Genomic DNA, 144,179 nt, shown 5'->3' on the forward strand with positions numbered 1-144,179 from the left:
TAAATGATCTTTACCTGGACTGAAGCACAAGCTGTGTGAATAAGCAAGTGACTTAACCCCTCTACAACCTGGCCTTCTCATCTGTTACGTGAAGATGATAAAAACACCCTCAGAATGCCCAAGTGACGATCAAATTTGAGAATCCCTTAGCCAATGCTTTAGCACATTGTAAACGCTCAATTAAATGCTGGAGAGTGATACCAGTAATTATTTTATACTCATAAATGTAGCTGGATGCTTGAATTAGATGCTGAACAGTACATTCCATTTTATAACTATTTAAAGTGAGTTACTTATGCAAACCAGCCATCATTAGTGCAAAATACTTTTAAAAAATACGGTTGCTAGTCTTGAGGGAAAAAAACGGAGCTGGAGGAATCAGACTCCCTGACTTCAGACTATACTACAAAGCTACAGTAATCAAGACAATATGGTACTGGCACAAAAACAGAAGCATAGATCGATGGAACAAGATAGAAAGCCCAGAGATAAACCCACGCACCTATGGTCGATTAATCTATGACAAAGGAGGCAAAGATATACAGTGGAGAAAAGACAGTCTCTTCAATAAGTGGTGCTGGGAAAACTGGACAGCTACATGTAAAAGAATGAAATTAGAATACTCCCTAAAATCATACACAAAAATAAACTCAAAATGGATTCGAGACCTAAATGTAAGACCGGACATTATAAAACTCTTAGAGGAAAACATAGGAAGAACACTCTTTGACATAAATCACAGCAAGATCTTTTTTGATCCACCTCCTAGAGTAAAGGCAATAAAAACAAAAATAAACAAATGGGACCTAATGAAACTTCAAAGCTTTTGCACAGCAAAGGAAACCATAAACAAGACGAAAAGACAACCCTCAGAATGGGAGAAAATATTTGCAAACGAATCAACGGACAAAGAATTAATCTCCAAAATATATAAACAGCTCATTCAGCTCAATATTAAAGAAACAAACAACCCAATCCAAAAGTGGGCAGAAGACCTAAATAGACATTTCTCCAAAGAAGACATACAGATGGCCAAGAAGCACATGTAAAACTGCTCAACATCACTAATTATTAGAGAAATGCAAATCAAAACCACAATGAGGTATCACCTCACACCAGTTAGAATGGTTATCATCAGAAAATCTACAAACAACAAATGCTGGAGAGGGTGTGGAGAAAAGGGAACCCTCTTGCACTGTTGGTGGGAATGTAAATTGATACAGCCACTATGGAGAACAATATGGAGGTTCCTTAAAAAACTAAAAATAGAATTACCATATGATCCAGCAATCCCACTACTGGGCATATACCCAGAGAAAACTGTAATTCAAAAAGACACATGCACCCCAATGTTCATTGCAGCACTATTTACAATAGCCAGGTCATGGAAGCAACCTAAATGCCCATCGACAGACGAATGGATAAAGAAGCTGTGGTACATATATACAATGGAATATTACTCAGCCATAAAAAGGAACGAAATGGAGTCATTTGTTGAGATGTGGATGGATCTAGAGACTGTCATACAGAGTGAAGTAAGTCAGAAAGAGAAAAACAAATATCGTATATTAACGCATGTATGTGGAACCTAGAAAAATTGGTACAGATGAGCCAGCTTGCAGGGCAGAAGTTGAGACACAGATGTAGAGAACAAAGGTATGGATACCAAGGGGGGAAAACCGCGGTGGGGTGGGGATGGTGGTGTGAATTGGGCGATTGGGATTGACATGTGTACACTGATGTGCATAAAATTGATGACTGATTAAAAAAAAAAAAAAAATACGGTTGCTAGTCCAGATGCGTACTGTGGCATAAAACCGGGAGAAAGCAGGAAGCAGAAATAACGAGTGCGTGTAGATGCTTAGATTCTACGTGAATCAAGATGGGTGGGAAAGAGGAGACCAGACCGGCCAAGGCTCCCTGGGGGCCTGCGGAGCGCAGGGATCCCGCCCGAGGGGCGCCCGCGGCAGGGGAGGCTCCGGGACAGGTACCGCCGAGGACGCGCGCCGAGCCACGCCGGCTGCTGTCCTCGCCGCCCGCTCCATTGGCCAGCCCCGCCCCCGACCGGGCCCGCTCCGCCCAGCCGGGCCGCAGCTTCCTTCCCGGCTTCCCCGGCGGCGGCGCCATTACCTCACTTCCTGTCGCCGGGTGCACGTGGGAGGAAGTGCCTGTGCCCGCGGCCCGCTGCTGCCTGTCTCTCTGGTTACGTCCGTTCGCGGGCCGGGCAGCCGCCTACAGCTGCGCCGCCGCTATGGGAGTCCCGGCTTTCTTTCGCTGGCTCAGCCGCAAGTACCCGTCCATCGTTGTCAACTGCGTGGAAGAGAAGGTGAGGAGGCGCCCGGAGGCCGCCACGCCAGCGCCTGGAGCCCCGGCGCGTCCAGGCCGCGGTCCTTGGGGCCCGCCGCCCGCCCGGGGGGCGCCGTGCGGGGGCCCGCGCTGCGTTCGCCCCGGCAGCCGCGGCCCGCCGGGCGCGGGCGCGGGCGCGGGCATTGGCGTTCGGACTCCGGCTCCTGGGGGTGGCTTAGGCGGGGCGAGGGCCGAGCGGCGGAGCTCGCGGAGGGATGCTCCTCCCCGGCCCGCAGATTCCCCGGCGGAAGGCCCCGCCCACGGCTTTGTTTCTTCCCTGCTCGCACGGTTTGGGTTTCGGAAGCGGCTCCCCGGCCGTCGGGCAGCGCGCGGCTGGCCAGCTGAGTTAGCTGGTTAGGGATGCGCGGGTGCCCCTGCCAGCCTCTAACCACTTTGTGAAGTAATGCTGGGGCGGGGGGGCGGGGAGGCAGCTTTTTGTCGTTTCCTGTCCCAGCCTGAAAGGTTTTCTGCTAGGGGAGAGGCCATTTGTTGCTGTTGTCAGGTCCTACGGAGAGAGCAGCACCTCGGAAACGTCTAGGACAGGACAGACGTCCCTTAAGTGCCCCCTTGTCTAGGTGCCCGACTGCTGGGCAGCATGCCTTTGACATTTTCAGAATTCTTGAATGCACTTGGACAATACACTTTTTGCTGTTGGTTTGTTAGTCTTACGTAGACTGTTGGCCGTTCTTGAGTTTTGTATTTGCCGTTTCCTTGTTTCCGTCCCAGTTCGATTTTGTACTCTTAATGAGAATTTCCGGATTGGGAAGTTCAGGGGCACATTATGCTCTCCACCCCTTCGTTTTTGAAGGAAGTGCCCAGTCGACACTGGGAACTTTTTGCTTAGGCTAATGAGATTTGTTTGTTCGTTTGTTTGTTTTTTGGACAGGTAGATGGATCTCCAGGCTTTATTCGATGTGAGATCTTGATTTTGCTTAGTTTCTATCCTAGGAGGAACCGAAACCCTTGTTCTGATGAATTTCCAATACTCCCTGTGCTTTTCTCAAAGAGAAGCTGTTAAACTGAATGCTCATGTCCTTTGCTTTTGAAACTTTTATCAAACTTTATTGAGTTTACTTACATCTTATCCCATTTCTACTCTCCAGTGATAACTGCTTTAAACTATTTTTGGTTCTATCTCTAAATGTCCTGTTCACGTCTGATTTATTGATTTTGGGTGTATCTGTTGAATTCTAGCTATGATAGAAGAGGATGTAGTCACTTATACAGCGCCCTTCCCCACACGCCCCCATCCTCCTAATCATTATTTTTATTTCTTCTATTGGTAAACTTGATAAATTTAAGTAATATTCCTTTATTGTTTTATTCCATCTCCTCTACAAAGTATCCCATGATTCTTCACATTCTGAGGTTAGGTACTAGCTTTTCTACTGCTGTTTCCTTACTCTTCATCCCAAGCTTCTCAGCTGTGCTCTTGCTTCGTTGGCATCCAGAATTAAATTGTCAGGGCTTTGGCTATACAGGTTTGTTTCAAAAGATGAAAAATCAAATAGTATTGGTGATTATTGTCACTGTGTAGATTCAGGTTATGTACTGTGACTCTGTTTTTTCTCTTGTGCTACTTTTGTCTTTTTCTATGTGTTGCTTGTTTTCCATTATACATGGTTCCCCATCTAGACTCTCCTTCATCAGTTATTCTGTCGAGTTCTCTTTCTAGGTGGAGACTGCTTGAAGTCTTTATTTCTGTTGCTGTCACACCTGGTTATTTAGACTTGCTGGAAAGCTGCTTCCTGAGATTTTTAAAAATTTCTTCAGTTGGAGGCACTGTTTTCTAATCATTATGTCTCTTGGCTTAAACCCTTCCTTGGTTTTTGTTCTTACTTGAGTTATTTATTTATTTATTTATTTATTTATTTATTTATTTATTTATGGCTGTGTTGGATCTTCGTCTCCGTGCAAGGGCTTTCTCCAGTTGTGGCAAGCGGGGGCCACTCTTCATCGCGGTGTGCAGGCTTCTCACTATCGCGGCCTCTCTTGTTGTGGAGCACAGGCTCCAGACGTGCAGGCTCAGTAATTGTGGCTCACGGGCCCAGTTGCTCCGCGGCATGTGGGATCTTCCCAGACCAGGGCTCGAACCTGTGCCCCCTGCATTGGCAGGCAGACTCTCAACCACTGCGCCACCAGGGAAGCCCTTGAGTTCTTACGAAGTGGTGTGTGGTATGTGAGTTTTCTAAGTCCATTCTACCCTTGTATACGTGGATAATCATTAGCTAGGCAGAGTTTGAAAATTACTTTCCCTCAAAACTTTGAAGGCATTGTTCTTTTGACTTCTGTCATCCAGAATTGTTGATGAGAAGTTGAATGTTAATGTGATTTATTTATTTAGCTAATACTTATGTAGTGTTTAACATGTACTAGGTACTTCACAGATTAATTTATTAAATCCTCATAACAACCACATAACTATTTCTCTTTCTCCCTCCCCCTTCTCCTTCTTCTTATTATTACAGATGAGAAAAGTGAAGCACACAGGGGTTAAGTAAGGTACTCAAGGTCTTGTAGCTAATAGATGTCAGAGCCAGTGTCAAAACCAGGAAGCCCATGCTCTTGGTTTCTGTGTTCTTTTGCTTTCATTCTTTTGTAGTTGATCTGTTTTTCTTTCTGAATTTTTAAAAGACCTTTATCCTTGGTGGTATTAGCTTTTGTAATTATGTACTTAGGTACAGATTTTTTTTAAAAAATTTCAATTCATTTTGATCAGTGCTTGGCTGACTCTGAGTCTGGAGGCTTGTGTTCTTTAGTTCTAGGGAATGCTCTTTGATTTTTTTCTTGTTTTCCTTTTACTCTGCCTTCTCTGAACTCTGAATACTGGTCCTCCTAGATTGATTTATTTTTCTTTTCTCTGTTCTCTCCTCCCTCCTCCATCGAGGTATAATGGACCTAGAACAAACTGCGCATATTTAAAGTGTACAGTTTAATACATTTTGACATATGTGTATGTTCATGAACCCATCACCACAATCAAGATAATGAACATCATCTCTGAAACATTCCTTCTGCCCCTTTGTTGTTCCTCCCCATAACCCCTCCACACTGCCCATCTTTAGTCAACCACTGATTTATTTCTGACTCCACTGATTTGTTTCTGACTCTATAGATAAGTTTTCATTTCCTGCAATTTTAAATAAATGGAATTATACAATATGTACTCTTTTTTTTTTTTAACCTGACTTGGTTACTTTCATTCAGAATAATTATTTTGAAAGTCATCCATGTTGGTACTTGTATCAGTAGTTTATTTCTTATTATTTTTGAATAGTATTCAGTGTTGTGCATATATCACGTTTATTCATTCACCTGATTGGTGAACGTTTGGATTGTTTCCAGTATTCGGCTATTTAAAAAAGTCTATGAACATTGGTATACAAATCTTTGTGTGAATGTATGCTTTCATTTCTTTAGAGAAAATACCTAGGAGTGAATTGATTGCATTGTATGGTAGGTGTTTGATTATTTAAAAAGAAAAACTTGCCAGACTGTTTTCCAAAGAGGTTGTACCGTTTCATTGCCACCAGCGGTGTATGAGAGGTCTGGTTGTTCCACTTCCTTGTTCAACACTTAGTATGGTTAGTTTTTCTAGTTTTAGCCATTCTAGTGTAGTGTTATCTCAGTGTGGTTTTAATTTGCATTTCCCTAATGAGAAATGATGTTAAGCATCTCTTTGGGTGCTTATTTGCTTTCTATATGTCTTCTTGAGTGAGGTGTCTATTCATATCTTTTGCCCATTTTTTTTTTTTTTTTTTTTTTTATTTATGGCTGTGTTGGGTCTTCGTTTCTGTGCGAGGGCTTTCTCTAGTTGAGGCAAGTGGGGGCCACTCTTCATCGCGGTGCGCGGGCCTCTCATCATCGTGGCCTCTCTTGTTGCAGAGCACAGGCTCCAGACGCGCAGGCTCAGTAGCTGTGGCTCACGGGCCCAGTTGCTCCACGGCATGTGGGATCTTCCCAGACCAGGGCCCGAACCCAGGTCCCCTGCATTGGTAGGCAGATTCTCAACCACTGCGCCACCAGGGAAGCCCGCCCATTTTTAAGTTAGGTTGTTTGTCTTACTGAATTGTAGAGTTTCTTACATATTGATTTTTTTTTTTTTTGCAAATATTTTCCCTTAATCTGTGGCTTGTCTTTTTACTTAGCAGTGCAAAGAAGAGCAAAAGTTTTTAATTTTAGTAGTCTGCTTTCTTTCTTTTTCCTCAGTATTCCTGCTTTTTGTGTTATATTTAAGAAATATTTGCCAAGGTCACCAAGATTTTTTCTTGTGTTTTCTTAGAGATGTCTTATTACGCTTTTAGTTCATACTATGCTTTCTGTTTTTTAGGGGTTTTTTTCATGGTGAATTACATTGATTTTAAAATGTTAAACACACCTTGCATTTCAGGTGGATAAATCCCACTTGGTCATGGTGTATTATTTTTATATATTGTTGGAGTCAGTCTGCTAACATTTTCTTGAGAATTTTTACATTTATGTTCAAAAAGGATGTTTGTCTATAGTGTTCTTATAATGTTTTTGTCCAGTTTTGGTATGAGTAATCTCGGCCTCATATTGAGTTGCGAGGTACATACCCTCTTTAGTTTTCTGGAAGCGTCTGTGTAGAATTGGTATTATTTCTTCCTTCAGTATTTGGTAGAATTCATCAGTGAAGCCATCTGGACCTGAAGTTTTTTTGGGAAGGTTTAAGCTAAAAATATAATTTTTTTAGTAGACATAGAGGTATTCAGATTATCTATTTTTTTTAATGAGCTTTTGTATCTTACACAGATTTTGTTCATCTATGTTGTCCAATTTGTTGCTATAAGGTTGTTCATAGTATTCCTTATTATCTTTTTAATATCAATAGAAAATGTAGTGATGTCACTTCTCTCATTCCTGATACTAATTTTGTCCTTTCTCTTTTGTTCCATTATCAGTCTGGCTAGACTCATCTCAGAGAACTAGCTTTTGGTTTCATTGATTTTTCTATATTGTTTTTTCTGTTGTCTACTTCATCAGTTTCTGTTCTTATTTTTATTGTTTATTTCTTACGCTCATTTTGAGTTTAGCTTGTGTTTCTTGTCCTTTTAAGGTAGAAGCTGAGGTCATTGTATTGATGCTGCTTCTCTGAGTTGCTTCTGTTGAGTGCCGTAAGCTGCTTGCTAGGTGCTGTTCCAGTGGCACACCACAAGCATTGACGTGTTGTCTTTCCATTTTCATTCAGTAAAAAATACCTTCTCATATCCCCTTGACTTCTTTGGCCCATTGGTTATTCAGAAGAGTGTTCCTTAATTTTCAAATATTTGGGGGATTTTCCAGGCATTCTTTTTCTGTTATTGATTTCTAATTTAGTTCCCTTGTCAGAGAACATAACTTTCTATAATTTGAATTACATATTTTAAAGCTTAACTGATTTGTTTTATGACCCAGAATATGGTTTTGGTAAATGTTTCATTTTGACTTGAAAAAGACACAAGTTCTGCTGTTGTTGGGTAGAGTGTTCTATAAATGTTATCATGCTGGTTGATAGGATATGGAAGACTTGAACAGCCCATTGATTTTTCTGTCTCCTGTTCTATCAATACTTAATAGGGGTATGGAAATCTTCTATAATTTTTTTGGATTTGTCTGTTTCTTCTTTCAGTTCTGTTGGTTTTTGCTCCTTGCATTTTAAAACTCTTTTATTAGTGCATAAATGCTTAAGATTGTTAGGTCGTCTTGATAAATGTGTTTCTATTTTTTTTTTTGAAGATTTGATACTTTTATGTTTTTTTAAATTTATTTATTTTTGGCTGCATTGGGTCTTTGTTGCTGCGCGCGGGCTTTCTTCAGTTGCGGTGAGCGGGGGCTACTCTTCATTGCGGTGTGCAGGCTTCTCATCGTGGTGGCTTCTCTTGTTGTGGAGCACGGGCTCTAGGCACGTGGGCTTCAGTAGTTGTGACATGCGGGCTGAATAGCTGTGACATGCAGGCTCAGTAGTTGTGGCTTGTGGGCCCTAGAGAGCAGGCTCAGTAGTTGTGGCTCGTGGTCTTAGTTGCTCTGCAGCATGTGGGATCCTCCCCGACAAGGGGTCGAACCCGTGTCCCCTGCATTGGCAGGCGGATTCCTAACCATTGTGCCACCAGGGAAGTACCTGAATGTGCTCCTTTATCATTATAAAATGCTTTTTATCCTTGGTAATATTCTTTGCTCTGAAATCCCTTTTGTCCAATATTAATGTAACCAGATCTTTTGAGTAGTGTTAACATGGTCTATTCCCCCCCTACTTTCTATCTTATGAATTTGCCTATTCTAGGAGCTAATATAAGTGGAATTATATAATATTTGTCATTTTGTGTCTGGTTTATTTCACTTTTTCATTTTGCGTAGTGTTTTCAAGATTCATCCGTGTTTAGCATGTATCAATTTCTTTCTCTTTTTTTTCAGATTTTGGAAACCTTTTAATTGAAGTATATATACACAAATACATATATGCATGTATAGTCACTTAAATGTTTAAACTCTTCATATATTGAAGTTATATAACTATGTGTATAGCTTGTTAATTTTCACAAAATAAAAATGTATGACTTACATCTAGATTATGAAACAGAATATTATTGTAGTATTAGTACCCCAGAAGTTACCCTTTGCTCCCTTCTAGACAGTGGCCACCCCACAATCCTGTCTTCTAATAGCAAAGAGTAGTTTTGGTAATGCTTATATTGTTAAAAATGGTACTGTAACCTCTACTTTCTCTTGTATCTGTGTTTATGAGATTTCATGTTTCTTTGATTTATCTATATTTGTTTCATTACTATGTAGTATTTCACTGTGGAACCCATTGTATGAAAATGCAATGAATTTTATTGGAAAACAGTTTGGGAGCATCTGTAAAACCTGAAGATACATATATTCTATAACTGTTAATTTTTAAGTTTGTATAATGATATCCCAACACAAGTTATTTTTACCTTTTGACTATTGTGAGTAATGCTGCTGTGAGCATTGGTGCACAGGTATTTGTACAATAGATCAATACTTCGGGTATATACCTATGAGTGGTCCCTGCTTTTGATTCTTTTGGGTATATATACCTATGAGTGGAATTGCTGGGTCATATGGTAATTCCATGTTTACCTTTTTGAGGAATTGCCAAACTGTTTTCCCAATCTCTGCCTTGTAAATCGGGCATTTAGAACACTTACATTTAATGTGATTATTGATATGGTTAGATTTAAATTTGTAATCTTACTATCTGTTTGCTGTCTGTCTCATCTGTGCTTTGTTTCCATTTTACAATTGTTCTGCTTTTTTATGATTCCATTTTATTTCTTTTTGGCTTTTTAACTATTCTTAATTCATTCAACCATCAGTTTCTTTACTTTGTGTCCTTGGCTTATACAGTCCTCCACTCATTAGCTTTCTGGTCTTGGGAAAATGACTTCAACTCTCCTAAATGGTGAAGAACTGGAGTTTCTTGCATTTCACCACCCTGTTCCTACAGTCTCTGTGCTCTGGTCATCTCTGTATGAGAGCTGAAATAGGGCAGAATGTTGCCTTGTTTAACATTAGTTGGGAATGTGTGTGTCAGTGGACTCAAATTTTTCACCCTTCTGCTTGTGTCTGTGAATGACCTTGAGAGTGCAAAAATACTGATTTGGGGGGGGTTACAAAAAATTTTAGTGAGCAGGTGAATTAGCAAATATGGAATTTGTGAATAAAGAAGATCAGCTGTATATGTGCCACATAAGGTGGTTGTGTGGGTTAAGTCAGTTAATCCAAGTTAAGTGCATGAAACAGTGCCTTGCACTGATATTTCAGAATTTTATTTGATAAGTTAATTTTTGGTAGTTTATATGTCCAAGTAAAAGTGGGGATATTTTCCTGTCTAACTCTTGGTAACATTGCGTAGTATAGAATTGTGCTGTTTGCATGTAGTGAAATCTAGGTTTCCCACCTTGCTTTTTTTCTTTCTTGGTCATACTTGCCAGAGGTTTGTCAATTCTGTTGATCTTCTTTGGTTTCATGGATTTTTAAAAATTGTTCTTTTTATTCTCTGTCATTAAATTTTTCTCTAATACTTGTTGTTTTCTTCTTTCTGCTTGCTTTGGGTTTAGTTTGCTCTTCTAGTGTCTTAAAGTGGAAGGTTAGGTTTTTTGTTTGTTTGTTTTTTAAGCTTAAATGATATGTGAAAAGATTTACGTGTATATAGGGCTCTTAATTTCATAAAATAATAATTCAAGTCATATCAATACATGTTAAAAAGAAGCTTCTAATTTTCTAAGTATTTTGATACAAAAAAATTTTAAACAAATATTTTATAGACTTTTTTTTTTTACTTTTTAAAAAATTATTTATTTATTTATTTATGGCTGTGTTGGGTCTTCGTTTCTGTGCGAGGGCTTTCTCTAGTTGCGGCAAGTGGGGGCCACTCTTCATCGCGGTGCGCGGGCCTCTCACTGTCGCGGCCTCTCTTGTTGCAGAGCACAGGCTCCAGACGCGCAGGCTCAGTAATTGTGGCTCACGGGCCTAGTTGCTCCGCGGCATGTGGGATCTTCCCAGACCAGGGCTCGAACCCGTGTCCCCTGCATTGGCAGGCAGATTCTCAACCACTGCGCCACCAGGGAAGCCCTTTATAGACCTTTTGTGAGAAGAATATAAGGATAGTTACAAGAGACATGGTGTTCAAGTGATCTTATGCAGTTCACTTGGCCTTCTTCAAATCAGTTATAATCAACATGATTCCAATAAAGGTTAGGTTGTTGATTTGAGATCTTTCTTATTATAGACATTTACAGCTATAAATTTCCCTTTGAACACTGCTCTTGGGCTCTACACTGTAAGTTTTCATATGTTGTGTCTTCATTTTTATTCCTCTCAAATTATTTTCTGATTCGCTTTTGATATCTTCTTCAATTTATTGGTTATTCATGAGTGTGTTGTTAAATTTCCACATATTTATGAATTTGCCACCTTTTCTCCCATTATTGAGCTCATTACTTTGTTGTGGTTGAAGAACATACTTGGCATCACTTTTATGCTTTTATTGAGGTTTGTTTTATGGCCCAGTGATTGGTCTTTCCCAGAGAATGTTCCGTATGCAGTTGAGAATGTATATTCTGTTGAGTGGAGTGTTCTGTAAAAGTCTGTTAGGTCTGGTTGGTTTATAGTGTTGTTGGCAGTTATCTGTTACCTTGTTGATCTTCTGTCCAATTCTGTCCATTATTGAAAATGGGGTATTGAAGTCTGCAACTATTATTGTTCAATTGTCTGTTTCTTTCATTTTTGTTATTTATTAAAAGTTGCATGTATTTTGATGCTGTTATTAGGTGCATGTGTTTCTAGTTGTTATGTCTTCTTGATGGATTGACCTTTTTATCATTATCAAACATCATTATTTCCAGTAAGTCTTTTTTAAAGTCTAGGTATTTTGTCTGATACTAGTACAGCCACTCCAGTTTTCTTGTGGTTGTTGTTTGAGTCTCTTTCCGCATCCATTTACTTTCACTCTGTATCTTTGAATCTCAAGTGTGTCTCCTGTAGACAGCATATAATTGGATATTTTTTTAAATCCAGTCTGACAACTTTTGTTTTTTGATTGGATTGTTTAATCCAGTCACATTTAATGTTATTGACATCACTGAATTTACATTTGTCCTTTTACTTTGTTTTCTATATGTATCTTTAATGTAGCATTTAGATTTCATTAGTGATCTTTTTAAAAAATATATGTTAAGGGCTTACTATACACATCTTATCAGCTTTAGATTTTTTTTTTTTTGTCTTTTGGCCGCACCACGCTTACAGATCTTAGTTCCCCAACCAGGGATTGAACCCAGGCCCCCAGCAGAGAAAGCCCAGAGTTAGCTTTAGATTTATACTAGCTGAATTCCAGTAATATACAGAACCTTTACTGCTGTATGGCTTGATTACCATTTTCCTTTTTTTTTAATTATATTTTTGGCTGCGTCGGGTCTTTAGTTGCTGCATGCAGGATCTTTTGTTGCGGCGTGCGGGCTTCTCTCTAGTTGTGGCACATGGGCTCTGTAGTTTGCAGCACACGGGGCTCTCTAGTTGAGGCACGAGGGCTCAGTAGTCGTGGCACGCGGGCTTAGTTGCCCCGCAGCATGTGGGATCTTAGGTCCCCAACAGGGTTTGAACCCACGTCCACTGCATTGCAGGATGGATTCTTTACCACTGGACCACCAGGGAAGTCCCCCCATTTTCCTTTTTTATATGGTATTGCCATTATATATATTATATCTATTAATGTTACAAACCCAACAGTGCATTGCTATAATTATTACTTTACCATCTGTGGTTATTTCCATAGCACATTGCTATTTTGCTTCTACCCACCTCTTTTTGGGTTGTTACTAGGAAATATATTACATTTATATTAAAGTGTGTGTTGTAAGCCATAGTATTTTACAAAATATCATTTCATCCCATTGTTTTTTTGCAATAGCGGTTAAGAAAAGAAAGGATTAAAAAATGTATTATTATCTTTAGTGGGGTCACTTAACTTTCAGCCTGAAGAACTTCCTTTAGTATTTCTTGTAAGTCCGGTCAGCTAGCAACAAATGCAATTTTTGTTTATCTGGCAAAGTCTTTATTTCACCTTCAGTTTTGAACAGTGGCCTTCCTGGATATATGATTCTTGGTTAACATTTTTTTTTCTGTTTCGGCACTTTATATATGTTTTCCCACTGCTTTCTGGCCTCCGTTATTTCTGCTAGAAGCCAGCTGTTAAATTTATTGGGGTTCTCGTGTAAGTGACTCGTCATTTTTCCTATTGGTTCTTTGAAGGTTTTCTCCATGTCTTACACCTTCATCATTTTAACTCTGATGTATCTGTCTGTGGGTCTCATTGTGCTTATCTTACTTGGAGTTGTTAGAGCTGCCTGTATGTGTAGGTTATTGTTTTTCAATACATTTGGGAACTTTTTTGTTATTGTTTCCTTGAATATTTTTTCTGCTCCTTGCTCCCGTCTCCTTCCAGTACTCCAGTTGTATGTTCATGTATTTATTTGTGTCTCATATTTCTCTCAGGCTCTGTTCATTTTTCTTCATCCTTTTTTCTCTCTACTCCTCAGCTCGCATAATCTTTATTAATCTATCTAAGTTTAAGAATTCTTTTTTTTTGGCTGCACGCAGGCTTTCTCTATTTGTGGTAAGCGGGGGCTACTCTTCATTCCGGTGCACAGACTTTTCGTTGCGGTGGCTTCTCGTGCTGCGGAGCATGGGTTCTAGGCGCGAGGGCTTCAGTAGTTGCAGCACGCTGGCTCAGTGGTTGTGGCACGTGGGCTTAGTTGCTCCGCAGCATGTGGAATCTTCCCAGACCAGGGATCAAACCCGTGTCCCCTGCATTGGCAGGCGGATTCTTAACCATTCCGCCACCAGGGAAGTCCCAAGAATTCTTTTTCTATTTTTTGGTGTTTTTTTTGGCTGTGTTGAGTCTTTGTTGCTGCACGTGGGCTTTGTCTAGTTGTGGCGAGTGGGGGCTACTCTTCTCTGCTGTGTGCGGGCTTCTCATGGCGGTGGCTTCTCTTGTTGCAGAGCATGGGCTCTAGGCATGTGGGCTTCAGTAGTTGTGGCTTGCAGGCTTCAGTAGTTGTGGCTCGCAGGCTCTAGAGTGCAGGCTCAGTAGTCGTGGCACGTGGGCTCAGTAGTTGTGGCTCACAGGCTCTAGAGCACAGGCTCAGTAGTCGTGGCGCACGGGCTTAGTTGCTCCATGGCATGTGGGATCTTCCCGGACCAGGGATCGAACCCGTGTCCGCTGCATTGGTAGGCGGATTCTTAACCACTGCACCACCAGGGCGGCCCCAAGAATTCTTTTTTTTGCCAGTTCAAATCTATTGTTGAGCCCCTGTAGTGAATTTTTTTTAAATTAATTAATTAATTTTTGGCTGCATTGGGTCTTTGTTGCTGCGTGTGGGCTTTCTCTAGTTGCGGCGAGCAGGGGCTACCCTTCGTTGTGGTGCGCAGTCTTCTCACTGCGGTGGCTTCTTGTGTTGTGGAGCATGGGCTCTAGGTGTGTGGGCTTCAGTAGTTGTGGCACGTGGGCTCAGTAGTTGTGGCTCACAGGCTCTAGAGTGTAGGCTTCAGTAGTTGTGGTGCACGGCCTTAGTTGCTCCACAGCATGTGGGATCTTCTGGGACCAGGGCTCGAACCCGTGTCTCTGGCATTGGCAGGCAGATCTTAAGCACTGTGCCACCTGGGAAGTCCCAATAATTCTTTTTTTTGCCAGTTCAAATCTATTGTTGAGCCCCTGTAGTGAATTTTTGATCTCAGTTATTGTATTTTTCAACTCCAGAGTATCCATTTGTTTGTTTTTTATAATTCTTATTTTTGTTACTGTCTCTATTTGATAAAAGTTGTTATCATACCTTTCTTTAATTCTTTAACCATATGTCTCTTTAATTCTGTGAACATATTTTTAATAGCTGCTTTAAACTCTATTCTGTTAAATCTGACATCTGGACACTATCACAGGTAGTTTCTTTTGCCTGACTTTTTTCCAGGATGTGTGTCATACTTCTCTGTTTTTCTGCATGCCTGGAATTTTTTTTTTTTCCTGCAAACAGGATATTTTAGGTGCTGGTCCCCCCAAGCTGTTCCCAGATATGTTATTTATGTAGCTACTGGCTGGATTATTTTAACGAGGTGAGTTTCTTCCTCAGTGTGTTGTTATGCCTCTGATACTGCTCCTCAGGGAGGTGCAGTTTGGATGTGCCCACAGTCACCCTGCGATGACAGTGGCACACGTAGGGCTGTCTCCTATTCTCACCCACTTAAGTGCTCGGTGTGATCACCCAGCAGTTAAATTCCATGGATTTTTGTCCATTGCGCCATTGTTTTCAACAGCACTCAGGGAATAAATTCCTCTACAGACTAATGCAGTGAAATTGTGGCACCTTCCAAGGATTAGCTTCTGAGATTAATGTTTGGTATCTGTTCTAACCCCAGGAGGGTTCCTCCCAGCTGTCTTATTCCCCAGTTCTCTCCTGCAGACCAGCTGGTCTGTGGTCTAGGCTGTATCTTCATTAGAGTCCTGATTCTCTACTCAGTTCTTTTCACCACACCTTATGCCGTTCTTGAGAATGAATGCCCTTGGGTGTAAACTTCTCCATGCTCTGTTGCAAATGAAGTCATTTCTGAATTTTCAAAGCTTTTCTTGACTAGATTGCTGTTTGCTCCTTGGACTGTTTCCAAAGGCTTTAAATGTTTTGGTTTTTTAAAAGATTTTCTCTAGTTCAGCTGGGGAGCAAGTGGGCAGAAGTCCTCACGCAGTCATGCTGGTAGCCGAGCTCTCCAATATGATCTCTGTCTTGGAGAGTGAAGATCAGATTCACACATTTTGCATATTATGTGTCCCCCATAGTTCTGGGTGTAGTCCTTGACACGCATTATAGGTGTTCAGTAAGTTTATGCTGAATCTAGTGAAATTGCAATTAATCAGTCTGACATACTGCTTAAGATACCAGCTCTGAATTCAGGTGACTGGGTTCAATCCTGGTCTCTGAACTTGGCAGAAGTGTGACTTTGGAAAGCCACTTACCCCTCTAAGCATTTGTGTTCTCATCTGTAAGTGGGATACTCTGTACCTCACAGGGTTGTTGTGAGGAGAGAGGGAAATAATCCATGCGTAAAAGCCCTTAGAACAGTGTCTATCCCATTTTAAGTGTTCCATAAATGTTAGTGATAATTAGTAGTCCTTGTTGACTAACACTGTATAAAAATGGAGAGCTGATATACATGCAACTTGAAAAAACACTGATCGCTAAAAATACTAAGTTTTTTTGTTTGACAACTACATCAAAATTTATGGCCTGAATTTTTAACGCAAATACTGTAATTTATATTTTTCAGTAGCCTTTTGACCCTTTTTCCCCAAAATGTCACCTGTGTTTTGCACTTCTTTTCTGGAGTTCTGAGCTGCTTTAAGGGAAGTCTAAAACCAAGTTCTACAGTATGTTATCTACCGTCCAACAGTGGAAGCTCTCGTTACAGTGGAACCTTAGGCATGAGTCCTGATATTTCTAGTGCTGCTGTTAAATATTGTTCAGACTTACACAAAAATGTATTTAGTTAGGTATTACTGATAGTAGTGGTTTCCGCCTTACATTTGAAGAGCCAGAAAGCCGTATAAGGTTGACTGGAACAGTAGGTTGGTGTGAAGTTCATTCTGTGGGTTTACTTCAAAACCTGTGGAGAGTATTTTTATACAGATTCACTGTTTGTGTATGTGTACCATCTTTACTTCTTCAAATACCTTCTTTATCTTGATTCCTTGGCATATTTGTGCACAACCAGTGTAATTTCTCCACTGTTTGTTCGGGATACATATATCCCTTCCTTTTTCCATGCAGTGGGCTTCCTGCAGGGCAGAACTGCCTTGATGGCCAGCCTTTGGGTGGGTGTGCTCCCTGCCCCTGCGGGGAACTGCTGCTCAGCCAGGGTACTGACTGCCCTTCCTCCGCAAGCACTCGTGTTTTCTGGGAATAACTGTCTGAAGTTGACTGGTCCACATGGGGCCTGAGAGGGCCAGGGGAGAGGAGAGTGCAGGGCTTGACCCGCCGGGCTGTTCCTGCTGTGAGATCATCCAGACGCTGTCCTGTGAGCCCCCTCTGGGCCCAGAGCCCTCTTGTGTTCTCCCATTTCTTCATGTTTGAGGCTGTGTGTTCCATCTGATCAGATCTACTAGTTTTCTACATTTTGGGCATCCCCTGTGATTTATCAGTCACAGATGGATCTCCTTTTGGTTTTTCAGCACAGTTATGCAATTGTGGTTATTTGTTTTTAGTCTTTTTAAAAAAAATTATTTATTTATTTGGTTGCGCTGGGTCTCAGTTGCAGCACGTGGGATCTTCGTTGCCATGTGCGGGATCTTTAGTTGCGGCAAACGGGCTCTTAGTTGCTGGATGCAGTTAGCTCCCTGACCAGGGATCGAACCCAGGCCCCCTGCATTGGGAGCGTGGAGTCTTAATCACTGGACCACCAGGGAAGTCCCTGTTTTTAGTCTTTTATGTGGTCTGGGGATAGAAAGGGAAGGCTGCAATGTGTGTTCAGTTTATCATCTGGAAAACCCGAAAGATAATGAAAAGCTATTTGAAATGAATTGGTTTTAGGGTTCAGAGTAGCTCTCCTTTTAGCTACTCTTTGATTGATTAAGAATCTCTCTTGAACCTAGCAGAAGATAACTGGCATTGTATTTAATGGCAAGGCTCTTGAAGAGTGAGTTCCTTTGTTGAGTATCAGAATTTTCTCTTGAAGAAAGAAACTCTAAATTTATATAATTAATGTGTTGAAGATATCCTCAGAACTCTGGAGAGAAAAATATGTTCCGTTTTCTTATTGGGAATGCCTGGAGCTCTTTTCTCAAAATTAGGACCCACCTATACTTCCTTCCCCAGGCTATACTTTCTAGGTAGTGGAAGTGGAAATTCTCATGCAGCTGCACTCAGCATTCACTGAAGAGCTGCAATATAGTAAACCAGTGGTTTCCTGTTTTTGTAAAGTTTTATTGGAATGCAACCATACTCATTCATGTCCATCTTGTTTAGGGCTGCTTTTACTTTATAAAGGCAGATACGAGTCATTGCAACTGAGATCATTCGGTCAACAAGTCTAAAATACTTACCGTCTGGCTTCTTGGGGAGCACAAAGAAAGTGGGTTTGGATCCTCCTGAGTGTGGTGTCTGCTTGGCTCAGGAGAAAGGAAAATGTGGACTTTGAATGTAGAGGTGAGGTGGAGAGGCACAGAGCCTCCTGCCGTCATAGAGCTTGTTTTTGTTTTGGACTCATCAGATTATCTTCTTTGATAGACCTGCTAAATTGACCTCCTGCTTTCCTTCCCACTTATCCCATTCACTGCTTCTGATCAAGCCCCTCTTTCCTGATTTACAGGGAGTCTGCACAGGTCACTGATAGCTTCCTCCCTGTTTTGATATCCGTTTCTCCCCATTATAAATACGAACTGAAGCCCAGTCTCATTCCTTCCCTCTCTCGAAGATCACCACTTGTCCTGAAATTGGTGTTCATCATTCCCCTGCTCTTTCCTGTGCTTTCACTGCATCTGTATTCATCCCTGAACAATGCCTAATACTGTTTTGTGTATTTTATAACTTCCTGTAAGTGGTATACTATGTTTATTCTTCTTCACCTTGCTTTTTTGGCTTAAGATATTTGTGACCTTCCAGCCCTACTTCTTTGAATCTTAGTTTTGTCTGGCATTCCGGTGTATGGACATACCACAGTTCATCAGTCCTTTCTACAGGCTCTTTTTTTTCCTAGTTAAGTTGACCTTTTGTTTTTCTTTCCTTTTTAAATAGCTTTATTGAGATATAATTTATATACCATAAAATTCACCTGTTAAAACTATACAGTTCAGTGGTTTTTAGTATATATGCAGTGGTACAGCAATCACTGTTATCTAATTTAGAACATTTTTGTCATTCCCCAAAGAAGTGTTGTAACTGTTTTTAGTCACTTCCTATCTCCCTCACCCTTCCCCCAACCGCAGATTGAAGGTAATCTATTTCTGTCTAAAGATTTGTGTGTTCTGGATCTTGTAAATGGGATCTTTTGTGGTCTTTTGTGACTGGCTTTTACTTAGCAGAATGTTTTTGAGGTTCATCCATGACGTAGCATGTACCTGATGGACTTTTAAGTTGTTCACAATTTTTTATTACAAATGATACTTTTTATGTTATTTTTTAAGTGACTTTGCTGTTAGTAAGAGTAAAAACCAGTCTCATTGTTATCATTTACTGAAGCTCTGGCAGAAAAAGAGAAAGATAATGCTTACCACAGAAATACAACTGAGTGCTTCCAGGAGTGAGTATGGCGCGGTCCTTGCCTTTGGAAGAACTCACAGTGTAGCTGGGGGTTAGAATGACAAACTAATTATAAGACCACAAAAGTGCTGCAAGTGAATAAGCAAAATTGGGAGGAAATGCAGGCGGAGCAGTTAACTTCTTGAAGGATGTGTACAAAGTGTTATAAAGTGAGTGGCATTTGATCTGAGTCTAGACCTTGGAAAATTAATAAGGTTTCAGGAAGTGGGTGTTGGTTGGGAGGAAGAAGGAGGAGCAGGGGTGTTGAGAGGTGGAAGGGCGTCTTCCAGGAACTGGGGGGATCTGGCGGCCTGAGCAGTGCTTGGCAGGACAGGGTGGGTAAGGGCTGGGCTCATTGGTCTGCACCTGCTGTGGTATCATTGGAAAAATTAGGGAAGATGAAGACACAGCCACATTTGTATTTAAACTGAGAGCATAGAGGGTGGGCTGGAGACAGGAGAGTCTGGAGGTGGGGCAGCCCATATGAAGGCTGTTCCAATCTTTTGGTGAGAGGTGATGCCTGATGTTGGTAGTGGGAATGAGAGGAGATGGCGTGGAGAGGCATTTTTCAGGTTAAACTGACAGGACTTACTGGTAATGGGCGGTAAGGGAGAGAATTCTAAGATGACTCCCATGGTCTCTGTCTTGGACAACTGAGTGATTTGGGAATTTGGTAACTATCCCCCACGTAGTCAAGAGTAACTTGTTGCGATGGAATCTTTAAGGACTAAAATAGCCTATCTTATAATTTAAAGATTACTAAAAGTATTTTATTTCCAATTCAGAAATGAAGGAGGTTCATACTGAGCCTACGATGTGTCAATTTCAGACTTGAATGGTCAAACTACTATTAATTATCACTTCCTTATAGCCAAAAGAATGCAGTGGTGTAAAGATTCCTGTTGATGCCAGTAAACCTAATCCAAATGATGTGGAGTTTGATAATCTGTATTTGGATATGAATGGAATCATCCATCCCTGTACTCATCCTGAAGACAAGTACGTAACCCATTTTTGTTACTGATGTCACAAATTACAGAGGAGTACTATATGATATTACATTGTTTGCTTGTCATTGTAGACCAGCACCGAAAAACGAGGATGAAATGATGGTTGCAATCTTTGAGTACATTGACAGGCTTTTCAATATTGTGAGACCAAGACGACTTCTCTACATGGCAATAGACGGAGTGGTAAGTGCTGAATGACTTAGAGTCCCCCATTTTTGTTTTTGCTGTGTTCCCAGTGTCTAGAATGAAAGTAAGCTAAATCGTGAAAAATGTTGACTATAGTGAATTTGAGAAAGAAAGCCTCATCTTTCAGTCATTCATTCAGATGTATTTTGTGTACGTGCCTGTTTTGTGCCGCATCCCGTGAGGGGCTGGGGATGTCAGTGACTGCCCTTGCTTTGAAGGGCTCGCCACTCAAGGGACAGAGGCAGAGGTAGACGTGCAAGGTTAGTTACCCAAGGCCTTCCTCAGGCGTTAGACGGCACTTGCGGGGCCCTTGAGGGAGGGGGAGTCAGTGCTACAAGGGAGTGAGGAAATAGAGAGGAGGGGGCTTTTGTCCCATTTTTTGAAGAGTTAAGAATAATTGGAGATTGGTGGGGGCAGGGGCAGAGGAGGGAGGTGGATGTGGCCAGATGTGGGGAAGGAGGACCTTCCAGATGTCTCAAATGTGCCAGGTCACACACTTTCTGTGTCTTGGGCCACACTGACATGCTGGGGCAACTGCAGGTGTTTAGATTGGAAAGAGAAGTAGAGAGAGGGGCTTGAGAAGGCCTTTCCTGTCACACTCAGTTTGGCTTTTATCCTATAGGCAGTGAGTAGTCATCACAATAACTTCGGAGGGGACTACCTTATAATAATACCAAGTGGTTTCAGTTATAAATGACCAGCAAACTGTATATCAGGGTTCAAGGAAAATTAGGGTAAATCATAACCCTAAATTTATTTAGCCATATGCACATTGATTCCCTTTCTTTTGGATTTAATAATTTTGGTGGATAATGAAATAATTTTGAAAATCTGGAAAACTTGGGTCCAAGAAACTTAACTTTTCTGTGAGATACTATTTACTCAAAGAAAAACCTTAGCTACCTGAAAACTTAAGTTGCAGTTAAAGTGTAGTGAGGAATAAAGGGAACAGGAATATGTCCTATTTGGAGCAGATTGCAGTTCACATTAGCTAAGTTTCTTGAAGAAGCTCTTTCACTGTACTCCGTTGTGCGCTTCTGCTGAATCAGGTCTAATTTATGTGCACATTCGTATGTGTATGTACATGCTCTTGTCTATAACTCATGTTTTGTTAAAATATAAATGTAGATCATAGAACCTGAAAGAGTTAGATTAGGTGGTCTCATTTTACAGGAAAGGGAACTGTTTAAAGAGAATATGAAATAACTTATTTCGTGTAGGCAGGATACTTGAGAGTCCCTTCCAGCCCCAAACCCAGTTCAGTAATAGCAAAACCTTGCAGTTCAGTTCACTTCATTCAGGCTTACCCAGTGATTGAAGTTACATTTGGTTCGAGTGATTTAAGAGTACTTTTGATTAAAACCTTGCTCCTTTTCTACCTGCTGTGCCTTATTATTGACACAGAGTGATAATTATGAACCTTATTGTGGGAAATACAAAAAGGCTTTTAAGGTCTTGTGAATCCCATTTGGAGACCATCCTTCCTTTTAGTCGTGGACAAAGGGAAGGTCTTCCTGATCCTGGTTCTGTAGAAACCACTCAACTTGCTGTGTGCTGAGTCTTTGAGTAAAGTGAGCTTTCCATCTGGGGTGCCTAAAAGCGTCGTAACCCAGTGGAACTGGCCTTGGGGCATGGACCCTGCAGTATTAAGTGCTGTGGCCTCATAGGATGTTTGTCCTTGTGACATGTCACTCACTCGCCTAAGTTCAGCGTTCAAGGTTCTTGGTCCAAATTTAAGCTCCCAGGATCTACTGTCTGTCATGAAAGGATTGTTTGGACATATTACTTAACTTTTCCATTTTAGCATACTATTTTTGTAAGACTAACGGATTCAAAATAATGTACAGATTTAGTTACGAACGTTTGGAACAGTATTATGTCACTATGAAATACCTGTTTTCAGGCGCCACGCGCTAAAATGAACCAGCAGCGTTCAAGGAGGTTCCGAGCATCCAAAGAAGGAATGGAAGCAGCAGTAGAGAAGCAGCGAGTCAAGGAAGAAATACTGGCAAAAGGTAAAGAACACGCACCTTGAGGTTGGACTTGTTATCAGATGTATGCAGACGGGGGTAGGGGTGGAGACTTCTCCTTACAAATAGGTACGGTTTTAATTTAATCAGGACCGCAGGATAGCCAAGGGAAGTTTACGTTCACTGTTGAGGAAAAGTAGTTAATAGAATCGTTTATTCCATTTATAAGCTTGTTCATTTCCAAACTCTATAGTAAACAGGAAACTTGGGAATAAAAGGAGGGAATTCTGGTAGGGAGAGCAAATTGTCAACTTCTATCAGGGCGAGTGCAGCCCTTCAGCTCACTTTTATATATCTGTAAACTAGAAACCCATGAAGAATGCTTCTTACTTCCTTTTTCTGTGGAGGCTGTTAGGAAGCTACAGTTCTGTAAGCATTTTCCTCAAGTCAGTCTTGGTGGCATGCTTGCTGCTTCTCCCAAGAATTCAGGTCTGGATGAGGAGGCCTGGGATGATGGGACCATGTTTCCAGGCTTTCCCCGAGTCATGCACACTCTCACTTTGGGTTGAGGCGGCAGGCACCGAGGTAGTGAGGTGCCCAGGGCTCCCTCAGTTCAGGGAGGGGGTTGTGGGGTGGAATGTGGTCATCTTGGCAGTTCCTCAAAGCCCTGATGGGTTCAGAGGTGGGAGTTGGCTGAGTGTCAGAGAGGAGGACGACCAGGGCCCTGATGCCCCGGGACTGCTTCTTCCAAGACGCCTGTGGGTGCGGTGCGGTGCAGGGCGGTGCTGGCAGGGTGGCTTGTTTGGTGTTTTGTTACATGAGGCAAAATGATAGACCAGGAAAGCCACGATTATTGGTTCAGGATGTTGCATTTGGCAAGTGGAAAAAGAGACATAGTGTAGTTGGCTGAGGCTTATAATTACACTGCCTTTAATGTTATTTTAATTTGCTGGAAGTGTGCAAGTATGTGAGTATTTTAGCTGCAGCTTGTAATTAATACTCTTAAACCTGTTTATATTTATAACAGGTTGTCTTTGCTTTTAGAGATGTCTTCTTTCTTTTTTTTTTTTTTTCACACACACACACTGTATTTTATTTTTACAAGAGATAAATAGACTGACACCAAGCATTGTACATGGATGACCACAACAAAAGCAACAATGATTGCAGTTACCAAACATGAAACACACTCATACTATGTCATAATATTGACATTCAGTCCAGTAATCCTCCACTGTAACAGCTCCTTTACTTTGCAGTGAAAATTGATTTGTATATTCTTTGCCTCTGAGTCCTTGTGGGATTTTTTTTTTTTTAATTCAGACAGAAAGTCACAAAAATTATACTCATCCTCATCAGTTCACTCAGTCCCATGTAATTAATTTTTTTTCCATCTTGATCTTTTGTTAGCACTTTTATGAGTTCATCAGTTTTTCAGTAGAGTTCTGAAAATGCTTATTCATTCAGTTCAGCAGTACAGTCAGTTACCAGAAACCTGTACTTGTCAGAGTCTTTTCCATGAATTTCTTGAAGTTGAAACCCTTTTATAGGAACATATTTGCAAAATCATCAGAGTACACCCAGAACTGTCTGTAAATGACAAAAGACTTAAAAATGACCACGGTTAAAGATCAGATGAAAGTTCATAATAATGCAGTTGACAAGAAAATTAGTTATTTCTGAGATATACATTTTAAAGTAATAACTAGGATTATTACTTATAACATTATACCAGAACATATAAGATTTTTAGAAATTTCGTGTAATGTCTGAAACATTTATATTAACATATTTCCATACATATTTCCATACAAATACAAATATAAGATTTTTAGAAATTTCATGTAATGTCTGAAACATTTATATTAACATATTTCCATACAAATACAAATATAAGATTTTTAGAAATTTCATGTAATGTTTGAAACAATTATATTAACATATTTCCATACAAATAACCCAATGAAAGTTTAGTATTAGTTGTTTTGTTTGTTTTTTTATACTGCAGGTTCTTATTAGGCATCAATTTTATACACATCAGTGTATACATGTCAATCCCAATCACCCAATTCAGTACACCACCATCCCCACCTCACCGCAGTTTTCCCCCCTTGGTGTCCATATGTCCATTCTCTACATCTGTGTCTCAACTTCTGCCCTGCAAACTGGCTCATCTGTACCATTTTTCTAGGTTCCACATACATGCATTAATATACTATATTTGTTTTTCTCTTTCTGACTTACTTCACTCTGTATGACAGTCTCTAGATCCATCCACGTCTCAACAAATGACTCAATTTTGTTCCTTTTTATGGCTGAGTAATATTCCATTGTATATACGTACCACAACTTCTTTATCCATTCGTCTGTCGATGGGCATTTAGGTTGCTTCCATGACCTGGCTATTGTAAATAGTGCTGCAATGAACATTCGGGTGCATGTGTCTTTTTGAATTACGGTTTTCTCTGGGTATATGCCCAGTAGTGGGATTGCTGGGTCATATGGTAATTCTATTTTTAGTTTTTTAAGGAACCTCCATATTGTTCTCCATAGTGGCTGTATCAATTTACATTCCCACCAACACTGCAAGAGGTTTCCCTTTTCTCCACATCCTCTCCAGCATTTGTTGTTTGTAGATTTTCTGATGATGCCCATTCTAACAGGAGTGAGGTGATACCTCATTGTAGTTTTGATTTGCATTTCTCTAATAATTAGTGATGTTGAGCATCTTTTCATGTGCTTCGTGGCCGTCTGTATGTCTTCTTTGGAGAAATGTCTATTTAGGTCTTCTGCCCATTTTTGGATTGGGGTGTTTGTTTCTTTGATATTGAGCTGAATGAGCTGTTTATATATTTTGGAGATTAATCCTTTGTCCGTTGATTCATTTGCAAATATTTTCTCCCATTCTGAGGGTTGTCTTTTCGTCTTATTTATGGTTTCCTTTGCTGTGCAAAAGCTTTGAAGTTTCATTAGGTCCCACTTGTTTATTTTTGTTTTTATTTCCATTACTCTAGGAGGTGGATCAAAAAAGATCTTGCTGTGATTTATGTCAAAGAGTGTTCTTCCTATGTTTTCCTCTAAGAGTTTTATAGTGTCCAGTCTTATATTTAGGTCTCTAATCCATTTTGAGTTTATTTTTGTGTATGGTGTTAGGGAGTATTCTAATTTCATTCTTTTACATGTAGCTGTCCAGTTTTCCCAGCACCACTTATTGAAGAGACTGTCTTTTCTCCATTGTATATCTTTGCCTCCTTTGTCATAGATTAGTTGACCATAGGTGCGTGGGTTAATCTCTGGGCTTTCTATCTTGTTCCATTGATCTATGTTTCTGTTTTTGTGCCAGTACCATATTGTCTTGATTACTGTAGCTTTGTAGTATAGTCTGAAGTCAGGGAGTCTGATTCCTCCAGCTCCATTTTTTTGCCTCAAGACTGCTTTGGCTATTCGGGGTCTTTTGTGTCTCCATACAAATTTTAAGATGATTTGTTCTAGCTCCGTAAAAAATGCCATTGGTAATTTGATAGGGATTGCATTGAATCTCTAGGTTGCTTTGGGTAGTATACTTATTTTCACAGTGTTGATTCTTCCAATCCAAGAACATGGTATATCTCTCCATCTGTTGGTATCATCTTTAATTTCTTTCATCAGTGTCTTATAGTTTTCTGCATACAGGTCTTTTGTCTCCCTAGGTAGGTTTATTCCTAGGTATTTTATTCTTTTTGTTGCAATGGTAAATGGGAGTGTTTCCATAATTTCTCTTTCAGATTTTTCATCATTAGTGTATAGGAATGCAAGAGATTTCTGTGCATTAATTTTGTAGCCTGCAACTTTACCATATTCATTAATTAGCTCTAGCAGTTTTCTGGTGGCAGTTTTAGGATTCTCTACGTATAGTATCATGTCATCCGCAAACAGTGACAGTTTTACTTCTTCTTTTCCAATTTGTATTCCTTTTATTTCTTTTTCTTCTCTGATTGCCGTGGCTAGGACTTCCAGAACTATGTTGAATAATAGTGGTGAGAGTGGACATCCTTGTCTCGTTCCTGATCTTAGAGGAAATGCTTTCAGTTTTTCACCATTGAGAATGATGTTTGCTGTGGGTTTGTCATATATGGCCTTTATTATGTTGAGGTAGGTTCCCTCTATGCCCACTTTCTGGAGAGTTTTTATCAGAAATGGGTGTTGAATTTTGTCAAAAGCTTTTTCTGCATCTATTGAGATGATCATATGGTTTTTATTCTTCAATTTGTTAATATGGTGTATCACATTGATTGATTTGCGTATATTGAAGAATCCTTGCATCCCTGGGATAAATCCCACTTGATCGTGGTGTATGATCCTTTTAATGTGTTGTTGGATTCTGTTTGCTAGTATTTTGTTGAGGATTTTTGCATCTATATTCATCAGTGATATTGGTCTGTAATTTTCTTTTTTTGTAGTGTCTTTGTCTGGTTTTGGTGTCAGGGTGATGGTGGCCTCATAGAATGAGTTTGGGAGTGTTCCTTCCTCTGCAATTTTTTGGAAGAGTTTGAGAAGGATGGGTGTTAGCTCTTCTCTAAATGTTTGATAGAATTCACCTGTGAAGCCATCTGGTCCTGGACATTTGTTTGTTGGAAGATTTTTAATCACAGTTTCAATTTCATTACTTGTGATTGGTCTGTTCATATTTTCTGTTTCTTCCTGGTTCAGTCTTGGAAGGTTATACCTTTCTAAGAATTTGTCCATTTCTTCCAGGTTGTCCATTTTATTGGCATAAAGTTGCTTGTAGTAGTCTCTTAGGATGCTTTGTATTTCTGCGGTGTCTGTTGTAACTTCTCCTTTTTCATTTCTGATTTTATTGATTTGAGTCCTCTCCCTCTTTTTCTTGATGAGTCTGGCTAATGGCTTATCAATTTTGTTTATCTTCTCAAAGAACCAACTTTTAGTTTTATTGATCTTTGCTATTGTTTTCTTTGTTTCTATTTCATTTATTTCTGCTCTGATCTTTATGATTTCTTTCCTTCTGCTAACTTTGGGTTTTGTTTGTTCTTCTTTCTCTAGTTTCTTTAGGTGTAAGGTTAGATTGTTTACTTGAGATTTTTCTTGTTTCTTTAGGTAGGCTTGTATAGCTATAAACTTCCCTCTTAGAACCGCTTTTGCTGCATCCCATAGGTTTTGGGTCGTCATGTTTTCATTGTCATTTGTCTCTAGGTATTTTTTGATTTCCTGTTTGATTTCTTCAGTGATCTCTTGGTTATTTAGTAACGTATTGTTTAGCCTCCATGTGTTTGTCTTTTTAATGTTTTTTTCCCTGTAATTCATTTCTAATCTCATAGCGTTGTGGTCAGAAAAGATTCTTGATATGATTTCAATTTTCTTAAATTTACTGAGGCTTGATTTGTGACCCAAGATGTGATCTATCCTAGAGAATGTTCCATGCGCACTTGAGAAGAACGTGTAATCTGCTGTTTTTGGATGGAATGTCCTATATATATCAATTAAATCTATCTGGTCTATTGTGTCATTTAAAGCTTCTGTTTCCTTATTTATTTTCATTTTGGATGATCTGTCCATTGGTGTAAGTGAGGTGTTAAAGTCCCCCACTATTATTGTGTTACTGTCGATTTCCTCTTTCATAGCTGTTAGCAGTTGCCTTATGTATTGAGGTGCTCCTATGTTGGGTGCATATATATTTATAATTGTTATAACTTCTTCTTGGATTGATCCCTGGATCATTATGTAGTGTCCTTCCTTGTCTCTTGTAACATTCTTTATTTTAAAGTCTATTTTATCTGATATGAGTATAGCTACTCCAGCTTTCTTTTGATTTCCATTTGCATGGAATATCTTTTTCCATCCCCTCACTTTCAGTTTGTATGTGTCCCTAGGTCTAAAGTGGGTCTCTTGTAGACAGCATATATATGGGTCTTGTTTTTGTATCCATTCAGCCAGTCTATGTCTTTTGGTTGGGGCATTTAATCCATTCACGTTTAAGGTAATTATCGATATATATGTTCCTATGACCATTTTCTTAATTGTTTTGGGTTTGTTTTTGTAGGTCCTTTTCTTCTCTTGTGTTTCCCACTTAGAGAAGTTCCTTTAGCATTTGTTGTAGAGCTGGTTTGGTGGTGCTGAATTCTCTTAGCTTTTGCTTGTCTGTAAAGCTTTTGATTTCTCCATCAAATCTAAATGAGATCCTTGCCTGGTAGAGTAATCTTGGTTGTAGGTTCTTCCCTTTCATCACTTTAAGTATATCATGCCACTCCCTTCTGGCTTGCAGAGTTTCTGCTGAGAAATCAGCTGTTAACCTTATGGGAGTTCCCTTGTATGTTATTTGTCGTTTTTCCCTTGCTGCTTTCAGTAATTTTTCTTTGTCTTTAATTTTTGCCACTTTGATTACTATGTGTCTCGGCGTGTTTCTCCTTGGGTTTATTCTGTATGGGACTCTCTGCGCTTCCTGGACTTGGGTGGCTATTTCCTTTCCCATGTTAGGGAAGTTTTCGATTATAATCTCTTCAAATATTTTCTCTGGTCCTTTCTCTCTCTCTTCTCCTTCTGGGACCCCTATAATGCGAATGTTGTTGCGTTTAATGTTGTCCCAGAGGTCTCTTAGGCTGTCTTCATTTCTTTTCATTCTTTTTTCTTTAGTCTGTTCCGCAGCAGTGAATTCCACCATTCTGTCTTCCAGGTCACTTATCCGTTCTTCTGCCTCAGTTATTCTGCTATTGATTCCTTCTAGTGTAGTTTTCATTTCAGTTATTGTATTGGTCATCTCTGTTTGTTTGTTCTTTAATTCTTCTAGGTCTTTGTGAATCATTTCTTGCATCTTCTCAATCTTTGCCTCCATTCTTATTCCGAGGTCCTGGATCATCTTCACTATCATTATTCTGTATTCTTTTTCTGGAAGGTTGCCTATCTCCACTTCATTTAGTTGTTTTTCTGGGGTTTTTTCTTGTTCCTTCATCTGGTACATAGCCCTCTGCCTTTTCATCTTCTCTGTCTTTCTGTAACTATGATTTTTGGTCCACAGGCTGCAGGATTGTAGTTTTTCTTGCTTCTGTTGTCTGCCCTCTGGTGGTTGAGGCTATCTAAGAGGCTTGATGGGAGGCTCTGGTGGTGGGTAGAGCTGACTGTTGCTGTGGCGGTCAGAGCTCAGTAAAAACCTTAATCCACTTGACTGTTGATGGGTGGGGCTGGGTTCCCTCCCTGTTGGTTGCTTTGCCTGAGGCAACCCAACACTGGAGCCTACCCTGCTCTTTGGTGGGGTTAATGGCAGACTCTGGGAGGGCTCACGCCAAGGAGAACTTCCCAGAACCTCTGCTGCCAGTGTCCTTATCCCCACGGTGAAACAGAGCCACCACTCGCCTCTGCAGGAGACCCCCCAACACCAGCAGGTAGGTCTGGTTCAGTCTCCCCCAGGGTCACTGCTCCTTCCCCTGGGTCCTGATGCACACATTACTTTGTGTGTGCCCTCCAAGAGTGAGGTCTCTGTTCCCCCCGGTCCTGTCAAAGTCCTGCAATCAATTCCCACTAGGCTTCAAAGTCTGATTCTCTAGGAATTCCTCCTCCCGTTGCCGGACCCCCAGGTTGGGAAGCCTGACGTGGGGCTCAGAACCCTCACTCCAGTGGGTGGACTTCTGTGGTATAAGTGTTTGCCAGTCTGTGAGTCACCCACCCAGCAGTTATGGGATTTGATTTTACTCTGATTGCGCCCCTCCTACCGTCTCACTGTGGCTTCTCCTCTGTCCTTGGACGTGGGGTATCCTCCTTGGTGAAGTCCAGGGTCTTCCTGTCAATGATTGTCCAGCAGCCAGTTGTGATTCTGGTGCTCTCGCAAGAGGGAGTGAGAGCACGTCCTTCTACTCCGCCATCTTGGTTAATCCTCCTCACGTCTGTCTTCTTTCTTGAAGATGTTATAAAATATATTTGTGTCTTGAGAAAAAGCTAATCAGTGACATAGAGGAAAAAACAGGATTTCTAAATCCCTCTAGGTGATATAAAGCTCTGATAAACTCAGCATTTTAACTTTGTTTTTCTAAGGCCCCTTCGTCTTAAGAACTGTTAGTAGGATCAGAGCCCCTAACCTGTGTGTGTGTGTGTGTGTGTGTGTGTGCTTGTGTGTGTGTGTTCTGCTGCCAGGGGCATTAGGAAGAATGTCATAATTTTTATATTTTTATGTAACAATATAGTATCTTTTGTGTACCATGTATTGTTTGACAGTCACGTTAAAGCTTACTTTAAATTTGAGGGGAGGAATCTTATTTTCTTCAGAAAAGGGGATCATTGTTCCTCAGGTGACAACGCTTCTCCTTCTTTTGTATTTCAACTTATTGTTTTTGTTTGTTGAATAGTTACCTCACTGTTTATGGGGAGAACAAAGCATTGCCCCTTTTTCTCTAGGTGGCTTTCTTCCTCCAGAAGAAATAAAGGAAAGATTTGACAGCAACTGCATTACACCAGTAAGTAGTCTCATACTTTGCTAGTTATTGCTAACTCTTAAATGATAGGTTAATTTATTTCCTTCTATCATTTTAGGGAACTGAGTTCATGGACAATCTTGCTAAATGCCTTCGCTATTACATAGCTGATCGTTTAAATAATGACCCAGGGTGGAAAAATTTGACAGTAAGTTTCATATTTTTATACTTCAAAAAGATTAAGGTGACGATTTGAGGCTATCCTTTGATACGACTGATATTATTTGTCCTTTTCCCCCCATAAAATACTGGTTGGCTGTTAGAGGAAAGAGAAGCTTCCAGGGTTATTAGAGATGGGGTGCCTTGCACGGTCCAGTTAGAGACAGCTGATTTTCTCTCAGTGCCAATTTTGTACTCTTATCATCACTGTGAAGCCATAAGATGGGACTCATGATTTAAAATACATATATATGAAAGTCATTTCTGTTATTAGAAATCAAAATACAGCAAGATTAAAGTCATGGGACTGCCTCTAAAGAATGGCTGTGTTCTCCTGAGAATTTAAGCAAAACTTTTATATAATAAAAATTATAATAAGTTTGTTTCCCTATTAATTAGATATGGTACATTAATTTAATGGATATCTCTTACTGATTACTCTCAGGGCTTATATTGTTCGGTGCGGTATACTTGAGTAGCAGTGAGAAGAGTAGAAACTTGTGAACTGCATCTGTTTTTCTAATGGCTAAGTTTGACACAAACATTTCATTTTTTTCTATTCCAAGTAGTAAGTTTACCGATGAAATAATTTCGATGTCTAACACATGCACACCTAATTAAGAAAAATTTCCAATTAGTAACACTATCTTAATAGAATTATCCCAGTTTATTTTAAGACATTCACGTCTGTTGATTTTTGTGCTGGAAAACTGGGCGTGAGCTACAGATGTTAAAAACTGTTTTTTATAGGTTATTTTATCTGATGCTAGTGCTCCTGGTGAAGGGGAACATAAAATCATGGATTACATTAGAAGACAAAGAGGTAAAATTCACTTATAAATATTTGATTATATGTTCCAATTTTAAAAAGACAAGCCATTGTATAGAAAATATTTGGTAAAATGTGATATTCCTATAGTATAAAATGTATTTACTTAAATATAATATATATTTCCCTTCTCTCTAGCCCAGCCTAACCACGACCCAAACACTCATCATTGCTTATGTGGAGCAGATGGTAAGTTTCTTCTTTGGGATCTGAGTCTCTTGGATTAAACCATAGCAAGTCGATGGGTTGGTGTGTAGTAATGGATTATTTGTGGTTGCCTGGAAATTCTAAAATGCCTTGCTTATTTTATGTGTGAGGGGGAACTAGTATAGAGTTGTTGTTCAATCTGTGATTAACATTCACCTATCTTGAATTTTTGTTGTTGTTGTTACATTTTTTCAACTTTTTAATATGGCCACACATATCTTTAAAATGGAATGTTTCCAAGTGTTGACTCCTGAGTGGTAGTTAGATTCTAGGCCCACATTTCTGTAGGAGATCTTGTTGGCCTCTAGGAAGTTTTAGGCTTTTTGGCTTTGCTGCCTCTGTGTGCTCATTTGGGCTTTTCTTTGCGTTGGTGTCTTGTGTTATGATAATGTCTTGCCTTTGGTTATGGGGTAAGGGTCTTCTAGAGCGCTCACTGTTTGCTGTTTTGTTGTTGTTGATTGATAGCTGATCTCATTATGCTCGGCCTTGCTACACATGAGCCCAACTTTACCATTATCAGAGAAGAATTCAAACCAAACAAACCCAAACCCTGTGGTCTTTGTAATCAGCTTGGACATGAGGTCAAAGACTGTGAAGGTTTGCCGAGAGAAAAGAAGGGAAAGGTAAGAACTTCGAGATGGTAGTAGCCTCATTTAAAATTTCTTAATTTTATTTTTTATTGTGATAAAATATTGATATATATCAATACAACAGAAAATACACCTTTTTAACCACGTTTAAATGTACAGTGCGATGGCATTAAGTATATTTAGGTTGCCTCATTTTAAAAATGGATAAAGAGAAGACAGTGGTTGATTAGATTTTTACCTACTTGCTCCGTTACCCCTCATAGAGATGTATCTTTCAAAGCTCTTTAAAGTAAACACAAATTCACAACCACGCATGAACTCATCCTTTATACTCCCCACTTTCCTAACACAGCTTATATCTACATGAGGCTGAGGTCATATAGGTAATAATGCCCATTGCACTTGATTTGTTTGTAGAAGTTATTTGTCTCAAATGGTTATTCTTCTTAAAAGGAACTATAAATCAGGTATGTTAAACTTCTTGGTATTTTTTTTTAACGGCATATGTATTTTATTTTATTTATTTAGTTTTTTAAAAAAATTATTTATTTTATTTATTTATTTTTTGGCTGTGTCGGGTCTTAGTTGTGGCACACGGGATTTTTCTGTTGCGGCGCGGGCTCTTTGTTGCAGCACTTGGGCTTCTCTGTAGTTGTGGCGTGTGGGCTCTGTGGTTTGCAGCATGCAGGCTTTCTAATTGAGGTGCGCGGGCTCAGTTGCCCTGTGGCATGTGGGATCTTAGTTTCCCGCCCAGGGATTGAACCCACGTCCCCTGCATTGGGAGGCAGATTCTTTACCACTGGACCACCAGGGAAGTCCCCTTGGTACTTACTTTTAAGTTACTCCTAGTTTCTACATATTCTGGGTTCCCTTGATTATATCCATTCTCCTTTAAAGGGGTTTCTGTTTTAAGAATATGGTACCTCTTTAAAAGACATGTTGAGTGAAAAAAGCAGGTAAGAAGTATACGTATTCACAGAGAAGGATGAGGCATGTACATTAAAATGTTAATATTGGTTGGGTGGAGGTCAAGGTTTGGCAAACTGCAGCTCTCCAGATTTGATGTATGAGCTAAGAGGGTTTTTTTCGGTTTTTCAAGAGTTGTAAAAACAAAACAAAACATGAAAGAATATGCAACAGAGACCATATACGTCCCGCTCCCCAGGCTAAAATATTTAGTGTCTGGCCCTTCGCAAAAAACGTTGGCCAATCCCTGGTCTAGGTCTGATTGAGGTTATGGGTAATTTTTATTTTTAAAATGGTTTGGTGAGTTCTTTTTTATTTAATACTTGTAATATTAAAGTGGGTCTTGCTTTAGAAAAAGCCGTAATGTTTGTGTGGGTGGAGAAAATTCCAGGGTTCAGAGTAGATGTGTTGAGTCTTCATCCCCTTTCTTGCAGCACGATGAACTGGCAGACAGTCTTCCTTGTGCAGAAGGAGAGTTTATCTTCCTTCGTCTCAGTGTTCTTCGTGAGGTATGTAGCAGTGACCCTTGGCATCGGTCCGCTAAACCAGGGTGCCTTTTCATGGCTTTAATGGCAACGTTCCTTCTTGGTTGCAGTATTTGGAAAGAGAGCTCACCATGGCCAGCCTGCCGTTCACATTTGATGTTGAGAGGAGCATTGATGACTGGGTCTTCATGTGCTTCTTTGTGGGAAATGACTTCCTTCCTCACCTGCCGTCCTTAGAGATTAGGTATGTGTGTTTGTGTCGGTCTTCAAACTGTTGTTTTAGCCTTCTTGCCTTACAGTGCACGCTGGTCCTAATGCATAATGTTTGTTTCCTGGTGGCAGGGAAGGTGCAATTGACCGTTTGGTTAACATATACAAAAATGTGGTACACAAAACTGGGGTAAGTTCACTCTTGAATAATTTCAAAACAGAAGTATTTGCTTTTATAAGAAGATCATTTTACATGTATTTTATCACTTACAGGGTTACCTTACAGAAAGTGGTTATGTCAATCTGCAGAGAGTACAGATGATCATGTTAGCAGTTGGTGAAGTTGAGGATAGCATTTTTAAAAAGAGAAAGGATGATGAGGTAAAGTGTTTCTATTGCAGTAGCTAAATTGCTCCTGTCTCTAATAGGCTGTGATGATCCTGTGATTGTCCTTTTAACCTCTTTGAGTGCGCTGTTAAATCATTGTAGTGTATCAAACACCAATGTAATCACGAGTGGTCAGTGCTTTGATGATTTTATAAAGGCTGTGATGCTTGCTGTGTGGAACTATGTACTGCACCCTGTGTGAGTTGCATTGTAATTTCTTCTCTCTTAATCTTAATTAAGGTATAAATCCAAACACTTGTCAGATCAATAGGACATGAAATGAGGGTTCCAAAGCTAGAAGAATGCTGGAATTGAACTAGTGTGTTTTATAGGCACTATTTATGCTCTGGACCTAAGAACTCTGTACTCTGGTGGCAGAGTATAGGGGGTCTGGGTGGGATTACATCAGTCAAGGCAGGTGGTTGCAGCTCTGTGTAAGAAATGTAGACATAAAAAAAGGAAAAGTCACAAAGCACTCGGGAATTAGTTACCTGTGATAGGGTGAGTGCTTAGGTGAGAAGTCCAGGTTTCTGGCTGGGGTAGTTGGGAGTTCGCTGGTGCCATTCACCAAGGTCGCAAGGCCCAGGGGTAGAGCAGGATGGGGTGGGGTAAGGTAGAAGTGAGTTTCATTTTGGAGGTACTGAGTTTGAGGGGCCACAGGACACCTGAGAGGAGAAAAGTCCATGAACCGATTAGATGGCTATATGTGGTCATAAGTCATAAGTCTTTTGAAAGGAGATTTGAGAACCATTGTCATGTGGGAGATACCTCCCATCAGGAGTGTGAACTTGATGTCCCTGGAAGCTCATATAGAGTGAAAGTGCCTCCATCAGGAACCTTGAGGAGTGTGGACGTTTAAGGAGAAGGCGGGGCCAGGGGAGGAGGTCCCTAGAGAGAGGAGAAGCCGTCGGTGCTGCCTGAGGTGTCAGAGCGGGATGGACAGGCCCCTAGTCTTCAGCCAGGGCTTGAGATGCCCTCGGGAGCTGAGGGCTGGAGGGGCAGCAGCCTGGAGGCCGAGTGGGCTGGAGGATGACGGCGGGGAGTCGCCAGGGAGGCCAGCAGCGGGTGAAATGAGCAGAGAGAACGTGGAGGAAATCCCTTAGAGACTAATTTTCTAAAAGTCATATGGCTCTTGTGAGCAAATAGCAACATAATATCACTGCCTTGCTTCACGATTTCCTAACAGATTAAAACATGTCATTGTCTCTGACAAGATTTTATGTTTTCTTCAATTTTGTGTACTGTAGCTAGTGGCCTCTTCTTTAGAACTTTGGGTACCATTTTGTGTAACAGTGAGTGGACTGTAGGCATTCTTTCAAAGCCTTTGGTATTTGATAATCTTCACATGTCAAATTCAAATAACTATGGGATATCAAATATCTACCAGAACAGCTGTTTTTAACTAAGTCTTCAACAATTACAGTGGCTCCACTTGAACTGCTGCCATTTTGCTTAAGAAATAAACTATATATACTGTGTACTACTTGGTATAAAAATCTCATGTTAGACAAGTCCTTCTATGTGGCTTTAGCAGACTCTGTACTATTAAATATTGATGGTATTTGGCATTAGAATGGGATGTATAGGATTTGATAGATTACAAAGTGCTTCAGATTTAAGTATGTCATGTGGTTTCCAGCTGGCCTGGCAGAGAGGGCATTTTACAGCTTTGGATCTTTTTTGGTGTCCTTGACATCATATGATATCTGTTAGCATGGTTGGGCATTGGGGAAATTAATGAACCCTCGGAAATTCAATGTAAAAGTATATGGCTCACTTGGTGGGGAAGTATCTGGGAAATTCAGTATAAAAGTATCTAGGGAAGTGTGTCCACGGCTTTTGACAGATTTCCAAAGGAATTCATAGCACACAAAAAGATTAAAGGTCAGTAAGGTCCATCCAGGTGGACCTGTTCTGCTTACGTAGCCACCTCCCTTAAAAATAGCAAAACAGATAGTAGAATAGGAATGCATCAATATTTGTTATTAAAATTGAACAGTTAGGTCAGAAATGTATAGTTTTTATTTAATGAGTTTTGATGTTTGCCTTTCATCTTGCAAATGTTCATTTATTCAGCAAATATTTCTTGTTTACCGTGTGCCAGGTAGTATTTTGAGTGCTACTGATACAACAAAAAATGAAACAAAAAAGCAGACGAAATTTCTGACCTCATGGAGCTAACATTCTTCTGGGGGAAATGGACAATCAAGACAAAAACGAAGTGTAGTGTGCAGGGTGTTAGAGAGTGCTAAGTGCCATGAAGGAAACTAAAGCAGGGGAGGAAGTGTCTGGGGGGGGTTGCAACCCTAGAAAAGGTGGCTGGAGAAGGCCTCACTGACGGATGGCTTTGAGGAAAGACCTGAAGGATGTGAGGGAGTGAGCCATGCAGATGTGTGCGGAAAGAGCATTTCAGACAGGGAATAGCCCGTGCGAAGGCTCTAGGGCAGGAGCATACACAGGATGTTGAGCACAGCGAGGAGCCAGGAGCCACTGTGGTGGGAACAGAGGAAGCAAAGGGAAGTGAGCAGGAGAAGAGGTCAGAAAGATGATGGATCCGGTAGAGCCCTCAAGGTCATTAACAGGACTTCAGCTTTCAGTCTGCATCATTTAAGCATAAAAGTGACAAAGATCTGACACGTACTGTAAAGCCATCACTCTAGCTGCTGTATGGAGGTAAAGGCAGAAGCAGCGAGCCCAGTTAAGAGGCTCCTTTGCAATAATCCAGCATGGTGGCAGTGAAGGTGAGACTAGGTGGCTGGATTCTGAATGTGTGTTGAAGCAGGAACCAATGGGGGATGAAATCCTAGGTGTGAGAGAAGGAAAGGTGTCAAGAATGACTCTAAGGCATTTTTTCTGAGCAGATGAAAGACGGTCTGGTCTGAGCAGCTGTGATGAGATGACTGGGAGGTGCAGGGCTGGGGGTGGGGTTCTGTTTTGGACACATCAAGCTTGAGATGTGCGGGTGGGGGTGTTGAGTTGGGAGAGGCTCTGGCTGGAGAGTCATGAGATGAGAGGATTCCTTCTGTGAGCGCAGGGAAGTGGGGAGGTCCAAGTATCGGGCCCGGAGGGGCGCCAGCGTTACAGGGACAGTGTGGGGGCTGGGGGGCTGTTGAGTGAAGGCAGCAGCAGGAGTGAAGGAACCAGGTGAGTGTGGTGTCCTGGCAGCCCAGTGCAGAGGGCACCATTCCAGAAGGAGGAGTCGTGGTCAGATAAGAGACGTTTCCTTAACGACAGGGGCAAAGCTTCATCAGAGAAGTGGGTGGTGTTCACGTCTTAGGAGGTTTTCAGGAGTAGGTCACCATGTATCCAGCATTCAGCCCCTCCTGCAGAAAGCACAAAGCTCACATCTCGTTAGGTGTCCTCTTGCGGATGGCAGTACTCCTTGGAGGGGTGGAAGTGCTGCGAGTAGTGTGACAGTATAGTACCTGCCGTGGTCACCTTAGCTGTTGTTTCAGTGTCTGGACACTCAACAGAAATGCAGGCGTGGGAGGAGTGCTTTCTGGGGAAAGGGGGCCTTTGAATGGCTCATTTGGTGGGGAGCAAGGTCAACCCTAAATCCTGTCTAGTTGAAACCATGGCTACATTTTGAAAATGAGAGGAGGGAAGAATCAAGGCAGACTGGACACTTTCCTGTGAATTAAACTGGCCCAGAATAAGCAGTATAGACATCTGAATTTTCTTCCTTCTTTCGTTAGGTCGACTTGTTGCAATCTTGGTGGGTACTGTTTGCATAGAGCCCCGCTGCTCTCTTTACCCACTTGTGCCACACATGTGACAGGGTTAGAAACTGTCCAGCCCTTTTTAGGTAATAGAGGCCCATTATTAAATTGTCGTGTTGATTTTTTTTTAATTGTCATCTTGATTATTAACTATCTTCAGCTACAACTTAAAGAATTGTTTTCTTACTTACGTGTATCTTCTCCATTATTGGCAGCCTGTTCACTCCAGGGAAAAACCAAGGGTCCTTGTCATGACTCTTGCATTCTTTCCTGAAATGATGTTAAAAACTATCTGAAAAAAAAAATTGAGGAACATTTTAAATTGTATCTAAACTCAATTTAGAATGCTCTCTATCCATCTGCAGTTCTGATAAGCAGCACTTTGAACATACAGTCCATTGCCTGGTTTAATTATGTACCTAGGTTTCTGGGGTCTTCCTTTAAAACTTTAATTGTCTCCCGAATCATTCCTGGTAATGTTTAACTCTTACATTTTTGTGTAATTATTTGACAGAATATGTGGATTTTATACTTTTAGGACAGTTTTAGAAGACGACAGAAAGAAAAAAGAAAGAGAATGAAGGTGAGTTTTAGCTAATATCATAAGACTGGCAATGGTATCAGTTTACGATTTGAGAGGAAGATGTTCATTACAATAGCTGTTTATTCCTTACCGGCTGGGAGTTGGTTAGGGACGTGGCGCCCACCCAGCTGCCTTCCTACCTGGTATTGATTTTAAAGAAGTCCTTTCTAAGCTCTCTGGAGCCTGAAGGGAAACACTTGATGGGCAGGAGGGGGCAGGTTGCATTTAGCTGTTTAAGAGATTTTTTTTACAATAATCAGATATTGTTTTTGTAATAAAAGCAGTCAACCCTTTGTTTCCCCTTACAAGTCACTATACTCCGTCTATATCTTTGTCAGGTTAATCTTCCTAGAACAAGATACCCGTAGCTTTGTTGTTTCTCTGCTTGGAAATCACCAGTGACTCCTTAGTCCCCTCAGAATCCAGTTCTCTCTCAGTCTGCCTTGCAGAGCGCACTGTGGTCTGGTTGAATTCTGGCCGCCAGCTCTTCCCCTGCTGTCCTCTAAATACACCATGTCACTCCTGACCCAGAGCCTTGCCCCCCTTTGGCTCCTCCAGAAGGTCCCTACTTCCAGCCCCGCACACCTTGCCTTCTCCACGGCCTCCCTTGCTGCCTCTGCTTGTGGTCCAGGTTGAGCAGTCCTTTCCTTTATCTCTGGTGAATCTTGTCTTCCTTCCTGGGTTTTAAATTCATGGAGTTGAGGGACTGCCTCTTATTATCATATTTTATTGGATTTGAGCAATTTCAGGAACCTAGAAGGGAGAAGAGTAATTTATTGTTGCAGGTAGTTGCCAACCACTTAGATTGGAAGGAGCATATTTGGTTTCTACTTTATTTTTTTTCCTTTTTTTAAATTAATTTAAAAAAATTGAGGTATATTTGATGTATAATATTATATAATCAGGTGATTAGAGTATATTATATACAGTATAGTATATATAATATTGATTCACAGTTTTTAAAGGTTATATTCTATTTACAGTTATTATAAAATATTGGCCATATTCCCTGTGTTGTACAATATATCCTTGCAGCTTATTTAATTTATATATAATAGTTTGTACCATATATTATTATTTCCTTTCAGTCAATATCTGTTTTTAAAACATCTGTTTTATCAGTCAGCCACAACCGTCACCTAATATAGCTATAGTCGTAGCTGTAATTAATTGGCAATAAAGAGTTAAATTCTAGCAAGGTGAAGGGTAAATAAAAGCTGTGTTTCCTGAGTAGAAATCAAACTCTTGACTTATTTTTTTTTTACCATTAAGGTAAATGTTATAGTTATTTATTATTTGTTATTTTTATTTGCCTAAAATTATGTCTTGAATGTGTTCAGAAATTGTGAGTAAACGTAGTAGAACAGTCTAATGAGACTTGAATAGTTCCACAGGGAGGAACTGCAAGTGACGGGCATTTTCAAACTCTACGTGTATATACCAGAACAGTGAATTATATGTACTTTTAGAACAGAGTTACTATTACAAACTGTTGTTTACAGGGTAAGTTACCATTATATCAAAGTGTAATGTTAACAGAAATCCATTTCGTCTTTTAAGTGCTTACAGTGGGGACTCTTTCTATTGCCCTCTTTTCTTCCTGTCATCTAACTGTGTTGTGATTTAATTTTAATTTCTACATTCATTTATTTCCATGTATGTTAGAGAGATCAACCTTCTTTCTCTCCTGGTGGAATATTAACCCCTCATGCCCTTGGTTCAAGAAACTCACCAGGATCTCAAGTAGCCCATAATCCGAGACAAGCAGCCTATGAAATGAGGATGCAGAATAACTCTGTAAGTGACTCACTTTTATGTAGCTTTGGAGGGTGGTGACTTACCAGATGCCCCTGTAGTTGTGTGTGAATTTGATCATTTAGCCTGGGGTTGTTTTGTTTTATAGTTTTTCTCAATTTCTTTTGCCTTGAGAGAGATTTTTAATTCTATTAAATTCTTTATCAATATGAAAATATCTAAATGATGTGAAAGGAAAGAAAGTGCATGTAAATACAGATGGCTAAGTGGCTGCAGTGTCTCTGTAATGCACATGGGCCACAGTGCTTCCCTCTTCCCCCAAAGGTACAGTGGTGATGGTGCTAGAAGCATGAGGGGACATCCAAATGTCTCACGTCTCTGGCGTGAGAGTCGAGGGAGGGTTTTGCTGCCTGATTTCCCCTTTCCTTCCAGGGATCAGTTATGGGCATTTTGCAGAATGGTATTCCTCAGTCTGTTAAATACAGGTACTCCTTACTGCCTAAGCTTCACTCTCCAGCTCAGTCATAGAATAGATCCGAGTATGTGTTTTAAGGTAGCTCTCACTACCGAACTCAGAATGGATTTGCCTCATGGTATCCCTCCTTATTTGAACTTTGTAATCCAAGCTGTGTGAGCAGGTCATTTCAGCCAGCAAGGCTTTACTCTGTGCATTAGCTTCCTGTTGTATTGACAAAAGACCAAGAGCTCAGAGCACGTGGCAAGACAACAAGCAGGGGTGAGGGAATAGACCATGAACTAATGCACACATACAGCAGATAAAGCTATTGCTTATTTCAGGCTGGTAGACATGAGAGAGAGAGAGTTTTGTAAAGGGAGAAAAAATACTATGTAAACTTTTACTATGATAGATGCAAGGAAATTGCATAAGTTTGGATATTTAAGTTTTATTTTTCTATTAGTTATCCTATTGATGATAAAATCCCTTATTATAGGGCAATCCTATACATGGAATTTTTGCCATATCAAGAGACTGATTGAATTTATATTCCCATCAATTCACAATTAGAAGTTTTAGGACCTTAGATTTGGAATTTGAGAAATGAGGTTTTGCATCTCCCAAGAGAAGAAGACTGCCTCTCTATTGTGTTTTTTTGTTCTGTTTGATTTTTGTTTTCTTTTTCTTTTTTTAATTTTTATTTTATACTGGAGTATAGTTGATTAACAGTGTTCTGGGACTTCCTTGGTGGCACCAGGGAAGAATCCGCCTGCCAATGCAGGGGACACAGGTTTGAGCCCTGGTCCGGGAAGATCCCGTATGCTGCAGAGCAACTAAGCCCGTGCGCCGCAACGGCTGAGCCTGTGCTCTAGAGCCCCTGAGCCACAACTACGGAGCCCACTGCTGCAACTACTGAAGCCCGCTCACCTAGAGCCCATGCTCCACAACAAGAGAAGCCACCGCAATGAGAAGCCCGCGCACCGCAACAAAGAGTGGCCCCCGCTCGACGCAACCAGAGAAAACCCGCATGCAGCAATGAATACCCAATGCAGCCAAAATAAATTAATTAAAAAACAAAAAACAAAACAAAACAAAAAAACCAATGTTCTGTTAGTTTCAGGTGTACAGCAAAATGATTCACTTGTATATAGTTGGCCAAAAAGTTCCTTTGGTTTTTAAGTAAAAATAAAAGCACATTTTAAATTTTCACCAAGAACTTTATTGAGCAATGTATTCACCGTTTTGTTCCACTACCTTCTGCCATTTTTCAGGCAACTTTATAATTCCATTTTCCCAAAACTTTTTATCTTTTTGAGCAAAGAACTGTTCCAGGTGCCTTTTACAGCCTTCCGGGGAATTGAAATTTTTTCCATTAAGAGAATTTTATAAAGACCAAAATAAATGGAAATCCACAGGTGCAATGTCTGGTGAAGAGAGCGGATGACTCAGAACTTCCCAGCCAGGTTGTAATAGTTTTTGCCTGGTCATCAAAGAAACATGCGGTCTTGCGTTATCCTGATGGAAGATTATGCGTTTTCTGTCTGTTTTCCGGACGCTTTTCGTCGAGTGCTGCTTTCATTTGGTCTAATTGGGAGCAGTATATGTTGGAATTAATCGTTTGATTTTCCAGAAGGAGCTCATAATAGAGGACTCCCTTCCAATCCCACCACATACACAACATCACCTTCTTTGGATGAAGACTGGCCTTTGTTGTGGTTGGTGGTGGTTTATTTCACTTGCACCACAATCTCTTCTGTTCCACATTATTGTACAGAGTCCACTTTTCATTGCCCATCACGATTTGTTTTAAAAACGGAACGTTTTCCTCACATTTCAGTAGAGAATCACATGTGGAAATACAGTCAAGAAGGTTTTTTCACTTAATTTATGTGGAACCCAAACATCAAAGTGATTCACATAACCAAGCTGGTACAAATGATTTTCCGTGCTTGATTTGGATATTTTGAGTATGTCAGCTATCTCCCGTGTGGTATAACATTGATTGTTCTCAGTTAATGTCTTGATTTGTTTGCTAACAACTTCAACTGGTCTACCCGACTGTGGAGCATCATCCAGCGAGAAATCTCCAGCACGAAACTTCGCAAACCACTTTTGACACATTCGATCAGTCACGGCACCTTCTCCATACACTGCACAAATCTTTTTTTGCGTTTCAGTTGCGTTTTTACCTTTCTTGAAATAATAAAGCGTAATATGCCAAAAATATTGCTTTTTTCTTCCATCTTCAATATTAAAATGGCTACACAAAAATTCACCGATCTTGATGTTTTTTTTAAATACACACTGATGTGACAGCTGTCACAATACAATCGAAGAAAATTGTTTCGGACTTCCCTGGTGGTCCAGTGGTTAAGAATCTGGTTGCCAGTGCAGGGGACACGGGTTCGATCCCTGGTCCAGGAAGATCCCACATGCTGCGGGGCACCTAAGCCTGTGCGCCACAACTACTGATCACACGCTCTAGAGCCCACAAGGTGCAACTACTGAGCTCACGTGCCACAACTATTGAAGACCACACGCTCTGGGGCTCACGTGCTGCAACTACTGAAGCCCGCGTGCCTGGAGCCTGTGCTCCACAACGAGAGAAGCCACTGCAATGAGAAGCCCACGCACCGCAAAGAAGAGTAGCCCCCCGCTCACCTCAACTAGAGAAAGCTGCGTGCAGCAACAAAGACCCAACGTAGCCAAAAAAAAGAAAAGAAAATTGTTTCAAATGAAGTTAAAGACAACTAAGCGCTACTAGAGCCATCTTAATGGGAAAAGACCAACAAACGTTTTGGCCAAACCTATACATGTACATGTATCTATTCTTTTTGATTTTTGTTTTCTTATACAGAGTGAGATGTGGAGGGTCAGTGAAAGGGATTGCAGTGAGACACTTGAGTAGGACAGAAAAAGCTGATGTCCATCATTTAAGATCATAGTGACTACAGTCCCCACAGAGTGGAACTGAAAGTGACTGGCATTCTCAAAACACCATACTGATGATAGAATGCTTTTTTCTTAATGTCAGGGAGGCAGTAGGTTTAAACTTTGTCACCTGTGATTGCCCTGAAAAGGATTGCAATATTGCAGTCAGGCTCCACAGAACCAGACCCACTGTTGATTAGTAACGTCTCCCATGGGAGTGAGAGTGGGAAGGTTGGTGTTTACGTTGCTTATTTGATCCTGTATTAATTCCTCTTGACACATTTATTTCTTTTGGAGTCTTTGCAAAGAGGGGTTTTCATCTAGAATGTTCTGAATTTAAAGTAATCATGAAGCCATATTATCAGTTCATTTAAAGGTGGCCTTTAAAGTTATGGATTTTTGCTCTTTTGGCGTGTTTTTGTTTATTTTTGTTTATTGATTTTTTGAGCTGTTTGGGCATGTTAGTCTGCAGTACTTGACCAGTGTCTGCTGATGGTCGACATTGTCAGTGTTTTATCAGATGGCTTCTGTTTCTTCATAAATATGTGTTTTTAATTTTTGCATTCTGAAGTATGGTTTCATTGTATCTGCAGCCATTCTCAATTTAACAGAATATGATTACAAAGCAGCTGTTTAAAAAAAATTTTTTTATGACTTGTTATGAATCTGGTATGTTTTGGAAGGAATCTTTTTGTTGGTAGGGGGAGAGGAGAAAAGAGCAGTGGGGGGGTTAGCATTAAACAGCAGACATCCGCCTTTCGTGTTTTCCTTGAAGGTATATTACTTTTGTTATCTAAAGATGGAATTTATATTTTGTCAGTTTGGGAAAGTTTGCTTTTTACCCAACTTCCTCTCATAATTTAATCCAAATGGATTAGTGTGGGGTTTAAAAATAAAAGTGATGACTTAGTGAGTCAGGTGTGCTGTTGATCTGTCACATGTGGTGTTTCATTTAATCCCGGCAGTAATCTGTGAAGATGAGAACAGTAGCATCCCCAGTTCAGGTTGAGGCTGACACGTTGAATAAATTGCCCAAGGCCATGCACCGAGAAAGGCTGGTTTGGTATTTCAAACTCAGGTCTGTCTGACTGAAAATACCCATCTCATTTTCCCAGTGCAACAGTGCCTTCCTGGATTTATTTTTTTACTGGGTTTTGTGAGGGGTTTTGGACAGTATTGGCCATACAGTATCATGGGTAAAATTGATACTATACATTTTTAAAAGGAAAGTGTTATAAGCTCTATGTGAAATATAATTTTGCTTTGTTGTAACAAACTTTCTTAGCCTGTGGTATGAACTACCTTTATGCTAATTATAGTATCAACAAAATAGCCCCCTGAGCTCTCAATTTAAAAAATTCAGTTTACTCAAAATATCTAATATATTGTGAATAATAGAATAAAACCTCTACTATGAAAACCTTTTTTGCCACTTATGTTTTGGTCATTTAACATAAAACTAAAGTTGCAGAAGACTTTAATTTTTTAGTTAAAATTAAAATACTGTAGGGTGTGCCTATCTTCATTGAGTTAAGTACAAAGGGAAGAGATAATACTGAATTTAAAGTGGTATCCAAGTCTTTGAAATACTAATAAGATGTGCATTTTTCTAAGATGACCAATAGATTTTTATTTGTACATTGAATTTTAAAATAGTGTATGTAAAATAATTTACAGTTATCTGGCAGAGTCTTATTACTAAACTGTTGCTTTCCAGAGTGGTTATACTAGGTTGAACACATACCATTTAACTTCATTTTCACCAGCTTGACTATTTTATGTATTATTAATTTATATATTTATCTTTTTCCCCTTTACCATTTTGCTGTTTGATTGGTGGAAAGTGATCGTGAATTCATAAGATCAGCGAATCACCAAAGAAAAGAAATATTTAAGTATTAATTTTTAAAATTTATAAAATTAAATTGTTCTTTTTTCTTCTGAAGCAGTTTTTACCCTAAGAATGTTCATATTCTTTTGAGTTTAAGCATAGGAAGCTTGGTACCATATTACTCTTTTTTGGGGAAGTGCAGTAGTCCAAGATCAGTCTTTGTGCTTTCAAAATATGTTTACCAATATCTATTTAACAGCCTTAAAAAATGTATTACCGTGAAGCATGGTGGTAGTAGCAGTTGGATATAACTTCTTATGTGAAATGAATAATTAAGTCCTTCCTCTCTAATGTCATAATTGTCTGCAGAGTCCTTCAGTGTCTCCTAATGCAAGTTTCACTTCTGATGGCTCCCCATCTCCGAGAGGAGGAATTAAGCGAAAAGCAGAAGACAGTGACAGTGAACCTGAGCCAGAGGATAACGTCAGGTGAAGCCATTTTTTGGTAGCACTTTGTTAGCAAATTGCTGAAATAGAGGTGGTCTAATTAATGCTATTAGCTCAGAGCAACAGTGCCTTCAGATGCTTGCCTGTGATCTTTTTATCCACCAGTAATTAATGTGGGTGGAGGGTTAGAATAGTCAGTAAATTCCAGTGAGATATGTAAGCTATAGCTGTTAAACCTAAGTATCTAGATTAGTATGCAAGTTTTCGTCCTCCAAGCCACTTTTCCCTCTGAGAGCAGGCGCTAGATGGGCTAAGCATGAGGTGTTTAGCTCTGACTATGTGATCTGAAGGTCACTGTGTGGAGATTACATTTTCAAGCTGCTTAACCCAGAAAGTTCAGTTACACTTGGATGCTTGATATAGTTTGCTTTAATCTTCTTAGTTGAAAAGTTTCTTCCTCAAGATGAAATATGTAGAACTTATTTGGTTAAGAAATAAATATGTATATTTTTAAAAACCACAGACTTGTATATGCATAGTTATATTTCATGACAGAGAAGTTTCCCTGTAGCTGTATACTTATCATTTATTTTATTTTTTAAAAATAAATAAATTTATTTATTTATTTATTTTTGGCTGCGTTGGGTCTTCGTTGCTGCACGCGGGCTTTCTCTAGTTGCCGTGAGTGGGGGCCACTCTTCGTTGCGGTGCGCGGGCTTCTCATTGCGGTGGCTTCTCTTTGTTGCAGAGCACGGACTCTAGGCCCGTGGGCTTCAGTAGTTGTGGCACACGGACTTCAGTAGTTGTGGCTCGCGGGCTCTAGAGCTCAGGCTTAGTAGTTGTGGCGCACGGGCTTAGTTGCTCCATGGCATGTGTGATCTTCCCGGACCAGGGCTCGAACCCAAGTCCCCTGCATTGGCAGGCGGATTCTTAACCACTGTGCCACCAGGGAAGTCCCATACTTAACATTTATAATAGGAAACTTTGATTCTTTAATTTGTCCAGAAGTTGGAGATCATCATATAATAAGATTAACAGCCTCTCCTGTGATTAAATCTAGGTTTGAATCCTGGGCTCGAAGTGCAAAAGGCCAACAGCCTTAATAAATGTAACTCATTAAGAATTTAGCAAAAATGATATAGTTCAAAGTTAAGCAAACAATGGTGGTCCATAGCTCGTGCTTCTTATATAGGATGTGGATGGTGTGTTTATAATTCGAAATGTTGGAGATTAACCAAGATGGCGGAGTAGAAGGACGTGCTCTCACTCCCTCTTGCGAGAGCACCAGAATCACAACTGGCTGCTGGACAATCATTGACAGGAAGACCCTGGACTTCACCAAGGAGGACACCCCACGTCCAAGGACAGAGGAGAAGCCACAGTGAGACGGTAGGAGGGGCGCAATCAGAGTAAAATCAAATCCCATAACTGCTGGGTGGGTGACTCACAGACTGGCGAACACTTATACCACAGAAGTCCACCCACTGGAGTGAAGGTTCTGAGCCCCACGTCAGGCTTCCCAACCTGGGGGTCCGGCAAAGGGAGGAGGAATTCCTAGAGAATCAGACTTTGAAGTCTAGTGGGAATTGATTGCAGGACTGTGACAGGACTGGGGGAAACAGAGACCCCACTCTTGGAGGGCACACACAAAGTAATGTGTGCATCGGGACCCAGGGGAAGGAGCAGTGACCCTGGGGGAGACTGAACCAGACGTACTTGCTGGTGTTGGGGGGTCTCCTGCAGAGGCGAGTGGTGGCTCTGTTTCACCGTGGGGATAAGGACACTGGCAGCAGAGGTCCTGGGAAGTTCTCCTTGGCGTGAGCCCTCCCAGAGTCTGCCATTAACCCCACCAAAGAGCACGGGTAGGCTCCAGTGTTGGGTTGCCTCAGGCAAAACAACCAACAGGGAGGGAACCCAGCCCCACCCATCAACAGTCAAGTGGATTAAGGTTTTACTGGGCTCTGATCGCCACAGCAACAGGGAGGGAACCCAGCCCCACCCATCAACAGTCAAGTGGATTAAGGTTTTACTGAGCTCTGACCGCCACAGCAACAGTCATCTCTACCCACCACCAGAGCCTCCCATCAAGCCTCTTAGATAGCCTCAACCACCAGAGGGCAGACAACAGAAGCAAGAAAAACTACAATCCTGCAGCCTGTGGACCAAAAACCACAGTTACAGAAAGACAGAGAAGATGAAAAGGCAGAGGGCTATGTACCAGATGAAGGAACAAGAAAAAACCCCAGAAAAACAACTAAATGAAGTGGAGATAGGCAACCTTCCAGAAAAAGAATTCAGAATAATGATAGTGAAGATGATCCAGGACCTCGGAATAAGAATGGAGGCAAAGATTGAGAAGATGCAAGAAATGATTAACAAAGACCTAGAAGAATTAAAGAACAAACAAACAGAGATGACCAATACAATAACTGAAATGAAAACTACACTAGAAGGAATCAATAGCAGAATAACTGAGGCAGAAGAACGGATAAGTGACCTGGAAGACAGAATGGTGGAATTCACTGCTGCAGAACAGACTAAAGAAAAAAGAATGAAAAGAAATGAAGACAGCATAAGAGACCTCTGGGACAACATTAAACGCAACAACATTCGCATTATAGGGGTCCCAGAAGGAGAAGAGAGAGAGAAAGGACCAGAGAAAATATTTGAAGAGATTATAGTCGAAAACTTCCCTAACATGGGAAAGGAAATAGCCACCCAAGTCCAGGAAGCGCAGAGAGTCCCATACAGAATAAACCCAAGGAGAAACACGCCGAGACACATAGTAATCAAAGTGGCAAAAATTAAAGACAAAGAAAAATTACTGAAAGCAGCAAGGGAAAAACGACAAATAACATACAAGGGAACTCCCATAAGGTTAACAGCTGATTTCTCAGCAGAAACTCTGCAAGCCAGAAGGGAGTGGCATGAAATACTTAAAGTGATGAAAGGGAAGAACCTACAACCAAGATTACTCTACCCAGCAAGGATCTCATTTAGATTTGATGGAGAAATCAAAAGCTTTACAGACAAGCAAAAGCTAAGAGAATTCAGCACCACCAAACCAGCTCTACAACAAATGCTAAAGGAACTTCTCTAAGTGGGAAACACAAGAGAAGAAAAGGACCTACAAAAACAAACCCAAGACAATTAAGAAAATGGTCATAGGAACATACATATCGATAATTACCTTAAACGTGAATGGATTAAATGCCCCAACCAAAAGACATAGACTGGCTGAATGGATACAAAAACAAGACCCATATATATGCTGTCTACAAGAGACCCACCTCAGACCTAGGGACACATACAGACTGAAAGTGAGGGGATGGAAAAAGATATTCCATGCAAATGGAAATCAAAAGAAAGCTGGAGTAGCTATACTCATATCAGATAAAATAGACTTTAAAATAAAGAATGTTACAAGAGACAAGGAAGGACACTACATAATGATCCAGGGATCAATCCAAGAAGAAGACATAACAATTATAAATATATATGCACCCAACATAGGAGCACCTCAATACATAAGGCAACTGCTAACAGCTATAAAAGAGGAAATCGACAGTAACACAATAATAGTGGGGGACTTTAACACCTCACTTACACCAATGGACAGATCATCCAAAATGAAAATAAATAAGGAAACAGAAGCTTTAAATGACACAATAGACCAGATTGATTTAATTGATATATATAGGACATTCCATCCAAAAACGGCAGATTACACGTTCTTCTCAAGTGCGCACGGAACATTCTCCAGGATAGATCACATCTTGGGTCACAAATCAAGCCTCAGTAAATTTAAGAAAATTGAAATCATATCAAGCATCTTTTCTGACCACAACGCTATGAGATTAGAAATGAATTACAGGGAAAAAAACGTAAAAAAGACAAACACATGGAGGCTAAACAATACGTTATTAAATAACCAAGAGATCACTGAAGAAATCAAACAGGAAATAAAAAAATACCTAGAGACAAATGACAATGAAAACACGACGACCCAAAACCTATGGGATGCAGCAAAAGCGGTTCTAAGAGGGAAGTTTATAGCTATACAAGCCTACCTAAAGAAACAAGAAAAATCTCAAGTAAACAATCTAACATTACACCTAAAGAAACTAGAGAAAGAAGAACAAACAAAACCCAAAGTTAGCAGAAGGAAAGAAATCATAAAGATCAGAGCAGAAATAAATGAAATAGAAACAAAGAAAACAATAGCAAAGATCAATAAAACTAAAAGTTGGTTCTTTGAGAAGATAAACAAAATTGATAAGCCATTAGCCAGACTCATCAAGAAAAAGAGGGAGAGGACTCAAATCAATAAAATCAGAAATGAAAAAGGAGAAGTTACAACAGACACCGCAGAAATACAAAACATCCTAAGAGACTACTACAAGCAACTTTATGCCAATAAATTGGACAACCTGGAAGAAATGGACAAATTCTTAGAAAGGTATAACCTTCCAAGACTGAATCAGGAAGAAACAGAAAATATCAACAGACCAATCACAAGTAATGAAATTGAAACTGTGATTAAAAATCTTCCAACAAACAAAAGTCCAGGACCAGATGGCTTCACAGGTGAATTCTATCAAACATTTAGAGAAGAGCTAACACCCATCCTTCTCAAACTCTTCCAAAAAATTGCAGAGGAAGGAACTCTCCCAAACTCATTCTATGAGGCCACCATCACCCTGATACCAAAACCAGACAAAGACACTACAAAAAAAGAAAATTACAGACCAATATCACTGATGAATATAGATGCAAAAATCCTCAACAAAATACTAGCAAACAGAATCCAACAACACATTAAAAGGATCATACACCACGATCAAGTGGGATTTATCCCAGGGATGCAAGGATTCTTCAATATACGCAAATCAATCAATGTGATACACCATATTAACAAATTGAAGAAGAAAAACCATATGATCATCTCAATAGATGCAGAAAAAGCTTTTGACAAAATTCAACACCCATTTCTGATAAAAACTCTCCAGAAAGTGGGCATAGAGGGAACCTACCTCAACATAATAAAGGCCATATATGACAAACCCACAGCAAACATCATTCTCAATGGTGAAAAACTGAAAGCATTTCCTCTAAGATCAGGAACGAGACAAGGATGTCCACTTTCACCACTATTATTCAACATAGTTCTGGAAGTCCTAGCCACGGCAATCAGAGAAGAAAAAGAAATAAAAGGAATACAAATTGGAAAAGAAGAAGTAAAACTGTCACTGTTTGCGGATGACATGATACTATACATAGAGAATCCTAAAACTGCCACCAGAAAACTGCTAGAGCTGATTAATGAATATGGTAAAGTTGCAGGTTACAAAATTAATGCACAGAAATCTCTTGCGTTCCTATACACTAATGATGAAAAATCTGAAAGAGAAATTATGGAAACACTCCCATTTACCATTGCAACAAAAAGAATAAAATACCTAGGAATAAACCTACCTAGGGAGACAAAAGACCTGTATGCAGAAAACTATAAGACACTGATGAAAGAAATTAAAGATGATACCAACAGATGGAGAGATATACCATGTTCTTGGATTGGAAGAATCAACATTGTGAAAATGAGTATACTACCCAAAGCAATCTACAGATTCAATGCAATCCCTATCAAATTACCAATGGCATTTTTTACGGAGCTAGAACAAATCATCTTAAAATTTGTATGGAGACACAAAAGACCCCGAATAGCCAAAGCAGTCTTGAGGCAAAAAAATGGAGCTGGAGGAATCAGACTCCCTGACTTCAGACTATACTACAAAGCTACAGTAATCAAGACAATATGGTACTGGCACAAAAACAGAAACATAGATCAATGGAACAAGATAGAAAGCCCAGAGATTAACCCACGCACCTATGGTCAACTAATCTATGACAAAGGAGGCAAAGATATACAATGGAGAAAAGACAGTCTCTTCAATAAGTGGTGCTGGGAAAACTGGACAGCCACATGTAAAAGAATGAAATTAGAATACTCCCTAACACCATACACAAAAATAAACTCAAAATGGATTAGAGACCTAAATATAAGACTGGCCACTATAAAACTCTTAGAGGAAAACATAGGAAGAACACTCTTTGACATAAATCACAGCAAGATCTTTTTCGATCCACCTCCTAGAGTAATGGAAATAAAAACAAAAATAAACAAGTGGGACCTAATGAAACTTCAAAGCTTTTGCACAGCAAAGGAAACCATAAACAAGACGAAAAGACAACCCTCAGAATGGGAGAAAATATTTGCAAATGAATCAACGGACAAAGGATTAATCTCCAAAATATATAAACAGCTCATTCAGCTCAATATCAAAGAAACAAACACCCCAATCCAAAAATGGGCAGAAGACCTAAATAGACATTTCTCCAAAGAAGACATACAGACAGCCACGAAGCACATGAAAAGATGCTCAACATCACTAATTATTAGAGAAATGCAAATCAAAACTACAATGAGGTATCACCTCACTCCTGTTAGAATGGGCATCATCAGAAAATCTACAAACAACAAATGCTGGAGAGGGTGTGGAGAAAAGGGAACCCTCTTGCACTGTTGGTGGGAATGTAAATTGATACAGCCACTATGGAGAACAATATGGAGGTTCCTTAAAAAACTAAAAATAGAATTACCATATGACCCAGCAATCCCACTACTGGGCATATACCCAGAGAAAACCGTAATTCAAAAAGACACGTGCACCCGAATGTTCATTGCAGCACTATTTACAATAGCCAGGTCATGGAAGCAACCTAAATGCCCATCGACAGAGGAATGGATAAAGAAGTTGTGGTACATATATACAATGGAATATTACTCAGCCATAAAAAGGAACGAAATTGCGTCATTTGTTGAGAAGTGGATGGATCTAGAGACTGTCATACAGAGTGAAGTAAGTCAGAAAGAGAAAAACAAATATCGTATATTAATGCATGTATGTGGAACCTAGAAAAATGGTACAGATGAGCCAGTTTGCAGGGCAGAAGTTGAGACACAGATGTAGAGAATGGACATATGGACACCAAGGGGGGAAAACTGCGATGAGGTGGGGATGGTGGTGTGCTGATTTGGGCGATTGGGATTGACATGTATACACTGATGTGTATAAAACTGATGCCTAATAAGAACCTGCAGTATAAAAAAACAAACAAAACAACTAATACTAAACTTTCATTGGGTTATTTTTATGGAAATATGTTAATATAAATGTTTCAGACATTACATGAAATTTCTAAAAATCTTATATGTGTATGGAAATATGTATGGAAATATGTTAATATAAATGTTTCAGACATTACATGAAATTTCTAAAAATCTTATATTTGTATTTGTATGGAAATATGTATGGAAATATGTTAATATAAATGTTTCAGACATTACATGAAATTTCTAAAAATCTTATATTTGTATTTGTATGGAAATATGTATGGAAATATGTTAATATAAATGTTTCAGACATTACATGAAATTTCTAAAAATCTTATATTTGTAGTTGTATGGAAATATGTATGGAAATATGTTAATATAAATGTTTCAGACATTACATGAAATTTCTAAAAATCTTATATTTGTATTTGTATGGAAATATGTATGGAAATATGTTAATATAAATGTTTCAGACATTACATGAAATTTCTAAAAATCTTATATTTGTATTTGTATGGAAATATGTATGGAAATATGTTAATATAAATGTTTCAGACATTACAGGAAATGTCTAAAAATCTTATATGTTCTGGTATAATGTTATAAGTAATAATCCTAGTTATTACTTTAAAATGTATATCTCAGAAATAACTAATTTTCTTGTCAACTGCGTTATTATGAACTTTCATCAAATCTTTAACCATGGTCATTTTTAAGTCTTTTGTCATTTACAGACAGTTCTGGGTGTACTCTGATGATTTTGCAAATATGTTCCTATAAAAGGGTTTCATCTTCAAGAAATTCATGGAAAAGACTCTGACAAGTACAGGTTTCTGGTAACTGACTGTACTGCTGAACTGAATGAATAAGCATTTTCAGAACTCTAATGAAAAACTGATGAACTCATAAAAGTGCTAACAAAAGATCAAGATGAAAAAAAGAAATTAATTACATGGGACTGAGTGAACTGATGAGGATGAGTATAATTTTTGTGACTTTCTGTCTGAATTAAAAAAAAAAAAATCCCACAAGGACTCAGAGGAAAAGAATATACAAATCAATTTTCACTGCAAAGTAAAGGAGCTGTTACAGTGGAGGATTACTGGACTGAATGTCAATATTATGACATAGTATAAGTGTGTTTCATGTTTGGTAATTGCAATCATTGTTGCTTTTGTTGTGGTCATCCATGTACAATGCTTGGTGTCAGTCTATTTATCTCTTGTAAAAATAAAATACACTGTGAAAAAAAAAAAAAAAAAAAAAAAAAAAAAAAAAAAAAAAAAAAAAAAAAAAAAAAAAAAAAAATAATTCGAAATGTTCTTTGATGTTAGATTCTAATATCTGTGATGACTGGTCATTGAACATTTACCTGACCTGAGTTTTTATCCTATGCTTCTATAACAATGGATTTTCTCTTAGAGTGTCTTTTGTTTTACTATGAGGTCATCATGATCAATACTAGCTTAATAGTAAACTTGATTTATTTAGTACTTTATTATTTAATTCAGGTGCTGGGGATAATCAAGGTAGAAATGCTTGTCAAGAAATGCTTGGCATTCTTAGCATTTATTTTGTTCATATTTTCTGTAAAATGGTGATAATCCACATTATGGATAGAGGATAGTTCTCCTGATTGATTTCTGTGAATCCTTTGTGTATGTGGAAAATTAAAATTGGTAATGTGTGCGGGTTTCCCGCGAAAGTGGAGGGGGCCTATGAAACCTTTCAGAGCCGAAATGGCATAAAGAGGCAGTTACCGTAGGTCACATCTTGCTGCACAAAATAAATGGAGATAAAGCCCAGATGCTCACAGACACAGCTCACAGCTCTGGCGTCAGATGCTAAGGCGCTGAGTGTGATTCCTGGGGAAGGGGCTGGCGGGGCCACTCTTGCTCCTGGGGTGCACGCTGAAAACAAACGTGCTAAATGAGATTCCCACTTTCTGCCTTTTTTTTTTTTTAAGCGAAATCTCTGCATTTCTTTCGATTAGAGAAAACAGGTATTAATGGGGGTCTTTTGTAAAAGCAAAGTGGTGTAAAGTGAACTTTTGAAAAGCAGGACATACCTGTATTCTGAAACATGACTGCAGTTAATTTGTAAGATCTGGCACATGGTAGAAAATGTCCTTACTGTAGAATCATCTTGATGTTCTTGATCTGTCCTGATTAAAAAAAAATTTTTTTGGCTTCTTTGTGTTCCTTCAAGAAAATGTTTTAATCTCTCGGAGAATGAGAAATGAGTACTTTGTGGTTCTTCACGTTGTGTTTTCAGTGATTAATGATAACTTAGTGAATTAATTGACCTGCTTCTAAGTTTTACCAGAACATACATACATACGTGTGTACATGTGCATGCGTGTCCTTCTCTTCAACTCTTAGCTCAAAGAGGCCCAAGCATAGGAAGAGTAGGTTAGGTATACACATGATTTCTGCCTGGTTTCTAGATTATTCTTTTATAAATCACTTTTTACCTTTAAAAGAATTACCCATGCAAATCTTTTTTTTTTAAGGCGTTTAATTGACTTTCTCTGTATAGTTTAAATATATTTTAACAAACTGAGGAACTTGAACTATATAAAAATATCTACAGCAAATTTTAAAGTGTAGTTTTAGGGACTTCCCTGGTGGCGCAGTGGTTAAGAATCCGCCTGCCAATGCAGGGGACATAGGTTCGATCCCTGGTTTGGGAAGATCCCACATGCCACGGAGCAGCTAAGCCTGTGCACCACAACTACTGAGCCTGCGCTTTAGAGCCCATGAGCCACAACTACTGAGCCCACGTGCCACAACTACTGAAGCCTGCGAGCTCTAGAGCCTGTGCTCCGCAACAAGAGAAGCCACTGCAATGAGAAGCTCACGCACTGCAACGAAGAGTAGCCCCCACTCGCCTCAACTAGAGAAAGCTTGCGCGCGGCACCAAAGACCCAATGCAGCCAAAAAGTTAATTTAAAAAAAGAAATGTAGTTTTAGCATTATTCCACAATCAAAAAGCATGTAAAACAGTATGAAAATTTGAGCAAACAAGTGTTCTGTATCTACTTTATTAGCTTAAGTGATTATTCTTTTTTTAAATGTAGTTTTATAATGATCTTACTGGAATCAGTGTTTGAGTTTTTGATGTTTAACTATCTTTAAGTTGGTAATAAATCCTGTGAAAGTGGACTTTTTAGAAACAGTTAAATGAAACCGTGTTTGTTAGCATTACTGTTTATTAACTCATTTACATTTCGCCTGGACATTAAATATAAGTTGATTTGGTGATAAACAGGTAGACAGTTACCATATTAATTCAGCGTACACTGGCTTTGCCTGGTTTGTAGGTTATGGGAAGCTGGTTGGAAACAGCGGTACTACAAGAACAAATTTGATGTTGACGCAGCTGATGAGAAATTCCGACGTAAAGTTGTGCAGTCTTACGTTGAAGGACTCTGCTGGGTTCTTCGATATTATTACCAGGTACAAAGAGAATATTTTCCTCTAAACCTCTAGTTAGTCATTTTAGGAACATAATTTCTATAATAATATGTATTATTGAGCTGTATTCTGAGATTAAACCTAGACTTTTTTTTAAGCTTCCTATTTAGAAATTCATTACTTTGAATAATATTTGTTTCTAAAGCTCCTTAGGTGTTAATATGTAAACAAAGCTATTTTTTTGTTGTGTCAAAAGATTTCAACACCAGGGAGTATGGTTGAGTATACTTTGTCTTTCAAATGACTAAAGTGTAGTGTTTTTTTAATTGGAATAAAAAATAACTGAGGAACTAATAGATAGTCACTAAATGACTGAACAAAGGACAAAGCCTCGAAAATCCTAGTAAGAATTTGAAAGCAATTTGAGTGATACCATTTCCTCTGTATATCGTAGTGATGTTACTTGAAGTGCTTTCTAATTGGAGTCATCTGTATCTGACTTAAAGCCTTTGATAATTGGGATGTCAGATTGATGAGAGGTTAGGTAGACATGGGAATTGTAACACAGGTAGTTAATATCTGGTTTTGTGCTCGGAGAGTGAAGCAAGTTCAGTTTGTTGTGTGATCTGAAATTAGTAAGTAGAAAGTAATTTAATGTGCTGAGTATCAACTATAAAATATTTTAATTTCATGTTTTACTCCTACCAAGATTTTAATTCACCAGGCACAGAGTCAAAACACATATCAGGAAGACTTCTTTTTTCTATGAGTATAACTTGTTTCTGTTTTGATGGGCTTACTTAAATATTTTTATAATAAAGAGAAAGTTTTATCTGAAAATATAGGGAATAGTAAGATGAAGCTTTTGCCTGTTTTACTCTCAATCACAGTGATGTCCCTTCCTCACCTGTAGGCTCAGTAAGTGTCAGCTGCAGCTGCTCTTCATTTTATTTGATGATGGCAGCTCTAGAGTTGAAAGAAATGCCACCAAACACATTATAAGGATAAAAATCTTCACCAAATTGTGTTTGTGGATATAAAGTTTGGTATTAACTACTGATTATTAAAGGTGTTTTGCAGTATTTTTTAAATCAAAGGGCCATTGATATGAAGTAAAAAGTTCAGATTTAATCAAAATAACTTAGTACTCATGGAAAAACTTAATGCATGGAATATATACTAGAAGTCGTGTTTTATAAATAGAATATATAGGTTAATAGTCTAATTTTTATTTGTTTTTTTTCTGTGTATATCATTAACATAGATTTTTGGGTTTGCTGTTTTTAATGATTCCAGGGTTGTGCGTCTTGGAAGTGGTATTATCCATTCCATTATGCACCGTTCGCTTCAGACTTTGAAGGTATTGCAGATATGGCTTCTGATTTTGAGAAGGGTACCAAACCGGTAAGCTTAACTATTTAGAGCCATAAAATTTATAGAATTTTGGCTTAGATAAAAATTGTGTGTTGTATGTTAAAGTTTTTTTTTTTCTTTTTTACAGTTTAAACCACTGGAACAACTTATGGGGGTTTTTCCAGCTGCAAGTGGTAACTTTCTACCTCCATCATGGCGGAAGCTCATGAGTGATCCCGTGAGTCTTTTAGTATTTTGAGTGTGTTGGTAACTGGGTTTTTGTCGTACATTTTACCAACATTAGCCACAATTTGTTTTGCATCTCATAGTTAAGAGAGCGAAGTGCAGAAAAAAAGTAAAAGTATTTGAGTTCCGTATATTTTTCACCACTTTATTTTTTTTCTGCTTTCCTTGGCCATCAGGACCCAACTTAGTAATAAAAAAAAAAATCATTTGTGTTTGCGAGAAATTCTTAGAACAGTTTTTTTATTCTCAGCCTACCTGTAAGCCATTATTTTTGGTTGTTCCAGCCTTTGTGGTGGCTGCTAGAGCTAAGGCTGGCCCGCTTGAAATCCCCTCCCAGCTGGTTTTGTGGGCGAGGAGTGAGACCCAGCTGGGAGGTGGGGTTGTCAGTAAGCTCTTCACTCTACACTGGGTCCACATCTGTCTGCTTTAAAATTCCTCTATAATAATGCCTTTTTTTTCATCTTTTAAAATATAATTGTTAATTTTGTTTCACTAGACCTGCAATTTAAAGAATACCATTTTTAAAAGGAAAGGACGCTCATTTTCTTATCAAGCATGATAACATGATCAAATGTTATACCAAATTCTTTGTAACAGAAATATGTGACTTCACTTTTTGAATCTTTACTTGTCTTCCTGGTATAGGATTCTAGTATAATTGACTTCTACCCGGAAGATTTTGCTGTTGATTTGAATGGGAAGAAGTATGCATGGCAAGGTAAAATTTAGACATTATTCCTTTCCGTTAAAATAATTTTCTCTTGGTAAAACTGTGCACAAACATGATTTATGGGATGAAAGAATTCCTATATTTTGCCATCCAAACTGGGATTAGCAATGATTGATATTCTAATAGTCACACTATGGTAAACAATAAATGGGTTGAAATACATTAATCATATTTTTTATCTTCTTTGTGATTAATTAATGGGACTTGGGACTTGCTCCTTTCAGTCACTGACGCCTTGTGAGGTTGCTGAGCAATGTAGAAACATGAGAGTGTCCATGTGGAGATTTACTTACACTCTGTGGAAACTTTTGAAAAATGTATTAGAAATCTAGTTTACATACTTAACATTAATCATACTTAAAGTTTATTTCTTATTTATCTGTACGTTATTTTCTCATTCCATTCTGTTCACAGACTTTGTAGAAAGAATGGCAATAAAAATTAGTACTAAATGTAAGGTGATATTTCCCACTCAAAAAATGTGTGATGACAGTAAAACACAAGAAAGCGTCTCACACAGTAAGCCAATTGTTGTTTCACACCAGAGTCCCTTTCAGCAGATCATTTTAACCTCTTCTTCCACCATATATTTTTCTAGAATGATAAGCATGTTTGGTAATACCATGCTTTCATTCTTTTTCCCTGATTATTCTCTGGGGTACAGAGACCAGTAAAATAACTCAAAGAGAACTGTGGAGGAAAAGGGGAATAAATAATAATTTACCAATTGAAATAATTATTTTATGAGATTTTAGGGTTGACTTTTGATTTATGTAGTAACAGGAATTTCATATTACTTTAACAGAATGATAGTGGGAAATGCAACCCGTTGATTGGGGCTGTGCAAGTGTTGTACTCTGTGGGCATATTGTGTTATAGGTAAAAAGATTGGGGTCTTAGGTTGTTTTTGAAGATGCTTTGTAGAGGAGTAACATAGAGGGAGAGGAGGCATAGGAGAACAGGAAGTAGTAAAGTAAAAATAAAGTTATTTATGTAAGTGTTCATTAAATGAATAAGTAAATATATAAACATGCAGATGACTTACTGACTATCACTGTAGTATAAATTGTCCAGAGGAAAAGTAAGGCAGTGCACATCAGTTAGTTTCTCCACACCCTTGCCAATATTTATTTTGTTTTTTGATAATAGCCATCTGGATGGGTGTGAAGTGGTATCTCACTGTGGTTTTGATTTTTCATTTCCCTAATGATTAATTATGTTGATCATTTCTTTTTTCATGTGCTTATTAGCTATTTGTGTATCTTTTTTTGGAAAATTGTCTTTTCAGGTCCTTTGCCCTTTTTTGAATTGGGTTTTTGTTGTTTCATTATAGGTGTACTTTATATATTATTAATTTTGATGAAGTCCAGTTTTTGTTGGACTATTTTGTTGTTGTTGCCTTTGCTTTTGGTGTCTAAGAAATCACTGCCAAATCCAGTGTCATGAAGCTTGCTCCCTATATTTTCTTCTAAGAGTCTTATAGTTCTGGCTCTTACATTTAGGATGTTCAGCCATTTTGAGTTAATTTTTGTGTATGGTGTAATGTAAGTGTCCACCTTCATTCTTTTGCGTGTGGATATCCATTTTCCCACCACCGGTTGTTGGAGAGACTGCCCTTTCCCCACCGAGTGGTCTTGGCACCCTTGTTGAAAATCATTTGAGTGCGTATGAGGGTTTATTTCTGGGCTGTTTATTCCATTGGTCAGAATGTCTTATGCCAGCACCATACTGTTTTAATTACTGTAGCTTTGTAGTCAGTTTTGAAATCAGGAGATGTGAGTCCTCCAACTTTATTTTTCTTTTTCAAGATTGTTTTGGCTGTCTGGGGTCCCTTAAGATTCCAAAAGAATTTTAGCATGGGTTTAAACTCAGACCTTTAATATTTTTATATTTTATATAAATATTTTCATTTATTAGACTCTGTAGCAAGAACACACCTTTCTTGAGGTTAAATTTACTACTGTTAGGAGATGTCGTTTTTTCTCCATACCTATCTTTAAATCTTATGGAAAGTAATGATAATACTTAGTTAAGTTCTTGCCTAAGTTGAGTGCATCTTAAAATGATAGATGATAAAATGTATCTGGGTATTTTTCCAACATTTATTGACCATGTGTACTTACAATTATTATATATAATAATATAGCATAGATATTTCGAATGCTATGTATTTTATATATGAACAGAGAATTTAAGTAATTTGATCAGAGTCACACAGTGTTAGAACTAAGATCTGAACCCAGAGAGTCTGACCACTGTGTTTAACTAAATATTACCACCATTTGGGCTGCCTCTGGGCTGTTGAGAGGTTTAAATGAATCAAAGCATGTAACATAGGAAATAGGTGCTCAGAAAAAAGTAGCTGCTGCTGCTATCATTTTTACTATCATATCATTCTCAAGCACTACCACTGTCACACCTGGGTGTAAGGCGTCCTTCCTCCCTTGGCCAGTAGGGCTCGTTTGTTACTTGTTAACCATATTGCTGTCATTAGCACTGCAAGTTGCTTACTGTTTGGAGTTAGCTTCTGGAGTTGATATTGTAGGAAAGTCTTTCTGATAATTTGTTTAGATCCTAAATCTATTAGGTAGAAAACGAAAGCTAGATAATGTTGTAGTTTTTCATGTTATAACTTTTGTTAAGTGAATGACTAATTACCACTTGAACAACTTTCTAGGTTTTTTCCATCTAAGTGTTTACCAGCTTTTTAGGCCCCATAAAATTCACACTAGAAGTTAGTATTCTCCTTAACTAGGTATTCTCCTTACTTGTAGTACAATTGAAGACGTTTCCTAACTTTGAAAATATGGTAGCTAAATAATCAGTGACAACTTTGGAAACCTTTCATTTCTCATCATTTTAAAGGGAAAAAATCACGAATACAGCAGTTTTGAGTGGCAATAGTTTCAAAATTATTTAGCTTTATTTAACATTTCTCTTTGCTATTTATCTTAAAATTTTTATTTGGCCAAAATACTATTTTTACTGTATACAGCAGCACTTATTATGCTTCAATAACTTCGTATATTTTTCTAGTAATAGATATTGTATTACTGGTGTGTTTCTTTGAAGATTATGCACATGGGTCCAGATAAAGCAATGATCTCAATTCTAGCACACTCCAGGGAACAATTTTCAGCCTGAAAATAATCATCTATTCTACCCGCCCCTAAAGTTAATTTAAGCAAACAAGTGTCTAAAATTTTTGTGTGTATAAGTTAATTATAAGGTCTTAAAATGTAATAGAATATTATGCAATTTTAGAGCTGCAAGAGTCATTTCAAGTATTCTAGTTAAACAGAACTTCTGAGTATTTTTTTTGAATGATCTCTGTACAAAAGAAGAAACCAAGGTCCTAAAAAGATGAAAGGATAAACCCAAGCCTTTGGGAGATTGACTGGTTTGCCCGAGGGCATCTAGTAAGGAGAGCGAGAAGAGAGAGAGGCTGGTGTCTAGGTGGCCACTTGTTCATTTAATTTAAAAATTTTATTATCACAGTTAAGATCAAACATGGTTTTCCATATGAGCCATTTTAAGGGTGGGAAATTTGGAATTTTTTCTTCTACAGTTGAATTTTGGCTAAAGATTAGAGTTCAGTTCCCGAATGTTTTTATATTAGCAGGGATATTCTACTAGAAATGTTCATTTGGACCAGTTGGAATTTAGGTGACCCTAATAGTTGGGCGGTTGGTGTGCGTTTATGTTCCCAGGTGTGGCTCTGTTGCCGTTCGTGGATGAGCGAAGACTGCGAGCTGCCCTGGAAGAGGTGTACCCGGACCTCACCCCCGAAGAGAGTAAGGCCAGCGCCCCACTCAGGCAACGCTGAGTCTGTGGGACACAGACTTCACGTTTCCTTATAAAATTAGACCATTTTTTTTCATTTGTGAATTTTTCACAAAGGGGGCATAAATCATTGATTTTACTTCTTTGTAACAAAAGTTAAATTTGTTTCTTAAAATTTATTATCTGTAAATTGAATAGTAATTAAGTGAAACTTTTAAGTTATAAGTGTTAGATTTCCTCCATCTCCCTTCTTCCCTTCCTCCTCCCCTACCCCCCAAATAACAATAACTTTGCTTGAAGGTTAAGTTGAGTCAAAAGCATTTGCTCTCAGAGTGTTAACTTGAAATGTTATTTTTCACAAAAAGTGGGATTTTGTCATTAATACTGACAGTTAAAATATGGGGAAATTGCAAGGCTGAGCTGAATTGGAAAATTTATTTAATACCAGTGTAACAAACCTATAGAAATAGTATCTCCATCAATCATCCTTAGTATAATTTTTGTCCTCAGATGATACAATTTGTGTTTCCTCAGGGAATGTTTATTTCTTATAATAAGAAATTGAGTTCTGTATAAATAAGAAAACTCTGACCCTTATCTTGCAATCCCATAATAATTCAGGTATATTTTAGTAATTTTTTTTTGATAGTCATTGTTTTTTGAAACCTTATCGTCAAAGTTTTTTTTTCTTCTGCAGAGACATATCACCTGTTTAGACCTATTATTGTTAAATTATTTTTCACAAACTTTAAGTTTTTAAAATTTAGATGCATCTTTTAATTTTGTTGTCATAAAAATTGCTCTTGTAGGTATAATTGTTTGATCTTTATTCTTTTCCTACTTTCCCCCAGATAGAAGAAACAGTCTTGGAGGCGATGTCTTATTTGTGGGGAAGCATCACCCACTGCACGACTTCCTTTTAGAGCTGTACAAGACAGGTTCCACAGAGGTACAGTCTCCCTTCCATCATGAAGTGTTTTTAAACAGTATATTTATTTGGTTAATTAATCAGGAATACCTTTTTTAAATTTGGTAAAATATAAACATGATTTACCATTTTAAGCATTTTTTTTTAAATTAATTTATTTATTTTTGGCTGTGTTGGGTCTTCGTTTCTGTGCGAGGGCTTTCTCTAGTTGCGGCAAGCGGGGGCCACTCTTCATCGCGGTGCGCGGGCCTCTCACTGTCGCGGCCTCTCTTGTTGCGGAGCACGGGCTCCAGACGCGCAGGCTCAGTAGTTGTGGCGCATGGGCCTAGTTGCTCCGCGGCATGTGGGATCTTCCCAGACCAGGGCTCGAACCCGTGTCCCCTGCATTGGCAGGCAGATTCTCAACCACTGCGCCACCAGGGAAGCCCCCATTTTAAGCATTTTTAAGTGTATAATTCTGTGGCATTAAGACCATCTACAAAGTTGGGCAACTACCACCAACTGTCTGTTTCCAGAACTTCTTCATCTTCCCAGTCAGAAACTCTGTACCCATTAAACAACATTAAACACTGCCTCTCCATCCTCCCCTCCTCCCAGCCTCTGGTAACCTCTCTTTTTCTTTCTGACTCTATGAATTTGCCTAATCTTGATACCTCACATAAGTCACATCATACAGTAGTATTTATCCTCTTGTGTCTGGCTCACTTTGCTTAGCATAATTTTTCAAGGTTCAGCCATCTTGTGTCAGAATTTCCTTCCTTTTATGGTTGAATAATATTCCATTGTGTGTATACACTACATTTTGTTTATCCACTCATCTGTTGATGGGAACTTCAGTGGTTTCCACCTTTCAGCTGTTAGGAATGTTACTCCTGTGAACGCTGACGAACAAGCATATGTTTTAGTCCCTGCTTTCCATTCTTTCGGGTATATAATCAGGGCTGTGTTTTTCCACAGTCAATGGATGTACCACCTGAACTATGTCATGGGATTCAAGGAAAGTTTTCTTTGGATGAAGAAGCCATTCTTCCAGATCAGTAAGCATTCATTGTATATAATTGAAACGATTGGGAGGATGTATAGTTAGCATTTTTACTTTGTTGCCTAAATGTTTCATTTTATAGTAATAATGAGAAAGTAGTGAGAAAACAAAACAACAACAGAATACCCCTGGACTAAAAAAAGACTTGGGGTCAAAGCCCAGCTCTTGGGGCAATCCGCAAGGTCAAAACTATTTTTATAATAATACTAAGGTGTTATGATGCTGTTTGCCTTTCTCACTCTTTTCCTCCCTTGAGTGTATGGTGGAGTTTTCCAGAGGCTAAATGTAGTGTGATATCTCAAGAGATTGAATCTGAAGCTGATAACAGAATCCAGCTATTAAGATAGATACTAAGCCATGTATTAAAGAAAGTCAAAACATAACATTCTTCTCATTTGTTTTTTGTTTTGCTTTGTAAAATATAGTGTTTTTTTCATAAAAATGTTATATAAATTAATGGTAGGTTTATTACTAAATTGTCTTAGGTTTTCAATCATAGGTTTATTTATATAAATATATAAATAAATATATTATAAATAATTAATAAATAAATATATTATAAATAAGTAAATAATAAAAAATAAATAAATTTATTTATAAATATATATAAGTAAATATTTATACTAATATTATTTATATATATAAATATTTATTTCAAGAATAGTATTATCTTTAAATTAGTGTTTAAAAAATTTCTTAGTTTTAATTTTTAATAGGTAAATATTGACAGATATAACCAACATGAACAGAAGTTCTTTGGGGTCCTCAATTGTTAAGAGTGTAAAGGGGCTCTGATATCAGAGTTTGAGAACTGCTGCTCAAGGGTGTATAGATACAGGAATAGAATTGCGGGTCATAAAATACGTGTATCTTCATCTATTCTAGATAATATCGGGGTTTTCCAAAGTGATTACACTATTTTGTAATCTGTGTCAGTTTGTGAGAGATCCTATTGCTCTGTGTTCTTGTAAACTCTTGGGATTGTCACAACCTTAATTTTTGTCAATTTGGTGGATGCTTGTTGGGATCTTGTGGTTGACAGTTGTATTTCTCTGATTACTAATGAAATTGAATGCCGTATGGTATATCTCTTAACTATTTGGTTTTCCTCATTTATGAAATACCTGTTCTGTTTTTCTATTAAGTTATCTGTTCCCTCACCTCCCTCTTTTTGGTTTGTAGGTATTCTTTACAAATTCTGGTAAAAGCCCTTTGCCCATAATTGTTTTCTGTTAGTGAGATCACAAGCAAGGAAGACAAGGCCCTTTGTTAAAGATATATACGATTATATTGTTTTGCTGGTGCATTTTAATGATTCCTCAGAAACATAGCAACATCTCGCTTCCACTTATCCAAAAGGTTACAATTCACAAATAGATGGTTCTTCTCTTGTTTCTTTTTAGAATAGTATGTTCTCCTGTTCCCATGTTAAGGGATCTGACACAGAATGCTGCGATCAGGTAAGTTTCCCCAAACTGCTGACATTTGCCCAGAATGCAGCTCTGAACTTGCAGATAAGTTTAAGAAGACTGGTTCACCGGGAAATGGTAGCTGTTATTACAGCAGTGCTTTGAGATTGGAGAGTCCCTGTGTTGCAGACCTCTGAGTAGAGCCTCTTGACTTTAAATTATGTATATTGTTAAGGTTACTGATTTAACAAGCTTGCTTCTCTGCTTTCTGGTTTCCCCTAACAACCTCTAATTCTTCCTGGATTAGAAAAGTGGGAGGTAGAAAGTAGGAGTTTCCAGGAGTAGTTTGCTGTGTATGTGCAAACAGACCTCTTCACCCCAGAGGCCCACACAGCTTCACCGTATTGTACGACTATTTATTACATTTATAGTCGTGGCCCTGCAGATTTTAAAAACAAAACTGTTACTATACTTTATTTTGGTTAAGATGAAATAGAATGAATTTGTGGAATTTTTTAATCAACAATTATAAACTTAAGGGGCTAATTTCTGCCATCTGGAAAACTTATACTTCGTTTCTTCAGTGGTGACAGCATTTACTACTGAGTATGTAAAATATAATATAGCTATTTAGATAAAAATCAACAAACTTACTACTCATTTATGTAACTGTTGTATGTAATTATTAATCTTGATGGCAGGGTTTATGTTGTTGTTTTCTTCAGTCTTTAGATGAGAGTAGGGCAAATATTCTAGTAATTCAAGGATTTTGTAAAAGCTGTTCCTGAATACTCCTTTCCCACATTAATTCTCTCATTCTCAGGGAATATTTTGGATTTTACTTAGATTTCTCATTGTGACGTATAAGCATGTTTATTTTCCTGTCTTTCATGGATTTAGATAGCAACTGCCATTCTAGAAAGGCTTTTACTTAAAGAAAACCATTGTGAATTTGGAAAATCTTCCTAAATTAGTTGCCTTTATTTACCTCTACCCACGATTTTTGTTTATCTTTGCACATAATTTGTCCTGGCTCTTTGTCTGTGGGCTCTTTTGTTAAGGGTGGGATTCAGAACCGTAAGCCAAGCTGCTGTGCCCACCACAAACAGCCTGGCTGCAGCAGAGCCAGTGTGGACTCTGTGTAGTAACCCCTGGGGTCTTTGGCTCCCAGCCGAGCTTCGGGCCAGTTACTCCCACCTGTCCTCTCTGTTTGCTGTGCTCCTCAGTTTCTCAGCATGTTCTCAAAGGTCTTCTTTCACAGCCCTCTAGAAATAGTTAATTCTTCTTAGCTATCTAATTAGGATAGAGACTTGCCCAAGGGAGGAGTTACAAACTTGACAGATCCTGGAGCTTTTGTTTGTATGATGATATGGTGGTGGTGATTTCTGAGCCTGAAATGGCCTTTGGTATTGTTTGGTATCCACTATTTTCACAAGATTTATTAATTTATGAAAGAAATCTCAGATTCAGCTGTAAATTCAGGTATATGTTGAATATAACTTCATAATAAAATTGACTTAATTGAGTTGATTTCCTAGAGATTCGTGAAAGACCAAAGTGTTAACTCGTACCGTATGAGGTGATTTTCAGTGTTTTCTCTGAGGGGTCATGTTGAGGCTGAGATGCAGTTTACTGTAGTTTTGCGTGTGTTTGTTTCAGGGTTTCTTGTGTATCCTAGTGGGTTTTTTTGCTTTATAAACAAAAAATCTGAAAAGGTAGCCTCCAGAGTCAGCTGCCAGTTATTTCTGTCTGTTTTGACTCTTAATATTTTCCCCCTTCTCTGTTTGCATGCATCTGGTATTGCATTCCATGTTTGAGAAGTTATTTCCTCACATTGACTTTAGGTAGATTCTTCCCATCGTGTTAGGTCTTATCTGTAGTATTGAGAAAGTATATTTTAGAAGTTATTGAAGTGTCTTAAATTCATAGAAGGATTCTTAGAGAATACAATCAGCTGTTACCTAGGATTTTTTTTTCCAATTCTGATTCCATAAATCGTCCAACATAGCAGTAGTGTAACCTTGAACAGAACTGAGCCATCTCCCTGAGTTTTCCTCGTTCTGCTCTTCCTCCACCATTGTAATTTGCTTAGCAGAGTATTTTAGAATAATTCTTTGTCAAATTTAAATATATAAAACCTGTATATGATTTTTAAATTACAAAAAAGTTATCTTCCTGGTGTAGCAGCACAATTTTCTATCCGTCTGGGGGAGTAGATGCACGCACACCCCCTTGGTCTCACCTCGGACTCTGTGTCCACACTGGCTGCTTTGTTCTGTGCCCCTCACACGCCTCCTTGCCCATCTCTCCGTTCTGTCCCTCGACCTCCTGTTCCCCCAGATGCCCAGACTTAGGAGCTTTGGCTTCTCACTTTACATGACTCCATGTACCTACACCATTGCTCTGGAATATTTTTTTCTTCCCAATTATTTTTCATATCTGGCTTTTCCCAGTGAGCCTGTTTTGTACTCTCTCCTCCTGGATTACCGTGGTGCTCTCCCAGCTGATTTTTTTTTTACGCCACCTTCCTTCCCACTGAATCTGTTGTCTCATCTTTCTTAAACACTGCCACCCCTCGGCGATCTTTGGTTCCTGCCATAATTTGGTGGAGCCGTGCTGTGTGCCTGAGTCCCCACAGCTCCTCAGGGACGCCGCCTCCTTGCTCTCCAGGCTGGTCCCTTCCATGTCCCACTCATCTCTGTGCCTTCCTTCCAGTGCTTGGAATGCTCTTCCCTTTGCCTACCCTTCATTGCTTTTCTTCTCAGAGGTAATCTGGGTTTATGTAATCTTTAGAGATGTTTTCATTAGTGGCAATGTCAGATTTCTCTTTTTCTCTCATGGCACCTGGCATCCTTCTAAACCCATGTAAAAGCTTGGCTGTGCATAGTGTTGGAACCCGTGTTTGCCAGAGTCTTCTAAGAGCCCAGACTTACTTCTTCAGAGGACTGCTTCTCAAACATTCTGTGTTCACTTTTGGATGGATCAGGCAAGGGATAGAATGTTTTCTGTCTTCAAGGAGATTTTTTTTTTTTTAATGGGATTTATTTATTTATTTATTTATTTATTTATTATTTTATTTTTGGCTGTGTTGGGTCTTCGTTTCTGTGCGAGGGCTTTCTCTAGTTGTGGCGAGCGGGGGCCACTCTTCATCGCGGTGCACAGGCCTCTCACTGTCGCGGCCTCTCTTGTTGCAGAGCACAGGCTCCAGACGCGCAGGCTCAGTAGCTGTGGCTCACGGGCCCAGTTGCTCCACGGCATGTGGGATCTTCCCAGACCAGGGCTCGAACCCGTGTCCCCTGCATTAGCAGGCAGCTTCCCAACCACTGCGCCAGCAGGGAAGCCCCAAGGAGATGTTTTTAAAATGTGGATGTACGTGAAGATAGATTTGTAATGTAATGACCATTACTGCTGTGTTTGTAAGACTCATGGTTGGCAAGCAGGTCACTTGAGATCCAAAACCTGAAGAAGTGGAGGACACGGAATCAGTAACAGACTTGATGGTTGGGAACACTTGGGAGGGGTTAACTTTCACTGCCTGTAATACTTCATAGGACACAACTGGTTAACCTCTTCTGATAGGATGTCAGAAAAGACATTGTTAAGTCCTATAAACTCTTTAAGTGCTTTAAAATGTCAAGTATATGGATCGTGAACAGTTTGCAGTGGTTTGCTGATTGAGCATTAATTATGGAATGTATCAGGAAAAGGTAAAAATGAAAAGATTTCTGGAGTTTTCTGCTTTCTTTGTGATGTGTGCTAGCACTCTCAATAGTAGTACTTAAGTAGCATTTCTAAGGATAATTCTTAAAGTGAATGGAATTGGAAAAGGTGTTGTGCATTGTGTTTTTTTTCTATTGAGACTTTGCTGCAATATTTTCTTCTTACATCTAGCGTCTAAAGTGCTACTTGTGATAAAAATAAAAGCACTGTTCAGTTTCCTTACTTTACAACTATGCTTAGGTTTAAAATTTTTAATTTATATTGTCCTTAGTGTGTTTATGAAGACAATTAAATGATTAAAATAATAGAGAGGTTACCTACCAAGGAGGGGATCTACTCTACAAGCCCTCGTCGGAGCTGGTCTGGAGGGTAGAAGCTTATGCTGGCTGAGTCGGCACTGTTCCACCCCGAGGGAGTGGTTAAGCTCCCTCCCCTGTTCACCAGTTAGATGAAACAACATGAATCTACGCACAGTTCTCTGACCCTAGCCGGGCAGCCTGTTGGGTCCAGAGGTTGTTCTGTTAACTCGTCTCCTCCCTGAGGGTGCTTCTGACTTTATCTCCATGTTACTGCTTTCCCTCCCCAGTAAGCTCTCCACAATTAATGCCTCTTGTTTCTAATGGTGGGAATTTCTCAGAGTAATCTATATTTTTTCCCCATTATTTTTATCTATATATTTTAGTATAATGGAATTATTTCCATTATTTTTAATGCTCTACCTATAAAAATTTGAATTACGTTAACCTGAAAAAAAAAACAAAGCACTTTGAAAGTTTGGATCCACATAAAAAGTTACCCTTTGGGCCTTTGCCTAATGGGTTCCTGCCTAAGTCTGTTTTACTTTTAGGAAGTTTAAGTTGTGGCTGATGTTATCACATTGGAAAAAAGTACAGTAGAGTTGTGCTTTAGCTTCTGTTGTTACTTTAATTTCTAGAAACATAATAGTTCTTAGTATATATTTTGGGGAACAAATTAAAATACAAAAAATCTCACAACCAGTAAAAGCTTAACTCTTTCTAGGAGAGACTAAGTCTTCAAATTTTTCTCAAAGATCCAAGGGGAAAGAATGCTTTAATCTTTCAGATTATAAGTAGTGTCCCTTGTCCCTTCAGTGGGGGACCTCCAAACTTATTTTTAAATACTCCTTTTCTGTCTCCCAGTGGCTTGAACCATATTAAGTATAAGATCACTCTGTTGAGTGCAGTTCTGAGGGGAAGTGGGAGAGATCTTGGAGATTGTTTTCTTATTAGCTTGGAAATTTTTTCCCTTTCAGAGCATGAACATGAATAATGGAATTTTTAAAACAGTTTTATTGAGGAATAATTGACATATAATAAACACATATTTGACGAATAAATGGATTTGTTTTCTCAAACATTAGCTTCAGCTCTCTTATTAAACCTCTTGTAACCGTTGGCTTTTGAGAGAGATTATCACTATGACCTGGGATTCTCTCTTCTCCCTGGGAGCTTGTTACTTGGCTCTTTCTTTCACTTCTTAGTTTCAGCTCTTTCTGTGGGTGCCTTGCAGGTGTTCCCCTAGAGCCCTCACCTAAGCATGATCTTCCTTCCAGCTCCAGCCCTGCCATTTCTTTAGCTCGCCCAGCATTCCCTAGGCTACGACTGTGACCTCCTTTTGGTTCTCGCCCCATCTTTCTAATGCAGTGTGGCCGGGTGGTTCTTTCTGAATTGCGTCTTGGATTGCTTTTACTCTCTGACACCTTGAAGTGGCCTTACGTTGTGGTCAGAACAATCCCTTCATGACAACATTCCAGTTCAGCCAGGCCGTCTTAACTGCCCACTTCTGTTCACATACTTTTTCATTCCAGTCCAGCCCTTCTCAACTGGGGTCCCACCTGAGAATTAAGTCTTGAGAACTTAAAGCATTTGCTGCATGTAATGAACCAGTTTGTATCCTGTGCCTTTAGAATGGCACTGGTTATGTATCTTCCTTGGGAGAACTGAGAATGTACGTAGTCACTCAAATCATTTTTTGTAGGGCTTGTTACTTCTCTCCCAGATCCCCATTGAGAAGGCTGCTCCAGTTAAACAGAGCTACCACTTTCCATGTCTGTTCCGTCCTGCAGCCAGTCCTGTCCCACCTTCAACCATAGCCTGTTGGGTGCTGTTTTCCTTGGTCCCAGGTGAAAGGCCTGCCTCCCCCATACATACATGCATTTAGCCCACACTCACAAGGGCGTGTGTGTGGAAGGCATGTGCACTCACATGCTTTGATTCAGCGTCTTTCCTGTGCCTGTTGTTGCCTTTTCCACTTTCTTCCTTATTAAACTGTTATTAAACCTTTTCTATCTGTTTCCCCTGTTAGAAGGGGAGGCAGGCTCCATGCTTGGTCAGTGTTTGTGCCCCTGCTCCCACCGTGAGATCGTGCATGCAGTGGGCACTCTGAAAATTTGTTTGGTAAACTGCCGAAAAGGCCTGCTGACACTGAGAGAACTATTTTGAGATACTTTAGTTGCAAGTCTTGCTTTATCACCAGATTTCTCTCTCTCTCTTTTTTTTTTTTTTTGGCCACGCCACGTGGCTTGTGAGATCTTAGTTCCCCAACCAGAGATCAAACCTGTGCCCCCTGCAGTAGAAGCTCGGAGTCCTAACCACTGGACCGCCAGTGAAGTCCCCAGTTTTCTCTCTTTACTATGTATCTGCAAAGCCCTAACAGACCCAGATACCTACCTATCTCTTTCTCTCTCACCCTCTTAAACCTTTCATACTGCCTGTCGTGCCTGGCCCTGCCCTAAGCCATCTGGAATAGAGAACATCTGAGATAAAGACAGTTGCGGTGAAGAGTGAGTTTGTAAGAGGAACAGATTGAATAAATGAAGTGTTGTTCAGCTGTTCTTGAGCTTATAGCATCTTTATTATAAATGAAACTATTTTTGTGTACTTCAAATATACAGTTAAATCCTACTGCAACGAAAATTTCTCTGTAACAGATGGGCCCTAATTATTTTAAGTGGCAGTATTTGAAGAGGAAAAAAAAGTTAGCTATCTAAAATGTCAACCAGTTAAATAAAACCTTTTTTCACTGATTGCAACTGTAATCTGTAATCTTTGGAGGATCTTTGGAGAATATAAAAAAGCACAAAGAAGGAAAGGAAATGGTTGAGTGTACAAATAACCTTTTGGTGAATGTGTGTCTAGTCTGTTGCATGTGTACTTTTCCCATGTCATTAAGTATTTTGTTACTACATTTTAAAAAATATCAATTGAGGATACCGTTTTTAGAAAGAACCATAGTTTCTTTAACCAGTCCACTATTGTCCATACACTTAGGTTTTACAGTTTTTCAACATTATGAATACTGATGTTATGAGCATCCTTAAGTATAAACCAGGCGCGTATCCAGAGTCCTAGAAGAGACATTGCTGTGTCAGAAGGAAGACTTGTGTGCTTTGAGAGGCGCGCGCACACACACACACACCCCCCACCAGAAAGGCAGTGTGGCCCAGCTTGTTAGTCTGAATGTACAGCCTTCGTGTAGTGTTCAAATGGTGGCTATTACATTATCACAAACACACATTAGTAGAGCAGGATACAGGCTTCCAACTGGGAGGTTTTGTGTTTTTTCCCCTATGGATTATTTGTGTTCTTTTTTTTTTTTGATTTTGCAAATGTTTCTGTTGTTGTTTGCATCTTTCTTGTAACAAGAGCTGATCTTCTCTAAGATGCCAGAGGGAGGGTCTTTGCCATGGACTGAAAAAAATGAAAGGTGTTTTTTATTTTTTGTTGTTGCAAACCTCTTGGACCTGTCTCTGATATTATACCGGAATTTCTCAAGAGTTGGGTGGGCAATGTCTGTTATTTCTCTGTGATCACTCACAATTAGCTTGAACATGACTCTTGCACAGAAAGTTACACGAGGGCCATCCTGGAAATTAGTGGCAGTTTGGTGAGGAAGATGTTTAGCCATTTGGCAATTTGGCAAAATCCAGTGACTAAGATCATTTTTGGAGAACACTTTTGAATTTTAGTTATTCTGTTTAAGGGTCAAAAGTACCTAGTTCCCTGGTGGCCTAGTGGTTAGGATTCCAGGCTTCCACTGCCGGGACCCAGGTTCAATCCCTGGTGGGGGAACTGAGATCCTGCAAGCCATGCAGCGTGGCCAAAAAAAAAAAAAACCTAAAAAAAATTAAATGAGTAAAATAAAGGTGAAAAGTACCAGAGTTTACATGATAGTAGTTAAGCGAGGCTAATCCAGTATAATCATTAAATTATGTATTGTTCTCTTCTAGTATTAATTTTAAAGACCCACAGTTTGCTGAAGATTACATTTTTAAAGCCGTAATGCTTCCGGGAGCAAGGTAAACAATAATGCATTTATAAAACTCTAGGTTTATTTTGTATAAACGAAGTTCATCCCTATAACTAAATATTGTATTTTCAAATGGTTAGAAAACCTGCACCGGTACTGAAACCTGGCGACTGGGAGAAATCCAGCAACGGGCGGCAGTGGAAGCCCCAGCTCAGCTTTAACCGGGACCGGCGGCCCGTCCACCTGGATCCAGCGGCCTTCAGGGCTTTGGGGTGAGTGGTAGGTTTTTCTGTGTGTGTATTTTGCTTTTTCTGGGTCTTCCACAAAGCATTAAGTCAGCATTTATGCCACAAATATTTAAGACCATTAAATACAGCTATTCTGCAGATATTTTAATGACTTTGATACTTTTCTGCTTTTCTTCGTTTTTTAAAATTCACTTCTGTTTCTTTGGTCTGTATATTGCTTTACGTGTTGCTTGAGAATTCCGTTATTTTCTCTTAAGAGATTTTGCTGTCTAGAAGATCGTTATTTCAAAAGAAAAAAACGTGCTCTTCACCCTCAAGAAAGTTCTGGCCGAGTTCATGTCCAGGTGTCCCCAGTACCTCTGTGCAGAGCTATCAGCTCCTGGGCTTGTACCCAAGCACTGATGTCTCCGTGCTGCCTTAATGTGTTTCATGGCCTGTTAGTCAGGTTGAGTCTCTTTTAAGATGTCTGCTGGCCATTTGTATCTCCTCTGCTGTGAATTTCTGATTTTTATCCTCTGCCCTTATTAGCTATCAAATTGTCTTTTTCCTAGTTATGGAGACAACCGTATATAAAAGAGGGGGCTTTGAAACAGTAACACGTAAAGCTGGGATAAAAAGAGCAATGTGCTGGGGTAAATATTAATGAGTTATCATCTATGAATTAATGATGATAACTCATAAATAGATATTTCCAATTCATAGGAAAACCTTAAGATTCAAAATGGGATTTAGGCAGTAGGTTACCATCAGCAGCATGTACTTTATACAGTGGCTAGTGCTAGTAAGGGACAGTGGGATCATGGGCTTTGGATCCTAAACGTCTGGATCAGATGCCTTGTCTACCACTTGATACGTTTGTCCACGTTACTGAACCGCCCTGTGCCTCCATTTCCTGTGTGTAAAATGGGAATCATAATCACACCTACTTAACTCATGAAGTTGTTGCGGGGATTAACTGCTTAGGATAGTTTCTATTGTGGTTGTTTGGTCGTCTGCATTCATAATAGTAAAAGAAATGCAAATCTAAAATATTCTTAAGATTTCTTTTTTGCATTATTTCAGCCATTTTGGAAAGCAACATAGAAATACCTCTAAAGAGAGTTTTAAGTTCTGAAGGTACTCTGAACTTTTGATCCAGATTCCTGCTTATTGGAATTGATCCTGAGAAGATATTTTAGAGGAGCCTAGTTATATGCCCAGATCTCTCTAGGCATTGTTGTCTGTACTACTGGTACTAAATGGTGGACTGGTTTAGTAAAATATGAGATATCAACATGGAAGTATTCTATAGGTATAGATGTTAACACCTAGGAAGACTATGAAAGATATAGGGAAATGTTTGATATATCAGTAGTAAACTGAAAATAGTAAGATATAGAGTAGTAGTATATACAGTTGACGCTTGAACATCTCTGGGGTTAGGGGCACTGACCCTCTGAGCAGTCGAAAATCCTCATCCGTGTATTGTATAGGACTCTAGTATTTACTATTGAAAACAATCCACCTATAAGTCGACCTGCACAGTTCAAACCCACGTTGTTCAAGGGTCAACTGCATAGTGATAGCAACAGCATGGGTCTTTGAGGACAAAACTAAATATAATGCAAAAAAAGAGAAATAGACTCAAATTATTTTTTACATAAAGTAATTAATAAATATTTACATGATTATTAAAAATCTTTGGTGTGATAAGTGAATATTTGCTGTCACCATTATCAGGTACTGTTTTGAACTTTGTCCATTATAAATCTTTTAAATTTGCATTGTCCTAATCAGATCTAGTAGTAAAAAGATGGCTGCCAGCATTTATTTATTATGTGTTGGATATATGTCTATATAATTGTTTTGCTGGCTGGGGGGTCCTTTTATAGCCATGTTATGCCCAGAGGCTCTGGAACTGGCGTTTACAGCAATGCTGCACCACCACCTGCGACTTACCAGGGAAACTTGTACCGCCCACTGTTGAGAGGACAAGCCCAGATTCCAAAGCTTATGTCAAGTAAGTTTTCAGTAATGGATTATTTTACCTGCTAAATTAAGTACTGCAACAAAGGGTGGCTTCTGATCTTCATTGCTAAAAAGATTTATTATGTCAGTGCAAACATATTGGACTTAAAAACCCTAATGTTTAGAAGAATTATAAGAGAATACTTCATACAGACTTTCAGATATTTTTATCTGATCTGTATATAGTTAATTGAATAATATGAATTGGATTTCTTATTTTCATTTCTAAATCTGCTTCTGGGTGAACATATGCAGAAAAAGGTATGCGAAACAAGCTCCTGTGTATTCCATTAATACAGGTAATGGGGCAATTAAATCAGGTGCAGTAGACATGGAATTGGAATTACTTGAAAGACAACAGTATCTGTTTCTTTTTTTTTTTTTTTTTTTTTTTAAATTTATTTATTATTTATTTATGGCTGTGTTGGGTCTTCGTTTCTGTGCGAGGGCTTTCTCTAGTTGCAGCAAGCGGGGGCCGCTCTTCATTGCGGTGCGCGGGCCTCTCACTATTGCGGCCTCTCTTGTTGCGGAGCACAGGCTCCAGACGCGCAGGCTCAGCAGTTGTGGCCCACGGGCCCAGCTGCTCCGCGGCATGTGGGATCCCCCCAGACCAGGGCTCGAACCCGTGTCCCCTGCATTGGCAGGCGGACTCTCAACCACTGCACCACCAGGGAAGCCCAACAGTATCTGTTTCTTAATTCAAATTGTATCTTAGTAACTGCCTAACATAAAGACGGGCGTTGCCTTAGGTAGAAATATGCCTTTAACCTTGTGGTTCTGTGAAGACTGTGGCCTTTCCTTGACCCCTTATAACTTGTTTTGTGGGCAGAAGTGAATCAGAAATGTTAACTATGAAAGTGATTATATGGCATTTGGATTGCAGTGGAAATGGGAGAAAATAGTTGAGTGTTGGGCTTGACGGATTTTGTATTAATTTTAAACTGTATCCCCATTAACTGTGGTGTCTGAGCTCTGTGGCCGGGCTCATTTTCAGGGAAGTGTAGGTCATGTGCCGAGTTCTGAGCCACTTTCTTTGTGAAGCCTGTGCTTCTGCGTTCCGTGTTGTCTGGTTGCTGCCCCACCAGCCAGCCCCTGCGTGGGGAGGAGGGAGACAGTGTGGCAAGATGCTAACATTTGTTAAATCCAAGTGTCGTAGCATTTAAGTTTTTTTCTGAATGTTTCAAATAGTTAATAAAAATTAAATTTAGAAAAAACAGGAAGGGCTGCTGTATTGCAGAGAACCCTCAGAACTCCTTTTAAACCAAAGTTACACCTGTCAAAGAGAGAACCAGATTAAAGTGAGGATTGTTGGGAAATATTTATGCTTTGTACTTAGTATTGTTTTCATGCTGATTTAGTTACAAAACCGTTTTTAACCTGAAGCCCTGTAAGAAAGGAGTTCTGATGGTCTCCTTCTCTCAGGGTCCTGTTTTCACTGTGTTCTGTCTGTCTGTCTGTCTGTCTGTCTGTGTGTCTCTCTGTGAGGCTTAATGACACTGAATTGTTAGACTCCACCATGAAATCTGTGGACTTCAGCAGTTTTATTCTATTTAGTGAAGGAAGCACAGAAGGGGCACAGGGTTTAATGGGCTTCTTGGAGATCTTCTCGGTACAGTAGTTCCCTCAGCTGCTTTCCCCCGAAAATTTAGCGAATAGCATTTCTGAGTATTTCCATTTGTAATGCATGCAGAATATGTATCAATATGTACTACATACAACAGAAAAGTCTAATCACTTTGAAAGAGTTATCTGTGCCCTGAGATCTCACAAGTGAGCGGTGAGAGCATCTCCAGCTAATTGTTAAAGCCAGCTGTTTACTCACACGTTCCGTATCAGTTCCTTTTTCCTTGTGGCTCTTTGCCATTTATTTCTATCTCTACTGGTATCAGAGCTTCCAAATACAGGGACAAAATGAGATGCAAGTGCTAGAACCAGCTATAATCTCTGTGGCTTAGTTTAGCCAGTATTTCTCAAGACCATGGTTGTGGGGAATTTCTGAGGTTGTTGCATTGAGTAGACTTTCCGAGGTGTGGCAAGAGGTTTGAGTAGCAAAGGTGAAAGCACGTGCTCTGTGTTAAGTGGCTTCCTTCCACCTCCTGTTTCCTAAGGCCCAGTTGCTGGCCTGCTGCCACCATAGTTTATCCAGATGGCACCTGGACATCTTACTTAAAACTTTGAAGTCTTTTTTTTTCACTAACTTAAATTGACTTATTTTTAATTTGTAAAGTATATCAATACATTATGGGTTTGATGTGCTTGCTGTATTTTTTCAAATATACATCAAAATGAATACAACCACGAAGAGAACAAGCTTGTTCATGGACCCCCCAGAAAATCATCTTCTGTACCACCTGTGATATGTACCACACTTTGGGACGTATTGCCTAGATCATTGGTGCTTAATCAGGGAATCATAGGCCATATGAGAATCTGTAAAAGTCATGGAGTCCCTTCCCAGAAAATCACTCAGTGTGGGATTCATATAAATCCAAGTACTGCATCCGAGGTCCCCTTCCACCCTGCAGGATCCTGCCCCAACAGTAAGAGAAAGAAGTCAGAAAGTTCTTTTATTTATCAGGGTCATACCAGAGGTAAAGAATTTCATACCCTTCGGGGCCTGCAATTCTAGAGTTCTTAGTTTGCCTTTTTTGGAAACAGACAGCTCTTGTCAGCATCTGGGCATTTTATTTAAAATAGTGGTGGCCCCTCTTCCCTTTTATTACTTTGACTAACTCCTCATTTGCTGTTTTATAGCACTTAATTAGATAAAATTTGTTTATACTTACAAAGAAGCTTTGATTAGAAACTTTGATTAGAATCTGTTCCACTTAGAATCTCTTTAATTACATCGTTAAAAAATAGGAAATATGCTTTGTGAAGTAGGGATTCACTTTGAGCAAGAAACAAGTGGCCCTCTCTGCCTGGTTGACTTGTAAACATCGAGTCACCTGAGGATCAGTGCTGGGACTCTCATTGTATTTAACATATCTTTTCAAAGGGGGTGGGGATGGGAGGAGTGAAAAAGTTTATGGAAAAAAATCAACCAGGATGAGATATTTAAATTGAGCCAACAAGGGGGAATTTGGAATACTCCAGGCTGAGAGAAAATAATGAGCTTGAAGTACATTGCAAGTACTCAGGTGGTATTAAGCTTAGAATATAAAATTAGTCAGAGAGTATGCACTGGAACTGATTATGAAGGTAGGGAGGCTGATTTTTTTTTTTTTAACTGATGTTTTAAATGTATGTTAACTGTAATACATGTTAGTTAAATAAAATATGGTGTATAATAGGAAAACATATTTTAAAAACCAGTAAATCCATGATCCTGAAATAAGCAGTGTTTCTTCTGTTAATTCTTCATATATGCAATTTTTGAAAATTAGGTTATTATACATATGTTTTCACGTATACTTTTTATTAAAATGTAACATACATAAAATGCCAAATCATAAATGTACAGTTTTATTTTTATGAAATGATCACAGTCATGTAACCACCACTCAGATCAAGAAACAGAAAGTTGGGACTTGCCTGGTGGCGCAGTGGTTAAGACTCCGCGCTCCCAATGCAGGGGGCCTGGGTTCGATCCGTGGTCTGGGAACTAGATCCCACATGCATGCCTCAACTAAGAGTTTGCATGCCACAACCGGGGAGCGGGCGAGCCGCAACTAAGGAGCCCGCTTGCCTCAACTAAGGAGCCTGCCTGCCGCAACTAAGACCCAGCGCAACCAAATAAATAAATAAATTAAAAAGTTACTGGTGCCCTAGAAGCCCCCCATTGTGTCCTCCCCCAGGCACTGCCCCTGCCCATTAAAGGCAACCTGACTTCCATAGATTAGTTTTGTCTGTTTTTTTTTTTTTAACGTAGTATCTAACAGTCTCTTAACACCGTTACCCTTTTTAAATTTGCCCTTTTTAGTTGGATGTTTTGCTTCTGAGATTTACCCGCCTGTCGCTGTAGCGAGAGTTCATTTGTTCTCATTGCTTCCTGTGTCCCATTATGTGACTGACCATCATTTATCTGTCCAGTTGGGATAGTGTGGAGTTGGTCCCCAGCTTGGGGGTGCTTGGAACGGACCGCTGTGAAGCTCTCCCGTCCTGGTGCGTGTTGTAAACACTTCTGGTGGGTCCATTCCCAGAACTGCAGGGTCAGGGCTGTGTGCACGGTCAGCTTTCGTGAGAAGTGCCAGACACGGCCTGGTTTACATCCCCGCAGCAGTGTGGGGGAGGTGCAGCTGCTCCCTGCTCTAACCAGCCCCTGGTGTTGTCGGCCTGTTGGCGTTTAGTCACTCTGTTGGACGGGTAGTGGAAGCTCACTCACGTTGAATTAGCCTCTTCTTGGTGACTTGGAGCAATTTTTCATGTTCATTGACTGCTTGGATATCTTTTTTGGTGATGTGCTTGTTTGGGTCTTTTGTCCATTTTTCTACAGGGTTGTCTACCTTTTTCTTTTTACTTTGTAGGAGTTCTTTTATAGTCTGGTTATGAGTTTGTTTGGGGGTTTTTTGTATTGGAAGTATCTTTTTCCACTTGAAAGCTTGCCTTTTCCTTTTAGTGTCATCTGATGAGCCAGCATTTGGGGAAAGTGGGTGACGTGCCTGTGGGAACTCCTTGTGCTCTCGTAGCTTTTCTCTGGGTCTGGAATCATCACAATAAAAAATCGAGGACAAAGAAATCATAGATATTTCATGTATTGTGATGTTTTTGTAAGTAATATCTTTTAAATGTCGTTTTCCAGTTGCTTGCTTGTATATATAAAGAGTTGATTTTTGAATATTGACTTTATCTGACAACTTCACTAAAATTCGTGTATTCTGAAAGTTTGTATGTTCTTTTGGATTTTTTCCCTACTCAGTCATGTCATCTGTGAGTTGTGACAGTTTTATATATTCATTTTCTAATCTTGATGTCTTTTGGTCTTTTTGTTGTATTGCACTGCCTGGGACCTCTAGTGTGAGTCAGTGTAAGTGGTGATGGTGGGCATCCTTGTTTCATTCCCAGTCTTAAGGGGAAAACTTGTAATATTTCACTATTAAATATGATATTTGCTATAGTTTTTTCATTTATAGAAGGAGTTTCCTTCTATTCCTTGTTTCTAGTGGGTATTGAATTTTATCAGATGCTTTTCCTCCATTTCTTGAGGTGGTAATGTTTGTTTGTTTTTTTCCTTCTGTTACATGGTGAATGTACACAGATTGATTTTTGACTGTTAAACTAACCTGGCATTACTGGAATAAGCCTAATTGTTTGTGATATATCAATTTTTTGTGTGTGTGTCAGCATAGTGTGGGCTATTTTTTCATCTGTGTTATGAAAGATTAGTTTATAGCTTTCTTCACACGTCTGGCCTCATAAAACAAGTTAGAAAGTGTTTCCTACATTTTTGTACTCTAGTAAGGGTTACTGTGAGATTGTTGTCATGTCTTAATCCTTAGACTCACACAAACCACTGAATTCTTCTCTTTTTTTGGCAAGAGTTTTTAAAAAACTTTTTAAAGCACAAAAGTGTGCAGTTACATCTTGTTTCTAGAACCACAACTTGGTTGTGGAAAGACTTGGTGGTGGTTCTGTTTAGGGAGATATGGTGAAAGTCTGGACTGATGGGTGGCGAACTGGATTCCAAGTGGAGAAGGTGGGAATGGAGGCACTAAAGGGCTGCGTAGTTGGACGTGCGAAGTGCGGGAGAGAGAAGATTCCAGATGAGGCTCCTTGTGCACTGAGGGCACCTGGGGGACTAGAGAGTTTGGAAGCACAGGAGGATGGAGGAAGATGGAAGAACATGATAGTTCTGATGTGTGTGGAGGTTGAAATGCCTGAAGACATTGATGCCATCTGCCTGGAGGTAGCGATAAGGATCTGATACCTGCTCAGGAGAGAGGAAATTGGGAATCATATCCGTATAAACCAGAAGTGTAAAAGTCTAAGCAGGATTGGGATAGGTTAAAGATTTCTAATTGCCCTTGGTTATACGAGAACCTAGAACAGCCTGGGGTTGTGAGATTGGACTTCCTAGAAGGCAACCATGTCATTTCACACAGTATTCCCTGATAACCTTTGTAAGAGATGTGTTGGAGAAATAATCGGCCTAATCTAGAATAGTTGTTGCATGGTAGTAAACTGGTCACAGTTGTATGATAAGCACAGACAAATGCTGCCAACTGTCAAGAAAGGAAATTCCATGTTCTGGGATGTTTTCCCCAATACTCTTTACATGTGGCTCAACATAAGATTTGGTTTTTCTTTTCTTTTCTTTTCTTTTTTTTTTTTTTTTTTTTTTTAGTTTACTGTCATTAAGATTTTTCTGGCATATTTATTTCATGGTCTCTTGTGACCTCTAGATTTCATATTTATGCAGACAGACCTAATCCTTGTGTATATGCCAGCCAGTCTGTCCATCCATCCGTTGATCCATCTGTCTATCCATTCATCTCTCTCTATGTATTTTCTGTTCTAATTTGTATCTGATCCCTTACGTTTACATTTATATTTACATATCTTTTTTGAATACAAAGTGTTTTAAGGAGATTTTAAGAAGAGCAGTGATTCCGGGGCGGGGGGTTGTGGTGGGATGAATTGGGAGATTGGGATTGACATATATACACTAATATGTATAAAATAGATAACTAATAAGAACCTGTTGTATTAAAAAAAATAAAATGAAATTCAAAAAAAATTAAAATAAAAATGGATACAAATGAACTAACTTACAAAACAGAAAAAAAGTAATTATGGACTTCAAAAAAAAGGGTCAGATGTCAAAAAGAATTATTTTCTAATGTTTAACTGTTTCCACATTCAATTACTAATAAAGTGAATGTAAAAATCGTATTAAAAGAAAAAAGAGCAGTGATTCCAGATGTTTTACCCAAGATCTTTTCTTATTCTCCCCATGAATCTGCGTTTGTCAAGATGCTTACTCCCGAAGTGCATGTGTTAATAAGTATGTTTATTTTTCCTTCCTGTCTCAATTGGGTGTGTGTAGTCATGTGAATTCTAAACTTTGGTAATATTGAAAGTAGTCTGCAGATCCCCAGTCTTGCCTTCTTGAGACCCTGAGCTTCTGAGCCTCCTGGTTGAGGAGGCAGCTCTCCTGGTCCTTCTGACATAAAATAACATGAAGAGTCACCTCAGCTGATAGCACAAGTGCACGTGAACCATGGAACAGCATAGTGTGTTGCGGAGGTGGTCCTGGCTTTCCCTCCACCCCTTCATAGCCTTGTGACCTCAGGCAGGCTTTTGTCAGTACTCCCTTTCCTCACGTCTAAAATGGTACAGAGAACACCCATCTCACAAAATATCCACAGTAAGTGAGTTTAAGTTATTAAGTACTTGAAACAGTGCCTGGCACATAGTAGATACTGTGAAAGTATTCAGTGATAAAAGATAAGCATTCCTCTTTATAGAATTTTGAACTTTAAAATTTGTTTAGAGGGCTTCCCTGGTGGCGCAGTGGTTGAGAATCTGCCTGCTAATGCAGGGGACACGGGTTCGAGCCCTGGTCTGGGAAGATCCCACATGCCACGGAGCAGCTGGGCCCGTGAGCCACAATTGCTGAGCCTGCGCGTCTGGAGCCTGTGCCCCGCGACGGGAGGGGCCGCGATAGAGAAAGGCCCGCGCACCGCGATGAAGAGCGGTCCCCGCACCGCGATGAAGAGTGGCCCCCGCTTGCCGCAACTGGAGAAAGCCCTCGCACGAACCGAAGACCCAACACAGCCAAAAATAATAAATAAATAAATAAATAAATAAAATTTGTTTAGAAATAGTTTTAGTAAAATTGAGATCGAAACTGTTTAGTCAGTCTTTTAAAATATTTGTAGTATCAATATCATAGCTGGTTTTTCATGTGGTGCAGGGTTACATCAAGGAGAGCCATTGGTCATACTGCCAGCTCTGTCGAGTGTCTGCTGCAGGCATTTCTCACTGTCAGTCTTTGATTTGTCTTTGATGTGTCAGTTTTTGGCTGACGGGTGATTGTCCGGGTACTGGGAACTTGTCAGAGTCAAGTGCAGCCCCAAGTGCTCAACATGAATAAAGCGTTCGCTTCTGCAACCTGGAGAACGTGACATGTCACTTCTCTTCATTTCAGTCGGTAAACTTGTCAATTAGCTGCATTTGAAAAGTGATTTTTGATTAGTGCAATCACTAAACATGGAATCTTTTCCATGATTGCTGCGCTGATTAGGTAAATTGTCACTTGAGGAGCTATTGGTGAAGCCTTGGTTTCTGTGGCCGTAGAGCTCTAGAAAAGGGATACGTTTTTAAAGACCACAGGAAAAAATTAGCTGTCATTTTTTTTTCTCTCTCTTTCTTGTACCTTTGTGAAGTGCAATTCACTATCTCACATTTTTTTTTCTCCCTCTCAAATGGATCTTTTAGAGCCATATAAATGAATGATAATAAGTTTGTTTTACATTCTACTTCATTGCTTCTCAGCCAGGAAATATTTCTGCTTTATGAACACTTAAGGGCCATATATATTGCTCAGAGCCACATGAAGAGATTTGTTTAAAGGTATCCTTGAAATTTGTCTTCATTCCTTTTTATTTTTCTTCTTGGGTTGAAAGCAAGAGATATTTTAAAGTCTTAACACAATTTGCTTAGGTTTTTAACAAAAAACTATAGTTTTTGCATGTGCTGAATTTGTGTGGAAAAAAAAAAAGTTGTCCTGGAGGTGAGAAATAGTGAAAGCAAAACAGAGGAGGCAGCACCTGGCATACCAGAATTGGTGGGGTAGGAGCTCTGGCTGTTTTTCTAGACACTTACAGGTATACAATCAGACTACTGAGAAGGGCTCCCCCTCTCCAAAAAAAACATATACACTTAGTGAACATTACGTGCCAGTTCTACTTAGAAATACCGGTGTGCTTAATCTAACACGCAGCGTATTTGGATCTGATGGTGAGGACTTTCCCTCCACCTAATACTGTTCCTGGGAGGAAATATACCAGCTTTTTCCCTGACTTTATATTTCATAAAACATTAGGATAAACATTTCTGAAGGCTTTTCTTAATGTAAATGTGTTTTTTATTACCTTCATTCAATTTCACATTTATTAGGGATCCTGTGTGGAAGCTTTTATTAGTACCATGCAGAGTGTGTTCTGTGATGACATCATGCAACCAGAGTCACGGAATTAAGTGTTTATGTTAAAAAGAGGCATGTTTCCAGGGTGACCACAGTGATTCTGGGACATGTGAAGTACAGAGCTAGACAGGGGTCCAAATGAAATTTTACTGTATTTCTTTTGACCTTTGCTATATATTAGCTGATTTTGTATAATAAGACACTAAAATATAATACTTCTGGGAACATTTTAACCAATTTTCACTGACCTAAGTTTTGTGCAGTATCTGAATAGTTACGGACTACAAGTTTAACAAAGTCATCATCAGGAAAAGTGGCCAAAATGTTGGTTTTACTTTCGGTAGATTGCTTTCTCGTAACTCATTGAAAATCGTATAGTGTATTTTAAGTTTCTCTATAGAAGTAAACTGCACAGGTGGTTTGCTGTCTTGTAAGAATTTCTGGTTTTACCTCCTCTGATTTAGATTTTCTGGTGGTGTACAGTCTTTATAGTGATTCAGAAGTTATTCTGGGCCTAGACTAGGGATCTTGGCCCTGTTTCCTGTGGATTGTGTGGCGATGAGCTTCCTGAGTTTCCATTCAGGTTCTGAATATCTAATGACCACTGAGAAACCTTCTCAGCATTGTTCTCAGTTTGACCGCTACTAATTTGGTTTTTAAGAGATAAAAGGGGGAATTAATGCAGATTGACTAGGGATGCCACCTTTCTTTCCGTTCAGAATGGAATTCTGCTTGGAAGTGGTGGTGGTGAAGGCCTCGCGCGTGCGCTGATCGTTGGGCAGCGGCTGGGGTGGCTCCCCTGGGGTGGTTTGTCCATCTAGGAGGCTTTCTTTGGGCCAGTACCTCGACTGTGTTGCTTCCAGAGCAGCAGCAGCTGGGTGTTTCATGCTGGAACCCTTGTGAGCAGCCAGGTGCCTTACTTGTTTCAGATTCTCTTTTGCAGGGGGTTGTAAAGCACAATTCTACTTTTCTTTCTTCTTTTCTCCCCCCACCCCGCCCCCAAGTAAACCCAGATTGCATTTTTTTGGTTGGTAACCAGAGATAAGCTTTCATTTCTTCTTTCCTTTAAGAAAGTAATTTCGAAAAGCATGTTTCTAGTTTGTGTTTCCATTAAAATGTGAGCCTGAATACATTATGGTAAGCCTTGTTGTCCTTGGGCCTTGGGAGTCTGGAGGAGGTTGCTGTCCTCAGGCGGAGACCTCATTAGACAACTCCTGGAACAGCTGCTTTAATTAGGTCACACTCAGACCCTGCCGGAAGGTGGCCGAGATGGCTGAGACTGGGGACTGGAATGGTGGTTGGTTGACACCAACCTGCCGACTGTGCTGGGGGTGCCCTTCATCCCATTTACACAGAGGACCAGCAGCCACTTAACTATTCCTTGTAATTCGTTCTATGTTCCCAGCTTAGCTTCTGTTAGGGGAAGAGGTTTGACTCTCAGAAACAATAGGGAAGTGGGCAGTCCCTTTATGAACATGTCTTCTGACCTGTTGGAGAGATTGTATACTGTCTGCTTCATGTTAGCACAGCTAGGCAAGTCAGCGTTCTTTCCAGTTTACACGTTTTGGGGGCAAATTTTAGGATTTCTATTAAAGTTACTATTCAGTTTGTATTTACGGATAAAACCAAAATACTATCGTTTTGCACAGCGTTTAAAATATAAATGTAAAATATATGTATACCTTTACATACGTACGTACACAGATAGTGAGGGAGAGAGAAACGTGAGTTTAATGACCAAGGCTTCTAAAACTACGTTTTGTTATCGAAGGAGAAATAATTTAACAGACAGATTTACTGACGCTGTTGGTTTCATATCTTTTTACATTTCCAGGGTGTGTAATTATGCTAGCTATTTAATTTATATTCAGTCTCAACTTTTTTCAAGAATTTTTAATTACAATATATGTGGGTAGCTGAATAGTGACTACTTTTCAAAAAAAAAAAATCTGTCCAACCCTTTCCTGTTTATCTTCCAGATATGAGGCCCCAGGATTCCTGGCGAGGTCCTCCTCCCCTTTTCCAGCAGCAAAGATTTGACAGGTAATATTAAAGCAAATATGACTTTTCAGTAACTTTTCACATCAGCATTTGAAGTTTGGGCTTTCTCTGTGGTATGAAATATACTTTCTTCCCTTAAATAGTTTCTCTTGTGCCCTTTCTTTAGGAAAATAGATGGTTAACACGTTGAAGTAAAAGATTCATGCCTGTATACTTTCCTGCTTTTCTTGGTTCTTGGCCTTTATTTTATTGATGCTTTTGAGGTGCCCTGAAAAATGCAACACAGAGAGCTTAAAATTGTATTAGGTTTTGGTCAGGCTAAACAAATTTCTTTTTAGAAGTGTTGTGCAGCTTAATGAGGCGTAACTAATGGGGTTCCACTTTTATCATTTCTGTGCCGGCAGCGCAGCGTCAGTACAGACCAACCATTGATTCTTGCTGCAAACCTCTTGAAGTCCTAATCAGCTTCTTTGGTACAACTTTTTCAGGGCTGACAGGCCTATTGTAGTGCAGTGTCACTGTAGGTCAGTAGTTATTAGTTGCCACTGAAAACAGTTTCTTTAACTACTTAAGACTGAACTGAATTAAATGCAGAAGGGACTCAGAAGAGGATTATGGGATCTGCAGTCTAATAAGTACCACGGACGAGGAAGAATGTGACATGGTTTAATAACAAGGGATGTTTGACATGTGTTCTTTCATTGATAAGTTGTGCTCTCCGAAGTCAGGTGGTCTCTGCATGACAAGGCAGCCAGGCGTGTTATGAATAATTATATTAACATCTGAAGAATAATTTTTTAAGGGCAGCTTTAAAGTCTGTCGTCTCACGCTGGTCTTGCCAGCACCAGTAAATGCTAAGACGAGTTTAAGCCCCCTCATAGCACGGCTTCCTTCTTTGCCTTCCCAGTTCTGATCTGTTTTGTTTGCCTCTCCTCTGCCGTTTTAGTAGTCTGAGCTGTTCACATCTGAAATGAATGAAGTGTTGTTATTTGAACAGGGTTATAACCTCTACCCCCTTTAAGAAAGGTCTTTGTTTAGAGACTCCAAAACCTCATTTCATTATTTTCTTCAAGAAGATAAAAGAAATTATGTTATTCAATTGTTTATTAATAGTATCAGCTACTTAGTGCAAGCTGCATTTTAATTTAAAATAACTGCTACTGCCTGTGTTTATGTTTTGTTTTCAGTATAAGTGCTCAAGGCACACGGTATGTACCACTTCAGCATCCTCAGAGTAGCACCATTGTCAAACAGATTAAATGAGTGAGGGGTAAATTTTTTCTAAATTACATATTATCACATTCACACTGATCTCATTTTAATAACTGTCTTTCTCCATTACATTTGTCAAGTTTGATTTTAAGATTTGGTTTCTCCACTTTGTTGCTTGCTTTTTCCCCATATTATTAATAATCACCAGTATTATCATCTGCTTATGAAGTGCCAGCACTGTGCTAACATGCTTTTAGAAACATGAATTCACTTATTCCTCTTAGCGACCCTTTGAAGTGGATGTTGTTATTTTTACAGATGAGGAAACTGAGGCACACAGTTCAGCAGCTTATCTGAGGTCTCTCTTCCTCACCATCCTTTACTAAGAAACTTTTCACTCAAGCGAAACTCATCAGAAAACTGACTCTAAGCATCATATTCCATAATGCCACAGGGACTTCATAGAAGAAAAGGAGCCCCTTCCACTTCCAAGGCACCCTTTCTTCAGTCCTAAAGCTTTCCTTCCCTCTACACATTGTTTCCCTAAGATTATAGTATACACACACACACACACACACACACACACACGCGCGCGCGCACGCACACACACACACACATATAAATTAAAGATATCCCAGTGGTAGTATGTAGTTATGTCACATTACCAGCTACTTTCCAGAGCAGTAATTTAGAAACTTAAGAATATTGTTGCCATCCATGATGCCAAATGCCTCAAATAAGTTGCCTCAATCGATGGCTACTGATTTTAAAAAGTTAAAATGTGTCAGCCTCAGCGCTTCCATCCCAGATTTAAAATGTATTTTCCAGGGCACATTTCCGTTTGTAAATATTTGCAAACTAATATAATTAATATAATTAGTACAGTGTAGAAAAATGATAAACTTGTGTAAAATAAAGGCCTTTCTGCCACTAACAAGCAAAAAAGTGTAGTACATGTCCCTCTTACTTGCTCTTTCCATTTAATTTTAATTATTTTTATAAATATTATTTTTGTCAAAAACATTTCAAGTAATCATTTCAAGCAAAAAAGGAGAACTTTGTGCTTTTAAATTGTGGCTTTGTTCCTAACCTATTTTTAAATCATAAAATAATGTAAAATTGCATTTATAATGTATTTTATCCATACCAGCAGATTTTCCTGAAACTCAGTTGAGTGAGTTTTAGCATTATAAAACTGGAAAGAAAAAATGATCACAGTTAATACAATGTGTGAGTTGCACTTAATGCAAGTGGGTTTTGCATGCCCAGTTCTGATGAGCCTCCTTGGTCACAGCACAAACCTTAACCCCTCAGTCCTGCAGAGAGTGGAAGAGACCATATGTTCTCTACATATGGAGCTGTTCTTGCTAAATAGATAAGGCCTTCTCACTAAAATATATTTGTATTAATGAATCCAAAAAATAATTAAAAGCCCTGAATATATGCATATTCTTTCTGAGGTACAGATTTTTCATTTTATTTTGACTCACAGCAAATTATATTATTAGAGTCCTTGTTTCACCACGAACTGTGAAGAATAGCATTGGCCTTTCTGGAGTTCTTAAAAGAGCTGTTCTTAGAGCCATCACACAAAAATAATTATCTTTGGTGTTTGAAAAAAAAAAAAAAAAAAGGCAAGCTCCAAGTGAAGGGAGGAGAGTGGGGGGTAGAGAGGATGGATTCAAGCTTGAATAGCTGTGAGAAGAATGCATTACCCAGTGAGCCCAGCTTTGGGCTTTTCCCCCTAAGACCTAGGAAGTGAAATTCATATGCTGATCGGTTATAGCTAATACCAGCTAGGCAGTGCTTTAGCAAATTTAAAGTTTGCTTATAATTCCTCCCAACATCTTTAATGGCCCAAAGCTTCTAATGCTAAAATATACTGGAGAATTTTGCTACTGTTTATTCTTTGTAGTGACTGTTCTATAAAATGGAAGTTGAGGAAAATGTTTCAAGAAAGTTATGTCATACATGGTGATTGCTTTTAGAGGGTAAATCTTTGCTACATTGTTTATGTGACAGTTTTAAATTGTTATGATTTAATACATCATACCTGTTGTTTTGTATCTGCAAAGTTAAAATAGGCACTTGAAGACAATTAAAACATTTCTTTTGACCATAATCTGGGCCAGCAAACTGGGTTATAATAGCTGTTGAATCTGTGTTCCCATGTAAACTGTACACCAAATGCCAGTCAGCCCATGCCAATTAGTGCTCATGTTGCTAGGTCACCATGGTCAATTGAAAGCTGCATCAATAGAACTTGAAAAGGTTTCCTCCTGATCAGACCTTCTGACATATTGAGCAGAATAATGGATGGGAAAAAACAGCCAAGTCCCCTACCCTAGATTCAAAATACTCAGCAGTAAGAATTCATTTGCAATGTGCAATTAACTAGAAAGAATGGACTCCAAGAACCAGCCTGGACATTTTTAAAAATAAAGCCTCATTCTCCTGTCTTGTACATGTTTACTCTTTGGATAGCATCTTAAAATGTAGCCAACTTGGTGATCTTGGGTCCAAAACTTTAACTGACTAAAAAGGAAACTTGACAGTTGAAGGTGAACAAAAATTTTTTTAAGTCAGACCTTTCTGATTCAGTTGAGTTTAAACATCCTTTTAAATAAATGCTGATACTTCCTGAAACATGTTAAACTACACTCGCTGTGAGGGACATAAAGGCCACTCTGATACTACATATCCCCTATGACAAATCCAGGCAAACTGGATTGTCCTCAGATTTGGAGATGATGATACCTGCCAGATTTTAGCCTTCTGACTTTTAATGCAGACATGATGCTTTTCCACAGAGGCGTTGGGGCCGAACCTCTGCTGCCATGGAACCGGATGCTCCAAACCCCAAACGCAGCCTTCCAGCCAAACCAGTACCAGATGCTCGCCGGGCCGGGCGGGTATGCACCCAGACGTGATGATCGCGGCGGGAGACAGGTGATGCAGCGGGGGGCTGTGGCGTGGAAAGCTTACTGCTCACTTTGAATGGAACCGTGCCTCTTGGGACTCCATGGTTTAGTTTGGTTTTGGTTTTGGTTTTCTGAAACATCTGTGGATAAGTTACTGATAGAGTTGCTCAGTTGAACTTGGATCCCTCATTAAAAATGTATACGGGGTGAGTATCTGCCTCACTAAGTAGGTTATCCTTCGATGATGCTGAAGAATTTTCAGACCAAAAGCCCCTTTAATCACAGCAATCTGATATTTAGCACAAATATGGTCCATCACCAAAACACGTTGTTTATCCTTAGGGTATTGCTTTTTAGTTTCATAGAAACTAGATCTCTCAAAATGTAATGTTCTAGAAGCTGAAAGTAATATTTCACCTTTTCAGCTGTTATCTTTATTCCTCTTGGGAGTTTTCGGTCTTGATTTATCTGTTCTCTACATGGAAAGAAATCTTTCCTATCTAATTTCCCACTTTTTTTTTTTAACTAAATTTAAACAGCTATACATTGAGTATAATAATTCCTAGACAGATTCAGTAAATGTAAGCTTTATTTCCTTCTCTTTATAGCATCCACTTTTAGCAGCATTTAAGCCTGAGGTCTGTTTGCCTCAGTCTCTTTGTCCTCCAGCCATTGGACACCCTGGCCAGTATTTACATGCTCTTTAATCAAACGCTTGCCAGAGAACAGGATCTGAATGCAGTGATTCAGAGTGTGTGCTATTCCTGGAGTTGGCACCTGTGGTGATGTGAAGTGGTTTTTAAATTGCTTACCTGGTGTCGCCTACAGCCTTTTGCAGTGCTTCGAATATTAATTTTCTAACTCAGGTTCTTGCCATGTGTCCCTTTGTTCTGATACCTGAGAAAAATCTTCTGCCAGCTAAGAAAAATCTTTTTTTTCCACACTTTTTTGGTGTATTCTTACAAGTCTCAGTTCACTTTACAAGAAAGTAATCATCTTGTCTTTTGAGAGAATTTTGTTACAGTTCTTTAGAATCAATTTGTAGAATATGACTTTGCATACTCTCAGCCCGAGATCTCTACAGATGCTATCACTAGGTGCAGTAGATTGAGACTGTTTATGCTTCTAGTGTCGAGGGGACCCTGGGCAACCTAAATGATGAATATTTTTGAAAGGAAGGCACACTTGCAACTTGAAGAAGCTCTGGAGGAAGTTTAGTCTAGTCACCTCATTTTCCAAGTCAGGAGTCGAAAGCTTAACCCTCCTGCCGCTGGGTTGGGCAGCAGAGCTGGGGACGCCTGTGACTTCTGACCCCAGTTCAACGCCTCCCCTGCCTCCTTTAGGGGAGCGCGTCCCTTTAAAGGGGCTTTCCGCTGTTACACGAGGTAAAATTCTTATTCACTTAGGAGATGCAAACCAGTTGTACATTATAATTCTTTTAGGACCTTTTGGAAATACATTTCTTTCTTAGTCTTTTTTCTGCAGAGATTTTTTTAAAAATTAAATCAGAATTTTGAAGCGCTATTAAATTGTAGAAGTTTATTGTTAAAAGCAGTAAAATTATGACTTCATTATATTTTTAGTGGAGTTTATATGACTAAACAAGTCCTTAGCCTACATTATGACCTTGAAGGACTACACATATTCATGTTATAATTCAAACCAGTGAAGCGCTCTGAGTGGCAACATGGGGAAGGGGGTCCATTTCAGAATCCTCTGTAGGAAGGGAGTCGTGATGGGAGACACATCACATTACCTTCAGGTTGTACACAAATGTCATTTGCAAGCATATTAGGAACTGTTATGAATACTGCCAGTAATTGATTATGTAATAACCTAATGTGGTACACTATTATTTATAGCTAAACAAACAAAAAACCCTAAAATTAATAGTTCATTAGGCCTCAGCTGATGCAGGCAAGCTCTTGCCTTTGTTAAGCAAAACGACTTTCCTAGTATAATATGTGTGAAGATGATGTGGGCACCTTACCACAGTGTGGCTTGAATTAGGAGCTGGGGAGGGGGTGGTAGGGAGAATTGAGAATGACAAGTGTTTTACGCAAGACACTTAACTATCCTTCATTTGTGTGCATTTTAAGGAATTTCTCAAGCGCTTGTTAAGGCTTGTTTGGTTAGTTGTCAGTGATAGCATTTATGCTGCTGTCCCACTTTGCATGCAGCTTTCTATAAAGGTGCAGACCAAAAGCACCCGTTTATGGAGATCTTCCATGTGATATACCTGTAAGACATATTCACCTTCTTTATGGTGTGTTTTTCCATAGAGAAGTAAGATTAATTTCTTTGCAGGAGTGTTAATCCAGAAGATGAACTCTTTCTTTTGCTTTTTTTTCAGGGATATCCCAGAGAAGGAAGGAAATACCCTTTGCCACCACCTTCAGGAAGATACAGTTGGAATTAGGCTTTTGTAAAGCTTTCCGAAATCCTTTCCGTCATTCTACAGTTTTATGCTATTTGTGGAAAGATTTCTTTCTCAAGTAGTAGTTTTTAATAAAACTACAGTACTTTGTGTATTTCTTTTAACTGTGTATATTTCTACTGATCCGATCTCACTGTTTTATGTTGCTTTCCAAAGATGTGTGTTGCATAATACAGTGGATCTGAATTTATTATTGCTTGTAAAACACATTTGATGGAACAGGAATACTGGTTTTTCATTATGGTCAAAAATCAAACCAGCTGTGGATTTCAAAACACAGTGTATTCTAGATCATCTAAGATCCATGCTGATTTTTAATGCACAATTAGCTATCAACTCTTGAGCTGGAACTCTCAGCCAACTAGAGTGTATATTGTTCAGTATTTCTTTGGGAACATTTCATTAATGTACTTGTCATATGGAAATTTCTGGACTTTAGTAAAAAAAAAAACTTAGAACTCTGGTCTCTTGTTTTTCTTTTACAGTATTTAAACTTTGAAAATCTTGGCCAAGCATGTGTGTTTTTTTGTTGTTGTTTTTTTGTTTTTTAATCAATATATCAGAAAACTATTTCTACAATTAGATGTCGAAAGAAAATCAATGAAGAAGTAGATTTTAAGAGGATATGGTCAGCAAGACAACCCAACCGACCCATGTATGTGTCTGCTACTGATTTGGCGAATTATAAAATCTTCATGAGAATAAATTATTTACATTTTACAAATTTCATGTAGATTTGTACTGCAGTTTTAAGGACTGGTTTTAAATCTCTAAGAAAAGTTGAAAAATTCCGGGGAGTGGTAATGAGTGAAATAGGTGAGAGGGATTGAGGTACAAACTTCCAGTTACAAAATAAATGAGTCATGGGATGGAATGTACAACATGGGGAATATAATCAATAATATTATTTTTGTGTGGTGACAGATGGTAACTAGACTTATTGTGGTGATCATTTCGTAATGTATAGAAATATCGAATCATTATATGCACCTGGAAGTAACACAGTGGTGTAGGTCAGTTGTACTTAAGTTGAAAAAACACTACACAGAACCCAATGGGAGGGCAGAAAGAAAGAAGAAAGAAAACTTAAAAAGTTTAATTCCTAGCTAAATTGCCTATGCTCCTTGGCAAGTTTTTGCATTATTTCACAATAGATTCCAATTTGTACTTATTTTTTTCTTGCTACTAAGCACACTATAATTCCTTACATTTACGCTTGCAGTTCACGTGCAGCACTTGCATATGCATTTTCATTGCCACAACAAACCCAGACACACGTATGAAGATTTGCTGCCGTGTTTCCAAACCTTTCCATTCTAGCCTCAGATTGTAAAGTAAGGTTTCTCTCTGACTTTCTGACCTAGGACATTTTTGCTTTAGTATTCTACAAAGGCACACTTGTTAATCTTAAATCTATTCAGAAAAAGTCCCACCTTAACCTTGGATAGGAAGGTATTTTGAAGCTATTGAGTTCATTGCTGATGATGGGTGAATAGAGCAGGGTCCTTTATTGTGGAGATAAAGAGTCTCTCCGCCAGGAATTAACACAACCATTATATATTACTTCACAATACATTAAAGTGGGAATAATACCTTCTGTTAGATTTCTCTATCTTCCAAATACTGAAAATGTATAGCGCCTAAATCAGTATTGCATATTCCAAAGGAACCCATATACATGTCTGTCTGAGTGTACAGAGCTTCATAAGTACCCCATACCCACACTTCTGCAGAACCTATTATTTTCTCAGATCTTTAATTTTGGCCTAGTTTTTAATTTTGTTTTAAGCTATCATGAGCGTATCTAAAATAATAGTTTCTGATTTGGCTTTTTCACCATTACATGTAACGGATGAAAACAAGTTTGAAAATTAATGTTTAAAGTGTTCTGAAGACGCCTAAGCAAAAAACCTGACGGAAAAATTAAGCTGGCTAGAGTCCCACTGGCGAGCGGGTGGTGAGACCTCGCTTCCTTCCCTCTCCTTACTCTGCATCTCTTTCTAACTTGTCCCCACGTTTGAATCTCCCAGAAAAATGCCCTGCTATTTCAACAAGTAAACGCTTTTTAGAACTCTAAATGGCATGTTTAAAGCTATAACTATCCCCTCCATATTCGGGTGTAAAGTCAACGGGTCAATTTTATGTAATTAATAACTCCATTGTACTATGTTTACGTAGGGCCAAGTTTTTTCAGGGTCTCATTAAAGATTTTTAAGAATCTTAGAACCTGGAAACAGCCCGACTTCATCGCGGCGCTAAGAGCCCGTGGTGAGCAGCTGTCTTCCCCGTAGGGTCCAGTGAGGCAAAGCCTTAGAGCCCATGGCCATCCATCCGGAAGCGCTGTCCGGCCGCCGTGCAGCGTCGGGGAGGCAGGCGGGGAGATGACCGGCAGGCAGAGCCCGAGCCAGGGCCGGCCGGGCGGGCTCGGGGGGCGCTCGGCGGGAGCGGGGACGCCCGCGGCCCCGAGGCTCGGGGGGCCCGGCATCCTGGCCCGGATCCCCGGCCGGCCCCCGCGCCGCAGCTTCTCCGCCAGCCCAGCGTCGTCTCAGCTCTCCGCATGGTTGCGAACACCGGGACCTGGAAGAAAAGAGCGGAAAGGGTCTTCTCCCGAGGCTGCTGTTTTAAGTTCCAAGCCTGAACGTAAGCGAATTCCGCTTTGCTTCGAAATTAGAATGTAAACATTCTCCGAAGTCACCTGGACGCCCGGTTCGCAGGCGGCTTGCGGCCCCGGCCGCACCCCGCTCATCGGCGCCGCTTCCCGCCCCCAGGGCGGCCTGGAGCCGACCCACCGGACGCGTGCCCGCGAGCGACGGCTCTGCTACTTCTAACCGGGAAAAAAGTCAAACTAATGAACTAGCAAACGCCCCACTCGGGGTGAAGTGAATGCCTGCGTTGCTTGTTGTCTGACACCGTATACATGCACGAGGGCCAAAGAGGAACATGCTTTAATTTGTGTGTGTGAAATGGGAATGGAGCTATTCACTACTCCAAAATAGCTTGCACAACTTAGACTTGGGCAAATTCGTGGTTAAACTTTTATTAGAAATCACTTAAGCAACTACTGAAATAAGAGGTTACATGGAATTTAGAAACTGAAATAAAAGGCATTTCATTCAACTGCAGGTAAACATTCTAAAGCAAAGACAAATGAAACCAAAACACCTCTTTCAGAAGCTTCCATTTAAGCTTACCTCCAGGCTTAAAAATAATGACATAAAAGTGATCTTAAAATCACAAAGTTATCTTAATACTTACTGGAGAGAACGAATTCCTGACTTCAAGTCTTCTTTGAATCTTGTCTAGATGCTCACCAATTCTCACTAGCAGCAAAAGTCTATTTATTTAATTCATTTTTAATAAAATGTATCCTAGTGCCCTGTCTTATTGTATTTGGGCATGGCAAGTAGCAGTATTTTTAAAAACTGGACTTAAGTAATTAACATACAGGGTTTTATCCACACGTTAGTGTTAAATTAAACAGTTGGGCAGTATCATTCATGCTTTGAACTACATCTGAAATTTATACTGCCACTACACAGTGCATTATCTGATGCACAAATTCATAGCTAAAAATCCAATCAATGGGTCTTTATGTGACTATGGTTCACCCATTTATTCTAAAAGTTTATAAATCATCAGTATTCAATGCAGCTAACAAAGCAAGTCTTTGGAAGGTGCTTGCATTTAGTGAACAGGATTGCGTCTCTGATTTGCTTTAAATTGAAAGTAAACAGTCGATAGCAGAATGGAGTTTGAACACAACATCTGTGTTGATAAAAGTCTGATTGACTTACTTGTTCGGACCATTAGGTTTTAGTTCTAAGCAAAGCCTTAAATAGAAGACAACTGGGTTACACACACCATCCCCCCCTTCCATATACAAAACACCCTTCCTGTATCCTTCAACATTGCGCTCATACACACATACACACACACATCCCGCTTCAATTTACATCCCAACACAGATTTCAGAAAAGTACCTGCAATCCCTGCCGTTCCTCTCTGCAACTTTGATTCTGGATTTTGGTTTCTGTGCCTCAATTGGAAAAGATATGTTAGAATGCTGTAAAACTCCAAAACATTTAGGAAAGTGTCACATCTGCAGTTAGCATTTCTGAAACCGAGTTTTACTGTGGCCTCTGCTAAAGTTTGGAGGGGCTTTGTTCCACTTAGACCCTGCGCCAGCCCTCCCTCTTGGTCGTGAAGACACTTATCCTCCTCTTCAGTTAATGAGTTTCACCTAGTCTGGCCGTTTGTGTTTTTATAAAAGATCTGCAAAGCACTAACTGCAAAAGAAGAAAAAAGCTCTTGTTTTGCATTAATCAGAATGTGGAATTCTATAATAAAAACATTTTCTATTTTAATGTTTCAAAATCAAACCTTGTCCTACTTTCAGGATGTGCACACATAAACTCAGTAAGTTTCTGGGTGTAGAATGTTAAGCCCTCTGCAGCAATTACTTCTGGCTTGGGTCCTTTACTATTTAAAGGAACATTGAAAGGGAAAAGATATGCCTGTACCGAATACACTTTCAGAAGATATTGTATAAAGAAGGCTGTTTCTTCTTAATGGTCTTTTTGATAGAGAGTTCACTTCGTCTAAGGGATTTTTTGTTCCAGAAATTAGCAAGGAAAAAACTGTCCATGAAGATTTATTTTCTTTAAATATGTTACTCGGAGCCCTTAGTCCATAAGCTATTCTTGCTTTTGTTAAGTATTGGGCTGTAAAAAAAAAAAAAAAAAAAAAAAAAAAAAAAAAAAAACAAACGTGTGAACTTTTAGAACATGTTTTCTAGAAGTAAAATTTCAGAATTTGAAGGAATCCCATCAATATAAACAAGCATTTTGAAATGTGGCACGTCAGTAATAGTTATGCTAGCTTGGCTAATATTTTGAAAGTCAATTTTATTAGTATGCAAAAACCCAAATTGGGAAAATTCCCTGCAGGTGTATTGCACCATTGTCATACTATTTTTTCTGCTTAAATTATTTCTTTTTATGTAAAATGTTTTAAAAATCAGTTATCATTTTACAAAAATGCATTCACAGCCCCTTGATAAAGGCTGATCCCCTTGCTTCTTTAGTGTTTTTTTTTTTTCTCTCTTTGTGGAATGAACTGGAGTTTTAAATTACTATTATTATTATTTATTATATAAAAGACATTTAGAGAAAGTGCAACTTTTAAAACACCTTCTTAAAGAATGCACTTTGCACATTCAGAAAAACACCCAAACAATGAAGTTAAATAAAATGTTTCACTTCAAACTATAATTCTAAAACTTCAAATGTAGAAGAGCTTTAAGGTCTCTGGTAGATGCTTTGGTCGTTTATAAATCACGTTTTATCCATGTTACGTCTTTAATTTTTCTTCATTTCATAAGCTCATGTTCTTCAGCTTTCTTTTAGTATTTTTACTCCGCTACCAGTTCTTTAAATCATGAGTCAACTGAGCTGTGTTGTCACATCATGCCAACTAGTGTTAAAAAAAAAAACCTATACAACTTAGTGAAAAATAACCATTTGACTCTTACCAAAAAAAAAAAAAAGTACTTAAGGTTCTTTTAAGTTATATTTAAATATCCTTTTGAAACACAGGAAATATAAATCATCATATTGAAGAGTAAATACATTATTTGTACAAGAAAACACCAACAAAATCGGTGTGTAACCCCTATTAAGTTCTAAATATGAGAAAATTATAAATATTTTAGTTACTTATTCTTTACATACTGATTACAATTCAGTAAATCACCTTATTCTCTTCTTGACATGCTTTCAAACAGGTTAATTAATTGATGTCTATCTTAGCAATTTTGCTTACTTGTTCTAGTGTTTTATCACGGTATTCAAATTAAGATAAGCAAATATCTTAGAAAGAGTAAATAACATGTCTACAGAAAGACAGGGTGTCATTTATCCATTCATTGGGGAGACCGGTTTCCATATAAAAAGTAGCTTACAACCCTTCTTTCTTTTGATGAACTGCATATTAGGGGGAAAATCCTCTTTTAGGGTAATTTACAAACACTCATTGCCAAATAATGATCAAAACATTTAAAAAACAGCATTAAATTTAAAAAGCTGTATCAATTCGTATAAGCAATATTTTGATTAAGTTTATTCCATTTCTGTAAATGGCAATAACTCCTCTGCAATAATGTTGCTATGTGCATGATCCACCTTGAGCTACAATTCAATTTACTTTCCATCAAACATTAATGAAATTGCACTTAAGGGGAGGGGGATTCGAAAATTAATCTCCCAAGGTAAGTTCCACTCCAAGAAGAATTCATTGCTAAAGCTGGGTTGGTTTTTAGAGCAACAAACACCAACGAAGTCTCCAATGTTTAAAACTCTGAGAGCTTTGGTTAGGAACGTGGTGGATGTGGACTCGGCCGGCTTTTCACATAATTTAGGAACCTCTGGAAGGAGGAAATGACCACCTCAAAGCCCCCTGGCGCGATGCTCGTGATTCGATCCTGGGGCTGTCGCGTCCCCACCCCCAGTAGAGAGGTTCCGCGCCCGCCCGCCTCCACGACCCGTCCGGCCGTTTGCGAGCTCCGCGTCCGCCGTCGGTCCAAGCCGACCCTCAGGCGTCAGGAGGGACCCCGCCCGGCCCGCGCCGTCACCACGTCCTGCCATAGAGCAGGTTGGCGCCCAGCGCGCCGCCGCCGTAGTCCCCCGCCGCCGCGTCCAGGGCCGCCAGGCCTCCCGCCGGGCCGTGCAACGCGGGCGGACTGGGCGACAGCTCCTCCAGCTCGGGCGCGGGCGTCGGCGCGGGCGGTTGCGGGCCGGCCTGGCCGGGCGTCGGCGTGGCCGCGCCGTTCTGGCAGGGCTTGCCGTCCTTGACCAGCACGGGCACGGCCACGCGGCGCGGGGACGGCGGCGGCGGGCCCAGGCCGACCTCCTGCTGCAGTTGCTGCGCCGCCTTGTCCTTGGCCTGCCGCTTCATCTTGTAGCGGTGGTTCTGGAACCAGATCTTGACCTGCGTGGGCGTCAGGTGGATCATGCTGGCCAGGTGCTCGCGCTCGGGCGCCGACAAGTACTTCTGCTGCTTGAAGCGCCGCTCCAGCTCGTAGACCTGCGCCTGCGAGAATAGCACGCGGCGCTTCCTCCGCGGCGCCGCCGCCGCCGCATGCAGGGGCGCCAGAGACTTGGCGGCGTCCGCGATGCCCGGCAGCGACCCCATGCCGGCCACGTTCACTCCCGCTGACGGCCCCATGAACCTGGAGACTGGGGAGGGGCCCAAGGGGAATGCCGGTCAGCCGCCGCCCAGCTCTCTTCACACCGCGGCGGCCGCGACGCTGGCGTGGCCCCTGCGGGTCCCAGGGCGCCCCGCGCGCCCAGGGGCCCAGCACCCCCCGCGCGCGCACGGTCCCAGGACGCCCCGCGCGCCCCCGGCCGGGTCCCAGCGCCGCCCGCGCGCTCAGGGTCCCAGGACACCCCGCGCACCCCGGGCCCGGTCCCAGCGCCCCCCGCGCCTCGGACTGTGGCGGGAAAAGCCCGCGCGGTCCGCTGCCCTCCGTCCCGCGCTCCTGGCCCCGCTCACTTGACGAGTAGCGCGGGTCCGGGTTGGCGCCGTACCAGCCGGTGGCTGCGGCGGCCGCGCCGCCCCGCATGCCGTCCGTGTAGGCGGGCAGCTCGCCCATGTTGCCCAGGCCGCCGTTGCAGTAGCCGCCCATGGTGCCGTGCGGGAACTGCGGGACGCCGGGCGGCATGTGGTAGGTAGCGGCCGCCGCCGCCGCCGCCGCTGCCGCCGCCGCCGCCGCCGCGTTGTGGCCCGCCATGGCGTGCGGGGGCTGCATGCCCGCCACGGCCGCCGCCTGCGAGGAGGGCCCGGTCGGCGGCGCGCGGTAGGCGGCGGCCGCGGCCCCCAGAGGCACCCCCAGGCCGGGCGGCGCACCGTCCATGGCGCCGCCGAACTTCTTGTAGGTCTCCTCGATGGGGCTCAGGATGTCGGACACGGAGAAGGGCGTCGTGTGCTTGGGGCTCAACGACATGGCTCGGCGGACGGCCAGGTAGGGGGGCCCGGGGCGGGCGCGGGCGCGGGCGGGACGCGGCGGCCGCGGGTCGCCGCCACCTGGGCCGGGGCGGCAGCGCCTGTGACCAGGAGTCGGCGGCGCGGCGAGCCCCCGAAGCTGCGGGATCTGGGGTTTATTTTAGTCCGGCGCCAGGTTTACGACAGACTCGGGGGGCGGAGCAACATCGCAAACGAGCAAACAATGGTCATTGACATCTTTTTCTCTCGGCCCCCCACCTCCCCATAGTGGAGGCAAAAAGGTAAAGGGGGCAGTTGGGTGTTTCTTGAAAAGGTCACCCCCCTTTGCTTTCTCCGTGCTTCCCGCCTCCATCCCGGCCGTTATCCCAACCCTCGAGCACCAGAAATAGAAACTCCGAGGCCGGCGTCGAGGCTTGAAGTGAAGGATTGCGCGCCTCTACCGATCCAGACCCCAGTTTTCCTAAAACTACTGACTTCGTAGCAAAGTCCAGTGTAATTGGGGAGGGGGGATGTGGTGCTAAGTTGAGGGGGGGGGGATGGTGCAGGGCTCGCCTATTCGTCTCCAGCTACCAGCCTCTCACTCGCTCCATCATCTAAAGTGTTAAAAAAAGAAAGAAAGAAAGAGAAAGAAAAAAAGAGAAAAGGAAAGGCTCTTGGGTCCCACCATAAGAGCGAATAAAGAGTGAGGTACAATGACCGTCCTGTGCCTTTGTAGGGCTTCTAATTTATGCATCCTTAGACTCTCAAGCATCATTTTGTGGACAACCAAACGGGCCCTTCCAAATTAGCTCAAAGTATCCAAATCCAAAGAAGAGAGAAAACACATAGAGATACAAATACACAGATGCTAACTTGTAAGTATTCTGTTTCTCCTCTGTAGGGATGGAGGTCGGGTAAGGGAAAGAGGGTACATTTTTATCTTTTCGAATGTTTCCTGTTCAGCTTGCACCTGCAAAATTCTTTACAGGTTTCTTCCCCCACACACACACATTTTTCCCCCGCCCCCGCCCCCCCCCCAAGTACAAATATCCAACTTAGGGTTTACTGGCCTATCACTACAATGATCAAAAAGAAGAGAAAGAAAACACCCCGCAAATCCAAATATTTATAGCTATTCGAAATGGGTCTTTTTATTGTTCTTTGAAAAATATAACCTGCTCAAGGATTATGAAATGGATGCACAGATCAGGTGAAAATGGTAGTTTCTCTTGAAAAATACTGTAGATAAACTGATTCTTAAAAAAACTTTGTCATCCTTTGATTTGCATATTTACCTGCGTAGCAAAGAACTTAGACATTGTGAACTTTCCTCTGCATGCTGAACACGACAAAGAATAAGACAAAAGAAGTGTGAGAAGCATACTGACTAAATTTTTAAAACAGCCCTGCAGTTAAAAAAAACGAAACAACCAGGGAAATGAAGATGCAGTTTTTAAGTTTTCCTGGAGACTGGGGCAGGAGAAAGAAAAACAAGGAGAGTGCTTTCTTAAGCAAGATTTTATTGTTTAAAAAAAGAAGAACAGGCTGTATGAAAACAATTCCAGTTTAACCTGATAGAACATAAGACCTAATAGTACACAGTCTTGAAGGGAAGAACAGTTACCTTTTCCTTGTTTGGTTTCAGTGCTTTGGTTGAAATGTCCTCCATGGTTTTGCTGTTATTGTTTTAATCATTGTTTTGTTCATTTCAGTGAGTTTTGCAACGAATCTGGGGGTGAGGGTTGGGGGGGAGGGACCAGTATTCACCTATGGGAAGAAAGTGTCAACCAGGCAAGTGCGTAGAGTATTAATATTTTAAAATACTGAAAGACCCGAAAGACAAGGTATCATGATTGTTTCCAGATGTCAGTTGCTGACTTAGTAAGATTAGTATTGCTACAATTTTTACACCTCTCTACTTTTACAGGTCTTTCCTCAGCTTGAAACACTTGGGCTAGGTCTTCATCCTCACCTGCACTGGAATTGCCTACTTAACTTTTTTTAAAATTACTGATTTAATACAAAGAAGTATTCATGTATGTATTTAAGTAGTTGCTAGAATCTTCAAAACTGCAGTTTGGTTTTTAAGTTTTGGTTTAATTCAAATTGTATTGTTTACTTGATTCTCTTAAAAATAGTAAGAAGTCTTTCCTTTCAAACTTTCCTCAGAGACAAGAGAGTAAGTAAAAGTAGTTTTTATAACATCTATGGATATAAAAGTCATTTGTGAACCATTATATTTTGTTTTTCAAGTTGAAACATGTTTTAGAAGTGAAAACTATTATCACAGTCTTCATTCGTGTTGTTGAGTTACCCAAAGTGCAAAAGTATTTACAATTATAGTTTTTTTAGACAATTATTATTTATTCTGTTTTCAGGCTATACATTTCATCTTGTGTAATTTTGTGTGTGTGTGTGTGTAATATTTTTATAGAACTTTAGGAGAGCAGTTCACATTGAGTGGTTAAACTACAATTTGTTGCTTATTTTGTTTTTCAACTGTAGTGGGTCCTGCTACAAGTTCATTTACATCTGGAAAGTTCCAACCTTTAAATTAAAAAGCACTTTATCATATCTGGGGGCTCTCTGCAGATAGTCACTTTCTGGCTGCTTGGGAACTTGATACCCTAATTAGTACTCCTTTACTGGAGGTGACCAGTTCTGGAAAAAAAAAATCCACAATCTTCAACATTTTTCCCTATCAGTTGTTTGTGTCTCATTCCAGAAATTACATAGCTTCATGCTGGAAACACTGTTTGGATGTGTGCAGATGATTCTGGAAATAGGTGTAGTCTGGAGGATGTGTATGTACATTTATATACAGATACAAATTAGAATAATCCAATTGATGCTCCATGAAAGCTCTTTATCAAATTCATTTCATCATATTGCCTGCCTAAATTTTGTATGGAAATTTATACTCAGTAGATTCTTAAATACTATTGACTTGTGAAATTGGATTTCATAGGAAATATGTTTCTGAGAAATGTTTTCTCGTTGGTTTTTTTTCTTTCCTTAAAAACAATGCTGGCAGTCAGAAAAAAAACCAAAAAACAAATACTACCAAAGAGAACACAGTGAAAAGAGATGTTCCTCCCCTTCCCATCCTCCAGCCTCCCACTTTCCCTCCTCAGAGGCACTATTACCTGTTTCTTCTGGCATAGTCTGTACATCTTGAAGCATACTACCATTTTACACACAGGGGGTAGCATATAGTTTGATACCTTGCTTTTTTCACAGTTAAGGTTTTTGTAATTTTATACATCATACCACTGAAAACTTAATACATGGGTTGTGGCAGATATATAGAAACATTTCCTAGATAAAAAGATTCAGTAGACTCTCTTAGCTTTCTGACAAAAATGTGGTAGTTAATGAAAATTTCTCATGTGTTTGTTAACCTTAGGGCCAAAATTATTTGGCAAAAACAACTCTGAAGTAGGAGCCTTCCCCAGATAGAGGATTTGCTGTTGTCAGACAGAAGCTCAGAGAAAGGGGCCTGAGAGACTTTGAGAAAACAGTCAGTTACTTAAAGGGAAATGTTGTTTTTCTAAGGTGGCAAGTAGATTTCTGATGTATCCTGAATTTCCTTATAAAGAAAAACTTTGTTTGAAAATATAACTTTCTGCTTGACACTCAAGAAGATAAGCTACATTTGTGATTAGTTTAAAATAGTTGTGAAATAATTTGATTAATAAAATTCTCACTTTTGGGAAGTAGCTTTAAAATATTGTCTTTGCAGTTGGGAAGGAATAAAATGAAACAGGTCAGGATACTAGTATTTTGTAGCAAAATTTGAGATTATAAAGAGGAAACAAAACTGCTACAGAGATGAAACACAAAGTTTTAAAAAATTATTTTTAAAATGTTTGCCAATTTCTGAAATTTGGTTTCTTTTTAGTCCTTCTAAAAGACTGTGTTTTGTATGTTCATTTCAATTATTATGAGTCTCTTAGGATAATTTTACACTTGTATTTATATGACTTTGTTATTTCTCCCTCCTCCTCCTCCAACGGGGGATGGCAGAGGGGAGGGTTTCCACAATACCCACATGCCTCCCTGCCAAGCCTCCTTCTCTTAACCCTCAGCTCTTTCCCTGGTGCGCTGAAATGCAGCCAGGGCCGAGGGGAGTGGGACTGTCTCTCCTTGCGAGGACAGGAGGAAGAGGCTAGAGAACTTGACACCCCCCACCTCATCCTTTCATAATTTCTTCACAAATGCAAATTCCTTGCAGTTTAACTCCTATTAAAAAAATTTTGAGTCTCTCTTTCCTGATACTCAGATATTTAGATTGAAAATAGTTTTCTGACCAATGAATGCATTTTAAATTAAAATGATTATTAGTACAATGTGAGAATGACTAGTAGGTGTTAAGACATGATTGTTGTTGGAATCATCATAATAATGAGGGCCAATTAAATGGTTCTTAAAAAACAAAAACTAGAAACCTCCCCTTCTAAGGGATAATAACGTTAGGCTACACCAAAGGGGTAAAAATATGAAAATTGACCAGTATGGCACAACTCTCTCACCCTAGGATTATGAGCTTAAGCTAGAAATTTAAATTTTTCTATGTTTTAAAAATTATTTTTATTTTTATGTATTTATTTTTTAAATTAATTAATTATTTATTTTTTGGTTCTGTTGGGTCTTCATTGCTGCTGGCAGGCTTTCTCTGGTTGCAGCAAGCAGGGGCTACTCTTTGTTGCGGTGCGCTGGTTTCTCACTGTGGTGGCTTCTCCTGTTGCGAAGCACAGGCTCTAGGTGCGCGGGCTTCAGTAGTTGTGGTACACGGGCTCAGTAGTTGTGGCTCGCGGGCTCTAGTGTGCAGGCTCAGTAGTTGTGGCACATGGGCTTAGTTGCTCTGTGGCATGTGGGATCTTCCTAGATCAGGACTCGAACCCGTGTCCCCTGCATTGGCAGGCAGATTCTTAACCACTGTGCCACCAGGGAAGTCCATAAAAATTATTTTTAGAGTAAGTATTAAAATAAATACATGATGTGGGAAACAAGGGCAATATTGAAATATATTCTTTATTGTGATAACAAGTTTAGTTGTATATGTTGCTTACACAGAAAGTTTAAACTTTTTAGAATATAATAGCATTTCCATTGAACAATATCTTTGACATTTTTTACATGTCTTGGAATGTAATTAAATGGTTCTTTTATAGGAAAAAAGAATGCTTTGAATTTTAAGCAAAATCGTATTTCTATTTATTATTTTGTGTGAGGAGCTAGTCATTCTAAAGGTTGTACCATATCTCTACACATACCTGCATGAATACATACAGCTTTTTAAATATATACTTTTATAACTTTTTTTCTCAAGTGCACTCAGTTTTTCCAAATCTAAGGTTCATTGAATTTAAAGTCTCTTTCTCTCCTACATGTCACATTAAAGATGTATCACCTTATGTTTACAAATTAATTTGTGATTATCAAGGAAAGTATCAGTCTTTACACCTGCTATCATTTACTTGAAGGAGAAACTTCAATTTGGGGCATGTTGATAAATTATTTGTTGCATTTATTAATAAAGTTTTACTATACACATTTTAGAAGAAAGAACTATGAAATTAACATAATTAGAGAATGTTGCCCAATGTTGCCCTTTTTGTTCTGTGTACTATGAATGTTGTGGAGCTATTTGTTATGTCTCTATCTGCATTCTAGGTTGAGAATTGTGCTTGATGCAGTAGGCTCGTGTTCACCTCATAACTCAATGTCAGTTTTGGTAGATTTTAAACAATTTAATTTTTGGTTCAATAATTCGCTTTACAAAGCTTGATATGAAATAATTTTATTAATCTACTTTATAAAGTAAAGACAGACACTGAGTGAAGTGAGGAGAACTGATTGATAAAAGTTTCCTCATAAGTTTTCCTTTAAAAAAAACAAAAAACAAAAACCTAGTAAAATGAGTCTTAGATCACAACATACCTGTCAGATGGACTTGAAGGTTACTAAATATTGCCTCAAAATACCCAGTTATTTGAACTAATAATAAGATGACTCTTCAGTAAACCTAGTGTTTAGTAAGTATTTGAAAATTAGGTACTAAATTTGATCTTATAACTGTGTAGGGAATTACATGAGGTAATACTGAAAAGATGATTCAAACGGTTTTTTGCTTTTAGAATTAGTGGAAATTTCACAAGTGTCGCAAGCTACTAGCTATTGGAATTTGGCCAAAAATGCCAAGTAAGAATTACTTGAGAAAATCAGTACCAGCTTGAATGAAAGCAATTTATCATTGGTATACAGCATGTCTTTAGAAATAAATATTATCTCACAGAAGAAATAGGTAAAATTTGGAGTAGGTCATCTCTTCTAAAATAAAAAGCATATATGTATATGCAAAATATTTTAAAAAGCTAACAAAACTAACTTAACTGTGAGAATAAATGGCAAACTTCAGTGGGTGAAAGATTTTTTTAAAATTACACAGTATAAAAGAAATTTAAAATACAATTTATAATTGTTTAAAGTTCACTTTTTAATAGGATAAATAAATCTTGAACTGTGAAGGGTGTATTACGGTTGGATGTTGTACATAAGTTGTTCTAGGAGTTAGATGATGGAATACAAAGTCGTTGTTTTGATTTGTGTTTTGTATGCTTACTGTTATAAACATATAAAATACTCTGAAAGATCTGAAAGAAAACTATTTCACATATGAAGTTTTAGTTTTCTATAATTAGTCTGGTATGTGTGATGATTTCTTCTAGAGTTAATTCTTTTAAATGCAATGTTTCTTTAGAATAATCAGTGGTAGTGCATATATGATTGAGCTGTCATTATGAACATAATTGATGACAGACTGCCTTGCTGCAGCTCTTATGAACAATTTGCAGAGATTAAAAGGGTGATGGAAATGGTGGTTTAGGAATTGCTTTCTAAAGACACGAGAGGATCGAAAAGAAACCTGGGGTTTCCAGTGCCCTCTGAAATCATTTTCACATAAAACCCAGGTTTAGTAGGTACAAGTGTTGTTTAAGTGCTCTGCTCTTGAAAAAAAATATTTATGTGGCATAAAGAGATGATTTGGTCATGGATCTTAAATGATCAAATCAGAGTGTCTATTCTATACCCGTTTCAAAAGGAGAAATGCAGAATGTTCTGTCTATTCAGTATTCCATATGTGCCTGCATTTAACTACATAGGCAATAAATGAATATAGGTAAATACTCATGAAAATCAAACACTTTTCATACCCCAGAAAGTCTAACCACAATTGTCCTTAGCTTTCTATGTATGTATAGATTGCCACATTTCCATATATTCAAGCAGAAAGTTGTATCATGTAAATGTTTTGACATAGACTCAGGGGGAATTAGTTATATGATGCAAAAAAGAAAAGCTTAATTATATACTTCTTCTTCTACCTTGACTCATAAAGGATATGAGGCAGCTTTTAAATAAATATGTTTGTGTACTTCAAACATTTAGTAAGAATCATGACCTCGTAAATAAGGATCTTGTAATAGTAAGAAGTTAAGATATGGCTGGAAAAAACATCAAATCTATGGGCCATAAAGCCTACCAAGTTTCTGTAGTTGAACCTCAACCTTGGCTGTAAGCTTCCTAGTGGTCAGCTGAAAAAGCCAGTTACACTTTCCTTATTTTTAGGGGAAAAAACAAAACAAAACCCAAGACAAACACCCCCCGCCCCGCCTCGAGTCTTCAGGAAAAGAAGCACTCTAAAAGAAATTCCTCACAGGGGGCTTCATATAGGAAACACTGAATACTGTAACATTCTTAATAGTTTTCTAGCAGAGTTATTTCCTAAAGTTAGCTTGTTTTAGTGGCCATTCCTCAAAAATTTGAGACCTCAACACCAAATCAGCTCAATTAAGGTAACTGAGGGGTGGGAGCAAAGTAAGTAATATGGTCCAGATGTGTAGCCTTCTGATGTTCCAGGACTGAGCTCCACACTTTTCAAAGAAGACTTCATAAAAACCACAACATTGTTATGCTTTGGTTATTAGAAAGTTCTTATACTGAGGCTAACTATGTCCCTCTCATTTGCAGATATCAGTCCCAATTCAACCCTTTGATGCCAAATTATAAGTCTGGTCTCCCATAAAGCCCTCTAAATATAAGAAGATACTATATTAATCATATTATCATATTATGTTTTCTCCTTTTCATACAAAAAGTCCCCCAAAACAAAAAAAGTCTGTAGTGAACATACACAATTATTAACCAAGAATTTATCAAGTGATTACTATTTATCAGGTGATTATCAGGAGTATCCTGAGTGCTTTAGAAAATTGGGAAGGGAGCCCTTCTGGTACCAGAAAGAGGAAACTTATTCTTGGCATCCATATTCTGATCTTGAAATGGTACTTTTAAATTGTGTGTACGTATGTGTGTATTACTTTATTATTTTAAATTATATGTACATATGAATGTATGCTTGTGTGTACATATATATGTGTATATATATATATACACATGCCAGGTTCTAAACAATTGGCTTACTAATGAACTTTTTAGAACATATTCCATTTGTAAGGTGGAGATAAGGCTAAAATCCTGAAACCCACCAACAGTAATCTTTTACTAATGTGCTAGGTACGTTCGTGAACTTAAGGTGTTTATCTCATTTGATAGTTACAATAGAAGAGAACTTAAAGTGTGATTGACATTGACAGTGATTCAAGTGAAAAAATATTCTTTTTTTTCTTCCAGGTGTATTGAGATACAGTTGGCATATAGCACTGTATAAGTTTAAGGTATACGGCATAATGATTTTATTTACATACATCGTGAAGTGATTATAAGTTTAGTGAATTTCCATTATCTCATATAGGTACAAAATATGAGAAATAAAGAAATAGAAATAACTGTTTTTCTTGTGACAGGAACTCTTAGGATTTACTGTCTTAACAACTTTCATATATAACATATATCAGTGTTAATTGTATTTATCATGTTGTACACTACATCCCTAGTGTTAATTTATCTTATAACTGGAAGTTTGTACCTTTTGACCACCTTCATCCAATTCTCCCTCCCCTTACCCCCCGCCTCTGGTAACCAAAAATCTGATCTCTTTTTCTATGAGTTTGTTTGGTTGGTTGGTTGGTTTTGAAGTATAATTGACCTACAACACTATGTTTGTTCCTGTCACACAACATAGTGATTTGATATTTCTGTACATTTCAAACTGATCACCACGATAAGTCTAGTTTTGATATGTTACCATACAACGACATTATATAGTTATTGACTATGTTCTCTACACTGTACATTTCATACCCATGACTCATTTATTTTGCAACTGGAAGTTTGTACCTCTTAATCTTCCTCACCTATTTATTTTTCTCCCATTACTCCCCTTCACCCTGGCAAACACCTGTTTGTTCTCTGTATCTATAATTCTGTTTATGTTTTGTTATGTTTGTTCATTTTTTTAGATTCCACATGTAAATGAATTCATACAGTATTTGTCTTTCTTTGTATGACTTGTTTCACTTAGCATAATAGGTCCATCCATGTTATCACAAATGCCGAGATTTCATCCTTTTTTATGGCTGAGTAATATTCCACTGTATAAATACATCACATCTTCTTTATCCATTCATCTATTGATGAACACCTAGGTTGCTTTCATATCTTGGCTGTTGTAAGTAATGCTGCAATGAACATAGGGGTGCATATATCTTTTCTAATGAAAAAATATTCTGAAAAGGAGTGGGAAAGAGATCTCAAAGATACTTCTTTCCTGCATCTTTACAAGGGTGATAGATTAGGATTTATGTGATATTTGAGTAACTATTGTTAAACTATTCTTACATTGTCAGACTATTCTGATGGCTATCTAGATAAAGTTTAAAAGCTTACTATTCAACTGGATATTTGTTTTCTATACATTTTCTTTATAAGGACAGCAGAAAGTTTGGAAGTTTCTAGTGACTATAAGCAGAGTTAATAGAGCAGTGATAAAAAGAGTTTTTTTCTGTAGTTACTGCAGTAATAAAGCAATGTCCTTAAAAATATTTATAATATAATTTCTCAAAATTATGTAAATATTTGATTTGTAGATTATAGGCATTATTGATACCTGCTCAATATTATTACAGTTACTGAAGTAATAGAATCTTGTTGAAAAACAATTCAAAATACTGTTGAAGTATATTATTGTAGAACAATTCTGTCCAATACAAATACAATGTGAATCACATACATAATTTAAAATTTTCTAGTAGCTACATTAAACAAAGTAAAAAGAAACAGGTGAGATTAAATAAAAATGTATTTTATTTAACCCAATATATTAAAATTTTATCTGTAGCTCCAAAACTATAACTCCCCAGGCCAAATTCAACCAGGCACCTGTTCTTCTACAGCCCAGGAGCTAAGAATGGTTTCTACATTGAAATGGTTGAAAAATGAATAATGATATTTTGTGACATGTAAAAATTATATGAAATTTAAATTTCAGTGCTCATAAATAACATTTTATTGAACATACCCACACACCTTTGTCAGTGGCAGAGTTGAGTAGTTGCAACAGAGACCATATGGCCCACAAGCCTGAAATATTTACTTGCTGGTGCTTTTACAGAAAATGTTGGTCAAACTCAGCCAAGGTAAAAGTGAAAGTCATCTTTACAAATACCCAATCCCACGCTAATCTCCGGAAGTAATCACTATGAAGGTATGAAGGGTTTTCTGTGTGAGTTTTTCTAGATCTGTATGACTACACATATTCTGTAGTTCTGTTTCTTTATGTATCTAGAACTTATATTCACACTTAAAAAATATAATGGTGGGCTTCCCTGGTGGCGCGGTGGTTGAGAATCTGCCTGCTAATGCAGGGGACACGGGTTCGAGCCCTGGTCTGGGAAGATCCCACATGCCGCAGAGCAACTGGGCCCGTGAGCCACAATGACTGAGCCTGCGCGTCTGGAGCCTGTGCTCTGCAACGAGAGAGGCCGCGATGGCGAGAGGCCCGCGCAACGTGATGAAGAGTGGCCCCCACTCGCCGCAGCTAAAGAAATCCCTCGCACAGAAACGAAGACCCAACACAGCCATAAATAAATAAATAAAATTTAAACAAAAAAAAAATATAACGGCATCATTTCATATATATTCTGATTTCTTTTCTTCACTTAAAGATATTTTATATCAGTTTCCAAATGAGTACTTTTTTTTTTTGGCCACGTTGTGTGGCACGTGGGATCTTAGTTCCCCCACCAGGGATTGAACCTGTGCCCCCTGCATTGGGAGCATGGAATCAACCACTGGACCGCCGGGGAAGTCCCTCCAAATTAGTACTTATACATATGTTCCTTGTTAGTACAAATATGTGCTTTCATGGCAGTGCACGTAGATGTTCTCATTCTAGAATCTACTTATTTATATCCCATGATTCAAGTTTACTATATGTTATTTTTTCAGTCCCATGTTAATGAGTTTAGGCTCTTTCCTCTCCTTTCTTCCCCTCTTGTCTTTCTCTCTCTCTCTCCCTTTCCCTTCTCTTTCTATTACAAACAGTGCTGCAGTGAACATTCATGCAGATCTGTGTGTACTGGTATAAATATTTCTGCAGGATAGATTTCTAGAAGTAAAATTGGATCAAAGGGTAAGTTTATTATACATTTTGGTAGGAGTTGCCAAATTAGCCTCCAAAAAAAACAGTATCAGTTTACGTGTCAGTGGTGTGTGATGTAACCTTTTCTCCCTACATCTCTCACCAACACTGGATAATCATTAAAAAAAAATTGTTTTTACCAGTCTAGTTCAGCTTTACATACATAACTTAGTATTTCCTTAATAGTCTTCTATTTGCTAAAGTACTATTGCTCATTTAAAAAACCAAAAAAGAAAAGAAAATGAACCAAGAAATACATAAAGTGCAAGGGGAAAGTCCTCTGAAATAACATTCAGAAATAACCACTCTTAAATAAGTATTCAAGCTAGAAGATTTAGCTTAGGACTCTGATATATTTGTATTTTCATCCCGATTAGTTTTCTTTGAGAGGAATATGGCATAGTAAAAAGCAATCATGCTTTAGAATTAGACTTCAGTTGACTCCTACTCTATCAAACTGTGAAATTTGATGGCAAATTTTACTTAATCTTTCTGAACTCAGTTTTCCCATCTGTAAAAATGTGAAGGTTAGATTAAATAGGTTTAAATAATAGATGAAGTCACCGATCATAGCTGTTGCATAAAGTGTTTGCTTTATTTATTGCTTCCTTTCTTTTTCTCTCAATGCTTTCTTTCTGAGAACAACAAAAAGACATGTTTCCTAAAATACCATGTTTTATTACAGAGGTTGGCAACCCATGATACGTCAAAGGAGATAGCTGAGAAGTAACATTAGTATAGTAATGGATATGGACTTGTGGAGAGAAAGATTTACTCCTTTGAGGACTGAGTCTTCTCACCATCTCCTGACACCGCCCCTTCAGGTCATCTCCTCTTGTCCCATGACATTCTACAGCCAAAATTTTTGTTTGTTTGTTTTTAAACCTCAGTATTGAGTAGTGATTCCTTCCACCTTTTAAAAAATTTTATTTATTTATTTATTTTTGGCTGCGTTGGGTCTTCATGGCTGCGCATGGGCTTTCTCTAGTTGCTGCGAGCGGTGGCTACTCTTTGTTGTGGTGCATGGGCTTCTCATTGAGGTGGCTTCTCTTGTTGTGGAGCATGGGCTCTAAGTGCATGGACTTCAGTAGTTGCAGCGCGCAGGCTCAGTAGTTGTGGTGCACAGGCTTAGTTGCTCCGCAGCACGTGGGATCTTCCTGGACTAGGCTCGAACCTGTGCCTCCTGCATTGGCAGGCAGATTCTTAACCACTGCACCACCAGGTAAGCCCCTCTACAGCCAAAATGTTGAATAACATTATCCTCCCTTTGGGGAAAACATGACTCTCCAGGCATAAAGGAAAGACCTTAACATTTTTTTTTATTGAAGTATACCTGATTTATAATGTCGTGTTAGTTTCAGGAGTACAGCAAAGTGATTCAGTTATACATACATAAATATCTATTTTTTTCAGATTCTTTTCCCTTATAGGTTATTACAAAATATTCAGTACAGTTCCCTGTGCTATACAGTAGGTCCTTGTTGGTTATCTTTGTTAAATATAGTAGTGTGTGTATGTTAATCCCAAACTCCTAATTTATCCCTCCCCCACCTTTCCCCTTTGTAACCATAAATTTGTTTTCTGTGCTGGTGGGTCTATTTCTGTTTTGTATATAAATTCATTTGTATCATTTTTTTAAAAGATTCTGTGTATAAGTGATATCATATGATGGTTGTCTTTCTCTGTCTGGCTTACTTCACTTAGCATGGTAATCTCTAGGTCTATCCATGTTGCTGCTAATGGCATTATTTCATTCATTTTTATGGCTGAGTAATGTTCAATTGTATAAATATACCACATCTTCTTTATCCATTCATCTGTCAATGGAAATTTAGGTTGCTTCCATGTCTTGGCTATTGTCAGTACTGCTGCAATGAACATTGGGGTGCACATATCTTTTTGAATTATGTTTATTCCAGATACATGCCCAGGAGTGGGATTGCAGGATAATATGGCAGCTCTATTTTTAGTTTTCTAAGGAACCTCCATACAGTTTCCCATACCCATAGTGGCTGTACCAATTTACATTCCCACCAGCAGTGTAGGAGGGTTCCTTTTGCTCCACACCCTCTCCAACATTTATTATTTGTAGAATTTTTGGTGATGGCCATTCTGACCAGTGTGAGGTGATACCTCATTGTAGTTTTGATTTGCATTTCTCTAATAATTAGCAATGTTGAGCATCTTTTTCTGTGCCTACTGGCCATCTGTATGTCTTCTTTGGAGAAATGTCTGTTAAGGTCTTCTGCTATTTTTGATTCGGTTGTTTGTTTTTTTGATATTGAGCTGTATGAGCTGTTTGTATATTTTGGAGATTAACCCTTTGTCAGTTACATCATTTGCAAATACTTTCTCCCGTTCTCTGTGTTGTCTTTTCATTTTGTTTATGGTTTCCTTTGCTGTGCAAAAGCTTTTAAGTTTAATTAGGTCCCATTTATTTATTTTTGTTTCATTTCCATTATTCTAGCAGATGGATCCATAAAGATATTGCTGCAATTTATGTCAAAGAGTGTTCTGCCTATGTTTTCCTCTAGAAGTTGTATAGTATCTGGTCTTACGTTTAGGTCTTTAATCCATTTTGAGTTTATTTTTGTGTGCGGTGTGAGAAAATGTTTTAATTTCATTCTTTTACATGTAGCTGTCCAATTTTCCCAGCACCACTTATTGAAGAGACTTTCTTTCTCCATTGTATTTTCTTGCCTCCTCTGTCATAGATGAATTGACCATAAGTGTGTGGGTTTATTTATGGGCTGTCTATTCTGTTCCATTGACCTATGTGTCTGTTTTTGTGCCAGTACCATCCTGTTTTGATTACTGTAGCTTTGTAGCATAGTCTGAAGTCAGGGAGCATGATACCTCCAGCTCTGTTATTCTTTCTCAAGGTGGTTTTGTCTACTTGGTGTCTTTTGTGTTTCCATACAAATTCTTAAATTATTTGTTCTAGTTCTGTGAAAAATACCATTGGTATTTTGATAGGGATTGCATTGAATCTGTAGATTGCTTCAGGTAGTAAGGACATTTTAACAATATTAATTCTTCCGATCTGTGAACATGGTATATATCTTTCTGTTTGTGTTGTCTTCAGTTTCTTTCATCAGTGTCTTACAGTTTTCCAAGTACAGGTTTTTTTTTTTTTTTACCTCCTTAGGTAAGTTTATTCCTAGGTTTATTATTATTTTTGATGTGATTGTAAATGGGATTGTTTCCTTAATTTCTCTTTCTGATAGCTCATTTTTAGTGTATAGAAATGAAACAGATTTCTGTATATTAATTTTGTATCCTGCAACTTTACTGAATTCATTGATGAGCTCTAGTAGTTTTTTTTTTTTTTTTTTTTGGTAGGATTTTCTACGTATAGAATTATATTGTCTACAGACAGTGACTGTTTTACTTCTTCCTTTCCAATTTGGATTCCTCTTACTTCTTTTTCTTGTCTGATTGCTGTGGCTGGGACTTCCAATACTATGTTGAATAAAGGTGAGAGTGGGCATCCTTTCTCATTCCTGATCATAGAGGAAATGCTTTCAGCTTTACACTGTTGAGTATGATGTTAGCTGTGGGCTTATTATATATTGCCTTTATTATGTCTAGGTATGTTCCCTCTGTACCCAGTTTCTGGAGAGCTTTTTATCATAAACCAATGTTGAATTTTGTCAAAAGCTTTTTCAGCATCTATTGAGGGGATTATATGGTTTTTAGTCTTCAAATTGTTAAGGTGATGTATCACATTGATTGAATTGCATATATTGAACCATCCTGGCATCCCTGGGACAAATTCCACTTAATCATAGTTTATTATCTTTTTAATATATTGTTGGATTCAGTTTGCTAATATTTTGTTGAAGATTTTTGCAGCTATGTTCATCAGTGGTATTGGCCTGTAAATTTCTTTTTTTGTGATATATTTGTCTGGTTTTGGTGTCAGGGTGATGCTGGCCTCACAGGATTAGTTCAGAAGCATTCTTTCCTCTGCAATTTTTGGGATTAGTTTGAGAAGGATAGGTGCTAACTCTTCTCTAAATGTTTGGTAGAATTCAACTGTGAAGCCATCATATCCTGGACTTTTGTTTGTTGGGAGGTTTTTGTTTTGTTTTGCTTTTTTTTTTTTTTATTACTGATTCAATTTCATTACTGGTAATTAGTCTGTTCTTATTTTCTGTTTCTTCCTGATTCAGTCTTGGGAGATTGTACATTTCTAGGAATTTATCTACTTCTTCTAGGTTGTCCATTTGATTGGCATATGTTGTTTTTAGTAATCTCTGATGATCCTTTGTATTTCTGTGGTGTCAGTTGTAACTTCTTTTTCATTTCTTTTTTTATTGATCTGAGCCCTCTGTCTTTTTTCTTGATGCATCTGGCTAAAGATTTATCAATTTTGTTTATCTTTTCAAAGATCCAGCTTTGTTTTACTGATCTTTTCTATTATTTTTTTAGTCTCTATTTCATTTATTCCTGCTTTGATCTTTATGAGTTTCTTTCCTTCTACTAACTTTGGATTTTGTTTGTTCTTCTTTTTCTAGTTCCTTTAGGTGTAAAGTTAGGTTGTTTATTTGAGATTTTTCTTATTTCCTGAGGTAGGCTTATGTCACTATAAACTTATCTCTTAGAACCTCTTTTGGTGTGTACCATAGATTTTTTTTTTCTTTTAAGATATTTATTGGGACTTCCCTGGTGGTCCAGTGGTTAAGAATCCGCCTTCCAATGCAGGGGACATGGGTTCGATCCCTGGTCGGGGAACTAAGATCCCACATGCCATGGGGCAGCTAAGCCCACGTGCTGCAACTACTGAGCCCATGTGCTCTAGAGCCCACACGCCACAACTAGAGAGCCTGCGCTCCGCATCTACTGAGCCTGCACGCTCTGGAGCCCGTGCACCACAACTAGAGAGCCTGCGCTCCGCAACTCCTGAGCCCATATGCTCTGGAGCCCACGCACCACAATTAGAGAGAAGCCCATGTGCTGCAATGAAGAGCCCACATGCTGCAATGAAAGATCCCACGTGCTGCAACTAAGACCCAACGCAGCCAGGAATAAATAATAAATAAATATTTATAATTTTAAAAAATTCTTATTTCTTATTTATTTATTTGGCTACATTGGGTCTTAGTTGTGGCATGTGGGAGCTTCATTGCGATGCACAGGATCTTCTCTGTGGCATGCTTGTTTCTCTCTAGTTGTGGTGCGTGGGCTCCAGAGTGCACAGGCTCAGTAGTTGTGGTGTGTGGGCTCTCTAGTTTTGGCTCGTGGGCTCCAGAGCACATGGGCTCTGTAGTTGTGGCGCCTGGGCTCCAGAGCATGTGGGCTCTGTAGTTGTGGCATGTGGGCTCTCTAGTTGTGGCACATGGGCTCAGTAGTTGTGGCATGCGGATTTAGTTGCCCTGTGGCTTATGGGATTTTAGTTCCCCAACCAGGGATCAAACCTGCATCCCTTGCATTGGAAGGTGGATTCTTAACTGCTGGACCACCAGGGAAGTTCTCTGTACCATAGATTTTGGATCATTGTGTTTTCATTTTCATTTGTCTCAGGTATTTTTTTTTATTTCCTCTTTGATTTTTTTCGGTGGTCCATTGGTTGTTTAAAAGCCTATTGTTTAGCCTCCACGTGTTTGTGTTTCTTACTTTTTTTTTTCTTGTATTTGATTTCTGGTCTCATAGTGTTGTGGTCAGAAAATATTCTTGATATGATTTCAGTTTTCTTGAATTTACCAAGGCTTGTTTTGTGGTTTAGCATGTGATCTATCCTAGAGAATGTTCCATGTGCACTTGAAAAGAATTCGTATTCTGCTGCTTTTGGATGGAATTTTCTGTATATATCTATTAAGTCCATATGGTCTAATGTGTCATTTAAGGCCAGTGTTTCCTTATTGATTTTCTGTTTGGTTGGTCTGTCCATTGATGTAAGTGGGATGTTAAAGCCCTGTACTAATATTGTGTTACTGTCAGTTTCTCCCTTTATGTCTGTTAATATTTGCTTTATGTATTTAGGTGCTCCTATGTTGGGTGCATATATATTTACAATTGTTATATCTTCTTAGATTGATCCCTTGATCATTAGGTAATGTCTTTCTTTGTCTCTTGAATGGTCTTTGTCTTAAAGTCTATTTTGTCTGATATAAATATTGCTACCCCAGCTTTTTTTTCGATTTCCATTTTAATACTAATCTGCTTAGGAGTTGTGCTGTGTTTAATGTTTTCTGTAGTTGTAGGTGCCAGAGGCCTTCACATTTTTCTAGTGAAGTCCTTGCTTTTGTCTCTCCTGTTGTTTTAGGGCTGCACTAAGGACTTCCTTAAATACAGTCTGTGTCTCAAAGCTCTTTCAGCTGCAATCCCACTGTTACTATACTGTAATACTAATGATATAGTGGTAAAGCATGGGGGAGGGGAAGTGTTCTATAATCTTATGATTAAATCTCAGTCTTTTAGTGGGCCTGTGTCCCTGGATGTGACCTTCACAAGTGTGTTTTAGCTCTCCCCAGCCTTCAGTAAGGCAGGAAAACTAGAGAGTGCTGGGGTTGGAGAAATGCCCTTCCCCCAGGTCAGATAAGTCTTCAGCAAAGTCCTTCCCCTTGAAGAATGGGCATTTGTAGGGCAATGCTCTGGGTATGTTTCACAGTGATTACTTTTCCCCTCCCCCTGCCACAGCCCTGAGGGGATCTTTCTTGGCTTTTTATCACAAGAACCTGGTGGGGTTCTTGGAGGTAAAACCCACAGAAGTGTGGATCCCCCTAAGGCTGAACCCCCCAAGAGATTCTCACTCTTATGTTAGTTTACCCTCAGCCTCTAGCGATTCATCACATTTACCATTTATGTGCCCCTACCAGTTTATGGCTCTAGCACTTCTGCTCCAGTTAAGCAGATCTCAGCTGTGACTCTGAGAGTTCTCCCATCTTGCCAGATTTCAAGGTGGCAGATAGCCTTGCATCCTCAGTTCTCTAATGGGTCCAAGAAAAGCCACTGATATTTCAGTTTGTTCAGCTTTTTGCTCGCTGTAAAGAAGAGAATGATGACTTCTAAGCTCTTTACTTTTGGAAGTGAAATATGCTAATAAGCACTTAGTAGCCACTAAATAAGCAGCTTATTAGACAGTGGAATTTTATATATTTGTTTAAGAACTTTATTTTTTGCTGTTCTGGGAATTACCAGCTTACATTAAAAATGTTTTAATGCAAAATTAAAGCTGTCTCAAAATACTTAGAATTATAAAAGGGAGATTAGATTTGTTATCAGTAGCATCAAAAGATCTATTGGTTAACACAACATTGTAAATCAACTATACTTCAGTTAAAATTTTTTTGAAAGATCTATTGGTGGAAATTTTATATATGTAGGCAGATCTTAATTCAACGTAAGAAACTTCTGGGAAAATTATTCAACAATGTTGGGCATATAGGTGGTAGTTTATGAATTTGAAAATCCATTCCTAATTTTGAATTGATTTGGGAATGCCACTAAGTTTTTCCTACTCCCCTAGGTGAGTATGTAAAAGCAGAAGCTAAGTGACAACTCTTCAGGTACTTACAATAAAGGGTAACTATCTTGGATGAGAGGGGGCACTATATAGCTTCCAATGTAGAGATTCTTTGATTCTCAGACACTGTGCGCTTTAAACCTCCCAAAGTGGAAAAGTCCACTTCTCTTCCAAATTTTTCTAAGTAGAGTTTAAATCCATTTGTACACTTTTAATGGGATGGCCTAGAGGAAACTGATGTTCAGTGTCCTAAATCCCATTCCAGCTTTTCAGCTAGGGGTTAGGCATGGAGCTTCTCTGCAGCAGGAGATTGTTATGAGTACCAGCCCAGCCTGGAGCCATGCATCTAAATGAGACCCCAGTGGGCAAGCTTGCATATGTGTGTAGTGCTGGGCTGTGGTGACATTGCTTACAATATGCCTGTGAGGCAGAGGATAGAGGATATGCATTGTGCCCAAGCTCCTGTGAAGTGAATTTCCCCTTTTGCAGGAGGTTATGTGCAGGGAAGAGACAGGCTCAGATGTCTTAAAATTTATCTCCATTGCTGGGAAACTGCTGTGTGTAGCAACCTTGCTGAAAATACAAAGCTTATGGTCAGTATAGCTACTTTGTATTGCTTTTGTACTAAAAGCTTTATTTGTTAATGACAAAAGAGAGAAAGACCTTGGTTGGTTGTTTTACATCTTACTGTTTTATTTTGAAGAAACAAGCATGTTCCCAAATGTTAAAAAATAAACCAAATCTTTTAAATGTTGTTTTCAAGGGCTGGGAAATATTTTGAAGTAATGATGTTTCTGAATTTTATATAATTCATGGTCTCTAAATTCTGTACAATTCATGGTTTTTTCTCCTCTAGTCAACCCCAGATATATTTATAAACATATTTATATGTTTCAGGAACCACTTACGTTGACTTCAATATACTTACTAAAGAGTTGAGCCCAGAAAGTTGAAGGTTTTGCCCAAGTCACTTTTGATGGTTAGTGGCAGAGTTGATAGGTTTTATGTAAAGTGATCCTTTCTTAGCACTCATAATTTTAAAAATTTTAAAATTAAGGTATAATTTACATACATTAAAATTCACAGTTTTTAGTGTTCAATTCTGTGAGTTTTGACAAATGCATACAGTCATGTAATCACCACTACAATTAAAATATAGAATATTTACATTAACAAAAAAATCAACTGTGCCCTTTTAAAGGTTTAGATTTTACTTTAAGGTCTGTGATACATTTTGTGTCAACTTTTGTGAGACTATGAGGAAGTGTGTATCTAGTTATTTCCTTCCTTCCTTCCATCCCTCCTTCCTTCCTCTCCTTCTTCACTCTCTCTCTCTCCCCCCCCCTCCTTCCTTTCTCTCTTCCTTTCTTTCACAAATGGATAGCCAGTCATTCAAGGACCATTTGTTGAATTGCCTTTCTGTTTTTGTTGAAAATTAATTCACCATATATGGGTATGTCTAAAGTTTCTGAGCTCTCACTTCTGTTTCACTGATCTCTATGAGTATAAATCTCAAAAATTTTTAATTCATTAGTGTGGTTAAGTTATAAATGTCTTTGGTCCCATAATTACTTTCTAGTTTCTAGAAAATCTGTTTCGATATTAAAAGTATTCAAGAGTAAAACATTACAAAGAAAGTAGAAATAGTTTTTTTCTCTGAATGCCTAGTAAGGATCTCTGTTTTTGTCTAACTTCATCTTTTCTGGCCTGAGTTTGAATGGCAGAGTGTGCATCAAGATGGAGGATGGAGCTTCTCCACTGCCTACATTCAAAGCAAGACATCTCTGGTTTCTTTGACAAGAGCTGTATTTCATCAGAGATTTTGTTTCTAAAGTACTTTCTCTCTGAGTCCATATTTAGCTGTAGGTGGATTTTGTCTCTGTTGGTGGGGGTGAAGGGAGCAAGGGCTGGAGCACCAACCACTAAAAAACTATGCTCCATACACCTCCAGGGTCTGGGCTTCTAAATTAGTCACTCGCTCCTGGGGATCCCATGGCTATGGAAGAGAGGAATGAGAGGGGAAGTTTTTTGCTTTGACCAGAGAACCCTGATCTACTCTATTCTCTTCCTCAGTGACTCTTGTTCTCTAACTACCATTGCGTGGGCTTTCTGTAGCCTTGGAAATGTTCACCTCTGCCTTGACACTAGATGAGCACGGTCACTCACAGACTGTGGGGACCTCCCACTCTGTTCCATGCACATGGCTGAGCACCAGATTCCAGAACGTTGCAGCTAGGCTTACAGATAGGGACATTCACTGCACCTGCTAAGGGTGGCACTAGGTTGCCTCCACTATACCGTGGTGTTTCCTGCTTGACAAAGCTTGTCTCTCTCTCTTCCAATCGACAGCTTGCAGAGTATGCCTCTGAAGGGACTCTGCCTCAACGTGCGCCGACAGCTCCCAGAAGGCAAGCCATTGCCCTTTTCTTGATGTCATTTCCCTCCCTCCCTGATAAAGTGAGTAGTCGTCCTTACCGTCCTCTCTGCCTAGGTCAGAGCCAACTCACGAAGCCAGCCTTGGGCTGTTTACAGAGTTCCTCAGAACTGTGTGGCACCCCCCCAGCCCCCATCCCCATCCCACAGTGTTACAACAGGTGCTTTCATCTCCCTTTTCTTGAGGGCATTATAGCCAGGAATAACTGGCTGGGTGGTGTTAAATGAAAATGCATCTCAGCCACCTGATTCAGCCACCCACCCTTATTGAGCTCATGGTTCCTTATTTGTAGGACTGCTGTCAGTGGAAGACATCTCCCTCTACCCTAATGGCCCAATACTTGGAGCAGCAGCTATCTGGGGCCAGAGGAGAAGCTGATTTTACCTGCAGTCTTCATCACTCCATTTCGCTTTCCAAATTTCAGTCTTCTAGGGAGGCACCTGTGTGCAAATGATCCCAGAGCCTTCAGTCATGCTGCCTCTTGCCCTTTTCCAAGACATGACTTCAGAGTCAGCCATTTAAAAATTTAGTATGTAGTCTTGTAGATTCTTTTATGCATTAAAAAAACATACATGGGGTGATACTACACAGACTGTAGTCTTCTTTATTCACTCCTGTGTTGATGGCATTTTTCATGTTATAAGCTGCGTGAAATTCCATTGTATAGTTAGTTATAGCATGGGTTACTTCACCAGTGCCTCACTGACTGATGTTCACGTTGCTCCAATTTTCAGATATTGTGAACAATACTCCCACAAACATCGCTGTAGGTACATCTTAGTGCACCTGAACAATGATTGACTTAAGATGTATCCTTAGAGGAGGAACAGATAAAATTTATATTTTGATACACACTACCCTTTAGAAAGACAGCACCATTTATGCTCTCACCAGCAGTACATAAGGTTCACTTTTTCCCTTTGCTCTGGTCAGCACTGAGCTTTATCGTTCTTTTTCATCTATCTCAGACCATACCCATACTAGGGCAAACAGAGTATTTTATTGTTTCAGTTTGTATCTCTTTGATTATTAATAGGGTTGAGCATCATTTCATATACTTAATAGTCAATTGCCTGTTCATATATTTTTTCTACTGTAATATTCATCTTTTCTGTTTTTTTAAATTATTTTTTTAAACTTTTTATTTTATATTGGAGTATGGTTGATGAACAATGTTGTGATAGTTTCAGGTATACAGCAAAGTGATTCAGTTATACATATACATGTATCTATTCTTTTTCAAATTCTTTTCCCATTTAGTTGTTACATAATATTGAGCAGAGTTCCTTGTGCTGTGCAGTAGGTCCTTGTTGGTTATCCATTTAAAATATAACATTGTGTAAATATCAATCCCAAACTCGGTAACATTTTTTCTGTTTTGATTTGTAAGAGTTTTTATGTGGTAAAGACGTTAACTCTTTGTCTTGTGTATACATTGCAGATATTTCCCCCAGTTTGTTGTTTGTCTTTTAATTTTGATTCTAGTGTCTTTTTCCAAAAGGACTTTAAATTTTTGTACAGTCAAATGTGTTGGTATTTTCCTTTGTGGCTTCTAGTTTTTCACTCTTTTCCCATGCAAAGATTATAAAATATTTAAGTGTATTTATTGCTACTGATGATTTAAAAAAAATCTTCTTCCAGGCTCAATGGAGGAGGGTAGTATGAAGTTACTTCTTGACAGGTCTGGTGAAATAGACTCTCATGAGCACCACAGAAGTTGAGTATAACCAAGAGCCCAGTTTGATGACATTGGTTGTGTCTACAGAGTTGTTAATACAGTTGTCCCAAATGTTTTATAAGTAAATGAAAGGTAGAACATATGATTCTCTTGTTATTAAGTTGAACAAATCTTTTGCTTCCAGCTTTGACCAAATATGTACTAGCTTTATAATTTTTAAGCTACTAACCAGTTGGCCTAGAGTTTTCTGTATAAGGGGAAAGAAGCCTGGCTAAGCAATATGTTATTAGTTACTGTTGCAGCCACTCTGAGAAACAGAGTGGACACCCTCTCAAAATTTGTTTCAGTTGCGGCACTGATGGTGCCACGCACACACCAAGAGGGTATGAAAATTGTAATTATGTCCACAGTAGGAAGTCTCCAGGGAGAGCAGGGCAGGCAGCCAAGGAGGTCCAGAATGGGTGAGAGAGTAAGGAAAGGAGATACGCGTGTTTCCTGTGGATGGGGTGGGGCTGGGAACAGGGTTCCTGCTTGCGGGCAGGGCCTTGCCTGGTTTGAATCTTCCTCTGACGTCAGCAGAGGGAGCACTAAGGTTTTCCCATCCAGTTGCCCAGATGTGGGGCAGAGGGGCAGAGGGGCAGAGGGAAGGGTGTGGCTTAAAAGCTGATAGCAGTCAGATTTCTTATTGTAGCCACCAATCCCTGAACAGTTACATTTACATATCCTTAGGTTCCCAGAAGTGCCCTCAGGTAGGAGCACCTTTGCATATTGAAGAGTCCATCCCCCACAAAATGCTAGTTCATACTCAAAGCTGTTTCTGTAGTTGCTAATAGCTGGAGACAACCAACAAACCAAACACCTTTATTTATTATGTTTTTAATTTTTAAATTTTTTATTTATTTTATTTATTTTTTGGCTGCATTGGGTCTTTGTCACTGCACGCAGGCTTTCTCTAGTTGCAGTGAGTGGGGGGCTACTCTTCATTGCAGTGCGCAGGCTTCTCATTGTGGTGGCTTCTCTTCTTGGGGAGCATGGGCTCTAGGCGCGTGGGCTTCAGTAGTTGCAGCACACAGGCTTAATAGTTGCAGCACATAGGCCCTAGAGTGCGCGGACTTCAGTTGCGGCACGCGGGCTCTGTGGTGTGCAGGCTTCAGTAGTTGTGGTGTGTGGGCTCAGTAATTGTGGCTCGCGGGCTCTAGAGTGCAGGCTCAGTAGCTGTGGCGCACGGGCTTAGTTGCCCCGCGGCATGTGGGATCTTCCCAGACCAGGGATTCAACCCGTGTCCCCCTGCGTTGGCAGACAGATTCTTAACCACTGCACCACCAGGGATATCCCCAAACACCTTTAAAAAGCTAAAAATATATGTGTCAGGAACTCCAGATACTAATGTTGTAGGTATTCATCACACCTAAACTCAGGTTCCTTGATAGCCTAGACATTTATGTTGAAACAGATTTTTTTGTTTGTTTGTTTGGCTGCTTTGGGTCTTCATTGCTGTGCGCAGGCTTTCTCTAGTTGCAGCGAGCAGGGGCTACTCTTCGTTGCAGTGCGCGGGCTTCTCATTGCGGTGGCTTCTCTTGTTGTGGAGCATGGGCTCTGGGCCTGCGGGCTTCAGTAGTTGTGGCACGTGGGCTCAGTAGCTGTGGCTCGCGGGCTCTAGAGCGCAGGCTCAGTAGTTGTGGCGCACGGGCTTAGTTGCTCTGCGGCATGTGGGATCTTCCCGGACCAGGGCTCGAACCCGTGTCCCCTGCATTGGCAGGCGGATTCTTAACCACGGCACCACCAGGGAAGCCCTGAAACAGATTTTAAATGACTTCTTCAGCCACAGTGATATACATGACCTTATACTCCTCTAACGATAATGCCTCAGTCCTGAGTTTTTCCATTACTTCGTGATTTAGTTACTGATGTCATATGAATCAGATGTCAGCAATGCATTTATTTCCAGAATGCTGAGTATCAAGGCTTGGATAAACTATTTTCTTTTGTAAAAATTCTATTTGTTGATATGTGATTTTCTCATTTCCTCCTGAAATCACTTCATCATTGTCAGTAATTTCATTCTCTCTCTTTAGACAGCAGTCACTGCCCTTGACTGCTTGCTTTTTAGATTTTCTGCTTTCTCAGTAAGCACTTTCAACAATACAAACTGACGTCATGGAGTATTTATTTCTTAGATATTCTTGCTTTTGTTGAGAGTGTAAATGGCCATTTGATTTCAGTGGGTTCTTTGACTTAGATTAGTTACATATATCTTTGTGAACATATGTAGTTCTGAGATAAATTGGGCTTCATGTCCAATACTAATTTTCAAGGCCTGAGTGATTGGTTGGGAAAACTGAAGAATCACATATTGCTCATTTTTTCACCATTTAATGCTATGTTATATCATTAATTTTTGCCTTTTGTAAAAGCTTGTCATATACCAGGTTCTTGAGTCAAAATTCCATTTGCAGTTATTTGTTTTTAAAGAGTTAGTATCCTCTCCTTTTGTTTTTATACTACTACATCTTCTTTAATCCTTTGATCCATGCTTCCAGCATAGGTTTTTATTGTACGTACAAATAGTTTGCTTTCTTTTTTGAGGTATTACTCAAGTGCCTTTCACTGCATAAATCCTTTTTATTCCATGTTTCTGCTTGGAATTCTGGAGATTTCTGAGAGATCTACAGGAATTTCACAGATCAAGTTCATTGAGGTGAGAGATTTTTTTACTAGACATATTTGGCAAATATAGAAAGTGTTAATATAGAAACCTCAAAAATTAAAAATAGGAAAGTAATGGCTCTTGGTCCAGTTTTCCTGGAAAATGTTGAGTAAATTTTCACTTAAAATGGGACAATAATCTTCCAGTCAAAAGAGTAATGTTGGCTGCCTGTAAACCAGAAACTTGATAGTAAAATACAAAGGGATTGTGCTATCAGCATTAGCATGGATTAGATTTATTTCTTTAGTAAAATGGAATTAAATCACTAAGCTCTGAACTCAGAAAAATTTCAGCAAGTACGATACAATCCTGACAGAATCTACACTATACCATGACCAATGTAATCATTATAATCTTCCATGAAAATTATATTCAACATACCTACACATCAATTATTGAAAGGCAACTGTATCTTGTTCCCTATGAAAATAAACATACCACTAATATGACGATGGAAGGTGTAATCAGAAATAGCTTCCAAGAAAAGGTGTCTAAAATGTTAAACTTTAATACAACATGATGATCCTCCAATATTACTATTTAATGTTCTAGTTTATGCCTAAACTCATAAGGTACTATGGCAACATCAGATATTATCTCGTTCACCATTAGAATGTTTCTATTGCCTTTTAAGATGTCTTAATAAATCATGGAGCCTTGTTTTAGAGACTGCTATATTAGTAAATAATTAAATATTTCTCTTGGTCAGTGAATCAGATTCCAGTTTGTGATTGAATGGCATGTTAAAGCATTTGGAGAGGCTGGAGTTAGGAGTACCATGATGTTTGTATGCTTCTAGTGTGTAGAATCCATACTAATTCTATTTTCTTCTATTCTAAAATTCGAAAACTCCACTGGTGTGATGGTTAATTTTATGTGTCAACTTGGCTAGGCCATGGTGCCCAATTGTTTGGTCAAACTCCAGTCAGATATCTTCAGAGAAGGTATTATTTTAGATGTGATTAGCATTTAAATCAGTAGACTTTTAATTAAGCATTTTACCATCCGTAATGTGGATGAGACTCTTTCTATCAATTGAAGGCCTTAGGAGAAAAGACTGAGGTCCCCAGGAGAAGAAAAATTCTGCCTCCATTTTGCATTCAGGCTCAAGGCTGCAACATCAACTCTTCCCTGGGTCTCCAGCCTGCCGCCTGCTCTGCAGATTTCAGACTTGCCAGCCTCCACAGTCTTGTGAGCCATTACTTAGAATAAACCTCTTTCTCTCTCTCTCTATATATATATATCGTAATGGTCCTCTTCCTCTGGAGAACCCTAACTGATACAACTGGTAAATTAAAAATGAATAATCTAAAATATAAAAGACCCCTAGAAGAAAACATAGGCGGTAAGCTCCTTGACATTGGTCTTGGTGATAATCTTTTGGATCTGACTCCAAAAGCAAAGGCAACAACATAAAAAATAAACAAGTGGAACTACATCAAAATAAAACACTTTTGCACAGCAAAGGATATCATCAACAAAAAGAAAAGACAACCTATTAAATGGAGAGAAAACTTGACTTATTTATGATGTTAAGTTTTCCAATTCATAAACATGGTATGTCTCTCCATTTGTTTAGGTTTCTCAATGTTTTATAGTTTACATTGTAAAGATTTTGCACATATTTTGTTAGGTTTATTTCCAGGAAAGTGATTTTTTAAGTGTATTGTTTAAAGAGTATTCAAAAATTTTTATTTTCTAGTGATTGTTCATTATAGAAATACAGTTGTATAGAAATACTTTAAATCCAGCAAATTTGCTAAATACATTAATTCTAATAATTTATTTTAGATTATTTTGAACTTTTACATACCCAGTCAATCACACACTTTGTGAATAAGGACAGTTTTAATTTTTCCTTTTCAAACCTTATTGAAGGATAGTACCTCATTTACAAAGCAGTCCAGTTCAGTATTAAAAAAATCAATCAGTGTAATTAACACACCATATCAACATATGAAAGAAGAAAAAGAGTGTGATCACTTCAATATATGCAGAAAGACCATTTGACAAAATTCAATATCCATTCATGATAGAAACTCTCCCAAAACTAGTAATAATAGGGAACTCCCACAACCTGATAAAGGGTATATACAAAAAACCTACAGCTAACATCAAACTTGATAAGATTGTGTGCTTTCCCCTCTAATACTGGGAACGAGGCAAGGAAGTCCACTCTCACTAGTCCTATTCAACTTTCTACTGGCGATCCTAGCCAGTGCATTAAGGCAAGAAAAAGAAATATGCATATGTCTTGTAAAGGGATATAGGAAACTGCCTTTATTTGAATGTGACATAATTGTCTATGTAGGAAATCTCAAAGTGTCTTTTAAAAAAAGCTCCCAGAAACCTATGGAAGGGGAAAAATCATATATATGATGAGGGATTAATGTCCAAAATATATAAAGAACTCACACAACTTAATACCAAAAAATAGTCTGATTAAAAAATGGGAAGAGGATTGGAATAGGTATTTTTCCAAAGAAGATATACAAATGATTAACAGGTACATGGAAAAGTGCTCAACATCACTAATCATCAGGGAAATGGAAATCAAAACCATGAGATATCACCTCACACCTGTTAGGACAGCTATTATCAAAAAGACAAGCAATAAATGTTGGCAAGGATGTGCAGGAAAGGGAACCCTTTTGCACTGTTGGTGGGAATGTAAATTGGTGCAGTCACTATGGGAGACAATGTGGAGAGTCCTTAAAAAATCTAAAAGGCATATGACCCAACATTTCCACTTCTGGGTACTTACGCAAAGGAAATAAAATCGCTATCTTAAAAAGACATCTGGACACCCATGTTCACTGCAGTATTATTTACAGTAGCCAAGATATGGAAGCAACCCCTAATTGTCCATCAACGGATGAATGGATAAAGAAAATTATTAATATTCAGCTATAAAAAAGAAGGAAATCTTGCCCATTTGTGACAGTATGAATGGACCTTAAGGGCATTATTCTGTTAATGTGGTTAAATTACATTGATTATTTTTAAAAAATATTATGCCATCCTTGCCTTACTGGGATAAACCTCACTTAATTATAATATAGTATCCTTTTTATAAAATGATGGATTTCATAAATTTTTGTGGATTTTGCATCTGTGTTCCAATTCTCTACTTTTGAGATCTGAGTTTTTTCCCGCATCTCTTGGTTGACTGAAGTATACCTTTTAATGCTTATTTTTTAAGATGTATTTTAAAAAATAACCATAATACTATTATCAGACATAAAAGTAAGCAATACTTCCATAATATAAAAATATCCAGCTAGTGTTCATATATGAAGGTATATATATATTCTATATATAAATGGGAGTATACTATACACATTTATTTTTACTTCGCTTTTTTCACCTAATAGTATATCCTGGAGGTCTCTCTATAGAGATATAGATGTATTTCCCATTCTTTTTTACAACTGCATGATACTCCATGGTATGGATGTACCATAATTTATTCACCTAGTCCCCTACTGAAGGAAATTTAGGTTGTTTCTAGTCTTTTGCTATTACAAATGGTGCTTCAGTGAATAGCCTGTATCATTTTGTGGTTTTGCCAGTATGTCTTTGGGGTAGATTCCTAGAAGTGTGATTGCTGGGTCAAACAGTAACTGCATATGTAATTTGCTACATGTTACCAAATTCCCCTCCAAAGGGGTTGTGCCATTTTGTATTTCCACCAGGAATGTATGAAAGTACCTGTTTGTTGACAGACCTGCCAACAGAGTGTGCCAAACAGTTGGTAATATTGCCAATCTGATGTGTGAAATGGTATTTCAGTATTGTTTTAATTTGTATTTCTCTTGTGAGTGAGGTTGAGCATCTTTTCATATGGTTAAGAATCATTTGAATTTCTTTTTGTGGAATTGTCTGTACATATTCCTGGTCTATTTTTCTATAAGGGTTTTGGGTTTTTCTTTTCTACGTCCAGAAGTACTACATATGAAGGATGTGAACCCTGTGCCTGTGATGGTAATAGCAAATGTGTCTTCCCACTTTGTCATTTGTCTTTTTACTTTGCTAATAGAATTTTTGACACGCAAAACTTCTTAATTTTTATTTTTTGGTAATTAATACCTTCCCCTTATTCTTTCTGGATTTTTAAGTCATAGCCTTACTCCCAGGTTACAGAGAAATTCATCTTGGGACTTCCCTGGTGGTGCAGTGGATGACTCTGCACTCCCAATGCAGGGGGCCTGGGTTCGATCCCTGGTCAGGGAACTAGATCCCACATGCATGCTGCAACTAAGAGTTCACATGCCACAACTAAGGAACCCGTGTGCTGCAACTAAGGAGCCTGCAAGCCGCAACTAAGACCCAGCACAACTAAATAAATAAATAAGAAATTCATCTTGTTTTTTCTAGTATTTGTATGTTTAATATTTTTACGTTGAAATCTTTGATCCATTTATTTATTTATTTTTAAAAGAAATTTATTTATTTATTTTTGGCTGTGTCGGGTCTTTGTTGCTGTACATGGGCTTCCTCCAGCTGCGGTGAGCAGGGGCCACTCTTCACTGTGGTGCGCAGCCTTCTCATTGCGGTGGCTTCTCTTGTTGCAGAGCACGGGCTCTAAGCGCGCGGGCCTCAGTAGTTGCAGTACGTGGGCTCAGTAGTTGTGGTGCATGGGCTTAGTTGCTCTGCAGCATGTGGGATCCTCCCGGACCAGGGCTCGAACCTGTGTCCCCTGCATTGGCAGATGGACTCTTAACCACTGCGCCATAAGGGAACTTCCCTTTGATCCATTTAGAATTTATCCTGATGCATGGGGTGAGGAATAGATCCAATTTTAACTTTTTCCATATGATTATCTAGTTGTCCTACCATCTAGCACCTTCTATTTTCTACTGAAGCAGCTAAGATGCTGTCTTTATCATATACTAAATTTCAGTGTGCAGTTGGCTCTATATTTGTGTTTTTATTTATGTCCTTTTGCAGAAGGGTATGTGAATGGTACATTTTGGGCCTCTGTATGATAACTGTGTTGCCTTCATACATCTTCACTTGTTATAAAGTTCTTGGTTCACAGCCTTTTCCCCTTAGTGTCTATGGATATCTAGACTCTGGTATTAGCAGTGCAGAGAAATCTGAGGCCAGGTTGATTTTTGGTACTTTGTAGATAACCATTTTTTAGGACTGAAATCTAGGATTTTTTTTTTGTCTTTATATTTGCAGTTTAAAATTGCTCTTAGAAGTTTTTTGGCTAAGTGTGGTTTTCTTTTCATTGATTATTTTTTATCTATATTGCCTTGATCTTTTTTCAGCTTTAGGAATTTATTTTTCAGTATCTTTGGCTTTTTTAGTTTAATTTGGTCTCATCTCTCAGCAGTTTCCCACATGCTGACTTCCAGTCTCTTGCTTCCATTTGTGTTACCTTTTTCGCCTTCATTTCACTCTTTCTTATCCTTTCACTTTGCGTAACAGGAAAGTTTCTTCAATTTGTCTATATATCCAGTTTTATTTTCCACATCATCAGTTCAACATCTGTACTCTATGCTTGTGAATTTTAACGATTGCCTTTTTAGTTTCCTTATAATTATCCTTTGGTTAACCTGTATATCATGGCATTAGAGTCAGACAGACAAATCTGGATTCAGATAACTACTCTGACATTTACAGCTGCTTGACCTTGAGCAAGTTATTTCACTCTTCGAACTCTCAACTGTCTATTTTATAATAGAGATGATTTTTAGGAGTAGACAAATAATATATACTCTGTGCCTGGCATATAGTAAATACTCAATAAATGATAGCTATTAATAAAACTTCCACTGTCTTTTTATCTCTTTCTGTTGCCTTTTTATTTCAGCCTGTTATTTCCTTACAGACTTCTGCTACCATCACTACAGGTAATATCTTCTTGCAGAGTAACAAAATATTACTAAAAACTTTTTTTCCTGGATACTGAATTATGTCATTTCCAGAGAAAGAATCTTCCTCTGGGTCATATAGAAATAGTTTTCTTTCCCTTTCTTAGTGATATTTCTTCATAAGCTCTATGTGGGTTTGTATATCTTTTACTTATGTTTGGACAAGGTAAACTATGTTCCAGTTTGATGTTCTGAAGCAGACAGTGTGTGAAGCTTGCCTTAGCTTGGCCTCTGTTCTCCTCCTGAGACCCAGTGCAGGAGAAGTGGCTGATGGGCGTGCACAGCTCTCAGACTGTGTCTGAGCTGCAGCAGCTCCTCCAGTGCCCTGTGCTCCAGTGACGTAGCATCGCCTTCGTCCTGCAGTCCTTGGTCCTCTGTGACTCCGAATGGATGTATATGTACAAGAAGAGAAACCCCTGACTCCTGGAAGTCCTGTTATTGAGACTCTACCTGCATTCCCACCTGACACGTTAGGGGGAGTTCACCCTCTGGTTGCCACCCACCACTGCCAGCCTCCCCCATTACCCCTTTCCTCCAACCACACTTTTTGAAGATGTTTTCTAAAAATTGTCTTCTATGTGGAAAGATAGTAAAGGTAAAAAAGTGAAGAAAGAAATAATATTCTGGGAGCTCCACACTTCAGCATCTTCAGAAAGTTCATCAACTTTCTGACTGGTATAGGTTTTTAAAAAACAGCTTTATTGAGATATAGTTCACACACCATGACTCACCCAAAGTGTATAATTCAATAGTTTTTGGTATTGGCATAGGCTTTTATTTGTTTTTATTTTTTTTTTAACAAGTTACCTACAGATACTATTTTTAAATTAATTAATTTATTTTTGGCTGCGTTGGGTCCTCATTGTTGTGTGCGGGCTTTCTCTAGTTGTGGCGAGCGGGGGCTACTCTTCGTTGTGGTGCGCGGGCTTCTCATTGCGGTGGCTTCTCTTGTTACAGAGCATGGGCTCTAGGTGCGCGGGCTTCAGTAGTTGTGACGAATGGGCGTAGTCGCTTCACAGCATGCGGGATCTTCCCGGACCCGGGCTCTAACCCATGTCCCCTTCATTGGCAGGCGGACTCCTAACCACTGCGCCACCAGGGAACTCCCTGGCATAGGCTTTTAAAAGGTACCTTCCTATTCCTTTTTAGCTATATCTTTCTTAGGTGGAGCTTGGGTGGATTTTTTCTAAGGTTTACTCCATCTGCCTCATAATAAATGCAGATTCTGATATAAAGCATCTGTTAAATAGGAATTCATGAGTCCTTGCTGATAAAAGGTAGATGAGTTAATAAATGGAGGAGATTGCAGCTCTCTTGCTTGGAGAAGGCTGACTGGGAAATGGGGAGGGAGTGCTAGAGTTGGAAAAGCATCATTTTTCAACTGTTACAGTAAAGATGGGGTCAGGCAGGAATCACCGCAGGTTGCTGACTCTAGGGAGAATTTTGATGAGGGGGAGTATGTTTGTATGATCTTAATCACGCGAACGTACTCACCGATTGCTTATTAATTAGAAGAAGAAAAATAGACCCCAGTTTATTTCAGTGGAGAAAAATGGAGAGATCAAGCAGTGCCTTAGCCAGGTGACCAAACTTAACAGCCCCAACGAGGGGCAGATAGACATTGTTTGCCTCCAGTGTGATACCCTGAGAAGTTCGTGACCTCATCCATGCAGCATTCCAGCTGAGTAGTCTCATTCTAATCACACACAAACATCAGACAAACACAAAAATGAGGAGAGTTCTGTTTAAAGGTGGGGGCACGGTGTTCTTCAAAAATGCCAGCATCATAGAGCGCAAAGAAGGGGTGTGGAAATGAACAGGCAGAAGGAGGTTAAGAAGACATGATGACTAAATGCAATACCAAACCCTAGATTGCATTCTCTACTGGAAGTGGAAAAAGTCTATAAAGGACATGATTAGATTAACTTCCAAACCTAGAATATAGATGGTGGGGTAGATAAAAGTATTATGCTAGTGTAAATTTACAAAGTGGACAACAGTTCTGTGGTAATGTAAAATAATATTCCTATTAACCAACAAGGACCTACTGTACAGAACAGGGAACTCTGCTAAATGTTATGTGGCAGCCTGGATGGGGGAGAATGGATACATGTATATGTATGGCTGAGTCGCTTTGCTGTGCACCTGAAACTATCACAAAATAGTTAATCGGCTATACTCCAATATAAAATAAAAAGTTAAAGAAAAAGAGTATTCCTATTCATAGGAAATACATACTGTAGTATTTAGGGATAAAGGGCCATGATGTATGTTACCCTCATGGTTCAGCAAAAAGTATGCAGGGAGAAGAGAGAGAGAGAGAAAGGGAAGACAATCTGGGTACAGGGTTGCCTTGTGCTATTTTTATTTTTGCTGCTTTTTGTAAGTTTTAAATGATTCCCAAATAAAAGGGTTGTATCTTATTTTAAAGAATTTTCCTTATAAGCTTGTGGTATTTAGAAGTCACCATTTTGGAGTAAGGATGGAGGGGGTGGGAGGGAGGTCCAAGAGGGAGGGGATATATGTATGCATAGAGCTGATTCACTTTGTTGTACAGCAGAAACTAACACAACATTGTAAAGCAACTGTACCCCAATAAAAAAATGCACGTGTGGTTGAGAGAGATCATGCACATGTTCTTTCACCTGTTCGTATTCAGTGCTATTTGGCATGGCTGAACTTGGAACAGGAGGGGGCGGGGTTCCATAGGATATAGAACATGTACGTTTTGATGAGGAGGAATTAGGGCTGACTGGGACATGGGAGTAGTCTTTATGGTGGGAAAGAGATTGATATTGAGTCTGTGTGTGAAGGCATGTGCCTTGGTCAGGATGAGGGTATGGGAATTAGGAATAGAAGGGAAGAAATGTACAAACTGAGGAGTAATATCTTAGAGTAATATCTCAACTCAAATTGAAGAGTTTTGCCTGGGCAGGTCTTAATCCTCAGAATCCCCTTCCATTACAGATGCATTAGTTCCGAGAGCTGATTTAAATCCTTTAAGGATCTCCTGGTCACAATGACAACCTCACCTCTCTCTAAATACAGTCTTGCCCATTTTTCCTGATCATCTGAAAAGTGAACTTTTTGCCCTTCCTTATGCTGTTTGCATTTCTTACCTCCACAGAAGCTTTTGGGAGGCTGCAAATGTACAGTAGAAAATATTGATACATAAAATAGAATAAAGGGACACATTAAGAACCAGCTTATCCATCAATGATTCAGTTTCATTGTGATACTTAGATTGGTTATGGATTTAGAAGGGCAATTTCCTCCTTCCTTCCTTCCTTCCTTCCTTCCTTCCTCCCTTCCTTCTTTCCACATTGAGCATCTACCACATGGCACACTCTGTGCTACGTGATGCAGTGGTGATCAAAAATGGGCATAGGGTAGATAAGCAATAAAGATTTACTATATAGCACAGGGAATTATACCCAGTATCTTGTAATAACCTATAATGGAATATAATCTGCAAAACAAAAACAAAAGCGAATCACTATGCTATACACCTAAAACTAACACAAAATTGTAAATCAACTATACTTCATTAAAAACAAATGGTTAAGAAGGTAAAAAAGTTTAACCATGTGTGTGTTACCTATTCAATAATAAACACATCCATTATTTTTTTAAATGGGCATAAACTTTTTTTTTATTTGGCTGTGTTGGGTCTTTGTTGCTGCGCACGGGCTTTCTCTAGTTGCAGCGAGTGGGGGCTACTCTCCGTTGCGGTGCGTGGGCTTCTCACTGTGGTGGCTTCTCTTGTTGCAGAGCACGTGCTCTAGGCATGTGGGCTTCAGTAGTTGCAGCACGCGGGTTCAGTAGTTGTGGCTTGCAGGCTCTAGAGCGCAGGCTCGGTAGTTGTGGCTCACGGGCTTAGTTCCGTGGCATGTGGGATCTTCCCGGACCAGGGATCGAACCCATGTCTCCTGCATCGGCAGGCAGATTCTTAACCACTGTGCCACCAGGGAAGTCCCTAAGTAGGCATAAACTATTATAGCACAACTGTGGGTGCCCTGCCCAGATGTCCTTTGCACTAACCATTCCTGTGTATGTTGACGCTACGGCTTCCAACCACCAACACCTTGACTTCTTTGCTGAAGGTTTTATTTAGCCTCAGGCCAAAAAAACTGCAAAATTAATGCCTCTCCACCCCAGCTGCCCTTACACTACGTCAGATGGGGGTGGGTTGGTATTCCCAAGGGGGAACAAGTCTGAGGCATGTTCCACATAGCATCCCAGAGGTCCCCAGCAGCATTGAGCCCAGTGGCCCATAGTGGTGACCTGCTCAGTAATACAACCTCTTTTTACTTCTTTTCTGTCTCACTTCCTCAGTCCCAGAGGTGCTTCCAGCGTTCACCTCCCAGTAAACCACTTGCACTGAAATCCTCAGCTCAGGACCTGCTTATGGAGGAACCCAAACCAAAACATTTGTTAATACTTAGTGGCACTTACTGTAGAGTGAGGGAGACAAATCATCACACGAACGGTTGTATAATTAAACTCATACTGGGCATCGTTAAACTCCTGTTTGTAACTGAATATACTTTAAGTGCTGGGGAAGACATTTTATTTTGGAAATGGCTCATGCATTGTTTAGAAGATTTTTTTTTTTTTTTTGGTAAAAGCACTTAACACATGCCAAATATAAGAAGTAGAAAAGGCATTTACATAAGCTACAGGAAGGGTAGTATTAAGTAAAAGTGAATCTGAAGATAAATAGTTTCTGCCTTCTTTGATTTTTGAATTCTAAAGAAGACAAAACAAATACAGACACAAGGAGGTTTGAATATACCATGTTTTGTGGATTTCTTCTTAATCACTGCTTTCTGTTTGCTGTACTTTTATGCTCAGAAAACACCTGAAAATTGTAGTTGCTTGTACAATCAGACGCTTGATAATAATCCCAGGAAAATTATCCTTATCTTTCTTTTATAATGAATTCCAGGAACAATCAGGTCAATGGAGAATCTTAGGTGCTGCTGAGAACTACCAATTTTGTGACAATCATTGAAATTGTGCTGCATTACAGCTTTTTTGAGGACATACAAACAGAGCAGGATGTAAATAACCCTCTTTATTTTTCTCATTTCAGCTTTGTTTTTTTCCATGTTAATCAGATCCAATGTTATTGAAGACAATATGGCATAGAAAACTATATCTGATTTTTCCCCAGGTGGTTATTATTTTACAATTATCTGGCAAAATAAGGACCAATATTTAGTCAGTTCCCATCTGTGAGACATTGTCCGTCTGTGTTATTTACAATACATGAAAACCTACTTAGCAAACATAGAGAAATATATTCAGCAATCAAATATTGGAACATGACTGTCTGGTACTAAATAAGGTAAGGGGAGTCTGTTTCATAATCATGAGTGATGATATGTAAACCTCTCTTCACAGAGGCAAAGTGGGAAAAGCAGTGCACTCAAAAGGCTGCTGCCAACTGCCAGATGACCTTAGACGAGTCTGTTTATCTCTCTGAGTCTCAATTCCCTTATCTGTGTGTTGAAGGGTTTCTACCAGATGCTCTATGAGGTCTCACTGGGAGCTTAAAGTCAATGTCTGTTTAACCCAGAGTGACCCGAGGTAGAGCACAGTTCACCTGGCGGGGGCTGGGTTATGGGGACAAAAGAATAGAATGGAAGTCTTTGAAGAGAATTGAATGGTTACTTCTACCCATCCTTCCAAGTCAAGGTATAACCCCACCTCTTCCAGAAGCTCAGGTTCCAGAGAAGAGGGCAGGAAAGAGGAAAATGGGACATCAGGACAGTGCAGGACATCAGCCTGACTGATATTCAGGGCAGAGGTAGGAGCCAAAGTGGAAGCCAAGGCTTATGCATGGAGCCAAGACTGAGCAGCAGAGAAAGGAGTAAGGAGCTGTAATTGGCCAATGGTCTCCCAACAAAGGCACTTCAAAGTAAGAGCCACAGATGTTGTTAGAACTGTCTCAGGGCAGCTACCATAATCGCAGCAAGCAGACATGAAAGTCCACGTAAACACTTGCTGGGAGCCTACCATGTGCTTGGGAGTTACTGGACGTCAAAAGTGAATCACATGTAGCCCTGCCTCCTAGGAGTTTAAAATTTGGAGAGACAGGTATGTACACCACTAATTGGCTATACTTTACTTTGCAGATGGCTCTAAAACAAGAGTCTAAATCAAGTGCTGTGGGAGTTCAGAGAATTAAATCTGGTTCAACTAAACTGGGAGGGATAAGGGAAGGCTTTGTAATGCAAGTGATATTTAAACTGGACCTTCCTTGGGAGATGGGTAGGATCATCAGGTGGAGGATTAGGGAAGAGTAGATAAAACAGCAGGTGAAGAGGGGTGAAGGAATGAGATGACGTGATGTGCCTGGTTCCAGTGAGAGGCCAAGTGTAGCTGGAGCAGGAGGAGGGCTGCAGAGGTGGGAGCAGGTGAAGCCAGAAGAGAGGCTGCCCCTGGACTGGGAGGTGCTTTGACTCTCATGCTAAGGAATCTGGGCCACAACCCAGTAAGAGGCTGGATGGCGTCATTCAACCAGCCACTCCCACAGGTGTCTAGGCAGCCAAGCCCAGACGCTGTAAGTGTCCAAGAGGAGAGGAGAGAAAGAGGGGCAGAGAGAGGAAGGGAAAGAGGAGTTAACAGCAGTCTTGCGGTTCCAAGCTAGACTGAGTGGTTAGGAACTTTACTGATTGAGACATGGGCTACAGAAGAAAGTTTGAAGGGAGAGATGATAAATTTAATTTGGTAAAATTGGGAACATCCATGAGAAGCTCATCATTAGGCCATTGATAATGTAGTTCTGGAATTTGGGAGAGAGCCAAGGCTGGATTAACTGCTCAGGAGAAAGCAGTGGGAGTGGATGAGATGTCGTGGGAGAGAATGGTGAACAGAAAGAAAAGAAAGTGAAGATGTCTTGGGGGGAAAACCACCTGATGAGGAGTCAGTGAACATACCAGGAAAGATGAGGAGAGTAGGGTAAAGACAAGGGAGAGTTGTACTGTGGAACCCAAAGGAGGTTAAGATTTTACAGAAGAGTTGGGAATTTTTTAAAAAGCTCAAAGGAGGTCAAGGTGGATGAGAAAAAGAGGTAATGGAATTGGAACTTAAGTCAACACAAAATGGGGAAGTGAAGTCAGTGAGTATAAGAAGAATGAGACCATAAGAGAGGAGACAATAAAGTTGTTGGCTTTAGGTGAAGCTAGAGTCTAAGGAATGTTTGGTTCATTTGTTATTTCAAACTTGCAGAAAAGTTGCAAAAATAGTACAAAGAGCTCCCATGTGCCCAAATTCACCATTCACCATTTGTTAACATTTTGCCTCATTGTTTTATCATCCTCTCTCTTATTCTCTTTTCTTGAATTATGTCAGTTGCAGACGTCATGCCCCTTTTACGTTCAGATATTTCAGTGCAGATTTCCAATGAATAAGGACATTACCTTCCATTACAACAGTACAGTTACCAGAATAAGACTTTCACACGGATATAATACCATTATCTAATCTACATTCAGTAATCATGTCTAAGAAGTCCTTTATAGCTATTTTTTCTCCATTCTGGATGCAGGCCAGGATTGTGTATTTCATTTAGTTGTCATGTCTCTTTGGTTTCCTTGAAATGGAACAGTTCTTAAGTCTTTCTTTATCTTTCATGACATTAACATTTTTTGAGGAGTACGGACTGGTTATTTTATAGAATGTCCTTCACTGTGGATTTGATGATGCTTTCTCCAAATTTGATTAAGATTTCTAATTTTCCAGGACTGCCCCAGAAGTGATGTGTCTTTCTCAAGGCATCATATCAGGAGGCACGTGATGTTGTTTTGTTCTCTTATTGGGGATATGATCTTAGATTACTTGGTGATGTGGGGTCTGCCATATTTCTCCATTGTAAAGTAGCTGTTTTCCTTCTATAATTAGTAATTTATGGAAAGGTACTTTGAGACGATGTAAATATCCTGCTCCTCATTAGACAGTCACCTACTATTAATACTTAGTATTCATTGATGATTTTTGCCTAAATCAATTATTACTATGATGGTTATAAAATGTGATTTTTTTCTAAAAAGATGTGTTCCTTCTGCATTTATTAGTTGGTTTATTACTATAAGGATGAGCAACTATTTATTTATTTATTTATGTCAGTGTGGATAAAGGTTTTTAAAAAGAATGTGGGAAGACTTTAATTTTCTTATAGATGGAATGAAAAGACCCAGTGGGTAATGTAGGGAATATAGGGGATAATTAAAGCAGTCAAGTCTGAAGAAGGGCTGGGATTAAGAGTGCAAATTGAAGGAGTTGGATCCTGCACAGGTGTGGGAACTAAGCAAAGTGAAACCAGAACGGAAGAAAAGGCAGGGGACTGCAGCAGGAAGGTTAGGGGACTCATTCCTGATGCCCCTCATTGCTTACATGAGGTATGTGGTGACGTCAGCCACACATGTGCCTGGTTCTATTAAGACGAACCTTAGGTGGCTGGTGAGATGAATGATAACAACTACCTTTTATATCAAATACTGTGGAGAGCACTAAGTACAGGTCTACAATCCATCATCCAAAATTACTGAGGCCAGAGGCACTATGGAATTCAGAACGTAAGGTAATATGGTACATATACCATATTTTATGTAACACCCCCAGCAGAATCTGGGGCAGTATGCGGTAATCACACGCAGTTTTTATTTCTAAAGTGAAGCCAACATTTCTAAAGTGAAAGGTAAATTTTCACACTGACTATAAATGACAGTCTCACGTCAGTTTGGATTAGGTGAGGCCACCAAAAAAGTTTGCATCAAAGTTATAAAAAGAGGTTTTGGCTTTCACAGCATTTTACATTTCTGAACTGTGAATAAAGGAGTGTGGACCTATGTAAACAGTCCTCTGAGAGCAAGTACTCCCAACTCAAGGAGTCAAGGAAGGCTTTGCAGCTGAGCAGGGTCTTGAAGGTATAGGCTTTTGATTAGCAGAAACTGGGGATTAGAGGTAGGATAGAGGAAAGGACATTCCAAATAGAGGGAAGAATTTGAGAAAAGGCACAGTCAGGAAAGTCCCTGGCTTGTCTGGGTGATTATTGGTAATTTCGGGTTACTGGATCTTAGGCTGGCAGGAGGGAGTGTCAGACCATCCAGAGGGAAAGGTGGCTTGGAACCTGAACGCAAGAACTCTGAATACCATCCTCAAGGTTTGAAACTTTATTCTGTCATCATTGGGGAGTGACATGGTCATATCTCTGCTTTTGTTAAGTGGAACCTGGGCTGATTGGGTTCTCGCTTTGTGCCGGCGCAGAGGATTGACTGGAGTCGGGGGACAGTGAGGCGGGAGGCAGTTGCAGTCATGGAGGGGAGATCTGTTAAGAGCTGGTGCGAGCCCAGCCAAGGGGAGGATGGAGATTTGAGAGCCAAGTTAGACTCCATGGGACCTGAGTAATTGAATAGAGGGTGTGGAGGAAAGGGAGATTCAAAGATTGGCTCCTGGCTGAACCTCAAGGACAGAAAGCAAGACAGTATATGAGTGATGAAGATTGAGGGCTCAGGTATCCACCCAGTTGGGCTCATGCCCCAGCTCCAACTTCCTACCTGTGAGAAGTACAGCCGAGAGCTTAACCTTCTTCTCGTCTGCAAATGGAAATAATAATAGCATCTCCCTGAAAGGATAATAGTGTGGCTTAAATGAGTTAATCCATATAAATAAATACTAATCACAGGGCCTGACACATAGGAAACATACCACAGATATTTGTGAATATTGTTGGTGATTTTGATGATGGTGACATTGAGTGAGAGAGAGATCCCGAAAGATGTTGTAATTCTGGAATTGTATATAGGTTGACTTGTAGTCGTAAGGTCATTAGAGGAAAGTTTCTCATTTTTACCCCTTTGACTATTTAATATTCCTAGTTTCTTCAAAAAAATTTATGCAGAGTAAAACAAAAACCTGTTAACATTCTTCAGTGTATGATAATAGAGAGGTGTTTCCTGGCCTTAAGATAACATACATACTCTATACCTCTGTCTATTATGTGTACTTTTAAAAATCAGTAACTCACCAAAACACTGCTATTAACTGGAAAGAAAGCTTTCTAGAGGGGGTGGTTGCTGTAGGCTGTAGGTTGAAGGTGCAGCGGAAGTA

At 39.3% G+C, this 144,179-nt stretch overlaps 2 protein-coding genes across 3 annotated transcripts; one reads left to right on the plus strand and one right to left on the minus strand.

Annotated features, from left to right (window-relative positions):
• Positions 1-2,135: 2,135 nt before the first annotated feature.
• On the plus strand, positions 2,136-94,770 carry XRN2 (5'-3' exoribonuclease 2). Of its 2 annotated transcripts, XM_057528382.1 has the most exons (30): positions 2,136-2,326; positions 20,023-20,150; positions 20,233-20,344; positions 22,251-22,362; positions 30,697-30,755; positions 30,832-30,921; positions 31,683-31,755; positions 31,900-31,950; positions 32,434-32,591; positions 33,959-34,033; positions 34,120-34,253; positions 34,352-34,409; positions 34,493-34,600; positions 38,864-38,908; positions 40,574-40,705; positions 46,252-46,370; positions 56,825-56,960; positions 58,215-58,322; positions 58,420-58,509; positions 59,163-59,235; positions 62,958-63,041; positions 63,882-63,979; positions 64,916-64,995; positions 66,404-66,460; positions 74,379-74,447; positions 74,539-74,670; positions 76,518-76,645; positions 87,721-87,784; positions 91,765-91,903; positions 94,229-94,770. In XM_057528382.1, the coding sequence occupies exons 1-30, from the start codon at positions 2,252-2,254 to the stop codon at positions 94,292-94,294; spliced, it is 2,853 nt and encodes a 950-aa protein (XP_057384365.1). In that variant the 5' UTR covers positions 2,136-2,251; the 3' UTR covers positions 94,295-94,770. The 2 variants fall into 2 exon arrangements, with proteins under 2 accessions (XP_057384365.1, XP_057384366.1); XM_057528383.1 differs by lacking the exon at positions 34,493-34,600.
• A 6,166-nt stretch (positions 94,771-100,936) lies between these two features.
• NKX2-4 (NK2 homeobox 4) lies at positions 100,937-102,323 on the minus strand. The gene is made up of 2 exons (XM_057530038.1): positions 101,861-102,323; positions 100,937-101,544 (listed from the first exon to the last, which is right to left on the minus strand). The coding sequence occupies exons 1-2, from the start codon at positions 102,309-102,311 to the stop codon at positions 100,937-100,939; spliced, it is 1,059 nt and encodes a 352-aa protein (XP_057386021.1). The 5' UTR covers positions 102,312-102,323.
• Between the last annotated feature and the right edge of the window lie 41,856 nt (positions 102,324-144,179).

The sequence above is a fragment of the Balaenoptera acutorostrata genome, chromosome 15 (genome assembly GCF_949987535.1).
Source record: "Balaenoptera acutorostrata chromosome 15, mBalAcu1.1, whole genome shotgun sequence".
Lineage (NCBI taxonomy): Eukaryota > Metazoa > Chordata > Mammalia > Artiodactyla > Balaenopteridae > Balaenoptera > Balaenoptera acutorostrata.

Excerpts from the sequence above, each read along its gene's own strand:
- XRN2 (XM_057528382.1), top strand. The coding sequence starts at position 2,252 with ATGGGAGTCCCGGCTTTCTTTCGCTGGCTCAGCCGCAAGTACCCGTCC. Across the intron at positions 46,371-56,824 it reads GAGCCAGAGGATAACGTCAG|GTTATGGGAAGCTGGTTGGA; the intron begins GTGAAGCCATTT and ends CCTGGTTTGTAG. Across the intron at positions 91,904-94,228 it reads ATGATCGCGGCGGGAGACAG|GGATATCCCAGAGAAGGAAG; the intron begins GTGATGCAGCGG and ends CTTTTTTTTCAG.
- NKX2-4 (XM_057530038.1), bottom strand. The coding sequence starts at position 102,311 with ATGTCGTTGAGCCCCAAGCACACGACGCCCTTCTCCGTGTCCGACATC. Across the intron at positions 101,545-101,860 it reads GGACCCGCGCTACTCGTCAA|TCTCCAGGTTCATGGGGCCG; the intron begins GTGAGCGGGGCC and ends GCCCCTCCCCAG.